Source organism: Erpetoichthys calabaricus, chromosome 5, assembly GCF_900747795.2.
Source record: "Erpetoichthys calabaricus chromosome 5, fErpCal1.3, whole genome shotgun sequence".
In the NCBI taxonomy this organism is placed as follows: Eukaryota; Metazoa; Chordata; class Cladistia; order Polypteriformes; family Polypteridae; genus Erpetoichthys; species Erpetoichthys calabaricus.
In genome coordinates, this window is record NC_041398.2 from 61,458,914 (window position 1) to 61,590,308 (window position 131,395).

General features: G+C 38.3%; 2 protein-coding genes across 2 annotated transcripts; one reads left to right on the forward strand and one right to left on the reverse strand.

Moving 5' to 3' along the window:
- Window positions 1-44,569: 44,569 nt before the first annotated feature.
- si:ch73-290k24.6 (WW domain binding protein 1-like) lies at window positions 44,570-95,726 on the reverse strand. The gene is made up of 4 exons (XM_028801564.2): window positions 95,502-95,726; window positions 77,370-77,517; window positions 60,710-60,871; window positions 44,570-45,548 (listed from the first exon to the last, which is right to left on the reverse strand). Exons 1-4 carry the CDS (start codon window positions 95,559-95,561, stop codon window positions 44,743-44,745), a joined length of 1,176 nt encoding a protein of 391 aa, XP_028657397.1. The 5' UTR covers window positions 95,562-95,726; the 3' UTR covers window positions 44,570-44,742.
- Window positions 95,727-112,565: 16,839 nt separating this feature from the next.
- Window positions 112,566-119,788, forward strand: LOC127527893 (G-protein coupled receptor 4-like). The gene is made up of 2 exons (XM_051928046.1): window positions 112,566-112,764; window positions 118,479-119,788. The coding sequence occupies exon 2, from the start codon at window positions 118,537-118,539 to the stop codon at window positions 119,569-119,571; it is 1,035 nt and encodes a 344-aa protein (XP_051784006.1). The 5' UTR covers window positions 112,566-112,764; window positions 118,479-118,536; the 3' UTR covers window positions 119,572-119,788.
- The last annotated feature ends 11,607 nt before the right edge of the window (window positions 119,789-131,395 follow it).

A 131,395-nucleotide genomic window follows, 5' to 3' on the forward strand; every position in this document is an offset into this window, starting at 1 on the left:
TCTCAACAAGGATGTATTCAGTAAGTTTTAGGCTTTTATTTTCTAGTGGTGCTTCCTGCCCCAAAGCCTCTATTGTAAACCAATAATGCGGGCAAAATATTTTAAAAATTTATTTAAAAATGCTGAACTTTGGGACAAAGTTTCAAATGCATATACACAGTGTTTCTGAATAAATAATTTCGACCTGAAAAATACCAAACGTATTCTTATCCAGCCGTCAGTAGTGTGTCTGTCTGCAGAGGGAATGTCAACCTTGTTGAGAGGTTTACTTACCATGGCAGTGACATTCATGTCTCTGGTGACTCAGTAGTCAGACTAAATTTTCTCAGTGTAGTAGTGATAGCTATTTTATTTTGGGTAAGACAACTCCAAAAAAGATGAAAACCCCAAGCACTGTTTTTTTTTTTTTTATACAGGATATGATATTAATCCATTCATCAAACAATCCAGGACTCTCAAGAGGACACAGCCAATCCCTGTATCATCAGGTTCAAGGCAAGAATCAATACCAGACCAGTGCTAGACACACTTGTACAGGGCAATTTACAGTAAAATCTCCAATAAAAAGAACATCTTTATGATGTGGGATGAATATCATATAAAGCATTAAATAATTTACAGAAATCCAAGACAGGATTTTAACTGAAAACTCTGGAGGATACGAGGCAGCGACACTAACTACGATACACCAATAAAAACAAAATAAAAAGTACAGCCATTAACTTTTCTAATTACAGATAAGACGGAATGTTTCAGCATCCACTTCAATAAATATTAAAATAGGGTATGACAGTAAAGGATACTGAGTGAGTCATCAGCAAATGAGGTAAAGTTCATGGCAAATGCAAAAATGACCTTAACTTAAAGGCCTTCAAATTTGTCCTGTACTAATCACAGGAAGTGAAGGGTCTTGGTCCCAGAGTGAACTTTGAAAACACTGCAACGTAAATACAGTTACAAATCCTACTGCTCTATCCATTAAGGTGAAACAGAGTAGTTTACCAAGTGACCAATCACATCTTGTTTTTATTCTCAAGCATCACACACACACACACACACTTGTCTGTCAAGCTGAGCAGCTCTGCAGCAGCCTGTTATTAAGACCGGTGCATGCTATTCTGCCACTCTATGCAAAACATAATTTGGTTGCTCCCTCTCTGAATATGGAACATTACAGCAAATCCGTATTACTAACCGAGAATGGTAAACCGGAAGGCATGGACGCAGGTACACGGCGATGGGACCAGGAGACATAGTGCGCAGGCGCCTACAGCGCGCGTCTCATAAACCGCAAGCGAAGTCTGATCCACCACGAACGAAGGAGTCACGGCCCAAAAACGAAAGAGCTCAACTAATGTGAATAAGACATGAAGCAACAACGCGCCCATAGCTAACGATTAACGACACAGCCACACAAAAAAGAGGATTCTGCGCTGCACCCCAGAGTCAAACGGAAGAGGCTACAGAGGCCCCACAGGTCCACAAGGATAGTATGGAAGGCGCGGGAAAGTACGAAAGGCGCAGGCGCCTACAACGCGCTTCTGAACTAAACGTCCACACTACACAGCATGGTCCACGCGCTTCTAACACACCGCATGCATAAACACGAGATAGTACAGAAACCCCACAGATCCGGACTCCACAACATATGTGAATCACATTACAGTAATACAATATTAACACTACAACCACAGAAAACACAGGCTCGACACCAGATGGGTAATAAGAATAAACGAATGCTCCGTATTAAACATACGGCATCCTCACACGTCCAAAATACACAGCGTATGTGAATCACATTACAGTGATGCATTACTAACAGTACAACGACAGAAAACGCTCCGTATTAACAGTAAGTGCAAATATCCATATTACTAACGGTAAACAACGTATAACTAATAGAGACATGGTCACGGTTCCAAAACGATACAGCTCAACTAACAGAGCTACCTGGATAAAATCAATGAACGCAAGCGCCTACAACGCGCATCTCAAATGCCGTAAGCAAAGCAGGCACGGCTCCAAAAAGAAAGAGCTCGACTGACGGAGATACAAAAAGAGAGTACAGAACCCTACACGTCCACACTACACAGCATAGTCAAACCCGACATAGTATGGAAGGTGCAGGCGCCTACAACATGCTTCTAAAGCACCACAAGCAATAACCCAAGATAGTACAGAAGCCCCAAAGATCCGGACTCCACAGCATATGTGAATCACATTACAGTAATACAATACTATATGTACTCACGGAAAACACAAACAGAAGAGGCTCCGGCGTCCCGCCCCACAGTCAAACCAGAGAAAGTATGGAGTCCCTAAACGTCCACAAAACACAGCATAGTCACACCCGAGATAGGCGCATGTGCCCTCCGTACTATATACCGCAAGCGAAGGAGCCATGGCTCAGAAATGAAAGAGCTCAACTAACGTAAATAAGTGATTTTAAGATTATAATAACTCCATACCAAGGAATACTCATTCAAGGACAACACGCCATCTTTACTACAAATGTTGTGTATAAAGATATCCTATGTACGTCATCTACACCTTTACACTCCAATATATCTCATACATAGATCTGCGCAAACTCAAAGACATTCTATATTTGCAGAACATAACACTTACACTGCTATTCTCATTTACATATATTACATAGACCTACACATATCGTGACAGTGGACATGATACATATGTAACAATTACAGAGACAGACAGTAATCTCTTTCAAATGTATTTCGGGTTACCCAAGACCAGGGGTTGGCGAGCGAAGCGAGCAGGGGGCAGAGCCGCCTAGTAAGCAATAACATATAAAAACCGTATGCAATCCAATATCTTCTGCTCATACATACAAAGAGTAAATATTATAGTGCTACAGCATCTCCACTTTCAACACTCAGTAACTGGACCATAGGGGACACAAAATGGCCAGCATGAGCTCTGCAAGTTTTATAAGGCTTTAATGACAGTCCGATACTGAAAGATATACATTGGTGTATGATGAGCATAACACACAGTCGCACCTGACAAGAAGCACAAATTGGGCACCTATGGGGAAAATGTTTTTACTTAAAGTAGACTAGCAGTTTATTTAAACAGCTAAAAATATTGCATTATTGAATATTATAAAATCAGTTATGCTACATTTTAGAAGTGTTCATGCCACACATTCATGATCAAATCTTAACTGCATCATCTATTTTCATTTTCTATGTCAGTTCAGTTTCTATGAAAATTGTAGCCACTCGATTGTGACTGTCCCATGTCGTTATACTGTGGAGGTAGTTTTCTTATGTTTTGTTTATCTTTTAGCTTTCAGAAGCTGCGTTATTCTGAGGTAAAAGAGACACGAAGACTGACTACACTCTTAATGCTACCATCTGAGATAATAAACATCAAGACTGCATTCTCTTTTATTAGTCTTTACTTTTTGTACTCTTGGCCAAACCTTTGTCGGTTTTTCAACAAACAGCACTTTGCTGCCAATCAGCAATGTCTCACCCCACTGATCAGAACTGGTGCGGAGGCCAGAGTTGCACATTCCTCTGCCATTCAACATTATAAGAGTGAAAACTTACTAGGATGACATACTCTGCCATCAAGTACATTGCAACTTTGATACAATTCCTCGTATTAAATACATTCAGGTTATCTCTCTTCCCACCAAAAAGACAAAATGTGTATACACAACATTTTAAAAGGGAAAAATAGGAAAAGGCAAAGTAGAAAGTGTGTCAAAGGTTCAACATGTGCAGGAGTGAATCACCAAGCAGAGAATGAAGGCTGCTGTGTACGTTCTGAGTTGCTCCCCATCATGTCAACTGAATTATTTTTTTTTTTTTTAGACTTTTAACTAGTGTTTTCCAATCTGAAGTATTATGAAATATGAAGCTGCAGGTGTTAATTTTTTTTTCTTAATATAATATACTGCATACTTATTCAGTTATTTCTCATCCGGCCAGTGAATTCCCCAGGATGAGCTGATGGGATGGAGGGAAGGTAACATTCGCCCTGTTCACTTTGACTGTTGACTATCAGCAGGGTGAATGGTTACAAGTACTAATGACTGAGCAACTTGTTTAATGAAGCAACTAATTAACATTTGAATAAATTAACCAACCAACCTACAAATGAAGAGTAAAAAGTGATGGCAAAAATGGTGACAACCAAAATCTGACTGTCAGTGTGGGACCCCGTTATGCAATAGGGTTAATGAAGACTAATCAGGTGAATTCACCACCCAGTGATCTTTGCTCAGGTGGCACTCCCTTTACAGGGTGTCTTCATTTCATTGGCTCAAACGACCAATCTGGCTTCTGACTGTAAGAGGTTTGCTTCACAGCAGACTTAATAAATAAGCTCCCTTCCTGGACCACCAGAATGACAGAAGTAATTGTTTTATGGTCTAGTATCAAAATCCTGTAATGTTCACTTCTTGCCAGCAGAGAGCACTGCAACCATTTTGAATAAATTCACAAACAGTTGATAAAAACATATTCTCACTCCAGATAAAACATCATTTTGCATATTTTTCACAAATGTATATTTATAATTAAGTGTCATTTTGGAGCTTTGAACAATACAATTTTATTTTATTGAAGATGCATAAACAATACATGAAATGTTTCAGGAACTGTCACTTAACTCACTCTGCATTTCTGCTGTTAACTGATTTACCCCTTGACATTAAAGTGATGCAGCTTTACAGTAGTGCACCTCTGGTGAAGTTAAGGGGGTTTGTTCAGTTATTGTGCACTATTAAACTGCTGTAGCTGTCAGCAGAGAGGCATCTTATAGATTTTTTTTTTTTTGTTTGTTTTTTGTTTCGCCTTATACAATTTCTTGTATTAGGAATTTGTTAGTTTTCGCATACCCCTTGGGGTCAGAGTGCAGGGTCAGCCATTGTACAGCGCCCCTGGAGCAATTACAGGTTAAGGGCCTTGCTCAAGGGCCCAGCAGAGCAGGATCTCTTTTGGCAGTGACGGGGATTTGACCTGGCAACCTTCGGGATACCAGCGCAGATCCTTAGCCTCAGAGCCACCACTCTGCCCGGGTGGAGCTAGCACTACAGGGACTCCCCAAAACACAAACTCTTAAAAGAATATATTTTTTATATATATTTTAATGCATGCGTTTTACATAATAAAAATGAAGCGAATACAAATTACAGTTTGTCAGAAATGTATAATGTGACAGATTCCTAAGTCAGCAATGCAATGTGATTTTGGATTGGCCCCTTTAAAACGCATTGACCAGTACATGCAGCGTCAAATGAACTGTAAATACCTGGCAGAAAAGACGAGGTGATACCATGAATGCAAGTGCATGTTTTCCAGAATGCCTGCAAAACTGTCTTTGCACAGCTAGTGAATTGCTTTTTCCATTATGGGCATTCGCTGTGAAGAGGAGAAACAAAAGGCAGGAATTTCATTTAAAGAACACTTATAAAAGATTCACCTCCATATAAAACTGTTATTAGTTTTCTACCATGTGATGACATGCCCACTGTTTCTGAGGAGGTTGTGGAAGCATTCCATTTAAGGTAGGGCAATCGAAATCAAGATATGTCGAGCTTATTCGCATGCCTGACACAAGTAATACTAGGACATGGATGGGTGCAGCATTTAGATGTTTTTACAACAGATTACATAATATTGTTACCCTTTTACTTGCATAGATTTTTGTTTTCTCTCCTTTTCTGCATGTTTCTTTTCATGTTCTTCTTTCATCTCTGTAGCACTGGGATTCTCCTGAATTCTGCATCCTCAACCACTTGTCCACATGTAGTCACTCCTAACTTCCTCCAGCTTCCATGAGAAGAAACACCGTGTCCTTGTAGTCAAAACAGGGCCACCCCAGACTTTGATGAGGGCCAGGAAAGAGGTTAGGAGCACGCATTGATACAGTGCATTGCCGCACCCACCACACAACAAACCAACTCAGGATCCAAATTAGGACCCAAGTGCGGCCATGCAACAGGTGACACCTCAGCACCACACTAGCTCAGATGGAATGGAACAGTGTGAGGTTTTTTTTTATGGTGGCTGGAGTGCCAATTCTGCCACCAACCCCCAGGTTTTCCCCTGCAGGTTGGAGGGCCTACATACAAGGATGGATGCAGATTAACTTCATACCCAGGATGAGGGCCAAGAAAGGGGTTTTAAAATCACCTCACTGTAGGAATTAATTGTGCTTGGGATAAATGTTCACTGCCAGGAAGAAGCAGCCAAAGGCAAGACAGATACAAGGTGGCATTAAGCACATGCGTGGGTGAGTGAGCCACCTTGCCTGGAAGACATGGTTTCAAAACCTATGCAGACAGGCCCAGTGAGGCAGCATGGTTTTCCCTATGAATTCCTCTACCTTATATGGTTTATCTAATAAATGTACCATTCTTGGCGTCCATGGCATCAGTGTGAAGAAAAAACACAAAGGTGCTATCTCCTGTTACAGCAAGGGTCCACAACTCTGGTCCTGGAGGGCCACAGTGGCTGCAGGTTTTCATTCTAACCTTTTCTATGTTAGTGACTTCTTTAGCTGCTAATTAACTTCTTTTCAATTAATTTTAATTGACTTGCACTTGAAGATTCAGACGACTGAATTGTTTCTTTTTCCTTAATAAGCAGCCACACAATAATGAGATACAAAATTAAGCAAAACATGACCAGCAAACTGTGTCAATCATACAATATGTGAAAATAAAGAAAGATGAAGGTCTCAGGAATGTTGATCTGCTCAGATCCCCAAAACATTGTAACAGAGCTCTTAGAAAAAAGAAAATCAACAATTTCGGAAATGTATGCTATCATACAATGAGAGCAGCAACAAGCCGCGGAATTAAAGAACGGGTTTAATTAACAACAAGAATCAGAGCCTAATTAAGCAGCTGGTTGTAGTAAAATTGGTTGGCATTTCAGGCCCTGACTTATTTGGTCTTCTCTTGGCTCACTCATTTCACATTTGATTTCAGTTTGAGTGCCGTTTAAGGAAAGACATGAAGCAATTCAGGGGAACAAATCTTAAAAAAAAGAAGTGAATTAAAATAAATTCAAAAGAGGTTAATTAGCAGCAAAAACAAGTCACTAATTAAGAAAAGGGTTAGAATGAAAACCTGGAGCCACTGGGGCCCTCCAGGACAGGAGTTGGAGACCCCGGTGTTATAGCACAGCTTTGGATTGAGTGAAGAAACCAGACTTACTGTATATGAGCAAACTCCCATGGACAGCATGCAAACTTCACAAAGATGACTCAAACCTAAATTAAACTATAAGCATTGTGAGAGTACATTGATGCACCCCTGGGCAATTATTATTGATCTTATTAGCACCATTTAGTACTACAAAGAGATTCCCAGTGTTACTCATATAATGAAAGATGGGAAAGTTTAGGGAAAGCGAGGGTAAATAAGTAGAAGATGTACACTGGCTTGGTAGACTGAAAAGCATCTGTCATTGATATGATGGTTAATTTATTTTACGTACTCCACTCCTGCAGCAACTGGCTCAGTTTATAACCCATCCTATTCACTGGAGCAGTGAAACTCTTTACTGAAAAAAATGTTCAAAGGCCTCCCAGCTGTTAGTTTGTGTCAGGGTGTCACTAAATGCCCTCACATTGTAATTGTTTTAACAGGCTCACCACTTATAAATGCTAAAGTGATGTCACTCATACAAAAGAAGTAAATCACTCCTGACTGCCACCCAAACAAGTCTGTTCAGAAAAGTAAGTGAATGGGATCTCTTTGGCTCCTTATCTTGTCTGCAAATTTTGGCTTCAGAATATGTAATAAATAAATAAAATAAAGTTAGCAAAGCTAATTAGAATTCCTCAACAGTGGAGACTAACATTTAGGTAAGACAGAACTCTGCTTAATGTATACTCGTCACTCAGAATGTTTTTCTTTCACAAGGCAAGCAAATATTTACCTGAAGAGAAATAATTGTTTTTTCTTACCTTCACACTTGATTTTGTCAGCAATAGACAACTTGTGCAGAACACATTCCATATCTTCTATTAAATGTCTACCTATGAAAGCAGCAAGAGAAGCCTGTTAATAATCATTTATTTACACATTGTAAGATATCCATGCACTGCATAGCAAGAAATTACATTTTTAGTGTCTATAATTTCTTTTGTTATCAAACGTTTGCAAACTCAGGTAACTGTTACAAAGTTATGCAAACGGACTGATCAAAGTATGCCTAATAAAGAATGTCGCTATCAGGCACAAAGTGAACACTATGGATGCCCATCTCAGTAATTAATTTATCATAAACCCGAGTAAAGAACTTGCCACCATTACAAACCTCTCATGTTTGGCACTCTAACTCTTCTGTTTCTTTTCCCATTTTTTTGTGGTGGCGACCTGCGTCACCACCACCTAATCAAAGCACCATGATGTTCCTACATTGATGGATTAAAAGCCAGAAGTCTGCATGACCATCATCATCAAGTCCTTCCATAAGAACCCTAAATACAAAGATGACTGATCGTTTATGTTAGGTAGAATGCCCAGAGGAGGCTGGGCGGTCTCGTGGCCTCTGAACCCCTGCAGGTTTTATTTTTTTTCTCGAGCCGTTTGGAGTTTTTTTTTGTTTTTTCTGTCCCCCCCTGGCCATCGGACCTTACTCTTACTCTATGTTAATTAATGTTGTCTTATTCTAATTCTTACTTTGTCTTTTATTTTTCTTTTCTTCATCATGTAAAGCACTTTGAGCTACATTATTTGTATGAAAATGTGCTATATAAATAAATGTTGTTGTTGTAGTAGTCACTCTACCCCTAACCCTAATGTTCAGAACATCACTGTGGTCTTCAAACCTGGTTAGTTGAAATATTGAGTACATACACTTAACGTATAAACATGTATAAACTACATTTTAGCAACTTAACTTAACTAACTGACATGTTTGTTCAAATTTGAAGTAGAAACATATTCCTTTTTTTAGGGCAATAAAAAAAACAGGGCATAATACTAGCATGTTGCTTAGGTGTAAGCATAAATTAGACAATGAGAAGAGAAAAATATATGGTTAATAAAGGTAACAAAGTCAGACATTTTTTAACCAGTTATGTGTAGTGTGGATCAGAAGAAAATGTTTCTTTGAGTTACTGATTATTGACATATTATGTAGTAACAGTCATCAGAATATGTGCTCTTATTTGATGGGCTGCTTTTGAAACAAAAAGTCTGCTCTTTGGATATAAAATAAACAAAACAGCCCCATGGAATTCAAAGTTTACCAAGAAACAACTGAAGACCGCTCCTCCTGCACATTCCTAGTAAAAATACCTGCATCTCCAATGAAGTGGACCAAGGCAATCATCAGAGATCCTACTATGGCATCATACTTTCTGATGAGTTTACTTCAGCAGTTTTTATTTGGCAGTATAAGCCAACACTGAAAAGCAAGTGTATCCTTTCTTTAGTGTTGTATCTTCATTACTCACATGAAAGACATAATGCACTATACTGAGCTGTTTTTCAGACCTAGCAACAACCTTGTTGGCTCTGTTTCACTTGACTTTTAGTCAGCTCTCTGAAATATTGCTTAAGATTCAGCTACTAGATGGAATTATTAGATGTTGTTTTTTTTTTGTTTCTTTAGCAGGTAAACAAAGGCATCCCTTTAGTTTTTTGTTTACAAGCTTTTCACAAACGGTACTGGCAATAAATACTTAGTATTCTCTCTTTCCTTCAGATCTAAAACTATAACTTAAAATCATTATTACCTGTCACACTCACTCTGCTAAATATCAAAGAAAGGAGCTATTGTTTTTGGCAATTGTCTGCTTTTGCAACAGAGAAGGTTCTTTTCTCTCTGCTATACGCATTTAAACATCCATCCATCCATTATCCAACCCGCTATATCCTAACTACAGGGTCACAAGGGTCTGCTGGAGCCAATCCCAGCCAACACAGGGCGCAAGGCAGGAAACAAACCCCAGGTAGGGCGCCAGCCCACCGCAGTGCATATAAACATTTTTAGTAAAATGTTTATCAAAAAGGCATTTTCCATTAGTATTCTCTTTACTTCTAAGATTATGCATTAGCATAAATGACACATGGCTCGATAGAAATTAACTTTCATCATCTCATGCCAACTTGAGCGTAACTGGTGCAATGGGTTGTCTACCTGTGTTTGCCCTTTTTGTTCACTGAAAATTTTTTATTTTAAATCAGCATCTGTATATACAGTATGCCTGTCCCATCGGGTGTCATTTTGGCTTGATTGACAGTATTCTCATCAGGTGTATTAATTCTAGTTTTATGATTCCCTTCTCCCATGCATTCAGTTCTGTTCAGAAACATGAAATAGAAGAAAAAAAGAGCCAGTCAGAGCCACTGGAAATGTGGACAACGAAGAAATTGAGTGGTAAGACCATATGATGGATACACCGGTCATATAAAGAATGGTTTATGGACAAAACATTTCCACAGTTGTATGAAATCTTAAAAGACAAAGCATTATGAGAGAAGTATGTTAAATCTGATTAACATTAAGTGACAAAGGGGATAATACAGAAAAATGCTGTTTAAACAGCTGTGAAAGAACCGGGCTGTCAGCGAATCCCAAACCTCAACATGAACACACAGATAGTCCCGGGTTCAAATAAAGGAACGTTTATTCCACAATAACATAATTTCCACAACTCATAATTCTCTCACCACCGCACTGCCCTCCTCCAGTCGAGTGTTGCTCCACGTCCTCCCAGCTCTGACTCGCCTGGAATAGGGAGTGCAGTCCCTTTTATTGCAGACCCGGGAATACTTCTGATTCCAGGGCTACGGTCCGATTGAAGTACTTCTGGGTCATATGGAAGTACCATATTTTAGGGAGGGATCTACCTGCAGTGCCCCCCTGTGGTATCTGTGGACCCCAGCAGGGCTGTGCTGCCAAACTACAACCCCCAACATTCCCTGCTGGCTCCTAAATGGGTGCAGATGAGAAGGGCTGCTGCCATTTATTGCCTGGGGAGGGGGGCAGTGGTTGGGATAAACATTCCCCAGGGACAGTCCTTCCCCGTCTTCTGTCAGAGAAGGGAAAGTATAATGTCCATGTCCGATAGGGACCCCTGCCCACTATTTCAAGGCTTCCCGTCTGGGTAAGAGATCTTCTGGACTCCTCACCAGGGTGCTCGTCCATCCTGTGTGCCTCCTACAAAGTACAAATGCAATAGGGTTTATAGTATTAAGAGCAATATAGAAAACAGAAGGTAAAAGATATGAAGATTAGCTTGGAAACAGCACAAATGCCTACAGTATATTGTGGAAAACTGAGCTCTGGTTCATAGCAAAGTCTTATTCTTCTTTTTACTAATATGTTTGGATCTGAATAGAAATTACAAGAAACTACAAAAGTTTCACATACAGCTACATATTTCATGTGAATAAGAGGGCCATTTGTTTACTTAGAGGATTTTGCTGTTGAAGTACACAGCACAAGAATTGTCCAGGAATTGTGTTCCCTTGTTTATAATATTTCTAGTCTTCCAAATAATTTCTTTGTTGTCATGCCTTCCCTATTTCATGTCTTCTATATACGCCAATATTCAGTCCTTAATTTCCACATAACGCCCACTTTCTGTTAAGCAAGCAGGGCCATTTGTTGTAATTTCTGTTACTGGTTCCACGTATGACCTTTTTTTTTTTGACAAAAACCAAAATGAAAGGTTATAGGAACAATATATAAGAGGTTGTTTTTTTTTTCATTTTGCTTTAGGCCTTTTCTGTTTAACAACGTAACAGATTTTTGAAGCTGGTGTTTGTTTAGCATGCATGGGTTAGAAAATCCTCTAGTCTAGTCAATGCAATTTACCAGTTGCCAGCCATGTCCAAGCCTTACAGTCATGCACTAACTATGGGACAATGGTGCTATTCTTACACTTAAATAGGCAGTGAAAATAACGATATGGATCAGAAATGTAAGTAAGTTTGATTGAATGAACTCTGAGAGAACATCAGTAAATGAGGAGGGTTACGTCAGGAAGGGCATCCGGTGTAAAATTTTGCCAAATCAATATGCGGACAACAATACAAATTTGCATACCGGATCGGTCGAGCCCTGGGATAACAATGACCGCCACCAGTACTGTTAGCCAACAGGGTGCTGGCGGAAATTGGGCTACTGTTGGCCGAAGAAGAAGAAGGGGGGGGAGACGTGTCCGGACGTTGGAGATCAAGAAGAGGAAGAGAGTGAGGGCAGAGCTAAGGATCAAATGGTGGATGTTGAAAAAGGAAGACTGCAAGGTTGAGTTTAGGGAGGAGGTGAGAAAGGCACTGGGTGGCAGTGAAGAGTTACCAGACAGCTGGGAAACTACAGCAGATGTTGTAAGGGTGACAGCAAGAAGGGTGCTTGACGTGACATCTGGAAAGAGGAAGGAGGAAAAGGAAACCTGGTGGTGGAATGAGGAAATACAGGAGAGTATACAGAGGAAGAGGATGGCAAAGAAAAAGTGGGATAGTCAGAGAGATGCAGAAAATAGACAAGAGTACAAGGAGATAAGGTGAAAGGTGAAGAGAGAGGTGGTGGCAAAGGCTAAAGAAAAGGCATATGATGAGTTGTATGAGAGGTTGGACACTAAGGAGGGAGAAAAGGACCTGTACCGATTGGCTAGACAGAGGGACCGAGCTGGGAAAGATGTGCAGCAGGTTAGAGTGATAAAGGATAAAGATGGAAACGTACTCACAAGCGAGGAGAGTGTGTTGAGCAGATGGAAAGAGTACTTTGAGAGGCTGATGAATGAAGAGAATGAGAAAGAGAAGAGGTTGGATGATGTGGAGATAGTGAATCAGGAAGTGCAACGGATTAGCAAGGAGGAAGTAAGGACAGATATGAAGAGGATGGAAAAATAGAAAGGTCGTTGGTCCAGATGACATACCTATGGAAGCATGGAGGTGTTTGGAGAGATGGCAGTGGAGTTTTTAACCGGATTGTTTAATGGAATCTTGGAAAGAGAGAGGATGCCTAAGGAGTGGAGAAGAAGTGTACTGGTGCTGATATTTAAGAATAAGGGGGATGTGCAGGACTGTAGTAACTACAGGGGTATAAAATTGATGAGCCACAGCATGAAGTTATGGGAAAGAGTAGTGAAAGCTAGGTTAAGAAGTGAGATGATGATTAGTGGGCAGAAGTATGGTTTCATGCCAAGAAAGAGCACCACTGATGCAATGTTTGCTCTGAGGGTGTTAATGGAGAAGTTTAAAGAAGGCCAGAAGGAGTTGCATTGCGTCTTTGTGGACCTGGAGAAAGCATATGACAGGGTGCCTCAAGAGGAGCTGTGGTATTGTCAGGAGTGGCAGAGAAATACGTAAGAGTTGTACAGGATATGTACGAGGGAAGTGTGACAGTAGTGAGGTCTGCGGTAGGAGTGACAGATACATTCAAGTTGGAGGTGGGATTACATCAGGGATCGGCTCTGAGCCCTTTCTTATTTGCAATGGCGATGGACAGGTTGACAGACGAGATTAGATAGGAGTCCCCGTGGGCTATGATGTTTGCTGATGACGTTGTGATCTGTAGCGATAGTAGGGAGCTGGTTGAGGAGACCCTGGAGAGGTGGAGATATGCTCTAGAGAGGAGAGAAATGAAGGTCAGTAGGAACAAGACAGACTACATATGTGTAAAAGAGAGGGAGGTCAGTGGAAAGGTGAGGATCCAGGGAGTAGAGTTGGCAAAGGTGGATGAGTTTAAATACTTGGGATCAACAGTACAGAGTAATGGGGATTGTGGAAGAGAGAAGAAAAAGAGAGTGCAGGCAGGGTGGAATGGGTGGAGAAGTGTGTCAGGAGTGATTTGTGACAGACGGATATCAGCAAGAGTGAAAGGGAAGGTCTAAAGGACGGTAGTGAGACCAGCTATGTTATAAGGGTTGGAGACGGTAGCACTGACCAGAAAGCAGGACGCAGAGCTGGAGGTAGCAGAGTTAAAAATGCTAAGATTTGCACTGGGTGTGACGAGGATGGACAGGATTAGAAATGAGTACATTAGAGCAGTGGTCCCCAACCTTTTCGCGACCATGGACCGGTTTCATTCCGTACCCAGTTCCGCGGACCGGACGGGGGGGGGAGGGGTTAATGATATATGGGTGAGATGATATATGTGTAACAAAACACATTAAACAACCTTTTTTGCGCCATGAACAAGTTTAATGTAAACAGAACGGTATAGAAACAACTAAAAACAAATTTGCGTAAAAATACAACTCACCATCCCTCAGAATTAGTGGGAGCCCTGAGCTTGTTTCCCTTTTATGAGCCGGTCCCATCTGGGGGTAATGGGAGACAATGTCACCTGAAGTGTGTTACTTATGTCCAGTCTACTCCGTAATTTGGTTTTGATCGTTGTCACTGCAGAAAATCCTGCTTCACAAAGATAGGTTGTTGGAAACGGAAGCAAGGCATTCAGTGCTTTTTTGGCGATCTCTGGAAATTCTGCCTTGATCTTAATCCAGAACACCAGCAGAGTTGTTGTTTGAAACATACTTTTAAGGCCACCGTCATTTGCAATTTCTAGCAGTTGATCTTCTTCTTGCACGGACAGGCTCGATTCACCTGGTTTGTTCACAAATGGGTCGCGTATCCATTCTTTCGAAGTTCGGGGTCTTTTGTGGTTGGAAAGTACCGCTCAAACTCTTTTAAAAGCAGAGACAGGTGGTCATGCACAACCTATGAGAATTTTGAATCAGGCTCAGTTTCTTCCAAAACCCCTGCTAATGTTTGAAACATGTCAAATATCTTTCTGTTCACTCGGCATCCCCACAATTCAAGTTTGGCTTTGAATGCAGCTATTTTGTCTGCCAACTTGAAGACAGTTGTCATTTTCCCCTGAAGTGACAGATTGAGTTCATTAAGCAGATTGAATATGTCGCACAAGTAAGCAAGTTTTGCGACCCAGTTCATGTCACTGAAATGTTCTGCCAGTTGTGGCTTTTTTTCTGAAAGAAATCTCCGCAGTGGCTCTCGTAACTCAAAAACTCTGGCCAACGATCTCCCTTTAGATAGCCATCTTACTTCTGTGTGTAAGAGAAGGCGTTTGTGCTCTGCATCCATCTCATCACAAAGCTGCTCGAACAGACGCGAGTTTAGGGCATTTGCTTTGATGTAGTTAATGACTTTAATGACATCGTTCAATACGCTGTTAAGTTCAGGTAACATTTTTTGGCAAGCCAACATTTCCCTGTGAATGACACAGTGCGTAGCCTCATATTCAGGTGCAACCTCCTTAACCCGAGCAATTAAACCAGAAATCCGTCCAGTCATGGCAGCAGCTCCGTCCGTGCATATGCTGACACAAAAGGACCAATCCAGTTTTCCTGATATGTAATCATTTAAAGATTTGAATAGTTCTGTGCCAGTGGTGTTGCTTGGCAGTGACGGTGCACATAACATGTCCTCATGCACATCCTCCTGATATATATATCGCACATAAACAAGTAGTATTGCCTTGTTGTCAATATCAGTAGATTCATCAACCTGAATTGCATACCATGGTGACTTATTAATCCTCTCCAACAACTGTGTCTCAATGTCCTCTGCTATGTCCTCAATTCGTCTAGTGACAGTGCTAGCCGAAAGAGGAACCTTTGCTATCTTTTTAACAGCAGCCTCTCCTAGCAGTTCACGGCAAATGTCCTTAGTGTCGGGCAGGATCAATTCTTCACCTATGGTAAAAGGTTTCTTCAACTTAGCAATGCGGTTAGCCACTAGGTATGAAGCTCTCAGTGCACTCGTATTTGTTGAGGTGGTGGCCATTAGCAATTGCCTCTGTCCATCTTGTTCATGTTTTCTACTTTCAAAAAATTCCAAAGGCTTGTCTTTTAATGCAGGGTGCTTGGTCTCCATGTGCCGAAGCAGTTCTGAAGGCTTCATAGCCTCATTTGCTAGCATGTCGCCACATATTATGCAGAGTGGGCTTGGTGCGTGAGAATCGCCTGTAGCGATAAACCCGTATTTTAAGTAGGAATCCTGATATTGTCTATTAAATGCAGCTTTCTTTTTCTTGGAAGTCGAAGGCTCTTCTTCTGTCTCCTCATTGGGCCTTTTTCCCTTTCCAAAGAAGCTCTCCAAAGACGTTTGTTTTTTACTCATTTTTGCTAGCTTGTGGATTAAAATTACCCCAACCTTTTTTGTGACCTAGGAACTTTTTAATTTGGGTAATTGTTTTCTGCGGACCGGGTTGGGGGAGGGTGCAGAGACGTGTACCAAAAGATAATGAAGTGCGCAATATATAAACTATTCACCAAGTATGTTGCCTTATCGCCACCTATGATGGAAGTGTTTTCCAAAATAAAACAGCAATCCGTTCGGCGCGGCCCATCCGCGGCCTGGTGGTTGGGGACCCCTGCATTAGAGGGTCAGCTCAAGTTGGACGGTAAGGAGACAAAGTCAGAGAGGTGAGATTGCGTTGGTTTGGACATGTCCAGAGGAGAGATGCTGGGTATATTGGGAGAAGGATGCTAAGGATAGAGCTGCCAGGGAAGAGGAAAACAGGAAGGCCTAAGCAAAGGTTTATGGATGTGGTGAGAGAGGACATGCAGGTGATGGGTGTAACAGAACAAGATGTAGAGGACAGAAAGATATGGAAGAAGATGATCCGCTGTGGCAGCCCCTAACAGGAGCAGCCGAAAGAAGAAGAAGAATTAACTGAAAGCAATATGTCAAGTTAAAATTATCCCTTACCAACTTAAATTTGAATGTGCATACTTAATGTCTAAAGTAACGTACAAGTGTCTGTTTTAAGTAGACAAGCAAAATTTGTAACTTCATTATGAGCAGCTGCAAAAAAAAGTTGCACATAAAACCACATTGGGTGGCCAGCATGTGAACAGTGTGAGATATAGTATACTTTAATTTCAAATGATGACACTGGAGACAAGGGAGGTGGGGGGGGTGATGATAGCTTGGTGGGGACAGTTAGAAGTATAAAATAATATGTTGCATTATCCCTTTGGAATCTACATATATATTTTAGGATATGTGTTACATAAGAACATTAAAAAATTCAAACAAACGACAAATACTTCTTAAAAACTGTCGAGGATTCTGCTTCAGCTACATGAGTCTGTAGTTTGTTTCGGATTCCCACAACTCTTTGAATAATGAGGTGCTTGTTTGCTTCAGTCTTAAATGTGCTTTCCCCTAATATAGACTGGCGTTATCACATGCACGATTAGCCATTCGGTTGAAAGTATTGTGCAGATTCTGCTTTCTCAATGTCACTGAGAATATTTAAGAACCTGTTTAGGTCTCCACATAGTCTCCTCTACTTGTGACTAAGCAGGTTTAATTGTATGAGCCTGTCAGAGTACAAATGTCCAAAGTCCTGGGATGCACAGCGCTGCTCTGTGCGGCTTCAAATGCTGCTATGCCTTTTTTGTAGTGTGATGACCAGAAATACACATAATACTCCAGTGGTGGTTCCACTAGTGCAATATATGAACTAGTTAACTAGTTAATGAATTAGTTTAACATCACTCAATTTATATTCAACCTTTTTAACAATATAACTTAATACAGTATTTCACTTATTAATTACCTATGCACATTGTTTTGACCATGAAAACATTATGTCAGCGTAAACACGCAAATCATTTTAAGAGGTTGCTTCCTGTAGGGCCATGCCTCCCATCTTGTATTTACAGTATAATTGATATTCATTTTGCTCATGTGTAGCACTTTGCACTTTTCTACGTTAAACTGCATTATCCATCAAGTCTTTTTGAATTGTTTCTGCTGCCTCTTCAGTGTTTACTGCTCCTCCAATTTTGGTGTCACCAGCCAAGTTTACCAATTACTCCAGAATTTATGCCATTAATATAAATTAGAAAAATTAGTGGCCCAAGGACAGATCCCCTGGACTAAGTTTTCTCATTCTTCATTTTTAGCTTTAACTATATGCAGCAAGGTGCTTCTAGATGTTTTACAATAGGGTAAACGGTCATGATTTTATTTTAGATTGCATTTCAAGATTTCTCGATAACCAATGTATGATGTATCAAAACACAAAACTTTGTTTTATTTAATAAAAAACAAACAAAAAAAAAACACACACACAAGCAAGAAATTGCAAAAAAAAAAAAAAAGAAAAAAATAGTGGTGATATTTTATCTTATTAAATGCCATAAGATCTTAGGGGTCTAAATCACAAAGTAAAGAATTAAAATTTTAGAGACATAACATAGGTGCTTTGTTCAGCAATACTGAAATATGCTAAATAACTCAAAAACTTTTTTTCTGACTTTTTTGTCTTCTGTTTTTGCAATTTATACCTTAGTATACCATTTAATGCCTATTGTAATTGTGTAGACTGGTGATAGTGCGATATAAAATGAAAAAATTCATTGTTTATCAACTGTCAGAGCACTAATTGATTTACACTACCAAAAATGGGAACTGCAACCAATAAAGGTTTTATTCAATCCAATTAAATTTGACATGCACACTGCTTAACTGTCCATTTTAAATGATTAAAGGTTCAACACAATAACTATAGAGGAGGTCCAAACAGATTAGTAAGTTATGATGATTAAAGTAGTGTGTGTGAAAAATAGGTTTGGTTGAGTAAAACCAAAAAATCTGAACAGCTTTGCTTTGACAGCTGTTGGTCATTTACTGACACACATAAACAGGATTTGTCTACAGGAGATGTTGCAGAATAAATTGCTAATACTGTGTGGCACCAAATTCTTACAGACCCAGCACATGACCTCAAAGTTGGGTAACAGCAATAACACTTGGCAGTTTATAACTTCCAATTTTGATATTAATAAACCATAGAACAACAGCAGTAAAGATCCAGTCTGAGACAATGTTAAATGTCACAAGACAGACAATAAGCTATTGTCTACATGATACCATCCTGCACTACAGTGTGATGTCACCCACTGACCCCTCAGCACAAAAAGCAAACACAGTGTGACCAATATATTTCCAGATGGGATAGATTGGTAAGTGACATCACAGACAAAGGGCTCTTCAAAAGACATACATCATCACTGCCTGGTGGCATGTTTTGGGGAACTGTAGCAAACCTGCTGATTTTACCAAGTTTATTTTTGCTGTGAAAAACTGTGGCTCGATTTCAGAAATAAGACAGGCAGATTGCTTCATAAAGCTGTCCATTACAGTATATAAAAAAGGAATCTGTGAGCAGTAGGTACCTTTGTCGTCTAGCGGTAGGTAAGTCCCTTTTGAATTCCACACATATGTTCTTCCTCTATCAACAGACTCCATGCCCTTCACCACAGAGGACTCCTGCTTCCTTTCAAAAGATTAAAGACATCTGATCAGGTATTCATTTCAAAGTCACTGCATCCTATCAAGGGTTAGTTTACTGCCCGTTATTTACTACTACTGTGACATGACCCTGAAGAGGGGAAAATGTACTGATAAAACAGATGATCAGCCGACATGTTTGAACGACATGATTTTCTCTTTAACTGATCAATCTATTCATCCGCTTTTTGTGCTACATTGTGTCAAATGGCTCTACAAAGTAGCCATTTTTCTAAATGGATAACCGACTTCTTTGTCTCCTGCTAATAAAAGCTCTTGCTCTCCACTTCTCTTCCATGTCCTGCAGTCTAATCTGAGCACATATGTATTATTCATGAAGTAAAAATGCAGCCATAACAAAAGACTGGGAAATGAAGATCTGATGGATTCAGCTACTTTTAAATTTAGATCTAAGCCTGCAATGTCTATGATTATATTTATGGTATATTGAAAAGTGAAATATAAGAATATTAAAAAAAAAAAAAAAAAAAAACACTGTACTCTATTCATACAGAAACTGCCCAGCCTGAAATTTTTGAATTATGATTTCCACATTCAATTTTTCAAATCTTTTTTGCTGAGTTGTAGCTGTTTAAATAGAGCACCTGAGAGATGAAATGGTGCCCATATTTGATTATCTTTGAACACGCAAGCATAAGATTAAATTGCTGCCCCCAGTCACAACAAAATAATAATTTGGGGCATCTGTTTAAATACTGCATCATTTCCAAATATGATTCCTACCTTGAGCCTTATACTGCCACAAAAGGCTCCTAACCCTGCAATCCTGCTGTAGATTAAGCAGGTTTGACAACTCTGGCTAACAATTAGGCCTCACTTTGATTCATTTATATCAGGTATGGCTAACCTATCTACCCGCTACCATCAAAAATGTCAAAGACTGTTTTCTAGAGTAACTCTAGAAACTATCAAATTAAACTTTTGGGGTCAAAATGAAGATGTCTGGAAAGGGTAGCAAAGCTCTCTCTATTTACACACACACAATTATATATATAATTGGGGAGGAAGAGCACGTGGCAGTGATAACTCTAACAATGAGCTGCTACCCTCTAAATCATACGTAGATGAGCGCTCTCTCTCTCTCTCTCTCTCAAAAACATCAAATATTATTCTTTAACAATATCTAGATGATAATGTCTGCTGAACAAACAGGTATTGCTAGCTAGGTGGAGGCAAGGTATGCTCCAACACATGGCGAGAGGTAGAGCGACTCGAACAGAGTGATGATGGCCCCACCCGGCTCCATACTCCTGAGGTCCCACCTCCACCTCTCCTCAGCCCGAAGTCTGCCTCTCGGATTTGCGCAAATATATTGGTGCTGCAACCGAACTATGATACTCAGCGAGATGACAGAAGTCGCAAAATCAACCAGAATGTTCAAGCAAATTATAGAAAAAAACGATATAAATCTGTTAAGCAGTTCTCTTGTGAAAAGCGGACAGCCATAGAGACAGATGTTGAATTTTATATATATGCAGAAATGCAGAAAGTCTTAAAGTAGGAATGACCATCTGCATAAAAGCTTCCCAACAGCAAAATGTTCTGTGAAGTCACAAAGGAATGTAGAACAATTCCTAAGGATCTGCAAGGATCCCTTAGACTGGAGGTGCATAAAACATAGCTCACAAACGAGAAAAGTTTACATGAAACCATGCAGTAAGAACCTCCCAGCAACAGTCAAGAATGACAATAGTTGTGTGATGCTTTTTGAGATTACATGTTGCATCAAGAACTAATCTCTTTTTATCTAATTATAGTTGATGATTAGGTAACAATCACTGTACAAAATACAGAACAATTCTGTGGCACATTAGTTAGCAAAGGTGTCTCACAGCTTCTAAGTCTTGAGTTCAAATTACAGCTTGTTCACTGTCTGCCTGGAAAAGACAAATATTCCAGTTTTTTTCAATATATCCCCAAAATATTCTTGTTAAATAGTTTTGACCAGTGTAAGTGAGTGAAGGTGGTACACGATGCGTCAGGATTCACCTCAGCCCCTTAACTGGATCAATCTGATTTCATGATGGATGGAAGAATTCAAGGTAGAACACTGCGTTTGTTCTCTATCCAACCACAACCTGTGACCAGCTGTACCAGAGATGTGTGACAAATCTGAAGTTGGAAAAGAATAAACTGTTTAATGCCTACTGAATTCCAGGACAAACAAGACAAACTGATTGTTGTGTTCATCTGTTCTTCCCAAGTACTGAAATGACTAAAATAATACATTTAAGTAATAATTTCAACTAACAGTAAGATTGAACCTGCATGGTTTTAAAAACCACAGAACCCACAATTACTTGGTATAAGCAGGTTATTTATCATTACCACAAACCAAGAAAATGAAATTGAAGATTCTTCTCTGAGAATTAACACCCAACCTCTTCCTATGACATGCCTACGGAAGGGCCCAGACGAACATTTGTGTAATTAATTTCCCATTCCTGTGCATAGATGTGAAAGATCTGGGAGCAAAGGTGATCTTACCCCACAGCTCCAAATCTCTGCACCTAGAGGCTGATGATGGGTGCTTTAATAGGTTTGTTTACCTAAAACTCCTATCACCCTTTAGCTCAAGCCCCTAACTATGTATTACCCTTCAATGAACCCACTAATTTTACCATCTCTGTCTGACCCTAGAAGACTAGGACAAATACATGTCAAAAAACATTTCTTTTACAGTATTTATTTAAATACACAGTCAATTACAAAAACAGATTAACTGGGTATATGGCAAACAATACAAAAGATATAAGTAGCTGAAAAAGAAAAACTGGAATATGTTAGCCAGAAGTTAAATAAGTATTGAATTCAGGAACCGATCCTGGTATCTACAAAGTGGTAGAAACCATAAAGTGAAATAATGCCATTCTTGCATTGCCACTCAAATGATTTTTCAATAATCTGTTAGAATCTTGAACGGGCTTACAGTATTAACAGATTTTAACTTTATAAATAGCAATTCCTAAATAACATCTCATTGGACCCAAACAAATTTCTTTCTTTTCAGTATCAAAATTGTCTTAATTATTCAACTGCCTTGGAAGGTTAATGAGAGAGTATCTATATATATAATTCACTAAGTTCATGGCAAGCAAGACACACGCAAGACAGAGCCCCGCCCGCCAACAATTCACTAAGCAGCCGACCATGGCACACACGACAGAGCCCCGCCCGCCAACTCTAACACTCCTCCCATGTCCATTACCTTCACATTGTTTTCCTTTTATTTCTGATCCCGTTCAACAACTATATGGCGACATCGACTTCTCAACTGTGACTCCAGAACAACTCAGTACGCGAGCTATATTAAGCGTCACCAACAAAGACTCGCTACACCATAATGAACAAGTACTGAAACTTATCCCTACCGATGAAGTAACTTTCACCAGTGTGGACTCTATCGTCACAGACGATCCCGCAGATCAAGTTTCATTCCCCGAAGAATTTCTTAACAGTCTTACTCCCACTGGCATGACTCCGTATAAACTCAAAATTAAAATAGGTTCAGTCGTCATGCTTCTCAGAAACCTCATGCCAGCAAGAAGTCTCTGTGATGGCACTAGACGGACTGTTACCAGCATTCACCACAATGTACTGAAGTGTAAAACTATCGCAGCTCCTACCTCACAAACTGTCCTTATTCCCTGGATATCCCTGACCCCATCAGATTAAAATTTGCCTTTTACTTTTACACGCAGACAATTTCCTGTTAGATTAGCCTTTGCAATGACAATTAATAAGGCACAGGGACAAACTTTCAAAACAAAATGCCTGTATCTGCCAAAACCAGTTTTCAGTCACGGACAATTGTATGTTGCTCTCTTCAGAGTTCCATCTTTTCATTCACTTACAGTCGTATCCTCAAACCCACCCCATTTAGACAACTGTGTTGTTCAGGAAGTGCTCACCCATCAATAAATAATTATGCGGCGTATGCTATGCCACGGGTTGGCTAGTTTTTCTTATTAAGGCACATATGGATGCAAGTAAATGATTACGATCCCATTTATGATGCTGCCAGGATAGGCTCTGCCAATTGTAATATAAAAATAAATAAGGCTTGAAAATGGCTGGAAGGATGGCACATAAATGAGCAAGCCATCCACATTTATTCCATGTTCTGTGAAGTTAGGTCTAGGGGGGGCTGTACTTTGAGGTTGAGGTTTAGTTTGAGGCTTTGTTTCATAAGAACAACTTTGATGAGAACAGATCTTTTAGCCAAATAGAGCCTATCAGTCCCTGCTCTCCTAACATTTAATGGTCACTAGAACACTACTAAGAATCACACACTAAATTATCCCAAATATTCACTATTCTTTGTATTAAGAAATACTGTTTAGGAGAAATGTACCCACTTTCCATCTTTGCCCCTCAGTTCGCTAGTCTGTATGGTCTGAAATGTTCTATCCTCTCCATATCCATTCCTGATTAATAAAAACACATCATTATGATACATCAGGGCTTGTTCACACGTTTCTCTCTTAGGCTTCAACTGAACACAGAAATCCTCTTCCCTTTATCAGTGACACAGTTCTTAGCTAGGCTGTCTCAACCAAATCCTTATCTGTAAGGTGTTTTGCTAATTTCCCATGTCCTTGTAAGGTTTGCAGGAACTCTGGATTCTTACCACATTTCAAATATGCGCTTATTAGATAAATGGCAAACTCTAAATTCACTCAGTAAATGAAGCAGTATGCACTGTGCTGGGCTAGTGTGCAATTCAGTGCTGACTTAAAACTGATGAGATGGATCGATTTATGAAAGCATCATGAGTCCCATTGAAACTTTCAATAAAGAGGCATAAGAGGCAACTTGATTGTTTGCATTTTAAATTTTAAGTTAACATTCAAAACTGGACATTTTTTTGTTTATATAAAGAACTGTACATGCACATACCTAAGGAAAATTAGCTTATCCTCCCTTCCACTTTTTGTTACTGTTTCTCATCAGGACCGAAGGGAAAAGGATTTTTTTCCCCCAGCTGTAATGGACAAAAGGTAGTGCATCACCAGCAGTATTACCCATGGCTAAGGCACGTGTCTATAAGCTTTTAGGGTAGGCAGTACAATTCTCAGGGCATCAACTGAACAGCGTGATTTGGATCAGCTAAATAAACAAAAGCAAAAGTGTTTATTATTGCTAAGCTTAAAGCAGGACAAAAACAATTAAGAAGCCACACATAAAACATCTAGGTTTTATATAAACAATGATTTTAGCACTTATGACATTTATTTTTTCACTATTAAAGTGAAAAAAAACCACCTGTACAGCTCTTGTGAGCCAACATTCATTACCAAGTGCAAAAAAGCAGTTACTGTTCATTGTGATACAAAAGTGGAGAAAAGTGAGTTACATAGTACAAGGAAATAAAAAAACTTGACAAGTAAAATGAAAGACAACACTGAATAGCTGATAAACCTGTAATTAAAAATAGACTAAATATTAAAATAAATTTATAGTAATTGGATACAGACCTTGTGTACCATCTACATATGAATCACACAGTTTTTAAAAACAAGCAGCACACAAATTAAGACCTCAGAAAAGCCAACTACTACCTTTCAATGCAAGTAAAACTTTCTTTATCAATACAGATTGTGTACCCCTAATCTGAAATTCCCAGGACAAGCATTTCAGATAATTTCCAATTTTTGAAAATTTGCATATACAGAATGAAATATCTTGAGGACACAAGTGATCAAGTAGGGAAACTGCCAGAAAACTAGGTAAATAAAGTTTCAGGTGTGTAATTATTCAAACCATAGAGCCATTATTGTAATGTCCATTGACTTGACAAACATATTATACCACAAAAGTGATGACTATGTAGTACAGACTGTTACATACTTGCACTGAAGAAGTTTTTTGGTTTTTCATCAGTTTATATAGGTTTCCATAGAAACCAGCCACAGTTGACGCAGAAAAAAGTGTTGTTTCTTTGTGCTGGTCCCAAGCCCAGATAATTAGGAAGGGTTATATCAGGAAGGGCCTCCGGTGTAAAATTTTGCCAGAACAATATGCACACAACAATATAGATTTCCATACCGGATCAGTCGAGGCCTGGGTAAGCAACGGCCACCACCAGTTCTGTTAGCCAGTAAGGTGCTGGGTGAAATTTAGCTACTGTTGGCCAAAGGAGATGAAGAGGGGGAAGGCATGTCTGGAGGCAGGAGAGGAGGAACGATAGGAGAGTAGATTGAGGGTATGAACTTTGAATGTTGACATTATGACTGGTAAATAGAAAGAGCTAGCCTATATGATGGAGAGAAGGATGGTTGATATATTGTGCATGCAAGAGACCAGATGAAAGGGGTGTAAGGCCAGACATATCAGAGGCGGGTTCAAATTGTTCTACAATGGTGTGGATGGGAGGAGAAATAGGGTAGGGGTTATCCTGAAGGAACAGTATGTCAAGAGTATTTTGGAGGTGTAAAGAGTGTCTGACAAGAGTGTTATTATGAAGCTGGAAGCTAAAAGTGTGAAGATGAATGGTATTAGTATATATACCCTGCAAGTTAGGTATGCAATGAATGAAAAAGATTTCTGGAGTGAGTTGGATGAAGTGGTGGAGAGTGCAGCAAAGGGAGAGAGGGGCGATTACAGTGGATTTCGATGGACATGTTGGTAAAGAGAACAGAGGAGATAAGGAGTTGATGGATAGGTATGGTGTCAAGGAGAGGAATGAAAAAAGTCAGATGGTAGTGTATTTTGTGAAAAACATGGACAGGGCTGTGGTGAAAACATATTTTAAAAAGAGGGTGGAACCCAGGGTGTTGTACAAAAGTGGAGGAAGATGCACACAGGTGGATTATATCTTATTCAGGATGGTCAGTCTGAAGGAGATTGTAGACTGCAAAGTGGTGACAGGGGAAAGTGCAGTTAGGCAGCAGAGGATAGTGATCTGTAGGATGAGGCTGGAGATCAAGAGGAGGAGAAGTGTGAGGGCAGAGCCAAGGATCAAAAGGTTGAAGCTGAAAAAGGAAGACTGTAAGATGGAATTCAGGGAGGAGGTAAGACAGGAAAGTGAGGGGGAATGAAGAGTTACAAGATAGCTTGGGCAACTACAGCAGAAGTGGTAAAGGAGAAAACTAAAAGGGTTTTTGGTGTGACATCTAGACAGAGGAAGAAGGACAAAAAAACCTGGTGGTGGAATGGAGAAGTACAGGAGAGTATACAGAGGAATAGGTTGGCAAAGAAGAAGTGGGATAGTCAGAGAGATGAAGAAAGTACAAGGAGAGAAGGCGTAAGGTGAAGACAGAGGTGGCGAAGGCTAAAGATAAAGTATATGATGAGTTGTATGAGAGGTTAGACTCTAAGGAGAGAAAAAAGGACCTGTGCCGATTGGCAAGACAGAATGACCGAGCTGGGGAAGAAAAGCAGCAGGTTAGGGTGATAAAGTATAATGATGGAAACATACATGCAAGGAGAGAGTGTGTTGCGCAGATGGAAAGAGTACTTTGAGAGGCTGATAAATGAAGAGAATGAGAAAGAAGGTTGGATGATGTGGCAACAGTGAACCAGGAAGTGCAACAGAGTAGCAAAGTAGAAGTAAGGTCAGCTATGAAGAGAATGAAAAATGGGAATGCTGTGGAAGCATGGAGGTGTTTAGGAGAGATGGCAGTGGAGTTTTTAACCAGATTGTTTTATGCAATCTTAGAATGTGCCAGGATGCCAGAGGAGTGGAGAAGAAGTGTACTGGAACTGATTTTTAAGAATAAAGGTGATTTAAAGAACTGTAGTAGCTACAGCGGGATAAAACTGATCAGCCACAGCATGAAGGGAAAGAGTAGTGGAAGTTAGGTTAAGAAGGGAGATGATGATTAGCAAGCAGCAGTATGGTTTCATTCCAGAAAAGAGCACCACAGATGTGATGTTTGCTCTGAGGGTGTTGATGGAGAAGTACGGAGAACACCGAAAGGAGCTGCACTGTTTCTTTGTCGACCTAGAGAAAGCATATGACAGGATGCCAAGAGGCCAGTTGTGGTATTGTATGGGGAAGTCAGGCGTGGCAAAGAAGTATGTGAGAGTGGTGAGTGGTGCAGGATATGTACAAGGGAAGTGCGACAGTGGTGAGGTCTGCGGTAAGAGTGATGGATGCAAGATTATGTAGAGGGGATGTGATTTATAGCAGATTGCATTCCCTTCACTGCTGGTTAGAAACCTGGTGTGCAAATAAAAGCATAGTGTTTGTGAACAATTGCGATGACTTTTAGGAAAGGCCTGGATTTTTCAAAAGACATGGGGCCTCATGTATAAACGGTGCGTACTTACAGAAATGTTGCGTACGAACGTTTCCACGCTTAAATCGCGATGTATAAAACCTAAACTTGGCGTAAAGCCACGCACATTTCCACGGTACCTCATACTCTGGCATACGCAATTTCTCCGCTCGGTTTTGCAGACTGGCGGCACCCAGCGTCAAAGCAGTGCTACTGTTCCTGTGTGGTCACCCTTTCTTTCTTAGATCCACATTCCTGACACGGCTTTATAAATACACTGAAACTAACTGCATATTGTTTATTAGTGTAATGCATCTGATTGTAATTAACCTGCAGCAATATAATGGTCCAGGGAATAGCCATAGTATTCCAAATACCATAACTGCTTTAGCGTTGTAACTCTCACTGCATCTTCTTCTTCTTTTAGCTGCTCCCGTTAAGGGTTGCCACAACAGATCATCTTTTTCCATATTACTCTCACAGCCCCAATCGGAGTATTTATATCACTGTATCTGAGTGGGGAATCACAGCAGCAGCTGATTGGAAAAAGAATTATTGGTATATAGCATGAAGCAGACGGTGCCTCAGCCACGGCAAAACGCTTCAGAGACTTCCCTGTATGGACTTCGCGGTTTAGAAAAAGTTTCATCCCAAGAACTATAAAACGCACTCAATCAGTCCATCAAGTGCTCCTTGTAGAACAGTTTGTACTTATAAGTACAATTACCTCACGGTAAACTTACACTACAGTTATAATATTGCACAACCTGTGCCACTTTATAAAGCGCGTATTTACATATGATGACGATATCATTTTTAAGATGAAATGCAGCAAAATATGTTGATTATATTATACAGATAAAACTTTAACTTCATTTAAATAATCTGTATTTTTATTAATTAAACATGTGAGGACACGGTGCCGCAGTGCTAGCTAGTTCAGGGATTGTTCCTGCATTGCGTTGTATTCTTGCTGGTGCTGACCCGACACTGGAAGGATAGACGGATAGAATAATTAAACATGTACTACGAAGATATTTCAATGTTCCTTAAAAGTTTTGAAGAATCAGCATTCTAAGCTTACAAATGGCTTCACGTCTATTACAGAGCTGATTGTGTGGCGATTGGGTATGTGGAGAAAGAAAAGTAAGGACAGGAATTGGAGGTTAGTACGTTTGAAAGAGACAGTACCTCTGCAATAAATTATTTCATAGAAGGCCACGCATTGCGCAGCAAGCCTCTTGCATGAGACATGAACAAGCACTGCGCCACCGTGTTCCCATGTTTAATGACATGCTTTCATTCCTATCATCATGAAAAAGATATCACGTATACATCTCAGTATTTTAATTATTCAGAGAGCTGTAATATCACGAATGTAATGGATTATGTGTCCTGTCGGAGAAAGAGAAAGACCATTTAATAAGCAGGTAGTGATTCACACACATAGAGCACATAGAAGATCAAATACAGAACAAAGCATTTAACGTGCTACTTTAGTTACAATGGGATTTGAGAAACTAGTAAATTAAACGATTTTAACATGAAGTTTATGATGTTCTACTTTAATGGCAAAATACATTATGTGATTAAAGTGGAAATTTCGAGATTAAAGTTGACATTTCATGCTTTTTTCCCACTGTGTGCCTATTTTTTTTTGTCTGTACCCTAATAAGCTTTCATATGACACTCAGACGGTGGGCTACGACTCGCCTTTTCACGGCGACTTTGATATGTGATTTCTTTTTTATTTCGGGCACTGTGCAACTTTGTGAACTTGAGCTTTCGAGTTTCTCCAACACTCTGTCACTTGATCAACTTCCTTTTGTTGATTATACCACTGTTTAAACCAACAAATAGTACATTTTTCCTTTGCCTCCACTTGGTATTCGCTGAAATTCTTCTATTTTCCCCCGTGCTTTTCCCATTGTCTTTTCACAGAAGGCTATTTATATTGATTTGCATATTCAAAGAGGTGTAATTCTGGGAGGAGTTGGGGAGGGACAGAAGGCGCGTGCACGTGCGTTACTTTTCACGCTGATTGGGATTTATGTAGCGGAAGAACTTGGAGGTTTGCGTACGTACAGATTCCTGCATCTGGATTTTTCTGTGCGTACGCAAATTCCTGCTTTTGTGCTTATGCCATGTTATAGTGTGAGTTCTACGCACGCCGTTATACATGAGGCCCATGGTCTTCATCCTAACTGGAGGGGATCTTATGTATTATCCCAAAATATGGCAGCAAAACTGCCTGGCTGACTGATTAGAGTACCACAGACCACAGTCATGTGATCTTAAATCACAGGCTGTTGTTTATCCCACCTGTTACTATTCTGAAGCTGTTACCCATAATCCCTGTTTTGGGGCATCCAGTAAATTTAGTCTTGATGCAAACCTTAAATTACTTGATAACCAAAAAATAAGGTGTATAATTAGACCAAGGGATAAAACCAGACCGTCCACCAGGGGCATCTGTAATAGAAATTTACTTCAAATTAAAACAAAAAATATATCACCAGTTCAGAAAGAAGCATGCACTTTTAAATGCTGCTTATTGAACATTCGCTCTCTTGGCAGTAAAGCTGTTTTGGTAAATGATATTATATTAAGTACAAAATCTGATCTGTGGCTTCTCACTGAAACCTGGCTTAGTAAATCTGACACTGTTCCCCAAGCTGAGGCATCACCAGATGGATACTCATTCCTTCATAAGTCTAGAGATTCTGGTCGAGGATGAGGCCTTGGAATAATTCATTGTAACAAAAAGCAAATCACATCTAAAAATTTAGGCGACTTTTCATCCTTTGAGGCATTCATTTTAAATATTAAAACAAATTCCAACACAATTATAGTGCTAGTCTACAGACCACCAGGGCCATATTCATTTTACGTGACTGAATTTAGCAACCTTTTATCTGATTTGGCTATAAATTATGATCAGATAGATAGATAGATAGATACTTTATTAATCCCAATGGGAAATTCACTGATGGGGGATTTTAATGTACACATTGATGTGGAAGCTGACACTTTTAGCAAATGTTTTACTTATTTGTTAAATTCAGTAGGATTTTGTCAGATTGTCCAACTCATAATCATAACCACACATTAGATTTAATTATAACTTACAAATTTGAAATTCAAAATTTAAATATTACTCCATTAAATGAAGTTATTTCCGATCACTACTTAATTACTTTTGATTTAGGCCTGCCCTTGCCAACGCACTCACAGATTAAAACAAAGACAGTGCGACATCTAGATTGTAATTCTGCTTCAAAATTTATAGATAGTTTGAGTAAGTCGAATGTAATTGTGGAAAAACATTTAGATCAGTTAACATCAAATGTAAACGTGGAAAAAACAATTTAGATCAGCTAACATCACATTAAAATGTGACCTTGAGAGATGCTCTGGACACAGTGGCCCCCTTAAAACAAAAGTGATCAAAGCACATAGAAACTCTCCCTGGTTTAATGAAAAAAACTCGAGCTCTTAAATTAGAGTGTCGAAAACTGGAGCACAGATGGAGAACAAAGCTTGGACAGAGTGTTAAAAAATATAAAAAAGCTCTCTTTAAAGCTCACTCAGAATACTATTCTACAATAATAGATAGCAATTATAAAAATCCTCAGGTACTGTTTAGAACAGTTGCTAAATTAACAAATGGCAATTCAGTTCTACAGTGCAAAATACCAACAGATATTAGCAGTACAGACTTTATGAACTTCTTCAATGAGAAAATTAAAAATATAAGATCCCAGATCTCAGCATCACAGTACAAACCGCACACTAGCTTAGCAGACCCTGCCTCACATTGCATTCAGCACTTTAGTAATTTTAATCCTGTAACTGAGTAGGAAGTCTTAACTTTAATTTCTAAAATGAAGCCCACTACTTGTTCCCTAGATCCAGTGCCAACAAAACTAGTAAAAAGTACAATGAATGTTCTTGCAGTGCCTATTCTAAACATTTTCAATAGTTTATTATTGCATGGCACAGTACCTGATACACTAAAAGTGCCAGTCATTAAGCCGTTACTTAAAGTCAGACCTAAACCCACACATACTAAATAATTATAGGTCTATTTCAAATTTACCCCCTCTCTCTAAAATACTAGAAAAAGTAGTCACCAATCAGCTTCAGTCACACCTTACGCATTATAATTTATTTGAGAAATTCCAGTCTGGTTTACACACTGGTCATGGTACAGAAGAGACACTAACGCGGGTTGTAAATGACATCCTGATATCCTCTGATGAAGGAAACTCCACTGTAATTATGTTGTTAGACTTAAGTGCAGCATTTGACACCACTGACCATTCCATTTTACTGCACAGGCTAGAAAATGATGTTGGGCTTACAGGCAATGTGCTCGCTTGGTTTAGTTCTTATTTATCAAAATCGATTCCAATATGTACACAAATGTGCTGACAGTACTCCATCATTATACACAAATGCGAGATATGGTGTCGCGCAGGGCTCAGTACTGGGACTTTTACTGTTTTCACTTTACATGCTTCCACTGGGATCTATCATTAGGAAACAAAGTTAATTTTCACTCATATGCAGATGACACCCAGTTATACCTTTCATTTAGATCAAACGAAGTTTATCCGATGTCTTTAATTACAGTAGTTGTGTTAGTGATTTAAAGGAGTGGATGGACGAGAACTACTTGTCTTTAAACACAGATAAAACAGAGATGGAGGAAATGACGCTGATCACAACAATATTTTGTCATCATTTAACTCAGTTGGAATCACCATTAATTTTACTGAATCAGCCCGCAATCTAGGAGTTATGCGCTTTAAATGACATGCTAGAGTCAAAGATATTACAAAGTTGTCCAAAACATGTTTCTTCCATCTTAAAAAATGGTGGGAAATTAAGGCGCTTCTCCAGTTAAGCCAAAATGCTGCTGCATGAATTATTACAAGACCAAGAAAATATGAACACATAACTCCAGTTCTTAAATCCTTACACTGGCTCCCGGTTAAGTTTAGGGCAGATTTCAAAATCCTCCTTTCAACATATAAAGCATTAAATGGCCAAGGTCCGGCTTACTTGTCTGAACTTATCATGACTTACAAACCAGAGCGCACCTTAAGATCTCAAGATGCCGGTCTGCTTATGATTCCAAGGATTAATAAAATAACAATGGGAGGTCGAGCTTTTAGTTACAGGGCCCCTAAACTGTGGAATAGTCTGCCTGCTACTATAAGAGACGCCCCTTCGGTCTCAGCTTTTAAATCCCGGCTGAAGACTCACTACTTCAGTTTAGTATATCCTGACTAGAGCTGCTGCTTAACTGTACAGAATGCATCTCTGTTGTTAGTCATTAGCATTAAAACATCAATAACATGATAGTTATAATTTGTTACTAACCCTCAACTATTCCGTTTCTCTTCCCGGTACTCAAATGAGGCACTTGGTGCCACAGCCCACCTGCCAAGTTGTTTTGCTTGCCTAAGGTAAAGTCATCCCTGATGGAGGGTCACGGGAATCGTGGGGTAGAGGGATCCTTTCATCGGATTGGCTGGCCTAAGCACTGTTTCAGCTGTGGAATGGCCAAATGGGGGAGGCAGATTGATGGCAGAGTGAGGTATCCAGGACTCTAAACAAATCCAAATCATATTATGTGATATCATCTACTGTTAAATTCTGGTCCGTACTTGTAAATTTTTTATTTTATACTGTATTGAGGATTTGTTCTGTTCTGTGTATTATATTGTATTGTATTGACCCCCTTCTTTTTGACACCCACTGCATGCCCAACCTACCTGGAAAGGGGTCTCTTTTTGAAAATCCTTTCCCAAGGTTTCTTCCATTTTTTTCCCTACAAGGGTTTTTTTTGGGCAGTTTTTCCTTGTCTTCTTAAGAGTCTCAAGGCTGGGGGGCTGTCAAAAGGCAGGGCCTGTTAAAGTCCATTGTGGCACTTCTTGTGTGATTTTGGGCTATACAAAAATAAATTGTATTGTATTGTATTTAAGGTTGAGGTGCAACGGTGATGGACATGTTGACAGAGACGATTACACAGGAGTCCCCATAGATTATGATGTTTACAGATGACATTACAATCTGTACCAAAATTAGGGAGAATGCGGAGGAGACCCTGGAGAGGTGAAGATATTCTCTAGAGAGGAATGAAGGCCAGTAGGACCAAGACAGAATACATATGCGTGAATCAGAGTGAGGGCAGAGGAATGGTGAGGATGCAGAGTAGAGCCTGGATACTTGGATCAATAGTACAGAATAATGAGGAGTGTGGAAGAGATAAAGAGAGTGCAGGCAGGTTGGAGTGGGAGGAGAAGAGTGTCAGGAGTGATTTGTGACAGATGGGTACAAGCAAGAGTGAAAGGGAAGGTCTACAGGATGTGAGTGAGACTAGCTATGTTATAGGTGTTGGAGAAGGCAGCAATGACAAAAAGACACTGCAGGAGGTGGCAGAGTTAAAGATGTTAAGATTTGCATTTGATGTGACGAGGATGGACTGGACTAGGAACGAGTATATTAGAGGGTCAGCTGGCGTTGGATGGTTTGGAGACAAAGCCAGAAAGGCGAGACTGCGCTGGATTGGACATGTGCAGAGGAGAGATGCTGGGTATAAAGGGAGAAGGATGCTAGGGATGGAGCTGCCAATCAAGATAAAGGCCTAAGAGGAGTTTTATGGATTTGGTAAGAAAGGACATGCATGTGATGGGTATGACAGAGCAAGATGCAGAGGACAAGATGGTATGGAAACAGATGGCCTGCTGTGGCAACCACTAACAGGTGCAGCCAAAAGAAGATAATATAGGCTACCATAAACATAATAAGCAACACAAAAAGACTATTTGCAGCAGTGGCCAGTTTTCCTAACATAACTGGAGCAATTTACCTCACTCATATTGCAATATGGGCACCTAGCGAGAATGAAGCTGCTTTTGTTAACCACATGCAGTGATATTCCATTAACATACATCATCTGCAATGTCAATATGAGCTTTGAACCGCATTCATGTAAGCACATTTATAATATGATTGTGATTTACAAAGGTAAACTGCATAGAAATATGCAAAGAGCAGGTTTAATGAATCAGGATTTTTTTAGCGTACATATTTTCACTTTTAAATCTAAGCAAAGATTTATAAATGAGACCCTTGGTGTGGAATTTTCCCACTTGTAGCTTCCAATATTTCATACTTTTTTCGTTTTACTTTTGCCACACAGGTGTTCTCTTCCCACTCCTGCACAGCATATTTAAAGTGTGATGCTTTATGGGAAACAGAAAATGGTGGTGCTTTGTGATGTTCGCAGCTTCACAAGGGGCCCCAATCCCAACCGGTGACTGTGCGTCCTAGCTTCCTTGTGCTTCACAGGGGGCAACAGTTAAATCAATAAGGTTGTTGATTGTGTGTCGTAGCTTGTGTAACCCCACACCACACTCATTCTAAATCCATTTGGAATCTACACTTATGTTGCTCACAATCCTTCAATGGGTGGCTAAAAAAAAAAAAAAAAATTTGAGGCAACATAGGTGGCATCATGTCGGCACTCAAAGTTTCGGATTTAGTAGCATTTCTGATTTTGGAATTTTGGATTAGGAATACTCAACCTATAATCATTTTAGTTTTAGAAATTAGATATTTATCTTTGGCAATTTGCTAAACAATACCAACATAAATACCTGGGATTATATGAAAGAATGAGTTAAAGTTTCTAAATTTAGGAGGGGAAGACTAAGAACAATCCACTGTCCAAAACTTGTCATCTCCTGACAGAAGAAAAGGAATAACCTGAATTGCCATTTCATTTTACGATATGGGCCACTGGAGTCAATGCAAATAAAGGAAAAAATTAATGATTTTCTTACAACCATCCTAGCCGAATAGGAGAAATTGTAAAATTAGTTCCATCTTGCATATAAACAAAGACTAGAAATTTATAGTACAGCACTCCACACTTTTTACCACAACAGATGAAAACTGAAAGCAACAATCAAGAAAGGAACCAATTAAAGCTTTTTAGCTGGCTTCTAAAAGCAAAATAGAAAATAAAATGCTTTTCAAAATAGTTTACAGCTACAAAACTGCAAATGAATGATGGTATTCATAAAGATAACACACATACAAAACTGCCTACTGCTGTTAAATTTACCCATAAAATAACAAATTCAGTTTCACAGTAAAACTTCCAACAATTCACAACAGCATAACTTAAAATAGTAAAACATACTGGGTTAGTTAATGCTCAATCTTTAGACACTGACTCCCACCATTAGCATAAAACTTCATAATAATTAAAGATTAATTAAAAAGACTGTTTAAGGATTTAAACCATAAACAATTAATTTTCCTCCTGTATATTTTTCAACTTTTAACTTATTAAAGAAGCTGCAGTACAAAAGAATTTATCTTGTTCTCTGAATGACAGTTTATCTAAATCATTTAACAAGTCAAGAAATGAAAATGTTCTGTTTCTGTGCTAAAGCCTACATATATTTTGGTCAATATTTGTAATCATAGATAAAATAGACTTGTTGCATTTAGATGAGAGAAGAAGGGCACTTCCTACTTCTTGTAACAAACTTTCTACAACTCAAAAATGCCAACTTTATAAGCTCTTCAACACCATAATGTGAAATAAAGTAGTTGATAAAGGTGTAGAGGTCCTGCTCACAAGAACTAGGGTCTCATTAATGACATATGTGGGCTACAGTTGAGAACATTCTATTTACTCCTTTCCAGTAGAGTATACTATCACTCACATTTTTAAATAAACTAATTTTGGAAATATATAACACTAACCTCAAGATGTCATAAAATGAATGCATTCCTTTGAAAAATGTTCATAAATGGCTCAAATCTGTACTGCTAATTCTGAGAATGCAAAAACAAACTGGAAATATGTTTAGCAAATGAGTGCATGATTTAAAACAAAAACTGCAGCTGCATTACGCTGTGGAACTGACAGGAAGGATAATATAAATAACAGTTCAAAATATATCAAAGGTACATGAGGTCATGTTCTCTCCAGGAAAGCTCTGAAGTGGAAGATATTACGATTATGACAAGTTGATATTGGATGTGCTAAATGTATTATGAATAAGGAACCACACATTTTCTTTCATCTACTTTAATAATATTAGTACCTTCACCATATTACTCACTATGTTTAAATATCCTACTTATATTTAAGGGCAAGAATGGCAAAATGTCATTATGGACAAAATTTGCCATCAATTTAAAAGTACATATAATATATACACTTTATATTATAAAGGTTTTTAGACATAACAGATGCTTTAAAATAAAATGTCTTTAACAAACTGAGTATGTTCATTTGTTAAGTATTTGTCACAATATGCATTATGTCAAACTTAATTTGCTTCTGTATATTTTTTCATTGGCTATAAAGTTTCTTATGCTACATATAGCTACATTTGACTTCAAAAAAAGAAAAAAAAAAATACAGCTGTCTGACCCAAAATTGTCTCTTAAACATGCAAGTTAACTGGTCTTGTGCTTTGCACTCAATAATGTTGGGATAGGCTCTGCCACCCCATAACCCTAAACTGAATTAATCAAGTTTTAACATGATATATTTATAGTATATCCACATGCTTACATTAATCCTCTAAAATACACCACTACAATGCAGTAGCCACTACCAAATACCTTAGAAATAAATATATTTCAATTATACAGAATTATAAACAACCATTCAGTTCAGCCATCTGTCCTCATGACACACTTAAACTGACCATGAACATCAAAAACAAACTCCTTTTATTATTCATCAAGAGGAACTGTACCTAATAAACATGTCACAACAAATGAGGACAGAAAAGTACACAATAATCTATAAAGAGAAAAAATGTCTTTAAAAGTGAAATATGAATACAAAAAAAGCAAAAAAAGTTTCTCATAAATAAAGGAAGAATGTGCAAAGTATCTATACAACAGAACTCCCCAGAAATGAGACAGTATGTCACCAAATTCCATAAACCAGGACCCTGGCTGTCTGCTTCATTATTTATTTGTGCTGGGAAACTATTTGTGATCACAAGCCCTGTCTGATACAGCAGAGACAAGCTTTCTTTATAAAAAAAAAAAAAAAAAAAGACAGTTCTAGAACATTATATGCTCAAGTGAAAATAATGGATCTCCCACTGAAATATGATGGTCGAACAGCAGTCACTATTAAAACACAGCATGGCATACAGTATAGTGTTAAGAGAAAACACAAGCTGAGTATGAATACGGTCAGTATCACAGCACTTAGTAATATTAATGAATAATTTCTTTAATATATTCTTCTTGTAGCAGTAGGAAAAATATTGTTACCACATTGATCAATAGCTCTACACTAATCATTCCTGATCTCTTTTCCCATATCTAGGCAAGTAAACTCCATTTACAAGATGATGGGCTACAAAAGCAACAAGATGCTTCAAATGTATAGCAGCATCTTTTACCTAAAACTAGTTAAGCTTGTGAATCATGCCACAAATGCCACATTTAACAATGAAGTTTCAATTATATTTGAATTAAATTTTTCATTAGATAACAAATTCAACAACTCCACTAATCTCTAATTAGACAATGAATGTCAGCCAAATGCTATTCTGCACATACAGATTTCATTATGCGTTTTATACTTCTACTGAAAAACACACACATGAATATTTGTGTGAGCACATGTAAATGCTTCTTATATCAAAGGCAGCTGGGTCAGCTGAACTTTTAACATCTGCTAAATGGTCAGTTGATCGGCTCAGGCCAAAATGATTTATAAAAGTGATAAGACCAAAAATGACACCAAGTTTTCTAAAAATCTGTGTTAACAGATTTAGGCTTCAAGGATGCATAATTAGAATGATTCAGATAAACACAACATAATTTTACAATCTGGATCTTTTTGAGAAGAACAAAGTAACTTTTTTTTTGTCCGTTTTGAAATTCATCTACAGTAACTTAACCTTTCTTCCCACAACTCTGAAAAAATATGCGAGCTAGAAAAAAAGGTTTAGAGCCATTGTACTATTTCACTAAAAGTGAGCAACATGGTCATTCTTTAGACAACACACTTATCTAAGACGTTTATGAAAATATTAGTAAAGAAAAAATAAAAAATAAAAAAGATACTAATCAAATCTGAAAATAATAAAAATCAATCAACCTACTCTTTTTTTCCCTGAGTGATAATTAACAGAGTTGTTATTTGCTGTGCAACAAAAAAATAGAAATCTAAACAAGAGTGTGAACTAAAGACCCAGGTGTTGAAACAGAAGAACACAAGGTTAGTGGTTAATTTTACATCACTTCTCATCATCTGGCCTTGAAAACAACAGGTCATCTGCCTGCCAGTTCCCCTAAACATGCAAGTGAAACGACGCATGTTAAGCTATGACACACAATGCATACAAATGTCACAAGAAGGTTTTGACAAAGATAAGTTATGATTCTATGTTTAATCTCCAGCTTCAAATGTAGCACTCTGAAACTAATATATGGAATTCATTATTAAACACTACACCTTTAGGAACAGCTAATAATTTATTTAGTGGTGAGCCATTATACAAAGAATACACTTTGTTTCAAATCAGACTGTGAAATCATAAAACAAAAAAAGTGGAACACTGTCACTTGTACAAGAAAAACATTACTGAAATGGCATACTAGTTAATTCAATAAGCACTAAAAAGGTACATTATAAATATTCAAATCAAAAGTTATTAACCATTTCTATATAAATGGTACTTATTAAAGGAACTTAAAAATTACAATTTTCAAAACATATTTTGCTTAAAAGGAGAGTAAGTATTATTTACATTCAAACAATAATCAAGAGCTTACTTTAAAAGTCATGATACAATTTTTTCTGGAAAAGTGATGAGTACAGCTGATCTACAGTACGTTTCCCAATTTCTTCAATGACTTTACAGAAACAAAATAAAAATGTTCATAAAAGTAAATATAAAAGACTCGATATTAAAATGTACATTTTTGGAGACATAAAATAAAGAAGATGATCCCTGATTTTAGTCTACCATATGTGCATGCTAAAAATTATATCTTGCTGCTCTTCTTTGCAAATCAAATTAGAAGTCCTCTTCCCATAACCCGGCAGTGGAGCTCTGAAGTATAAAGGAAAGACGTTCATTTGTCTTTCTATTAAATAAACAGTCATTCTATTGCAATATCTGAACTGATGTAGAGACAAAAAGAAAAAACAAAATCAGTTGACTTTAAGAATGGCACACACTTAATCCTTCTGGAAATTTATATAAAACAATTCAGACATACTATTATCAATCTAAAAAACCAGGACTCCTAAAACACCATGTAAACAGCTTGTGTAACAGCAACCTTCTATCAATAGTAGTGCAGCATAGTCAGATTTTACAGCATAAACTGCAGACACAAATTTAGCATATTTTCCCTTTACTTTGAAAAAATGTCTTATTGTTCAGAGTAAATTCATTATAATTTACTGGTTTTTAAGACAGCTGCTGATGACACTGCTGGGAAATTAAAATATTTAATGATGTAAAATTACATTTTAAAACCAAAGACAAACATATGAAATACTGTGAAATCATATCATCATATTTAATTCATATATAATATACATATATACACATACTTACTTCTCTCAGATAGATAAAATAAATATTATATATATATATATATTGTCACACACATGCGAGTAGGAGACAGCTAAAGGGCCTGAGTAAATGCAATACTACACTAGACCAGGGGGTGGCAGAGTGTGCTGACTGTCTCTCTCAGTTTCTTGCAGACCATTCCCGGGAAATCTCACCAGGTTCCGGCACCTCTAATGTCACTTCCGGCTCCGGTACTTCTGATGATGTCGCTCCGACATAGATCATTTCCTTCCCCAGCCGTTAAAACCACCATCCTACGTCCAAATATTCAGTTCTGTCTTGTGAACATCTCTGTTCAATGATTTTCTCTGTTCAAAACTTTTGCAGCTGGGATATAATATACGGGTGGCTGCCCCAAAACTTTGTAATGTCTGGAGACTCATTCTTGTTACTATAGTGTATATGAGTATAGAGAGAGAGAAAAACTGAGAAATCCTCACTAAAAGTTCTCATTTTTATTGGATCTTTGCTTTTTTTTTTTTTTTTACACCCAGTTTTTACTTCAAACAAATCAAAAATGACTATATAACAAATCTCACAATAAATGAGAATTTTTAAATATTTAAGCTTTTTGAAAAAGAATACAATTTTTATATTTGTCAATAACTCTTTAATAGCTGACTGCATGAAATATCTATTCCCTCTTTTCTAAATGCTCACTTCATGACAAAAAATATATATACTGTATATTCACTCTTTATCTAGGCAGGACCCAGCCCATCACAGGGCATACTTGTATAAACCTACATTGATTTATTTAAAATGAATTTAAAAGTGGAGTAATTTTGACACCAAGTGAGGTAAGCAACATCCTTCTAAAATAGTCTTAGGACTATTGAACAGTTGTCTGAAAGATTTTTGGTTGTGCAGTGCAATACATGTCCTCAAAGACTACATGTTACCATCATATAAAATATCCATCAATAAGTTATTTTATAAATAGTGTATTTTCCATATTCTTTTATGTTTGTCAAATGGTTATCATCACCTCCTAAGTAAAGACAATACATAAAACTACTGTTGCATATAAAAAGCTGCAATGTGCTGCTCAAACATGCAATGAACAAAAAACAACACATAATGTGGAAGAATAACAGCAAATCAATCTTAATTTTGCAAAAAATATGCATGTGTGTGTGCCAATACAATAACTTTATCTATCTGCTCATCACACTAACAAGAATTATAAAACTTTATAGTTTTCCTAAGCCGACTGCCAGTTTAAAAGTTTCTTTCATTAATGCTCTTTAACTATATCTCAGTATTACAGGTCACCAAAAATTTTGACTTTTACTTAAGGCACTAGGGTTTTAAGTGGAGGGTAGTCACATTTCTTGATTTAACTTAAAGTGCTTTAAAGCATCAATCTGGTACACATGCATCCACTAGGTATTATTTCTCATAGAGAACAGCCTTTCAATTGAAATGTATGCGATAAACCTTGTTTACCATCCATTCACAGGTTTAATACTTTAAGCAGGACATCATATTGTTTAAAATTCTACCTCATAAATGTTTGACATTCAGTAGCATTTTCTTTATTTTAAATTTTGCACACAAATGGGCAAAAAGCCCAATGTCATTTTGGCTCATGCAAGTTGGTACTTCCCACGTTTGCAATAATGAATTCATCTCTTAAAGCAAACAGACAAGAATTAAGATGCAAATCCAGCCTTCCTTGCTGTTAAAACATTCATATGCCAATTATTAGTCAACATGGGATTTTGATGTAGAGTACTATTACAATAACATTTATAAAATCAAAAATGTGTGAGAAAATGAAAATATTTAATGAGGTTACTTTTGCTGATGTTATTTGCTGGGGACCAAATGCTGAAACAATCTCTCTGCTAAACAGCAGAATTAATTACTGCAACAGAAGAACTTTGTTATTAGTGTGAAGCTGCAGCCATTCAAAACTGCATCCAAAAGAAAATGTCTTCTATTTTTTAATGGAAGTGTGCTATAGTGCACTATGAGAAAAATGATTATCACTCTGGAATGCTTTTTCATCAAATTACAACATATGACTTTTTATTTTATTAGCCTGCACTATTACCCTTGATTTGGCTTTGAAATGGTGTGGTAGATTTTACTAATCTATTCACAGTAAAACAGAACTAATCCACTTGTGAACCAACAGTGTCATCAGCAGCCTAAAAAATACAAAAACAATTTACCCAAACTGAAACCTGCATTTTCCCTGGCACTCGTAGGCATTTTCCATTTTCAGAAAATAACAAAATGTAATGGTTCAGAGTATAAGAAAATCTTAATGAAACACAAAAAAGCACTTAATATAAAAAGAAGACTTTTTAATTACAGCACTGATGTAACTGTGTAGACCTTAAATATAAATTAGTGGAAAAGAGTAGCACTTTACAACATTAACAAAAAGAAATATAAAATAATGAAATTAAAAAACAATATGTAGGAGAAATACTTGTTATAACAATCAACAAATAAGACTTGTACTGAAAAAGACACACTGTAAGGAAATTTCCAATTTTAAAAGTTTGCTTTTCTGGAATTATAATACCAAAAGCATGGTCCCTTCTATGATTTTTCATTTTGTTCCTTTTGCAGTCACTGGCAAAGGGAGCCCAAGAGAATAAAATGAGAAGCCAGACCAATGGAGATGCACCCTAATCCAGGCCTGGGTAGCTGAGCGCAGCACTTAAGCTTGATGCATAGCTTTGAACAGCAGAAAGAACCCAAGTCTTCACCAAACCTCCCAAAAAAGCACTGCACACTAATACCCCCACAAGGGAAATTCATACAAACCACAAATAAAATGGTACCCCGCCCATGCATCGAACTACAAGTCTGCTTTTCCACAGAAAAGCTCTCATTCATACAGGACATGTGCAATCTGTGTTTCAGCAGCTGTAAACTAAATAAAAGAAGTGTTGCTCTTTAAATCATACCTTTGTCCTACAAAGAAGAAAACTACATAACAGTTACAAACTGTGCTAATGAGAGTATGTTTTAGAATTATTTGATACAGGAAACATGAACTTAAGATTGTGAATTTTAAATGTAGTGTTAAAAAACATCTGTTTATAAATAATCTTCACACACAATCAACAAAATATCTTAACTGCAACTTTTATGTAATACTAAACGAATGTTTAATGATCAACTAAGTGTGCTCAGAAGCACACTGAGCAGGACAACAAGAATTCAATAAGTTGTATATTTTACATACCTAGGCTCAAAAAAATAAATAAATAAATATTTATAACATAAATCAATTATTAAGATGAACTCTCATGGTTTGATTTCCTAAAGTAAATTTGTGTTTGTGTTCAATTTTTGTTTTTTGTTTTTTTAAACATACACACAAGTTGTAATTAGGTGGTACATCATGAATACAGAACAGCTGCTTTAATTCAGAAACTGGCAAATAGCTAAACTCAAAGAAACATCTGGAATGATATAGAGTGTTATACTCAAATATTTAGGGGTGCAATTATTACATTCAGCTTTCTGTCTTTATAAAAGTTTTTTGTTTTGATTTAATGCATGCATTTCCAAACTGGCTTATCTTCTTAAGCTGTTCTGCATGCTTTACTTGTTTACCATAGTCCACCAATAATTAAATTATATGCTTTGGCTTAGATTTCTTTCTATGACTGAAAACAATATTTAGGTTAAAAAAAGACAATCAACTTTCAAAATCATTTACTCCATTAACACCAAAAAAAAAAAAGGTATGAAAAATTTGCTTCCAATAATTACTCTATTTTTACATTTTAAAATTACCCACACTTGGTATGTCTTGTCTTTGTAGAAGGCGATACGTTTTGTTCCCATTCAAAGCCAATGCTGGTTGGCCACACCGTACGAGTTCCTTTTGATACAACCGGTGTAATAAATGTTCTTACATTCAACATGTTTAGTGAGGAATTATTGGCTTAAAAGTGGCCATCTTTTATAAACGTTGCTTTCACCTCAAAAGCTAGTTTTTTTTTTTTTTTTTTTTTTTTTTTAAAACTATGAACACATCAGTTCAGGTCTTTGCATTTCTTTTGTTTGTTGCATGCTCTCAGCGTGCCCATATATCCAAAGAATATATTTCCTTTTGACAAATACACACATGAAATTAATAAAATCCAAACAGCCATTGTTCATCTGGGGCTAAATTGCACTAATAGGAAGTGTTAAAGATATTATTGCCTTTGAATTGATGAGCTCTTCCTCCTGGAAACCGGATGACAGTGTACTTCAACATGTCACGTATGAATTTAGGCTGGTTATCATGGAGGAGACTGTTCATAACATTTACTGCAAAATGACAGGCTATCAGCTGCCCATTTTTTTATTTTCACATCTTACCCTTTTATTTATTTGGTTTTTTTTTGTTTTTTTTGTTTTGTTTTTTTTAAGAACACAGGTTTGATCATACACATATCAACTTCAAATTGCCTCGTCCATTTTAAATTTAAGGGCATGTTAACACAATGCATCATGCTACTAGCATTATTGCCAAGGAGTTATCAAATGAACTCCATGTTTTCCAAACTTGGAATACATTCACATATGATATTTTTCTTCACAGGCTAAGATTTCAAACGGACTCCATAGACACAATAAATTCTCCACTCATGTTAGCAGCACACAAGTTAACATATTCTTCTTGTGGCTGGCCAGACATCTCACGGCATTGTTGCACTGACGAGACTTCACTCCTATTGGAGCAGCCAGAGCTGTCATGAAGTAAACATTTCATTTCCCGAGCCACATGTTCTTTGCTGGATTCATTATCTTCATCCTCACTATCAATCCGACAGCGACAAACCTCAATCCCTGAATCCCCAGTAAGCCGACGATGACGAAAGTGCTCTTCATCTGCATCCTCATTTTCTTCAATGTCTGAGGAACAGCAGGCATGGCAGTCAGGTTCAAAAAAGTCTACATTTGAAGAAAACAGAGCATGCTTTGGTGGGGAATTCATAACTCTGGGTGACTGTGGCTCCTCTTGGTTTTTACTGCTCCCTTCTCCTTGTTTGTCCTGTCCTGTTACCACTGAAGTTGCACCAAGGGGATCAGCAACAACTACAGGAGTGGACGTATCTGCTGTTGCACTTACTGGCCGAGAATCTCCAGTCTCACTAGGTGTTGTTGCATTGCTGGTGTCTGTCTCATCAGTGACCTGCACAGAAAATGAGGTGCTACTAGGTGAGGAAGCTGAGCAGGACTCACAGGAACAGCTGGTATAATTATCAGAACTTTGGGATGATGTCAAGCAGCTAGGGCCTGGGTGGGCATACTGCCCTCCTTGAAGGGCAAACACAGTGCTGTAAGGAGGTGGTGGGGTGTTAGGACGGGCAGCAACCTCTTCATATGAAGGCAGCTTGAATGAGGCCAAAAAACCTGCCAAAAGAGGAAATATTAAATATCTTAATATCTGGTTTAGTTAAATTATGCATATACATTTAAAACATAAATATAGTACAGGTAATACTATTCCTAAAATTAAAGGCTTTAACTGTGACAATCTGGATGTCCATTAGGTTTGTTACTCTATCTTGGACATTCTTTCAGCATTGCTTGTTAATCACACAGCAACTTTTCTTTCTGGACAAAATTAATGAAAAAACAGTTAATGCAACATATACATATTGCCCTGCTGATGTTACTGCAAATATAATGTAGAGATTAGAAAAAAAGGAATTGTATTATTTTCTTTTTCAAACCTTTTATTTTTAATAAATATGATGCTTTTGGCTTGCAGACTGGAAAAAAAAACAAATGCATGCTAAACAACACTACTTTGTCAGTGTGCCAATGACATATTGTTCATTGGGTCAGTATTAACTGGAAATCTTAATCAACTTAACAAATCTACACTGAGAGTAAATACTTTTTGCTCAATGTAAGTAATTATGCAAATACTAATTTCTCATAATTAGCTGTTACCAAAAACTGACTTGCGGACAAGAACTCCAAACTTGCATATGTCTTTTCTCTTCAGCTTTAAAACAATCTCTGTAAAATGGCTTATTTAAACTGAACAGCCACAGTATTAAATCCATGTGCATAATATTGTGCAGGTCACTTTCTGCCACCAAAACAGCTCTGATCCATCACAGCATGGACCCCACAAGACCTCTGAAGGTATTCTGTGATATATGGCACCAAGACGTTAGCAGCAGATCCTTGAAGCCCTGCAGATTGAGAGGAGGTACGCCATGGGTAAGAATTTTTTTTTTTCAGCACATCCCACAGATGCTCGAATGGATTGAGATATGGGAGAGTTGGAGGACAAGTCAACACCATGAACTCTTTGTAGTTATCCTGCTGAAAAAGGTCACTACCAGCAGGAAATACTGTTGCCATGAAGGGGTGAACGTGGTCTGCAATAATATTTAGGTAGGTGGTATGCAACAAAGCAATATTCACATAGATGCCAAGACTCAACGTTTCCAGCTGCTGGTTGTGCTGACTAGTATATTGCCCAGAGCATCACACAACAACAACATTTATTTATATAGCATATTTTCATACAAATGATGTAGCTCAAAGTGCACACTGCCTGAACTGGCTTGCCTTCTGCCCATAGTGCATCCTTCTGCCATCTATTCCCCAGCTAAATGATGCAAATACACTCTGTTGTCCACACAATCCAGGAATCCTACATACCAAGAACAACTACACAAGACCTGCCCTTTTGCAGATTCTCTGACCCAGTCGTCTAGCTATCACAATTTGGCCCACGTCAAAGTCGATCAGATCCTTATGCTTGGCCGTTTTACCTGCTTCCAACACATCACCCTTCAAGAACTGACTGTTCGCTTGCTACCTAATATATTTCACCCCTTGACAGGTGCCACCCTATTGAGATTATAAATGTTAATAAGTTCACTTGTAGGTGGTTTAAACGTTGTGGCTGATTGGTGTATTTATAACCGAATGTTTAATTAAATACAGTACTTATAAATACACAACAACTAAAGTGCTACAACAATTTGGGACCTTAACATTCCCAAATAAAAGCACATTTTGGAAAAAAATAAAGGAAAAGTAAAATAAATGAATTACTTAAAGCAGAGGTGTCAAACTCAAGGCCTATGCCAGATCCAGCCCTTGCACCTTTATAAGGTAGTCAATGTCATCAATATTTAAAACTTGTTAAATATGGTCCTTGATGATGCCTTTAGTAAGTGTTTCATAAATAAATTTATATTTGGCATTCAAATGCCTCTAGTGGCGGTTCACATTTATGCATAGCACAAGACAGCCAATAACTTGTAGTTAGAATGAAAACAGGCCACTTACAGTATAATAACATAAATGAGAAAAAAGTGAAAAAAAGGTGAGATGCTACACTGCTATAAGAAACGTGTTTTATCAAAATGTAAAAGATGTAATCATCTCATTAAAAAAAATGCTACCTCTATTTCACATGTGCTGCTGCATTCACTTTTTAAAGTTGCACAGGAGTCAGGGCTGCTTACCTGACTACTGTTGCTGCTGCTGCCCTACACAATTCTTTTGTCTTGTCCTTTACTTGACTGTTCTATGTGGATCGAAAATGCATTTGCATTTCCATTCATGTTAAACGTGATCACAATCTGATTCTGTGGTCAGTGTGCTCCATCACCAGCACATTTACATTACTTTTTTTTCTTTTTAAATGACATCAGGTGGCATCGATCATGATGCCCAACATAATGCCAGTGTAAATGGATACACTTTGTTTTTGCAACAAACGGTTTCGAGATTGTCACTCTCTCTCTCGACTGTTTGTGCTGACCAGGGCACCCTTTACAGGTTGTGTTCTAAATCTCAATTGCAATGTACTGGCTTCACAGAGGCAATCTTTAGCTGAACACACTTGTTCCTTTAGTTTCTGTAGGTGCAAGTCCATAGTTTTATTTTTGTTTTACTACTGTGTTCTTTTCAGCAAGTGTGTCCTTTGTCTTCTCTTCCACCCTTATTTCACCATTGTCTTGATGCAGAGTTTGAATACATAAAGTACACAGAGGATTCTTTCCTTTATTTGCTTTATGTTTTAAAGCACAGTGGATTGCCATTTGGACAGGTTTTAGGATAATTTATGCCTTTAATAATGTAGCTAAAGGTTACTGGATTCCCATTACTAAGAAAGCTTTACTAGTTACAGAACACATCCATTTTTCCAAGCCAAAAATGTTAAAGTATTGATCCAAGTCTTGAGATTACATATAAATTACAAAATAGCATTTCCATGTCATTTACGGAGGAGAAAAAAAAAAAATCACAAAGAAAAATACTGTTGTAATGTTCAGCTATTTAAAAAAAAGAGAGACCGGCTGTGCAGTTCTCTCAGAAACTTGTTTTGCTGCATGTTATCTTTTGGGGCCACAGGGCCAGGGGCGTGGATTCACCATAGAAGGTCATCGCCAGGCACCATTATTGACATTGAATGTTGATTCCCAGATGTGAATTGCTCACTCTGTTCTTTAGGCAACTAAGCAATAATAACAGAAAAGTCAGACTTAAGATTACTTATATATTATACTTGCTATATAAATGCTTATTTCATTATTTCATAAAGATATTCGCTACTGCCGTAGAACTGATAATGCACGTGTGTGCTTTAGTGAGACAGAACATTGAAATGAATGAGTGTGTGTGAGAGACAAAGGAAAGGATTTAGCCACTTTATGGCAAATGTTGATAAGGTGGCCCTAAAAAGGACTTTCTGGTTTCTTCAATGGCTGCTTTCACCATGTGGAAACACGCGTTTCCAGCTGCTTCGTCATTTTCCCTGCTCTGCCTCACTCTGCTCACCCAGGCTCAGAGGCAACCCATATACCTCATTTGTGCCTCGACAAATGTGTCTAATGTGCTCTATAAGTACTGGGTCTGTGCTCGTCCTTCCAACACAGTGGTGGTGCTTGTGGAGCTCCTTACATTCCAACTTCGCCAGGTAGTGCTGAGGTGTCATTTCCACCTAACAGCATCGGGGTGTGGGTTTTACATGTTCTCCCCATGTATTTACAGATTGATTGGCATCAGTGAATCTCAGAGAGTTTACTAATACGTCATCCTAAATGCTTTCATTACCATATCCTCAGCAAGAATAACTCATAGATCATTAAAAAAAATTTTAACTGGTTCATGGTGCTTCAGTTCACTATATCAATCACACTGCCTTTATCATTTTTTGCTGAAGGAAAAGCAGGATTATAAGTAGAATATAGCTTGGTACTGGAGGCTTGTTAGGATTGCAATAAGACTATAATCAGACATGGGAGTAGGAAATAGATTCTTGGAGCTACTTTTCTTGAGATGAGAATACAATATAAAATAATTATTTCTAGCTTTCTTTCCTACCATTCAAAACCATTGTATGCTAAAAGAACAGATGAGGAATTTATAACATGAAAAGAAAAAAGCTTCACTTTAGAACACAATTTTATGTGGCAAATTAATACAAAGAAATAACTGATTTGAAAAATTCCAAAATTACACTTAACAAGCTGTGTTACCCAGGAACATTTGTAAGCAAATGGCTGTCAGTTATGGTGCCATCGCTTAATTGAAAGTACTATGTAACCAACTCTTTTTCTTATACAATATTTCTATTTTTTTAACCAAGGGCTAGTATTACTGACATGCAAGTGTGATGCAGTGGTTAAGACTTTGGGTTTAGGACTTCAAACGCTGAGGTTGTGGGTTCAGATCACGCTACTGACACTTTGTGACCGAAAGCAAGTCCGTTCACCTGCTCGTGCTCCAAATGGAAAAACAAATGCAATGTAAGTCACCTTGGATATAGGGACCAGTCAAGTAATAATCATAATACCAGGTCAATGAAGCTTCTTACTCTTGAACATATTATACACAATTTCACATGAGATAAACATTCCTACATTATATAAATTGTCACTTTTTTCTGATTTTTGTTGATGATCACTGCAAAACACAATTTTACAGGAAAGTGTATTCTTGGGTAATCAGTAGGAATAATGTGAAATTTGAACATATATTGTAAAGAACTTCCATACTGGGGTAAAAGGAAATGAACAAAGCATAAAGACTGAACCTTGAGCCAATAGCCTGTGTATTATAAATTAAATTACTAGAAAAACTGTATGGACGGATAACCATTTACATCCATTCCAGCCTTCCATTTGTAGGAAGAAAGGATACCACTTACAAGCTTTGATGTTAGAGCCTTGGAGCACACTGCAATTGTCTCTGTAACCTGCTCTAGGGTTCCAGGCTGGGAGCACACCTGAAATGCCTCCGAGACCCACTCCTCTGTTCTGATCCCAGATCATGCCACAGGCTTCACTGCAGCAGATTCCAATAGCATGGTACTGGAACATGCCATGAATGTCTCTACACTCCCCACCACAGAGCAAAGTAAAATGAATCCTTCAAGTCTGCTCCAAAGTTCTGACCTTCGAACACTCCTGATTCCCTGAGAATCCCTCTGCACAATGACCCCCCTCCAATAGTTTGTTTCTCTGTCTGTTTTTTTCCTGCTCTGTGCTGCTCACCCCTTTTTAGAAGGGGTGCTATCCTATTCTAAAGTACTTTCTAAAGTAATAAGGTACTTGTTCATTAGAGCAGACTCGCATACAGGTTTCTAGCCCTCCAAGTTTCTGGATGCCAATATTGCCAAAATATAGAAAACACACATCTACTCATCCCCTCCAAGAATCAACCAGGTGGTTAGGGGTAGAATGCACGGTTTAGTTCATGCTGCATTGGTAGAGTACCAATTTAGAGATAGTTAATGTAACAGACAAGCCCTGATATTAGCAGAGAAATGGAGTATTTGGAGAGAATCCCATAAAGACAAAGAGAACATAAAAACTAAACAAAGTGCCTTGGATTGGATTCAAATATAGAATTCTGGAGTGATGAGGTGGGAGAGCTAACCACTACACCACTGATGTACCAGTGATAACTAGGAGTAAATACTTAAGCAATCAATTATTTTAGATCTGGAATTAATTTAGATCACTTTGCAGATGTGTTTCTATTCAGTCTATTTCTGTTAATTAGTATCAAAAACTCAAATTCATTATGATTCATTGTGGTATAACAATACAATTTTAACAATTTCAAAAGAGTTGAATAATTTTTGTAGGCACTGTAACTAGGTAAAATCCATACTAACAATTTCCAGGCTGAAATCTGAACCCAAGGCTTTGGAGTTCTAAAACGGCTTCAATAAACACTGCCATCACTGAGCTCTCCCATACAAAGAGTTTCATCTTTGCCTTTATTGTTTTGTTGCTTCAGGATTAGAATTTTTTTCTTCAACATTCTGCATCAAATCTCTGTTGAATATCATTTCTTTTACATATAGTTGACCTCAATTCAGAAACGAAAAATGCATCATTTTACAACCATGTACAAATAATTCATTCAATATAATAAATCTGGCCTACTGCTTAGGAAACCGAGTTATTTATTACCCTCAATTTTCAAATGTACCTTTGTCGAAAATGCCATTTTACAGTAATTTAAAATATTCATGGGACATTCTCTATTAATTTCTGTTAAGGCATTGATATAACTTAAATTTAAACAACATAATTAAAATGTTAAAACTCATTTAACAAAGAAATAAAAAACATAACAAATCTGTACCTAAACAGCTACAGAAAACTGTAAACAGACAATGCTTTAAAGATTGCACTTACAGACATTCCTCTGTTTTCAGCATTTACAGTGAAGCACTGAATACTTTTGCACACTACTGCACATACACTTATCAGTCACAACATTAAAAGCACCTGCCTAGTATGTGTAGGTCACACTCATGCCACCAAAACAGCTCTAATGTGTTTAGAAATTACTTTGAAAGACCTCTGAAGATGCCCTGTTTAATCTAGCACCAACATGTTAGCAGCTGATCCTTTAAGTCCTGTAAGTTGCAAGGTGGGGCCTCCGTGTATCAGACTTTTTTTCACAGTGCATCCCACAAAATTGCTCCATGGTTCAGTTCTGATACTCATGTGCCTACTGTAGGCGCTTTTGGCTGTGAACAGGAGTCAGCATGGGTACTCCGACTGGTCTGCTGCTATAAAGCAACCTGCTATGCACTGTATGATCTGACACCTTCTTTTAATGGGTAGATTTCAAAATTTCAGTAGAGAATATCACTGTACATAACTCAGTACTTTCACAAAAGGTTTGTAAAGCACAAAGTACAATTTTAAAAGTTAAAGTTTTAAAACCTCTTTATACTGTGCTAGTTTGAATTTAAGTTTTTAATCTTTTTATATTCAATTTTCCATTTACATACAGATCACAATTGTTAAGCTCAAGTAAGACTGAACTCTAGTGGAGGTTTACAAATAAAGTTATGACTAACATCACTATCCTACAAAGTCATATTTTTTTTTCCCCAATTGGTAAATTCACCTGCATGTATATTATACTAATGTAAATAATGAAAAATGAATGATTACAATATGCAAATTCAAACACTGATACTCATTAAGTTTCCATCCAGTTTTTTGCGACGTTTTGTTATCGACAAACAGAATATACGTAAAAAAAATTTGCGAAATTTGCTGTCTCCAGCCTGTTTCCATCAAACTGACTTTTTATCGATAAAATGGTGTGCGTGATGACGTCATCCCCCCCAAAACGAACTGTCGCATAACTTTTGTTGTATCGCGAAAAAAATCTGCCCTTGAGCCGTTTCCATACATATGTCGCAAATTATCTACCTTTTGTTTTCCACGTTACACCCCCTCCACTAAACAAAGAAACAAAGAAATGGAGAGATTATTCAGACAGTTTTTTGAAATTTGCCAGCTTACTGTTATTCCAGTTTCACAAATAATTGGAATTGTACATAATATCCGAAGACGACAGCAGAATGAAGCAGTTGCTTGTCTGATAGCCCTAGAGCTCGAAGAAAGTACCCCAGTGCGACGAAACCCACGGGTATGGGAGAGTAAGAATAAGACCTTCTGGGAGGAGGTGGTGGAGAGACTTAACAGAAAATCTCTGGCTGCAACATTTTATAATGACACGGCCGATGTTTGAGATGTTGTGTGGATTCATCAGTCCTGATGTTGCGCCCATCACAGGTTGCCACCGACCACCGGTTCCAACCCAAAAGCGGATTGCCATCGCCCTTTACAAGCTGGCAACCTGCGCCGAGTATAGAGTAGTTGGAGAAACTTTCGGGGTTAGTAAAACTACCGTCCATCGATGTGTATATGCTGTGTGCACCGCTATTAAAGAAAAATTAATGCGGCGTTATATCAGACTTCCGACTGAAGCGGAGGCCAATGAAATTGCATACCGCAATTCCTTGGTGCATCTTGTGCCACAGATTTACGGTGCGCTGGATGGCACGCTTGTGCCTATTCTTCCCCCGACGGAAGGCTACCGCGATTACATTAATCACAAAGGGTGGCCATCTATTGTTCTCCAGGCCCTTGTTGATGACAGGTGCATGATACGAGACATTTGCGTTGGCACTCCTGGAAGTGCCCATGATGCAGCTGTGTTTGCAGCATCGGATCTGTACAGGTGAGCCTACCTTTCAACATCCCTTCACAGTGCGATAACAACTGAATTAACCTGCTTCCCTTAAGGTTTTTAATTAAAACTGAAATTTGAATTAATACAAAATAACGACGTTTAATCAAAAAAAAAAACTCTCTTCATCAGACCATGCGAACCGCTCCGCCATTCTCGTTTTGATTGCACGTGATGAAAATGTGACACATTTATTTGCGTTAAAGCCCTTTTTTCCGACAAACACTGTTTCCAATGTAGTTTTTGCGACATCTGAAGTATCGATATAGAATTTATGCGCTAAAGTTAAACGGAAAAATATTATGTCGACATGTACAACATTTTATCGATAATTAGCATTTCCATTGGCTATATCGGTAAAAAAATTTGAAGCGCTAAATATTTTTTCGCAAAAACTCCTTGGATGGAAACCTGGCTAGTGTTAGATTCATGATTAACTTTGAGGAAAGTATTAAAGGAAAAGGTCAGTGTTTTTTGTTTTTGTTTGTTTTATTATAAACATTCCTTATATTAAAATGTTTACCACAAATTACAACCCAGAACAGAATCAAGCTATTTTTACCAAAGTAGAATGTCTCCAGAGATCTTTTGAAGATACATTCACCGGATAATAAAATAAATAATCTAACAACAATGTGTATTTTTTTTTTAAATAAAAAGGACACACAAACACACATATTAAAACAATTATGTCAAAGTTGAGAAAACAAACAAGTACATAAATCACAGCGATGGTTCATTTGATTCATCATTAAAATCCTAGATGTTTGAACTAATACCAGCTGCAATACTATTTGTAACTCAACAAAAGAATAAAGAGGTAATAATTTTCTGATTGTTATCCCAAGACATTAGATGTGACTGTTGCAGGTGCAACTGCATGAGCAACAGAAAGTGAACAAAATATTTTGTATTCTATGGAAAAATTACATCTTTTAAGATTTTTTGAAAGTCTTAATATAATTCTTCGAGATGTCAATTTCACTGCGCCAGACACTCTAAAGATATTACTAAGCAAGGTCTATGATTTAATGATTTGATGGTGGTGAAGCAATTAGTTTCCACTTGCCTCCCTACTTTAAGGGATTGTATTTGAACCTCAGTTTATTCCTCTGTTAAGTCTTCCTTCTGATGCAGTTTACTTTTACATACACAGAAAGATGTTTGTACTGGACTAATACAAACTGTAGATTTAACCTGTAGAAAAAAAATAAACATCACATTCCTAAAAGGTAACAGTTTACAGGTTTACACTTATTAATGTGTCTATAATTTAGAAATAAGACAAAAATTCTGTGTATTGACTTGCATGTTGACCCTACAAGCTTTTGGCTAAATTAGTTGTATTGGCCCCTTTAGCTGGTATTGTCTGTTAGCAAATCTTGCATAGAGGCTTGCGTTTATCATCCAGTTTTCACTTTCCATTTGCTACAAAGCCAAAGTATTTCCAGACACCACTCCTGTTGCACTCTGTCTAGGACTGGGTGATAAAGATAATTATCGTGAAATAACTTTTCCTCAACAGAAACATTAAGACATAGTCAACAGAAAGTCAATACAACTCATTCCATCCATGCTTTGACAGAAAACACGAAAAGCCACTGATAATGAGAATAGCACCGCACTGAACCAATCATATGGCTAAAATAGAGTTGGAGCCACGTCATGTTGGGTTGACGCACACAGCACGGAGCTGGCAACAGCATACATGTAAATGTTTGGATTGCAGCAGCCATGAATGCCGGTATGTCAGTCGTGGGAGTGAGATAAGAGAAAATTACAGGAAAAAATAAGTAAGTAAATAAATAAATAATAAAAAATTCAGTGTTATCGAAGAAGACACCCCAACGGACAAGGACACTGTTGAAAAGAAGGGTTTGAGGAATTCAGTAGCGTGAAGATATTTTGGCTGTTTAACGTCTGACAAGAAGCAGAGTAACATGTTTTCAATGCAGTCATGTTCCCACAAAAGATTGGTAATATCACTGATCATTTGTAGCATCTGAAACAGTGCCATCCTTCAGAGCACACACAGTGCAACTTTACAGTCCGAGACCCAAACAAGCACTGGGATTTCTTGTGCCTTTCTTTTTTTGCCTTGAAACATAAAGTAGGTATTAATACAAAATAAATGCGTATTTGGAACTGACCAAGGAATTTACTTTGTGTAAAGCTTTAAGATTTTAGTTAAATATTTCAGATTTTTGAATTAAGATTTTATTTACTTGGAAAGAGAGTTTTTTTTTTTGTTTTTTTTTTTTTAAATCAGTTCAAGTCATACAGGCAAATACCTGCTATATAATCCATGAGCGGCACTGTCAACCAGGGATTTGACAGATGAGACGTGCATGTATGCACAATTAATCATTAATGTGTTTGTTTAAAAAAATACGTTTCAGTCATAAAAACAAATACATTAAATATATACCTCATGAAACACCCAAAATTTTTAATTATACAGTGATACAGATTTTGGCCATGCCATCCACTCCTAATTGCATGAATCACATTCAAAGCAGTTATGATATTTCTCCCCACAAGTTATTAGTTTTTGAACTGTATGATCATGAATAAATACATTTATAGCAAAAGCAAGTACGAAAACTTTGTTTTACTCTTTGCCCAGGCAAACTGAACTTTGTACTTTGAGTATAATGTATCAGTATTTCATGACAATTAATCTTGTTAAATTATCAAAATAATAGTAATTATGTTCTAAAATCAAGGACACGTAGCTAACTCAGTAAACGTTTCTCAATAGTTCCAGATATTTAAAGATACAAATAATAACAAGTCCTACTCATTCTGAATGTGTACTGAAAGGTTTAGAGAAAAATGCATCCTGGGTTTGAATTTCACACTCAGTTGCTCTCTGTATGGAGTTTACATGCTCTATGTCTGCATTTAGTTAGGTACTGAAATGAGAAAGTCGTGAAACAATACAAATTAATTTTGATGCTATAATTGCTCTTTTTTATGTTATATTAGAAGACACCATAATAAAATGAAACTAGATTTAAATTTTTTTTTATACAATACTTTTATATAATACTTTTTAATGCAAACCAATTGTATCAACTTATAGATACACAGTAAATAATATCCTTGATAAATGTTTGTCATATTTACGTTCTTTTGCAAAAGCCATAAACATAGGAAATTAGCAGGTTAATATACAGTATAATATATTTATACATCTGTGTGCACACATCACTTTGGGTCTTCAGGATTAAGAATGTAACCAAACCTTACTTTTACATTGTGCTTTTCACTGTGAACCGTGCTATTCAATTAACTTATTTGTAAAACATAAGCATATGTAATCTGCTTAGTATGCATTTGCAAAATCTGAGACCAAAAGCAGGAATATATGATTGATTTACAACACACTCATTTCCTAGAAATTCAGCAACAGGAAAACTGAGCTGGAGTACAAGCCACTTGGTGTACCTCTCCAGGTATTTGACTAGCTTGTACCGTTATCTATTTAGCCATCTAAAGCGGCTGTCAGATGAGTAAAAGAAGAAAATATACAAGTTGAAGTGACCTCTCTCAAGGTACATTTGAAATAGTGCATTAATACAGAACTCAAGTTGCACAAAAAAATTTCTTGGTTTAAAGACAGAAAAGATTACAAATTCGCCAATGCATGTTCAAAATCAAAACATTTCTACAGTGCACACTATTGGAGAGATCAACAAAAATGTAACATTGCTCAACAAGTTTCCTTGAAAAACAACTGTGCCAAATTTCAACAAATCAGTCCACTGTGACCCAACTGGTTTCATGCGGACAAACAGACAGACAAGCAATTAGAGCAGGTGCTTTTTGTATTATATGTGAACTAAAACAACATTAAAATGTTAGAAAAATTCAGATGGGAACAGGCCATTCAGCCTAATAAAGCCTGCCAGTCCTATCCAATTACCACTAGAATCCCTGAAGCCTACGAAAAAAGTTGCAAAGCCGGGCCACGTTAAATTCCCTCACACCGCTTCATCAGCGTCTTTGTTTTGCAAACGTGTCAATCAGCACAAGCACCAAGCAGGCTGCTATTCCACCCCCTACTGACTCAGCTGAAGTCAGTCACAAAGTTCTCCCAGCTCAAGTCTGTTTATCTGGGTGTGAGGTGCCTTGAAGTGTATAGGGTAAATAATAAATAGTTATTTGGAATACATACATTTCATGCATATTCCATGTCTACAACAATCTGGGTAAATGTAGGATGAGAGGAAATGCGAGGCAAAAAAATGTTGAACACATAACTAAAACACTAACTTTTTTCATGTTATAGTAATAATGACAAAATGCTGACGTGAAGTGTATAATGTGTGAAGACTGAATTCCAAATAACATACTCTGTTAAAGAACAGTCACTGATTAGGTCTATAAACTGTAGAAAAATATGTAGAAAATTAGCCCTTTTAATATGAGTAGTTGAAGTTCCCCATTATTAATATCCTCATGCGATCTTGCCTTTTCAGTATTATTTAAAAGATGTGAATTGAAATTACTGTCTGCATTGAGGGGATCTACAGCACACTCCTAAAATAAGGCTTTCTCCTTATTGATTTTCAGACAAAGCCAGACGTCCTGACTAAGATATAGCTCATAATCCAACTGAAGACTACTTGTCACCCCCTCCTTTTCTGTTCTGTATACCCTTCCTAAAAAATTTGGAAACATCTGTTATACTCAACCCCTTCCTATTATTGCTATGTTACGGTTATCATAATTATATTCTGCTACATAAAACTCCAACTCACTTTTTAGTTTTGATACTTCTAGAATTAAGGCAAGTTAATTTACTTTTGCATTTAAACTTTTGGTTATGTTACTATTCATATTTGTTTTTAAACTTCTGTTCGTCAACTCATGTACAGTTCTAAACCCGGCCTATTCTAAACTCGCTTTCCCCACAATTCCTGAGTTTACACAGTTTTTGACTAACCTACTTATACACCTCTCCTACACGCCGAGCCCCTCCGGTTCAAATGTAACCCACTGTGGTAGAAATGGTCCCATTTTTTGCTAAAAGGAGCAAAAGGAGACCCAATGCCCCATAAACCTATACCCTTCAATCCTACACCAAGATTTGAGTCACATGTTCAGCCTTCTGATCACTACATTCATACCTGGACTCGGTCATTAGGGGAATTGGCATGCCTGCCTGCCATCTCAGCCTTTAGAGGCACCATCCAGCTCCACAACAACATGAAAATGGTTTGAAGCTTCAATTTCTGAGATTGATGCCCCAGGACAGTGTGCACCCTTTGCCTTGTACCTTGCGACTTTGATCCACCTAACTATACCTGTCTAACATCTTCTCCCAAGTCTCCTTAATATACGGTGTATAGTATCTCTCTTAAGAGCACTGGGCCAGGTCTGCTAATTCTCTACTACAACACAGGAGTGTCATCTCCTTCTCCAGTTCAGCCACCCTGTGCTGAAAGTACTCGATTGGCTGTCATCTCCTGATTTAGCCTTCAAGGAGAACGGACTCTTCCAAGCCATCTCCCCAACAGAAACATGCAACAAGACTTGCATTACACTGACCTAATTTTTAAATTTTGGTATTTGGATTATTACTCTGCTTAACTGTTTTTAATTAAATTTAGACTATTTAAAACAATGGAATACAGAAGTATTGCAATTGTTGAACACCTCATGGCCCTTTGTGCTCCAGTAATGCTCTATCCCACAACTATCTGCTGTACGTCTTCCTTTGAAGTTATTAATCATTACTTTTTTCCCCCATTTCTGTTTTCTTAACTTTGTGCCCCACTTATTACTTCCTTACTTTTAAGTTCTCCACTAATATCGTTTATATTTCTTCCATTTAATGAACCCTTACGTTGTCGCCCTCTTAATTACTCTAGCTTTCCTGAACACCAAGAACTGATCTATCAAGTTAACTTTTTTTTTTTTTTTTTTTTTTTTCTGTACACCCTACTTTCGTGTTACTGGGAAAACTCACTTACTGATATCAGCTATTTCCTTACTCTCATCTGTTTCCATGGCTGCTTGAGCCTGATCAGTCATGCTAGATGCCCGTTTATTTACAGTGGAGCCCCACTCTTTACCGCTTTGAAGTTAGCTGCTTACCTGTCAATAAAATAAATGCTTTCTTTTAAGGAATGAGCACACCTGTCCTCGCTTTTAAGCACTACATGGTGCTGTATCCAATTATTCTTTATATGCCTTAACTCTTACCACTAAGGAATTGCTGTTGCTTTTAACTATTCAATGCTACAATGCCAGTTATTTATTTACAGACTTGCCTGTTTCAACTTTTGCTTTCTGCCTTGGCACGCATTACCGACTCATGTTTGGAAAACAAATAAGAAAAAGCACAGGTTACTTTCCAAACGCTTCCCCAAACACAGATACATTTACTCCTGTGCGGGTGAGAAAGAGAGGAGAAAAAAAAAAACCCTAAAAATTCTCGCACTGCTCTGTAGTTGCAACCAAACTTGTTTTAGAAGCAAACTTTGTATTTTAGTTATAATTAATTAATTCTTTGCATTTACATAGCACTTTTCTCACTACTCAAAACGCTCAGCAATTGCAGGTTAAGGGCCTTGCTCAAGGGCCCAACAGAGCAGAGTCCCTATTGGCATTTACGGGATTTGAACCGGCAACCTTCCGATTGCCAGTGCAGATCCCTAGTCTCAGAGCCACCACTCCATCACTAATTAACTGTTATACAGCAGTTGCACACTCCACACATCTTCACTTCTCCACACTTCTTCCAATTCAACTGTAAGGATGACATTAGCAGTCTACACCCCAAACGCAAATGTGTCCAAAACTCTCCTATGGAAATAATTTCTAGACTGATTAAAAAACATTTTCAACAGCATCACTGGAAGGTGAGATTAGAAGAACATTAAACACAGCAAAATTTAAAATTATTAAATTAATCAATAAAGACAAAATATAACCTAGTTGGTAACTGTGCTTCTTAATAGGGAATTTGATATTCATTAAAGACAAAAATCCACAAACAACAAAAATTTGTCACATACTAAGATCCAGCATAGATGCAGGATAATTGCATGCCCCATGGTAGGCAATGAGGTTGATTTCCCTTTGACGTTGTTGCTGTTGGATGCGTAGTTTGGCTCGTCGGTGTCGGTAGGCACAGCAGCAGCTGAAGAAAATGAGGATGGTCCAAAGAAGCCAAAACCCTGAAAAAATACACACAGATGTAAGAAATAAAATGTGAGGCATGTACATAAAAATACAGCAAATCGAAAATCTGTTCCGGTCACTGAGCAAACTAATGGATATAAATGAAGGAACAACCATATTTATATCTGCAAGCTTATATACACTCAAATCTATATTGCATTTTGAATATTTAAAACTGAACTGAAAATTTCAAAAGTCTCCAACAAGGATAACATTTTCCAGATACAGTAACCAGCACTACGTTATTTTAGGTGACTAATGTACCTTTACAAAACAATTTCAGGAAGAGCCGATTCACATTTTTTGGATGGATACAGTAGCTTGTATTCTGTTGCCACAAATAAGACTGACAGGCTTCTATGCAGTGAAAGAAAAAAAAAAAACAAGTCTTGGCTTAAAATGTTATATGAATTAGACAATGTAGATCGGTCTTTCCCTGCAGTTGGCATTAGTGCTCATCTATATTACTAAACGAAGGTTGTATATATATGCACGGATGCCAGACGCACTGAAGCGCATGCGCACTGCGCCTCAGCGCCCCAGAGTCAAACCCAGCGGCTTCCCAGACTCAGTAGGTGGCGCCCAAACAACACAACACAACCTGTAAACTAAACTTCAGGTCACAATACAACCGCCGCCCGAACACTTACACCACCACATATACAACCTTCGTTTAGTAATGTTTACTAAGGTTTTATATATGTACGAATGCCAGACGCAACCCGTCCCAAAAGCGCACGTGCACTCACAAAGCGCCTCAGCACCCCAGAGTCAAACCCAGCGGCTTCCCAGAGTCAGTAAGTGGTGCCCAAACAACAGAACCTGTAAACTAAACTTGAGGTAAAGCATGCACGCCAACAAGTTGCCATGATGACATATTTAAACATAGACATACAGTGGTGTGAAAAACTATTTGCCCCCTTCCTGATTTCTTATTCTTTTGCATGTTTGTCACACAAAATGTTTCCGATCATCAAACACATTTAACCATTAGTCAAATATAACACAAGTAAACACAAAATGCAGTTTGTAAATGGTGGTTTTTATTATTTAGGGAGAAAAAAAAATCCAAACCTACATGGCCCTGTGTGAAAAAGTAATTGCCCCCTGAACCTAATAACTGGTTGGGCCACCCTTAGCAGCAATAACTGCAATCAAGCGTTTGCGATAACTTGCAAGGAGTCTTTTACAGCGCTCTGGAGGAATTTTGGCCCACTCATCTTTGCAAAATTGTTGTAATTCAGCTTTATTTGAGGGTTTTCTAGCATGAACAGCCTTTTTAAGGTCATGCCATAGCATCTCAATTGGATTCAGGTCAGGACTTTGACTAGGCCACTCCAAAGTCTTCATTTTGTTTTTCTTCAGCCATTCAGAGGTGGATTTGCTGGTGTGTTTTGGGTCATTGTCCTGTTGCAGCACCCAAGATCGCTTCAGCTTGAGTTGACGAACAGATGGCCGGACATTCTCCTTCAGGATTTTTTGGTAGACAGTAGAATTCATGGTTCCATCTATCACAGCAAGCCTTCCAGGTCCTGAAGCAGCAAAACAACCCCAGACCATCACACTACCACCACCATATTTTACTGTTGGTATGTTGTTCTTTTTCTGAAATGCTGTGTTCCTTTTACGCCAGATGTAGCGGGACATTTGCCTTCCAAAAAGTTCAACTTTTGACTCATCAGTCCACAGGGTATTTTCCCAAAAGTCTTGGCAATCATTGAGATGTTTCTTAGCAAAATTGAGACGAGCCCTAATGTTCTTTTTGCTTAACAGTGGTTTGCGTCTTGGAAATCTGCCATGCAGGCCGTTTTTGCCCAGTCTCTTTCTTATGGTGGAGTCGTGAACACTGACCTTAATTGAGGCAAGTGAGGCCTGCAGTTCTTTAGACGTTTTCCTGGGATCTTTTGTGACCTCTCGGATGAGTCGTCTCTGCGCTCTTGGGGTAATTTTGGTCGGCCGGCCACTCCTGGGAAGGTTCACCACTGTTCCATGTTTTTGCCATTTGTGGATAATGGCATTCACTGTGGTTCGCTGGAGTCCCAAAGCTTTAGAAATGGCTTTCTAACCTTTACCAGACTGATAGATCTCAATTACTTCTGTTCTCATTTGTTCCTGAATTTCTTTGGATCTTGGCATGATGTCTAGCTTTTGAGGTGCTTTTGGTCTACTTCTCTGTGTCAGGCAGCTCCTATTTAAGTGATTTCTTGATTGAAACAGGTGTGGCAGTAATCAGGCCTGGGGGTGGCTACGGAAATTGAACTCAGGTGTGATACACCACAGTTAGGTTATTTTTTAACAAGGGGGCAATTACTTTTTCACACAGGGCCATGTAGGTTTGGATTTTTTTTCTCCCTAAATAATAAACACCATCATTTAAAAACTGCATTTTGTGTTTACTTGTGTTATATTTGACTAATGGTTAAATGTGTTTGATGATCAGAAACATTTTGTGTGACAAACATGCAAAAGAATAAGAAATCAGGAAGGGGGCAAATAGTTTTTCACACCACTGTAGAATAACGACGACTCATGACCAGCAGAATCGCACGTCAACGTCGCCGCCATATTGTGAGTGGCACTGCTGTGGAGTGAAGTAATGAATAATGTCCTGCTTGTGATTGTACAAACCGCTGTACGCTCCAAACCAGATCCCAGTGGGGGGGATTTCATAGGTAAGGCTGAACAATTGTTTTGGTTAAATTTCGCCATTAGAAAATCCTGTTTTATAGTCTTTACTTTAAGCTAAGCCAGGCTAAGCTAGCAAAGCTATGCATTTATTTGCTCAAGTGAGCCTCCAAACAACGTTTTGGCTAAACGTATTTAGTCACAAACTATGTAGATTATTGTTAGCTGTTAACATTTCTCAAACTTGATGATGTGTTTTCTCAAGGAGCACATTGAGGAAACACAGTTTGAAATTGACAACCATCATTTTATATGCTCATGTCTTTAGTTGTGTCTGTCTTCCACAAACTAAGGCTGCACCATATTGCCAGACTGAATACTCTCAAATTACAGGATCTGAGTGAGCGAGACGTAGTTTAAGTCTGTAGGAGATCAGTGAGGTTGTGGAGAGCTTTAAATGTTAAGAGTGGTATTTAGTATTGTATTCTGTAGTTAACAGGGAGCCAGTGAAGTTGAGAGAAAATAGGTGTAATATGTTCAGTGGATTTAGAACAGCAGGTTATTATCCTGGCAGCAGAATTTTGAAGAAGTTGCAAGCGATGGATGAGTTTTTGTGGCATGCCAGATAGAACAGCATTACAGTAATCTATATGTGATGTGACTCGGGCATTAACCAATACTTCAGTACTGTGTTGCGTAAGAACAGGACAAAGTCTGGAAATGTTTCGAAGATAGAAGGCAGTCCCCGAAATGTTACTTATATGGGAGGAATTATTTAATAATAATTATTATTATTTAATAATTGCCATTATTAGTGTATAAATGGATATAAAATAATTGCATTTAAACGATTCGCCAAAAAACAGTATGTAAACGATACTGTTTTAAACGTTACTGTTTTTTCATCAGAAAACCCGGTTTCCACATCTACCTGTATTAGTTTAAATGGCACTTTTGCCACTCGCAATAAGGCTGACGCGCTAATGTATCGTGTCGACTGAGAAACACAGTGAATGCGACGTCTATCTATATATGTCTATGTATTTAAACTTGAGGTAGTGGTGACTACTGACAGTGCCAGCAGTCAGCTACTCCACAGTGCCAGCGGTTAGTATTCTCCACTCCACAGTGCCACTAGTTAGTGTGCTCTAATCCACTATGCCAGCACTCAGTGTGGCAGCTGTCAGTGTGGCTTATTTGAATCACATTAAGGTAATTCAGTGTTAAAAGTAAGTTCAATTATGATTCCTAACAGCAAACGACTTCTAGCTAACAACACACCCATAGAAAAACAAAAATGAAACTGCATAGATAAAAACAATGAACGAAGGCACCTACAACGCGCTTCTGAAACACCAGAACCAAAGGAGTCACGGTTCCAAAAAGAAACAGCTTTAGTACAAATATATTTATTTAATTAAATGAAAACTTTCCCGGGACGCTCCCACCCTCCATGATTTTTCATCCCTACAAAGACTGGAGGGAACAGAAAGTAATTGCCATTCTTGGATTTGCGATTCTTTAGAGAATCGGGGGTTTACTGGTTAGTTTATATTTCAAGTGGAGGCAATTGTCAGATTCTCCACGCACATAAACTGAATAAAAGAAAGCACAGAAGTACACCTCTCACACTAAGCTACATTTTAGTTGTATTTCCTGATAGACTACATGGGCATAGAATTATCATATTCTTCAGGGATCCACAGTCTGTACTAATCTCAACTATTCTCCGTTGCTTTTTCCAATAGACTACATGGGCATAGAATTATCATATTCATCAGGGATCCACAGTCTGTACTAATCTCAGCTATTCTCCGTTGCTTTTTCCAGTTCTTCTGTGGTAGTGATTTGTGCCACCACCCGATCAAGGCACCATGCAGCACCGTGTTGATGGACTCAAGGCAGGTATCTTAGTTGACCACAAGACCAACATCATTAATTATTATCATGTGAAGCCTGAAAACAAAGGACTGATTTACAAACATTTGTTGGGTAGAATGCCCAGTGGAGGCTGGGCGGTCTTTCTGGTCTTGGAACCTCTGCAGATTGTAGTTTTCTCCAGCCAAACTGGAGGTTTTTTTTCTTTCCTATCCTGCCGGCCACCTGACCTTACCTTTTACCTTTGTTACTTATTCTTATATTATTGCCTAATCTTATTTGTTTTTCATTTCATATAAAATTTTTTGCTGTCTTGTAAAGCACTTTGAGCTACACTGCATGTATGAAAATGTTCTATATAAATAAATGTTGTTCTTGATGATAAATCGCTTTCTTCTTCACATATTTTATATATGGACAGCCCTTACTCAACTCATCCTGCCATCACAAATTCTGTGGCAACTGCCACTCTCCATCATTAATTGCAATTAGCTGGAGATTCGTAAACTAAGGGATGACTCTGTGTGTGCAACTAGAAGTGGAGGAGATATATCAGGGATAATGCAAAAGGATTAAAACAGAACTCAAAATGACCATTCCAGTGGAAGAAATAATTCTTTGAAAAACAAATGAGTAAATCATTTTTCTTATTACTTGTTTAATTTCAGGGACCCTGCAGACCAAAAGAGTCCAAGCACAAGTCCAGCTGTGCTTTAGCATAAATGATATCTTGTCCTGATGATTTGTTAGATTCCAGCCTATTTAACCTAAGAAGCAATTCTCCAAATGCAATTTCCAAATCAGTAACTCCTCAGTCCCAGTTACTTATGTGTGGTTATCGACTTGTTTGCATAGAATAATGCATAGTCAAAGCATTTGCTAGTTCACTGTCTGCACATTATAGCTCCCCTTTATGATTCTTAATACTTCTCACCTCCTCATTGACTGTTCTTTTCTCTCTATTATATAAAAAAAATCCTAGGACGAGACAAGACTTTTTTCAAGTGCCGCAAGACGAGACTTTAGCCATTAGATTTATTTCAAGTCACGCCCTCCTCTGAACCATATTCAACCACGCACATGGTGGTTTTCCTCACTAAGTTCCCAATTAAAGAAGACGTATTATGTCGAAATCTTATTGAAGAATTTCATCATGAAGGGTTATCAACAGAAAAAATGATTACACGGGCAATCCTAGCACCGAGAAACGAAGTCAAAGGAATTAACACCAAAAATGTTGAGCGATTACACAGCAAATTGGTTAAATGCGTATCAATAGACTATGCTGAAACAGTTGGTGGTGGACATGTGGAAGATGAAAACATCAACTTACAATATTCCAAAGAATATCTACAACCATTAACACCGTCTGATCTTCCATCGCATTAATTACTGTAGAAAGAAGGTTGTATCCAAGAAAGGTAATGTAGTATATCTTCCACGGATAACATTAGACAACAAAGGAGATCTTGATATGCCATTCGTATTAAAACGATAACAGTTTCCCATTAGAATAGCTGTTGCAAAGACAATTAACAAATCTCAGAGCCAAACATTCGAAAAAGTCATTTTATTTAATTGAGAGAAAGAAACGAAATTCAATCACTGGCAATTATATGTTGCTTTGTCACGATGAAAGTCCGAACACAGAATGAAAATTCAATTCGATATTGATGAAAATTTAATTCAAAAAATTGTTTTTACTGAAGTTTTACAGTAAAAGTGTAAGTTTAAAAAGTATTTGCGTGTTAATTTCAAAGCCAAATAGAATGAAATCGTATTACACAACGAATAACTAAAGCAACATGAAATATAATTTACTTTCAAATTATTATGTTTTACTATTTTTTAATATGGTTAATTATTTGTTGTAAAATAGTTCTATTATGCATATGTTAACAATTCACATGAAAATAACAGTCTGTTTAAATTGTACATCCACATCCACATCCCCATATGCGAGCGGCAGAACCGCAAAGTGGCTAGCACGTAGCGCAGGCCCAGGGGTTGGCGAGCGAAGTAAGCTGGGGGCAAAGCCCCCTAGTACTACTAAAAATATTAAAAGGCAAAAGATGACCCAAAGAGAGATTTCATGCTTGTTGAAAACTACAGCTGTGCCATGCAGTAAAAAACATTAAGAACCACTGATTTCTATAAATATTATTACGAACAATAATGCGACAAATCATTAAAAATTACATAGATTGTATTTTAAAAGAGACAATCAGAATGTGTGTGTCTGTTCATCTCTGCATTGATAATGCATCATGATGACAAACATTTATTGGATAGTTACCCATCCTACCCTGTTAATCTCCCTTGATCTACTTTATATACAAAGACTGCATTTCCTCAAAACAGGTAAAATACCAACTTTTCCTTTTTTATCTTCAGCATTAACAACTCAAGAGGCAGCATACTTGCATGGAGATGAATAAGAGCTCTTTATTTTCTGCAAGACTTGAGGGTCAAAGTATTTCTCAAACTAATTTTTTCCTCATTCTTCAGACAGCTGCTAATGGACAAAATAATGTTTTGATAGTTCAGTGCTTGCCCAGCACAGTGCAACCTACTGTCAAATAGTTTCAAAGCAGAGATAGAAAGCAGCAATAAGCAGCTTAAGCCACTTAGAATGATACTATTAAAATTCTGAACCATTACTTAATAATCCTAGTTGCACACCTACAGGAATCGAACAGTTCAATTGTGATTAAAGTTCACATAGCAGACTTATATTTAAGGGTATTTGCATATATTGTGATCTCACCGTGTAGAAATTACACTATTTATACATGGCCCCCGAATTTCAGGGCACCATAATGTTTGGGACATAGCAATGGTTTAGGTATATTAAAGCAGTCATATTTAGTACTTTGTTGCATACTCCTTGCATGCAATGACTGCTTGAAGTCAACAATTCATAGACATCATCAGATGCTAAGTATCCTCTCTGGTGATGCTCTGCCAAGTCTCTAATGCAGCTTCCCTCAGGTCCTGTTGGTTTCTGGTTCTTGGCCCCTTAGGTTTTCTCCTCAGCATGTTGAGGTCATACTCAATTGCATTTAAATTGGTTGACTGGCTTGGCCATTCAAGACTTTTACATTTTCAAGCTTTGACAAACTCCTGTGTTGCCTTAGCAGTATGTCTGGTATCATTAACTTGTTGTAGGATTAAGTGCTGTCCAATGAGTTTAGACGTATTAACAGGAACTTAAGCAGACAAGTTTTTATACACTTCAGAATTCATTGTGCAACTGCCATCAACAGTTACATAAATCAATGAAGAGAAGCATGCTAGCACCTATGGCAGCCATACATGTGCAAGTCCCCCCACCATGTTAAACGGATGAGAGGGTATGCTTTGGACCTTGGGCAGTTCCTTTTCTTCTCCACACTTTGCTCTTGGCATCACTCAGATACAGGTTCATCTTTGTCTCGTCTGTCCACAAGACCTTTTTCCAGAATTGTACAAGCTCTTTGAAATACTTTTTCACAAATCATACACTGCATCTGTATATCTGTTCATGAAGTCTTCTGTGGATAGTAGTCTCTAACACATAAACATCTGCCTCCTGAAGACAATTTCCAATCTGTCACATAGAAGAATCCTCACTATGGTAAAGAAAAAGTCTATCATCAGCAGTGGAGGTCTTCTGTTACCTACCAGTTCCTTTGCGATTACGGAGCTCAACAGTGCTTTCTTCCATCTTCATGATACTCCAGACATTTTGTTTAGGTAATCCTAATGTTTTCCCGATGTCTGTAATGGTTTTATTCTTGTTTTTCAGCCTAAAGATGGCTTATTTGACTTTCATTGGCACAGCTCTTCCCCTTGTGTTGAACAACGGCAAATACAGATTCTGAAGAGTAGAACCAAGCCTAGGTATCTTACGTCTGCACTAATGAAGCAATGATACACACCTGAGTAATCACAAACATCTGTGATACCAACTGTCCCAACCATTATGGTGCTCTGAAATGGGGGGGGGGGGGGGGGTCTGGGGGGAACCACGTACAAAAAGTGTTGTCATTTCTATATGGTATGGCTGAAATGTATGTAAATACCCTTAAATTAAAGGATACAATGTGCTCTTTAATCACTTCTGAATTGTTTGATTTGTAATTTTTAACTATGGAGCTTAGGGGTATATCAAGGCAAAATGCGGCTTTGTCCCAGAGCTCCAGTCCTTGCTTGATCAGTACAATCAAGGTTACAAGCATGGTATTAACATGCTCAGTACATTATTCACAGCAAAGCTTTTAAAATTATAAAAAAGTAGCATATTTAGGGCCCTATAATTTCCATGATGCGGTAGGACAGGGAGTTCTGCAGGGCACTCACTGTCCTACTGCAGTCTCAGCATACAGCATCATAGAGAATATGGGCTCCTACCTGATGAATGGAACTGCAAAATAAGGTTCAGTTGTGCTAGTGCTGTTTCATTAAAAGGAATATAAAGGGGCATTTCATTATTGCTTGTTTTATTGTAGCTGTTGCTACTTACAGTAAAATAAAAATAATTTTAAAAAAAACATTAAAAATCTGAATTAAGGTAAAACGGTGAAAAACAAATAAAAAAAAATAAAAATTTGTGAAAAAATAAAACCGATTTCATAGGGCCCTACATATTACACTTACAGGTTGATCTTGGATAATGCAGATCCTTGGTAAAATAGGGCAGAATAATCAGGGGCTACTGTATTTAGTTTTAAAAGTAAGGCTGCAAGCAGCAAGCAATAAAAACTCTACTCTTTACTGCTAAATATGACAAAGGGCTTTTCCATTGCTTTCCAACACAAAGTGCATGAAGAAACTGTGCACAAATTCAGTGTTAAAGAAAAAAATGAATGTGAAAGAAACAATACATTGTTCTTGTCTTATTTATTTTACCAGACCCAAAACAGTACTCAATACATTCTGAATCAAACCATGAAAAATTATCAATCTCAAACTTATTCGCTACTCAGGTTAATATCAGCCACAAGCAGAAAATCAGATATCTGACCCAACTGATGAGCTAATACCTCAGCTTTCACTTTATCCGAGTATATGCCGAGTATATAAAACAGTCACATCAGTTAGTCATGAAACAAAGGAAGTACTTGACCTTTAAATTCAAGGCGTTCTACTTCTGAACAATGTTGTGTTCACGCTTGGTGCTTCTCATGAATATCACACTACCATCACAGCATTCTTATAATTCCTCCTGTAACAATTCATTCACTCTTGAGAGATAAGACACTATTAAAAAAAATCACGTTCCTCAAGGTTTCTCCAAATGAGCAACATAGGTTCCAAGTAGGATATGCAGAATAGTTAGTTATACCTTTCTGAACACTTCAGCTGCCATTCCAGTCCAAACAATTTATAAAGTACATAAAACTGTGTGCTTCTGTTATCAATCCACAGTCACAATGAAGACAGACACTTATCCACTATCTCAAATTTCCAATTACACAGCACCCTGCAATACTGCAGCACCAACACATAGCTACCCACACTGGTCAACTTCAGAAAATGAGAGGGCATTTTCTGGCAGTAACGTGAAATTCCATTTCATAGAAGCTAGCCTCCTCTGTACAGTATGATGAATCTGTGAGGTGGCCACACTACACAGCTCCATCATTGTGGATTCAAATCTCATACCCATTCATTTTCTCTATGATGTTTTGCATGTTATCCCAGTGTCTCCATTGGTTTTCCTCCTGACATCCCCAATGACACCCTGGTTAGGCAGAAAAGTTACATACTGCAATTACCTTGTTACTGTACTAAAGTACATTTTTGCATAAATCTGTATTTGAATAGATTTAGCTGTGGATACTTTTGAATTTTACTCCACATTTTAGATCAAATATTTCTACTTTCTAGTCCAATACATTTGTACATGGCGATGCATTGCATTTTACAGACACATGATGGTCTTATTCTTTCTGAAGGACTCTTTTCAGTGAATCGTGGGAATCGACTGAATAGAGTGCCACTGGAGTGCTGAAATGTACATGTGATGCTGCCAGTCTCTTTTGATTAGAACAGTGCTTCTTAAACTATGGGTCACGGACATGTCTATGATGGGTCGTCACATAATTGTGAGGTATAATTAACCAAGTTTGTCCATTTCTGCATTAAGTTATAAACCTTGCACTATTTATTGTACTATTTGCAGCAGTGCAGTATGTGAAACCATTCCAACGATGCATCGTGGAAGGCTTTAGTTTCTGTGGCAATAAAATATACAGTAAGTATTCCCTCCTTCCATCTTACAAACAGTGAAACAATCAAACTGAGAAGACCCACGGCAAAGACACGTATAAGAAAGGTGGAGAGAGGAGGAAATGACAGATAAGCTTGTGAGGTGAAGGTACTGTGGTGCTAATTTGAAATGTTAACATGAAAAGAGCAAATGTGACTCCAGGATGTGACAATTTGCTGGGTTTTGTGAGGGATCAGTCAGTAAAGTGAGGGTGTATAGCTAGAGCTCTGGCAGTATTTTATACTAAATGAAGTTTCAGTGGCCATGAACTACTGGTTGGTTCCTCATTACTTGTTCACCTTTACGGCATACATTGTATCTAAATCTGCAACAAGTGCAAGTATTAAGGTTAACATGCATTGGTTAGGAAGAACTCCTTCTTGTCACATTTTAAAGTAGTGCAATAACAACAACCTATTAGCAGTGTGAAAGACTTTATTTTTAATAAAAAGTGCAAGCACACCATAAAATATTAAAAGGGTAAGACAAGCAGTAGACATCCAGCACATTTTTAGTCAGCACAGTTAAACATTTCAAACTGGACTGTTCAATGATTCGGCGAGATTATCCCATCACCCAAATAAAGAACACAGTGTATATATTTTTAGTATTTAGCATTCTCCCCCTCCATTAAATAAACTGTTAAATGATAACAGGAGTATTTTAAAATATTCGCAACCTTGTTTGCAAAAATACTGTTAATGGTGAAACACATTTGAAAAACACTTTTTGATGTTATTTAAGTCAAGGTAAATAAGCAGCATTGATTAATTAAAATTTTTATCCGCTGTGGCAATCCCTAACGGAAGCAACCGAAAGAAGAAGATTTAAATTTTTAAACTATTTTATTCCTTAGCTAGTGCCGTGAGTCAAATGATTAAGTTGAACTTTCATACTATGCTTTCAGAAATCATCATATCTTCAAGTCACATCCAAGTAATTCTCTCTCTTAGCTTTACTAAAGCTTAAACTAAGCATTTCCACTGCCAGTGATACATCTCAGAACTGTGTTCCTGTTTTGAATGATAATTGTTTTAGGTTCAAGCCCCAGGTGCTCTCTGTTTTCACGTGGGTTTCCTCCCACCATTCAAGGAAATGCAGGTTACTTGGATTGCTGATGCTGAATTGACCCTAGTTTGACAGTGTGTATGTGTGTTCACCCTGTGATGGGATGGCATCCAGTCCAGGGTTCGCTCTTGCTTTGTCCCAAATGGTTGCTCAGATAGGCTCAGCTGCCGCATGACGCTGCTCTAAATAAACAAATTTGGAGTATGGATAAACAGTATTGTTTTACCAAAACATTAGTTCTCTTTTAGCAATATTCATGTGACAGAATTATGCTTGAAAGTAAACAAAAACATGTACTTTTTTATTGTATGGCCATTGTTATTGGTCTCTTGACTTTGTTGTCACTATGATAATCATCCTCTTCTTGGGTCCCAGTATAGTACAGATTTTCTAATTTTGGTACTCAGATTAAAAAGTGAAAGAACTTCTGCTTAAGAGGTTTAAGCAAGGGATTGCTCTAATGTGTGATGCTGTCAGCCTCTTTCATTTATATGTTTAAAGTGTAAGTGAAAGTACCACCAGTCTAATTCATGAGTCGTTCTATTTAGATCTAATTATTCAAACAAGAGGAAAGGAGAACTTTGTCATTGATAATTTTCTTGTTCATAATAATAGAAGTACAATAGGGTAACAACACATCTACATTAGAAAGTATTAATCGTTTTGTTCAGTTTATTACTGGAATTGTTTTAAACAGAATATATAAACATAATATTAAACTAATATGTATATCAGCATAATCTGTATCACTCTTAATTAACATGGCATAGCCTATACCATTTTTGAATTTGACACAATATACTGTAGATTCAGTAGGCACACTTAAAGCCATATTATACTGGGGAATCGGGGAATACATTTGGCAAGTACATTTACTTTAGGTATATTTTTAAGCAAGTACTTTCTTATTTTTACTTATGTAAAAAGGTTACGGGGGTATTTTGATTTTCACTAGAGTGTACTTTGCTCTTTTATTTGTATTTTCACTTAAGGAAATTGTTTTAGAGTACTTCCACCATCACTGCTGGTGATTCTAAACTAGCCCTTAGTGAAAGCAACCATGTTTGTATTCATAAGTGTTCACTATCAGGGCTTGAAATTCATTTTTGAAAAAAAAAAAAGGGGGGGGAGAGAGGGAAGTCCCCTTAACACAAAGGGGAATTTCAGACTCATGGGTTGAGTCAAAAGCCCACGGCTGAAGAAGCACATTGATTAAATAAAAAAAAAAAAAATGCCTGGCGTATTACAGTTGCAGTAATCCCTCCTCCATCGCGGGGGTTGCGTTCCAGAACCCCCCGCAAAAGGTGAAAATCCGCGAAGTAGAAACCATATGTTCATATGGTTCTTTTTATATATTTTAAGCCCTTATAAACTCTCCCACACTATTATAAACATTTCCCGCACAATTATACAGCATAAATCCTTTGTATTCTCTTAGATATTAGGTAAGATTCGTGGAAATTATGTATGTAAACACAGTTTACATACAGTAAAACCTAAATATTATTTTAAAGATATCGAGCGTCTCCGATATCACATATGTTACAGCCATTACGACAGACAGGCCACCAGCAATAAATACGTACAATGCAAGAAAAATTGTATACAGTAAAATGTGTGTACAGTGACACTAAACTATGTACATGTAATAAGTACTGTACGTAGATAATTAATTATGGTTACTCACCAACAATGACACGACGACTTGTCTGATAACAATGAGTTTAATTTTACTGCACAACAAAGGAGAGCGTTACAGCTCTTCTAAAGGAGCCTCTTCAGGTGAATGTGTAGCATCGCCGTTGTTCTTCTTCTGGCAGTCTTCAATCCAAATCCCTAAAGCAGATTCCATCCAGACTACTGCCTTATCACGTCCACTTGCAACTCGTTTTGCGCCCTGGTTAAAGTACACTGCGGCTGTAGATCTTATATGCTTTTCCTCCTTTTTAAATAAAAAGAATTGTGGACTCATGCCGTAATGGTGTCCTGCAGCGGTGTAGCTGTTCCCTTCCTTCAACATATCCAAAACTTTTACCTTTTCTGCAATCATTTGCATCTTCTGTTGGCGCTTGGACACGGCCCCTGAAGCAGTAGCACGTTAATGCTGAATGAGTGAGATGAGACTTCCTGGTTAATGCAGCACTCCATCGCTGAGCCAATCAGCACACAGGAACTTTAACTGTGTGCTCTGATTAGGTAGCTTCTCAGTCATCCGCCAATAGCGTCCCTTGTATGAAATCAACTGGGCAGACCAACTGAGGAAGCATGTACCAGAAGTAAAAAGACCCATTGTCCGCAGAAACCCGTGAAGCAGCGAAAAATCCGTGTTATATATTTAGATATGCTTACATATAAAATCCGCGATAGAGTGAAGCCGCGAAAGTCGAAGCGCGATGTAGCGAGGGATTACTGTACTACTTCTTCTTTGTGATGTTTACAGATGTTTATACAATTTTGAGTAGAGTAATCAGCCAGTCTTTAAAACATTTCCACTCCTATTTAGCCAAAAAGGCAGACTTGTTAAAAAAAAAAAAAAACTGGACAAAGTTTATTTTTCATCCACACTATTGTTTTCTTCTCAAAAGTAAAATTTTCTGTAACCTTAAGGGGACTAAGCAATCCATATAAGGCTGTGTGAATGCTGTTAATTTAAGACGTTTGAGATATTTAGTTAAAATATAATTAGTTCTAAGCTTAAATGCACAATGAATAGCATTTTCACCTTGCAGATCCTACATACTCAGTTCAAGTCCAGCACCCGATTCAAACTCTGCAGAGACAATGTTTTCCCTGTCTTGTGATTTTTCATTTTTTTAATGGGTACTTCAGTTTTCCTCACACATTCTTGAAACCTGGTAGGTTTCGTGAAATAGTCCCAATGTGAGTGTAAATGTGTGTGAGTGAACCCTGCAATGGACTTGAATTCTGCTCAGGCCCTAATCCTTTGCCCCGTACTGCCAGGATAGGCTCTCACTGCCTGCTCCTCAACATGGAGTAACTGGGTTTGTGAATATTTATGACTTTTTTTTAGCTTGCCACTGAACATACAAGGGGAAGTCAAGCTAAATGGGATTTATCAGAAAATGGAATGAACCTTAACAAAATTGATAATATCCCTTTCTCAATGTAGTCTCCCCCCTTCTCGAGTTTCATTCTGCTGGAATCCAGGCACTTCCAGGCAGGGGGCGCAAGTGCATTGGGAAGGGTGAAGACCACATTAATAAATGACATTATCAGTTTTGTTAAGGTTGTTCTATTTTCTAATAAATCCCATTTTTTAACTTTAGCTTGACTCCCCATCGTATTTGCTTTGAGATTACCAGGAACTGTTGCAAGAACCAAAGTACATTTCTAAAAGACCATAACAGAATGTATTAATGTTGGAATGTATTGGTGAAAAATGTAAATCACAGGGCATGGTATATTACAAATTAATTTTTCTGCTAGATTACCCTACTTTTCAGAGTTAGAGAGGTGACAGCCATTGCCACAGCTGCTTATCTTGAAGGTTATCCTTGAGCACTGTTCATCTTTTTCTGTGTATAACTGATTTTACTTTTGAGTTTTAAAGGCAACCAGTCCACCACAAACTAAAGAAATGACAAATTGGTAGCTGTCAGTTTGTTAAACAAAAAGGAACAAAACTAAATTCCAATTAATGGAACATTCCAAGTCAAATTCTAGAATGCTTATATTGAAATCTGTGCAAGAATACACTTCTGCCTGTTTTTAGCCTTCACCATAATTAAGTTTAGTTGACTTTCGTGTAAAGCATATTTTAAACAAAAGTCATCACACTCAATTGTCTTTGACTACTGATGTGCAGTTCCACTGAAAATATGAAATGATGCATTCAAAAGCAGCTGAATCTAATAAGTGTAAGCTTAACAAAATATAATGAAAAAATTAAATTCCAAAACAAATACAGCACAATTACAAAATAGTAATTAAAAATGTTGAAAATTCTTGCAACAAAGTAAGCAAGACTGCTTCCCAAATAAATATGTGCATGAAATTAGTACGTGGAGAATCCGAATTTGCAGGAACTACTATATTTACGCTGAATACCCAGAATCTCGTGCCGGATTCCAAGCCCCAATTATGATGAACTGCTGCCGTATCCTCATCTGTTTACTGCATAGTACCCAGTGATAGAAGAAAATGCAGTTAAAAAAGGTTAGAGAATGTTAAATAGTGCCCTACTGCAAAAGCACTATCCTTCCAGATCAGTCCTGCTAACATAGTTCAACTGAACCACTAGTCCTTGCCTTTTAAGTACAATAGTGAAGAAGCAATTGTCATAAGCAGTATATTGGACTGGGTCTCATGGTTCATTTATCCACCAGGAGCTCTCAATTGAACATGATTACTAAACTTAGCCGTGGAATAGATCCCAGCATGCCATCAACCATTCCACAAACATTATCCTAAGTGTATAGCTCAAAACATTAACCCTTAAAATAGATTAATATAAAAAACTTTCAGGAGTTAGGAAACTATCATAAACCAAAAAGTATAAAAATTACCAGTCATTGAAATAATGTAACACAATGTTTGAATACGGATAGGGAGAGTATTTTAATATATGATCTGTAAGTTTATTGGGGTTACATCTCCAAAACAAAAAATGATTACTTCACACAAGCAGCAAGTAATGCTGGAAAACTTACACCACAGTTCGTAGTAGTATGTACAGCATCCTGTTTCTCCACAGCAGTGCCCTGTTTCACACTGATACCCAGCATTGTTATTTACTCCAGGACAATACTTAGGACTGGCTATAATGGGCTGGCTGGCACTTCCATGATACTCTGGCCCCTAAAATACAGACAAATATGAAAATATTACACTCTCAATTTTTTTTTAATCAATTTCATTGAAAAACCTAGTTACCTTTACTCCTGCATGAAGTTAAACAAACAGTATCATCATCATAGGAATAAGTCAATAGATTTTTAAGAATAGCAGAGAAAGAATGTAAAGTAGATTTGATGTTCTTACAGACAAAAATATGTCATAATGCTGCATAAATACATGTTTCTTATGTACATAATAGAAGGCATACAGTACATTCTTGGGCTGGGAATTGAAAGGGGCCTCCAACAACATAATTTTCCCCAACTACGTCACGATGCAATAACAATTTTTTTTAATGGTTAAAAAGAAATTAATTAAATGTAGAATAAATAATGGGCTATCCATCCATCCATTTTCCAACCCGCTGAATCTGAACACCGGTAACTGAACATAAAGTAATAGCTGAGTGAAATAGAAATGTCATTTATAAACCATGCTTTTTGCTTATTCTCATGTTAGATGTATAAAAAAAAAAAAAAAGGCATAGAATTTTTAGGAGTGGAATAAAACAAGCACTACCTGGCATCACCTGGGAAATTTCCTAAGACAGTGAGCTTCAGTTATAGTGCAGAGGACTAATCTGACGTATCAGAAGCACTATGTAAGTAACTGAGCACTTTTCTGTATACAATATTTGTTCCCCCTTGCCCCCCACCCCCCGAACTAATATTAGTTCACTGAAGCTTGTTACTGCGGTGGGTTGGCACCCTGCCCAGGATTGGTTCCCTGCCTTGTGCCCTGTGTTGGCTGGGATTGGCTCCAGCAGACCCCCGTGACCCTGTGTTCGGATTCAGCGGGTTGGAACATGGATGGATGGATGGATGAAGCTTGTTACTTTTTAACAGGCTACATATAAATGCCCATGAGTAAAACATTCCTGCCTAGAAAAACTCTTGCTTTTCCTATTGACTTGGGTTTTGTTGATGTTCACTGCAAAACAATTTTATTTTACTTTTTTTTTTCTTTTCTAATTCAAACAGGTAATTAGAAAGAATAATGGAAATTTTGGGCATAAATATAATTTCTCCCTGAAGCATATCCTGTAAAAATGGTAGCTTCAATCATATTTGCATGCAACACTTTGATATTAAATATTTTACTATTATAAAGTTTAGGACGGTTTACATCAAAAGTAAGATGTGCTCAATCGTGGTTTAACTTATTATATATGGCATTGATGTTCATAGGTTGCACATTTACGAGGTGCATGCAATGAACTGAATATTTTAGACACTGTACAGGAAGGGACAGCTGAAAAGAAATATTATTAACTATATACAATGTCCACCTCGTATATATATCATATTGTAGGAGTTGAATTTAAACACTGGTTCGATGTGCACCTAGCATTTGATGCAGATGCACTGTTCAAAAGAACACAGCTTCATGATTTTCTGAGTCTTACATTCTTCTGAGGTTATACTTAAAGGCTGAAGGTGTTATTTTGATATTATGATAATGGTTTGAATTATTAAGAAAAGGCAATTTAAGTAACTTTATAGCAAAATACGAAAAGCAAGCCTTGGTATTAAAAAAAAAAGTCATCTTTTAAAGTGTGCTGGTTACTCTATTGTTATGCTCAGGCTAAGTTTCTTGTTGATGAACTAAGAAGGAAACATATGGTCACACAAAGCATTCAGGATGAAAATGAACGTGCGTGTCCTACATGTAGCATACTTTAACATCTAAAAACAGTCACGTTCTCTTAAGCTAACAGGACTGTCAATCAGCCTAGTGGACCGGGTTAAATGTGGTTATTTAAGGTATCGATGTTTTGTTATGTCCGGTTAGCAACTGGATATAACCAATCATGTTAAGTTTTCTGATTATGTAATGATGAATTCCTTGGAACTGTGATCTAATCAATGAAGTATAGAAATAGAGCCTGACAGGTGCCCCTCCTTTTTAACACTTGCTAATAAAAGGTGCATGCACTCTTGTAAGGGTTACCTCTTGCAAGACTTCGATAATAAAGAAGAATGATTGACACTTTTCTCCTGCCTGTGTTTATTGCCTATAAGAGGCACCTGAGGGGTGGAGGGAGTTTGGCTGTAAATTTCTTCCACAATATCTGTGGGGGAACTCCTTTACTGATCTGAGCAAGCGTTTACACTGACCAAAGTATGCCACCACTCCTGGCAATATATATTAAAAAAAAAAGTCACCTAATTTTCTTTTTTCTACAACTGCAAATTTCAATCAAACCAAAAGAATTTGAGATTTTGAAATATTTAGTGTATCTATTGGTTTACCTCTAAATATTCATATATCAAAATGTTCTGAAAGAAACTGTTACAATAAAGCAAATGTATTAAGAATGCATTTCAGAAATAATCAATTTAAACAGTTGTAAGAAAAACACAATTATGAAAACAAGGGGAAAAAAAATCAAGCTTGCAAAGAACCATATCATGGCAAAATAGGGATACAAAAAGAAGAATGAGCGTATTATACATTGTGCAAATATATTAAGAAAATAAAAATAGGGATATTACTTTGAGGGACCAAGAACTAACAGACAATGAGGAAACCGCATTAGTTTCAGAAAGCAGAAAGCAATAAAAGTGCTTAAAGAAGCATTTTTTTTTTTTACTGGAAAACAAAATAATTGGTGTTGAATAAAGGAAGAATTTTACAGACTTGCAGTAATGGAATCCTTGAAAAAAAGGAGTAGCATGATATCAAAGACAGAGGGAATTTGGACAAATCTTTACTGGAGCATATTTATATACATATATAAAAAATAGCAACCTGAGGGGTTAGAACATTGGAAATGAAACAAAAGAAAGCTTCAAATAACTGATTTTAAGCAATAGTATTTAGTTAGATATTTTCCATTCTTTATATCCTCAAGATTAAACATGCGTCAAGCTATTAACATCTGTTGGACTTTTGTCGATACAGAATTCAGATATCAAAATATTCCCCAGTACACCCTATAACATTCAAATATGGCACATAACATACAAAAACACAGGCATAAAGTCTAAATTTAGCTCTGACCAAGTCCTTAAATTTCCAGTAGATCTTAACACCAATAATTATGATTAGAATAATTTAAATATCCACCTTAAGAAAAGGATCAGTGTCTGTGTGTCCATTTGGTTGCTATGTCTGTCAGTCTAAAAAATTGGTACATCACAAACATTAACACTGCTTTTACAAATCCCATACCAAATGACATATGACAGACATATGCACTGCATGATGCACTGTACATGTTAATGCAGAGGTTCACATTGAATACTTAAAGATTCTTAGATGGATAACAGTCAATATATCCATATCTGCATTTAAAATTCTAAAAGCAATTAACACTAAAAAAAACAATGTACATTTATAAGCAAAAGCAAAACATTTTGAGCACTGTTCGTTTCTCATACAATGATTGCAGTTCCATGTTAGTTAACCATGGGAGGGAAAAATATTGTGAAATGCTTTGCATCTTGTTATTTTTTAAGTCAAATAATTTTTTTTTTGGCTGAGGTTTGTTGCAGCTGAATATGTAAGTGATGTCTTTTGCAAGTTTTACAAGTTTTAACCTAGAGGTACATTAATGAGGATTTTGATATAGCACCTTTCAAACAAACCACGCGATACTGCAGTATATAATTAATTCTTTGCTATATTGATCAACTATAGGACAAACCTTTCTAAAGAAAATAATACTTCCTCAATAGCAAGCCTACCTCTAAAACACAAACAGAATAGTTATGAGGTTTGAGAGCTATCTTTTTAAAAGTCACTGCCACTTACACAGGAATGTAGTTTTGGAATAACTTCTGTGTTTGCAGGTTTCCTGCTCCACAAGAAAAAATGTGGTTAACTTCAATTACTTTATTAAAAATAGACAATGAAATAACAATTATTAATGTCCATACAGCTTAGTAACAAATTCTGGCAAGCAATGTCAATCCAGGATTCATCACCAGATAAACTTAATCATGTACACCTTGAAAAATACTACAGTTTCTGGAGAAAGGGTTGGGGGGGGGGGGGGGAGGGGGGTTTGGGGAATCAATCATACGATGCAACTTAAATGTGGGAGAAAAAAAAAAAATGAACCCAACAGAAGTGAACGCAGCAGTGCTAAGCACAGTGCCATGATTTCTTTATGAAATACAGTAATCCCTCGCTACTTCGCAGTTCACTTTTCGCGGATTCACGACTTCGCGGATTTTATATGTAAGCATATCTAAATATATAACGCGGATTTTTCGCTGCTTCACGAGTTTCTCCGGACAATGGGTCTTTTTACTTTTGGTATTTGCTTCCTCAGTTGGTTTGCCCAGTTGATTTCATACAAGAGATGCTATTGGCGGATGGCTGAGAAGCTACCCAATCAGAGCACGCAGTTAAGTTCCTGTGTGCTGCTGATTGGCTCAGCGACGGAGTGCTGCATTAACCAGGAAGTCTCATCTCACTCATTCAGCATTAACGTGTTCTTGCTACTGCATTCAGGGGATTATCACCTTCATCGTCATCATTTTTACTACGCAGCATATTCATCACAATCATCACGTCATATATAGCTATGTGTACTTCGCTATACAGTAAGTGTAAACTTATCTACCGATTTCATATTGCTTAGCAGTTGTCCCTGTTATTAATAGAGTAAAGGGTGGGTTGTAAACAATACAGGGAGGGTTTAAAAATGTCCAAATACACGTTAAATAATTAAATAAATATGGTGTCCCTACTTCGCGGAAATTCAGTTATCGCGGTCAGCCTTGGAACCTCTCTCCCGCGATAAGTGAGGGATTACTGTATATATTTTCATTTTTTTTAAATTTAGGAATAATCCAAATACTTCAAAAATGATGTTTTTATGTTGTGCAATATTTTTTAATTTCTATACAGAGGTAACCACAATTCATACTGCACAATGTACAAAAGTATCACTATCAAACTCCTTTACATGAAACCCAGAATTTCTTGCATCCTCTGCTTTATACACCATCTCTATTAGAGATCCATTTTAATAATAATACATTTATATAGCGCCTTTCCCATGCTCAAGGCACTTCAGAGTTTAAGATAGAACGGCAGGGTATACAGTATATAGCACTGTACAAACAAATAAATAAAGAAGATTAAGACAGTAAATTCAGAAAAAAAAGCCTAACAGACAACATAATTGATGGTCTAGCACACACACACATACAGGTTACATGAGCATCTTGACATAAAGGTAAACTGTGAGAAGGTTAATAAAGTCAAGTAGAGCTAAAAGCCTTCCTAAACAGATGAGTTTACAGTTGTTTTTAAAAAGAATTCATGGAGTCAGCTGACTTAATTTTGGTGGGTCACTCCAGAGCCTGGGCACTATACAGCTGAAGGCCCTGTCACCCATGGAGTGTAGATTAGTGTGGGGCACAACAAGATTGCCAGAATCAGAGGACCTTAGTGGGAGGACAGCACATAGTGATGGAGAAGGTCACTGATGTATTGTAGTTTGGCGCAAGGTCGTTTAAGGCTTTGTAGGTTATTAGTAGGATTTTATATTCGATTCTGTAAGACACAGGGAGCCACTGACAGCAGAACAGGATGGGTGTTATGTGCTCACTGCTGCTGGTCCATGTAAGGACTCTTGCAGCCAAGTTTTGAATAAGCTGGAGCTGTGATATAAGATTAGAAGGGGCACCTGCCAGCAGTGAGTTACAATAATCGATGCGGGATGTGATAAAAGCATGGACAAGTTTCTCAGCATTAGAAAAGGAGAGGAAGAAACGAACACGGGATATGTTACGGAGGTGAAAGTAAGAAAGTTTCTTAATGTGGTTTATGTGGGCGGAATAAGAAAGGGAGGAATCAAAAATGACACCAAGATTCCTTGCAGTTGAGGCAGGTCTGATGAGATCACCGCCAGGATGGACTGGGAAGGAGCTAATTTTATTAAGTTGCACTTTAGTCCCAATTTGCAGGAGGTCAGTTTTGTTGCAATTTAATTTTAAAGAGTTCTGTTCCATCCAGGTATGAACTTCACTGAGGCAGATTGTGAGCTGGGAAAGCTCTGATGAAGTTCCACTTTTAACACTGAAATAAAGTTGAGTATCGTCTGCATAAAAATAATAATAAAAAAATAATAATTCATTACATTTATATAGCGCTTTCTCAGTACTCAAAGCGCTATCCACACAGGGAGGAACCGGGAAGCGAACCCACAATCTTCCACAGTCTCCTTACTTCAAAGCAGCAGCACTACCACTGCGCCACCTGTCCATAGCTACGAATAACATGGCCAAGGGGAAGCATATAAATACAAAAGAGAAGAGGGCCGAGGACAGAGCCCTGAGGAACTCCTTGTGCAACTGGCGTGGAGCTGGATCTGCTGTTGCCAAGACTAAAACTCTTGCCTATCAGTCAGATAGGACTTGAACCACTGGAGGGCAGTGCCAGAGATACCCAGCATGTTCTCCATTCTGGACAGTAGAATGTCATGTCTGACAGTGTCAAATGCTGCACTGAGGTCTAATAGAATTAATATGCTGGTTTGTCCAGAGTCTGCTGCCATAAGCAAATCATTGGTTACCCGTAGCAGAGCAGTTTCACAGCTGTGCTGCGCCCTGAAACCAGACTGAAAGGGTTTCATCAAATTAGAGGTTAGGTAATTGGTGAGTTGGAAGGCTACAACACGCTCAAGAACATTTATCCGAAAAAGTAAGTGGGAAATAGGTCGTAAGTTGTTAAGATTGTCAGCTCAAGACCAGACTTTTTAACATTGGGGTTACAGAAGCTATTTTAAAAGTGATCGGTACAGAGCCTGTGGTTTCTTTTGTACTCCAGGACACGGAGAGGAAAAAATAGTACAGAGAGGTCAGTTAAGCACTATATGCAATCATCAAATTCAAATGTTAACAGTTCCCACACACGCAAGGACCGTCTACATTTTCGACATGTGTACCTGTTGCAATCAGCACACTTCTCTCTATGCTTTATGGAGATGCTGATTTCATTTTCCAGCAGGACTTGGCACCTGCCCACACTGCCAAAAGTACCAATACCTGGTTTAATGACCATGGTACCACAGTGCTTGATTGGTCAGCAAACTCGCCTGACCTTTATAAACACCATGGAGAATCTATGGGGTATTGTCAACAGGAAGATGAGAGACACCAGACCCAACAATGCAGATGAGCTGAAAGCTGCTGTCAAAGCATCCTGGGCTTCCATAACACCTCAGTAGTGCCACAGGCTGATTGCCTCCATGCCACGCCGCATTGATGCAGTAATTCATGCAAAAGGAGCCCCGACCAAGTATTGACTGCGTACATGGACATACTTTCAGTAGACCAACATTTCTGTATTAAAAATATAGATTTTTTAATTGGTCTTATGTAATGTTCTAATTGCCAGAGATACTGAATTTTGAGTTTTCATTACTTGTAAGCCATTTGTCCTCACAGGTGGCACAGTGGTAGTGCTGCAGCTTTGCAGGAAGGAGATTGTGGGTTCGCTTCCTGGGTCCTCCCTGTGTGGAGAGTGCTTGGAGTAGTGAGAAAAGCGTTATATAAATGTAAAGAATTATTATAATCAGCAAAATGAAAATAAATAAACTCTTGAAATATATCACTCTGTGTGTAATGGATCTAAATAATATGAGTTTCACTTTTTGAATTGAATTACTGAAATAAATTAACTTTTCGATGATATTCTAATTTATTGAGATGCACCCGTATAATGCCATCCACAGAATTCACACTAAAACATGGAGTATGGACAAAAACAAATGTGTAAACACAAAAAATTCAGATGCATAAAACAACACGAAAGAAAATTTCCACGCACTTCCCCTGTGTAAATCCCAGTCAACGTGAATTTCAACGCATATGCATGCGCCTACAGTCACACCAACAGTTCCTCAAAGAATTTCACCTATTTGAATATACAAATCAATATAAATAGCCCCTTTTGTTCAGTTTTTTGTTAAAAAACAAATGGTAAAAGCACATATAAAAGAAGAATTTCAAAAAAAAGAACTGGTCAGATATCAAAGTTAACATGAAAAGGTGAGTGATTGTCATACGAAAGCACATTAGGACCACAGAGATGAAAAAAAAAAAAAAATTAAAAAAGGGACACAGAAAAGAAAAAAAAAAGGTATGTGTTGAGGTTAAAGTCAAAATATTGACTTTAATCTCAGTTTATTTTGTGATTAAAGTAGAACATCATAAACTTAATTTTAGAATCTGTTTAATTTACTCGAGTTTTTCAAATCCCATCTTAACTAAAGTGTCACAATAAATGCTTCGTATTCTATGTGTTCCCCAACCCAGTCATTAATCACTACGTGCTTCTTAAACAACAGGAGAGTGCAGGCAGTGATCGCCACATGGAATATGTTACATCATGATATTACAGCTCTCTGAACATTTTAGAATACTAAGATGTATACTTGATATCATTTTCATAAAGAAATACATTAAAAAATGTGTTAAACATGTGGGGACACTGTGGCACAGCAGATGGGCTGGTGCCCAGTCCAGGGATTGTTAACGCACGACCCAGGATGGAATTACTGCAGCAGTACTGTATCTTTCAAATGTACCAACCTCCAATTCCTGTCTTTCTGTTTTCTTTCTCCAAGTAACCAATAGCTGCGCAGTAAGTGTCTATAGTAAATTGAAAAGCAGCTGCAAGTTTAAAACGGCAAGTCTTCAAAATTTTTAAGGAACATAGAAAAGTCTTCACTATACATGTTTAATTACTCCATTCATTCATCCATGGTCAAACCAGTCCCAGAAAGCATTGACAGCAATGCAGGAATAATCCCTGGACGGGGGACCAGCTCATAGCTACCAATGCGCCATCGTGCCCACATGTTTAATTAACAACAGTATATTTAGATGAAGTTAACAATTTATCTGTAAAATGTAATATACATACCTTTAATGCATTTTACCATATAAATGATATCAAGAACACATCCAAGTATTCTAACAGCACACAGCTGCAAGAGGATAGCTCTTGGAAATCTAAATCGTCTTAGAGTTCTCTCTAAATACATGCTCTCTTCTATTGAATTGAATTCCTTTATTGTCATTGTATGGTACAAGGAGATTCAATATGCAACGCCTCCATAAACGTATTTTCCTATAAAATGATGATTTAAAAAAATTAAAAAAAAACAAAAAAAGATATACAATATGAAAGCATAAGTACAATATACATGTACATATAGTGCACATAGTGCAAATGGTTCATAAAGTGTCTCAGGTTGTGCAATATTACAGTGGTAGTGCAAGTTTACAGTGAGGTAATTGTAATAAGTACAAACAGTTCTACCGGAAGCAACAGATTGAGTGCGTTTATAGCCCTTGAGATAAAACCGTTTCTGAGCCACAAGGTCCATGCAGGAAAGGCTCTGAAGTGTTTGCCGGATGGGAGAAGTCCAAATAGACTGTGGCATGGGTGAGTGGAGTCCATGCAGATGTTGATTTCTTTCTAGAGGAAGCATGTACTGCAAATGTCCTCCAAGGCTGGAAACTATCTTCTGATGTAAGCTGTAATCCTCAGCGCTCACGACACAACCTGTGCAGCTGTAATACCACACACACATACAATAAAGAGGTTAAAATACTCTCAGTGGTGCACTAAGTAACAATGCTAAAGCATCTCTTTGCATTTGGAATAGTTTGGCCATTCTGTGCACCATTATAGTGTCACAGAATGATTACAATCAAGTGCCATAAATTTGTAAAGATATGTAATTAATTTCAGTATATTTTGACACAACCTGTGTCACAGATGTGAATCTAAAAAAGGGAAACCACACAGAAACAGAAGCACTGCTTTGACGTTGGGTGCCGCCAGTTTGCAAAACTGAGCACAAAAGTGCGTACGCATGGAGCGTGGCTGCTGTGAAAATGTGCATACTGTAGCTTTAGAGCTAGTTTTTATACATCTCGAAGTGAGCATGGTAACAGGCACATGCAAAAGTTTTGTGCGTACACACAGTTTATACATGTTGCTCCTGGGCAGTGTGGAATCAAAGCTTCAGGAAGCAATCAAATGGATATAGCGTGCACTGTCTTCACTGCTGCAGCAATGTCAGTCAAATTTTAGGAAGTAGAATCTTAACTTTTGTGTGAGTAATTAGGTAGAAGAAAACTTTCCTCCTGCCTCATCTGTACACTTTTTTTTAAGTAGTATTCCAAATTACACACACACTTTTAAATAGTTTAAAATCAATTAAAAAAATGGTTTTCAAAGCAAAAAATATACTACCTGACTCTGCTAAAACTTAGCACTTCAGCAAAACATGGAGCTGAGAAATAAGCAAAAACACTCATACGTAGTTTTATTTTCTTGGTTTTATACAGTTCCCTCCATAATGTTTACAAGACACACACTCTTTTCCTTGATTTATCCTTCTGCTCCACAGTTGTTATGATTAAGAAGAAAGAACACACTGGCGAGTTCAGTAATTGGAAGGCCAATGGAAGACGATGACTGTAAGAGCCAATCTTAGAAAGTTAAAATTTCGAGTTAAACTCATATTAATCTTTGCTTAATTTGAATAGAATATAATTTCTTCCATAGTCATAGAAATGGTATAGTCTTTTCCCCCCTATAAGATAGTAAGAGATAGAACCTTCTTGCTATAACTGAGAAACAGTGTGATAATAAGTCCAGTTATGTTTAGAACAGGTCCCAGTAATCAGGGACTTGAAAGACCCCTTTTCTACTCAGAGATGGGATAAGCATACAGTTTTCTGACCATCTAGAAATGGTTCAGAAATGTTTTGAAATGGTTCAGAAATGTTAAGCAAATAGTAATGATTTGAGATATAACAAGATTTAAGCTTTGAACAGAACTTTTCTTAACAAGAATTTCCCTTTTTTTGCCATTTTAAATTTTCTTTTTTGTATGAACTGTTTTACTTTGAAACTTAACTAAACTTTTAAAAACGAAGATATTTTGTCTGTGGAATCATTTCTGCACATCAGGCTTTTGTTGAATTCCATTTTTTAAGTTAGAGCTGCTGAACTTTGGAAAAACGCAGTTACAATGACAGAATTCTCAATATGGTGTTATAAAAAAAAAAAAAAAAAAAAAACCCAAAACACCCAAATGCCTGTCCTTCAGATCAGAAACAGTCTTCAACAGGGAGATGTGTTTGTGTCAGAGGCTACTATCAGCAGAAGATGTCATGAACAGATATACAGAAGCCACACTGCAAGATGCAAACCACTACTCAGCCACAAAACAGAATGCCAAATTACAGTTTGAGAAAAAGTACGGCACACTTATCTTCAATGATGAAGTAACTGCTAAAACACTCAAGCCAACACATGTGTTCAACAAGCTGCTGAATATTTTAGGTAATTCAAGCCTTGTTAGTTGAAAAAGGCTACCTGCTGCATCAGTATACATTTTGTTTCATTTCATGAAAGGACTCTGCACTGCAGCAGCATTTGTTAGATCTTGCAGGCTGATTAGTATAGTAAACAGTCCAATATTATTGTGTTTTTTTATTTTTTTGAAACCTAAATTAAAATTACTTCTGCCTGAAAACAATGGACAACTTGCGTGTGGTTTCTGGATGGCCTCTGCATACAGTATGGTATAGTTTTTTTCTATTTTTGTTATAATGCTGCTTGTAATTAGGATTCCTTTCACTTAAAACTGGTACTGAAGTAGTAGGGGAATGGTTTGTCTTGACCTCTCCTTTATTTATTTATAATAAGATAAGCGATGGGAGGATATGATTAACTTTTGGCATTCATGCCCTCAGTACCCTGGCTGCAATACAAGCTAATGCTATTGTTTCTCTTTAAAGACTCGCTGTATAATTTCACTGTATTGCTCACTAGTGGGTATGTGCATGTTAGACAGTGGTTACAGCAGTCTGGCGCACTAGAAGCACCTGTCTTTAAAAGCAGCATCCAAGTTAAGATCATACATGATCTTTTTTTTTTTTTTTTTAACTAAAACAGGTTTTAATTAGGAAAATATTGCATGGACCAAAGATTCAAAATGTCTGGTAGGCAGCTGATCTTTGAGTCTGAAGTTTGGTTGTCTGGATTTAAAAAACATTAATCCCAGGCAACTGAACTACCTAGTTATACCCTCCTGATTACTGTATATAACACCACTTTCCACAGTGAGCACTACCATAGTACTTTTCCAAAACAAAACAAAATTCAATGCAGTTTGAAATTACATGAATCTGATATGCATTCATTTTTCTGAATTTCAAAACTATAAAGTTATTTTTATAGTGTGCACCAATTTTGCAGCAAACTGTTTTTAATGAGAAATACAACTGTAATGTAAATGTAACACATCCTGTCCAAGATCAGTTCATGGCTTGTGCCTAATGCTTCTGAAAAATTATCTACCCCCTTGTGAGGAGGAATAAGCAAGAACGAAAACCATTAATTACACCGGTAAATATTAAAATTACTATGCCACATAATTTTTTGTCACACTAAAAGAGTCTTCCAACTATTTTTAGTCCTAGACTTCATGTACGTAATCTTAGCGAATCATGGACAATAAGAGCAAGCTTCCATGAATGCCAGTCATGCACTACATTCCTAGTGACTCCGTCACAGTGCTCTTCAATGGGTCACAATGAAATCAAGCGTTTTGGCCAGCAGAAACAAAAGGAAGGCTCATCTGTAAAATTTGATTTGAGTAGGAGTTGAATTACCACAACAAAATAAAAATTAAAAAAAAAAAAATGTCCAAAGACAGGGGTTGAACTTACCATACCTGGAAATGTACAAGTTATTGGCTGTCAAAGGGCAGTTAGCTTACGATAACAGGAAATTAGAAACCACGCTGAAAACTTTTGAAGGTGTCATGTAACGTATTATGCCCTGTGATTCCTAGTCATGTAATCTAGCATCCTTAAAGCAACAAGACCCTGCAGCTTCATTTGTTAAGAATAACATGGTCGCCAGCTTGAAGTCATGTAGTGCAACACCAGCTTTAGACAGAGATAACAGGACTATATTTTTTTAAGTTATCTGGCAACCTAGTTGGCAAGAATCAGTTTTGGTGTTATAATAAGAGATTACAAAAGCAGTAATACAGTGGTGTGAAAAACTATTTGCCCCCTTCCTGATTTCTTATTCTTTTGCATGTTTGTCACACAAAATGTTTCTGATCATCAAACACATTTAACCATTAGTCAAATATAACACAAGTAAACACAAAATGCAGTTTTTAAATGATGGTGTTTATTATTTAGGGAGAAAAAAAATCCAAACCTACATGGCCCTGTGTGAAAAAGTAATTGCCCCCTGAACCTAATAACTGGTTGGGCCACCCTTAGCAGCAATAACTGCAATCAAGCGTTTGCGATAACTTACAATGAGTCTTTTACAGCGCTCTGGAGGAGTTTTGGCCCACTCATCTTTGCAAAATTGTTGTAATTCAGCTTTATTTGAGGGTTTTCTAGCATGAACCGCCTTTTTAAGGTCATGCCATAGCTTCTCAATTGGATTCAGGTCAGGACTTTGACTAGGCCACTCCAAAGTCTTCATTTTGTTTTTCTTCAGCCATTCAGAGGTGGATTTGCTGGTGTGTTTTGGGTCATTGTCCTGTTGCAGCACCCAAGACCGCTTCAGCTTGAGTTGACGAACAGATGGCCGGACATTCTCCTTCAGGATTTTTTGGTAGACAGTAGAATTCATGGTTCCATCTATCACAGCAAGCCTTCCAGGTCCTGAAGCAGCAAAACAACCCCAGACCATCACACTACCACCACCATATTTTACTGTTGGTATGATGTTCTTTTTCTGAAATGCTGTGTTCCTTTTACGCCAGATGTAACGGGACATTTGCCTTCCAAAAAGTTCAACTTTTGACTCATCAGTCCACAAGGTATTTTCCCAAAAGTCTTGGCAATCATTGAGATGTTTCTTAGCAAAACTGAGACGAGCCCTAATGTTCTTTTTGCTTAACAGTGGTTTGCGTCTTGGAAATCTGCCATGCAGGCCGTTTTTGCCCAGTCTCTTTCTTATGGTGGAGTCGTGAACACTGACCTTAATTGAGGCAAGTGAGGCCTGCAGTTCTTTAGACGTTGTCCTGGGGTCTTTTGTGACCTCTCGGATGAGTCGTCTCTGCGCTCTTGGGGTAATTTTGGTCGGCCGGCCACTCCTGGGAAGGTTCACCACTGTTCCATGTTTTTGCCATTTGTGGATAATGGCTCTCACTGTGGTTCGCTGGAGTCCCAAAGCTTTAGAAATGGCTTTCTAACCTTTACCAGACTGATAGATCTCAATTACTTCTGTTCTCATTTGTTCCTGAATTTCTTTGGATCTTGGCATGATGTCTAGCTTTTGAGGTGCTTTTGGTCTACTTCTCTGTGTCAGGCAGCTCCTATTTAAGTGATTTCTTGATTGAAACAGGTGTGGCAGTAATCAGGCCTGGGGGTGGCTACGGAAATTGAACTCAGGTGTGATACACCACAGTTAGGTTATTTTTTAACAAGGGGGCAATTACTTTTTCACACAGGGCCATGTAGGTTTGGATTTTTTTTCTCCCTAAATAATAAACACCATCATTTTAAAACTGCATTTTGTGTTTACTTGTGTTATATTTGACTAATGGTTAAATGTGTTTGATGATCAGAAACATTTTGTGTGACAAACATGCAAAAGAATAAGAAATCAGGAAGGGGGCAAATAGTTTTTCACACCACTGTATGTGAAAGGCTTGGTGACCTTGATTTGCAAAAAATAATATAGACTGAATATAAGATGCATATGACATCACTACAACATTACATGCAAATACAACAAATGAAATTTACTCCACACTGTACTAAAATAATTACAATTATCTCTTATACTTTATAAATCTTTAGGAGGAAACACTATTTTAGAATGGACAGAAGGGTCAAAGATGTGGTAAAGACAGAGATAAGCCAAAAGAAGTGACTGAACAGAGTGACTACAGAATAAAAAAATTATATTGACACCACAAAAAATTTTTTGTTCAACTAACCAATAAGGTTTTCCAGGTGATAATAACTGAAAGAAATGTTTACCCAGGTAAGTATGGTGGTCTTCGATTATATTATCTGCTTATTTCTTGAACCTAGTAGCACACAGGTACTGTTAAAAATTTAAGTCATGGAATACAATTATTTTTTCTCTTTGAACACCAAATTACCTGTATATCTATATATTTGTTCAAAATACACTTAGTTAACAATTAACTGCAGTATGGCAATCAAATATGAAGTACGTACTATTGGCACCATATTGGGTAATCTTGCACTGATATCATTTTAATACAGAAGATTATTATCTTGCTACACCTAACCAACAGTATTTTTTTTCTTTTAACATTTTTAATTTAACTAAATATTGGTATGGTACTGCTTCAACACAAAACAAAACTCAAAAAAATCATTAAGTTACTCATACTAATAAATAGAAATCTGATAAATACTATTAGAAGCAAGAAAACACAGTATTTCAATTCACAGGATCACTTAAATTGATGCAAAACAAGGTGAATGAGTGAAATAGGATAGGGCAGACAACAGCAGGAAAGTCTAATACAAAACCAACGAAATAACTACAGAAACAATAAACAATATTTTAGTTCTCATTTAGGGTGAATTATACAGCAAGATTTGTCTTTGCAAATACAGTAAGTTATAGTTTTTTTCCTGAATAAACATTATACCCTACAGTCAAGTTATATGCCTATGTATTTTGAAGCAAATCTGCATTTAAATACTTTACAGTAAATGAACATTCAGCACATAATCACAAAGAAAGGTAACATTGACTGTGGTGCTCTCCAGAATTGTCCTCATTTAACATCTGCAAAGACCAACTGTATGATGCGTACTCTACAAAATGTTCTCCTTACATTTGTCTAAGCAAGTTATTTAATTCCTAAGACTCCACTCTATACTTTAGGCTTCTGCTACTTATTCTAAAGCTGGCAGATTTATTCTTATTTGATATATAGTCTTTATACTTTATTCCTATGTTGTATATAAATTGTAAAGAAAGGAGGACACAGTTCAATTCCACACTGGTTCAATTTAAACACTTTGCTGGAATATCCTCTGCCCATCTAGCAAAATACAAAAAGATCAATTTCCTGCTCACTTAACAGATATTTCTCATATCCCCCCTAGACACTGAAAGTTGAACGTTTCTATACAGCTTGAAATATTAATCAAATTCTAAAAATAAATTTCATTATACTACAACAGAAAAAAATACAACACATAGACTAATAATCACCAGCACTGAAAAAAAAAAAACAATAATGTGGTCTCATTTTGTTTCAATAACACTTCATCATCTTTAGTATATTATTAGAAATGTATTCAAAACGTACTGGTAGAGAATTGCAAAAAATATTATGCATCAGTATCAAAGTATGAAGAATGTCATGTAATGGAATATTTACATTACTTTAGGGGACAACTATATAAAAAGCAATCCTAATGTGTACTATAATTACTTAATAAGGTATTTAGTGCCAACATATTTTACTTTTTAAAGTGAAAAATCAAAATCTTGGTTCTGCTACAGTGTTAACATAAGAAAACTAAAAATAATAATTACTGAACAAGAGAGAAAAGCATGTGGACAGAAGAGTATGACTTAGGAATGTTACATCACCATTGTGATCACTGTAAAACTTATTTTCATGGTGAAAACAAATTAATGTATTGCCAAAATGGAAACGTTTAGCTTGCACTTTATGAACTACCCTTATTTTAGAGCTTTTACAGTATTTTATAGGATTTTGCTTATCTTGCTGATGTATCCCTAGATCCATTTAATCCAATTGATTGTTATGGCGACCAGAGCCTATCCTGGCAATAAGGAATGCAAGGCTGGAGATGGACCTGGACAGAGGCCAGTCCATCATTGAGCCCCACACACAAGGCAAATCTGGAATTCCCAGCACATGTTTAGGATGTGGGAGAACACAACACACGGAGTGAGAAAAATTGTGTGAATTCAACAAGGATGAGTAAGTGTTGGATTAGAACCCAGGATACTGAATTCATGAATTGGCAGCACTACCCACTCTGCCATCCGTGTGTTCTTACATTACCTACATCATTTTTTACATTTATAAATTAGGATTAAACTTCTTTTAGAAGAAAAAAAAAAAGTTATCAGATTTATGCTGGAAAATTAAGCCAGATATCATTACAGCCCTCAATGTACAGTTTCACTGAACTACAAATAAATTGTAAACAAAATCTGCTGCATGTTAACATGTCTCATTATGTTACTACTCTTTTTTTAGTTTCTTTTTTCCCTCCTTGACTTGAATACATTTTATTTATATCCATCAATCTGTCTGGAAAGTAAACGTGGTAAAGCTCATGTGAATTCTTCTGGTTCTTTGAAAAACAATAGGGGAGAACCAAGTATTACTGAAGGTCTTCAAATCTGAAGGCCTGCTAATTGAAAAATATCAAAACAAAAAAGTGATCAAAATTTAATAAAACAATAATGCATACAAAATAAGAAATAATCGGTTGAAAAAGTACGAAAAGGCAAACCCGTTTCACTTAATTAGTGGTGCCAACAATATAACAAAATACTTATCTGGTTATATGAAAACACAAAGAGCAAAACATATTGAAAATTCACGACACATCGGGGCAAATCTTTTTCGATTAACATTAGAATGTTATTTGGTACTTTCCTGCCACCCCATCTGCCTCCATAGGTTTATCACCATTAGGTCTTCTGTATCTGTCAAGATGGGAATCCTCTTTCACCGCTCGTCTAGTCTCCTTCAACCTCCCATCATGCCACTATAGCGTCTTGCAAAGGTAATTTATTTGTGAGAAGTCGGTAAACAGACGGATGAGCGCAGGACACCCTAGTGGCTAGAGAGAAAGCTGCAGTAGAATATGAGGCTGCTGCAGCCTTTTAGCATTTATTGCCTGTGAATAATTATTCCCGACTCGAGAAACGTTGCTATATAAACTCACCTCCAGTCCCCCGAAACCCACACACAACTCGTACTCTGTTTCGTTCGTGTCTGTGCCCATTTTAGCAAAATATTAACACATAGGCACGGCTCAGTGCTGAAAGAGGTATTAAAACAAAAAAATAGAACAAACGTTGTTATTTCCAAGTTCCCCCATCTATTCCCTTTTCCTCGGCTCCAAACCATCCACGACCGCCATGACCGCACTCGCGCCTTGCACCGCCCCCTACAATCTAAACCGCCTTCTGTTAACGCCCCACTCGTGAAATGGCAATAAAATCTACCAATCACAAACTGTCATAAGCCTTGGGCTGAATGTCTGTTAAAAACGTGTCTCCACCCACGAGACTCTGCGGCCTTTAGTCACTAACCAATCAGCGAACTCCTACGTGATGAAAAGCATTCATTCGTCTGTTTCTTGCTTTGCTAAAGTGAAAGTAAAGTAGCCGCTTGATTTTTGATTGGCTCAAGCCTGCCCTAGTAACAGCTTGCGGAAATAAGAAGTGAATGTTTTGCATTCAAATGTGGGGAATTGGTTTCAGTCGGCTGTGAAGTGTCTGGATTTTTGCATTATAATCCCACGAGGGGATTGGTCGGTTGGGTGGCTTTATTTTAACCTTTTTTCAGTCTTTTAGCATATTTTATTATTTTTTTCAACGAATGTTAAGATCAAGTCGCCGTTTTCCTGCGGTATGTGTCGGAAAGAAGCGACTTTTATGAGAGAAAAATTGAGACAAGGTCACTTGGGAAGACCTTGGCGCCAGCTGCATCTTTACTGTATTTGCTATTTGTTTATGCTGTTTGGGTCATGTTTTAGATCCATGGCAAGCGGCACGGTGGCGCTATTGCTTCCTAGTTTCTAGAATGTGGGTTCAAGTCTCAATTTAGTTATGACATATGTGGCTTTTTTTGTGTACCATATTTCTGGCTTCCCAGGTTTTCTGTCACAAATGTCAGTGCGTCTGCTTCCTATGCTACGACATGCCGTCCGCGACTTATTCACAGACCTCCCTATCAAATAACTGAATAAGCACATCCTCAAGAAAATTAAATTGATGGTGAAATTTAGCTGTAGCAGAGGGATTTTGTAAATTAAGTCTGGATCCACCTGTTTTCCTTAATTATGGAAATACAGAATTGGATACAGTTGCACGATCTACGCTTGTGTTCGGGACGTTTACTGCCATATTCCACAGACCAGCAACAACTCTGCACGCAACTGTACGAAAGAGGCTGGCAAACCAAATTAACATTTAGTGATGCCCATCTATCGATTTTCTAAACCCGCTTAATTTTGAGCTGGGTCGAGGCGAAAGTCACAGGGCGCAACGGAGTCCATCGTATGGTGAACATACACATATAAATGTTAACGTTAAAAGCTGCCCTAAATTAAGAAACTGTGCAAAATGTACTCGTATCCACTTTCCATCTGTGCTCTCATGTTCCTCCTATGGAATTTCTAAAAAATGCCTGCCATCCATTAAGTTACCTACTTTATAATTTTAAACATTTCGATCATGTCACTTCTCAGTCCCCATTTGCTTAATCTAAAATACTGAAAAGTTAGGAATTCTTTCTTTGTAGCTCATATCCTGTAAGAATGAATAACATTTAAGTGGCCCCTCTCTAGAATATCTTTCATACTGATATGTTCTTCTTGTAATATGAAAACAAAAATTGCACAAAGTATTTCAGAAGTGACTTCAAAGTTCTGTTTTACACCTCAAGCAGGATGTCTCTCATCTTATACATGATACAGCATACTTTATAATCTAGCAATTTTATTTGTCTTGTAATGGCTTCTGTATGCTGTCTGGTTCTGAGCAGTGATGAATGAACAAGGGCAGAGGTGCCCATATTTTGGGACATCTGTGTGTAAAAGTTGTATCTGTATAATTTGTAATTAGGAAACCATTCCAGTCTATAAACCAATGCCTGTTTAAAGACTATGTTTTATTACTCTCTTTTTGAATCCAGAAATAAACACTTGTGTCTGATTCACTCAATTAAGGAATTGTTTCCCACATCCTGAAAAATGGTTAGATTAAATTAGCTAACATTTCCAAATTGGCCCTGTGTGAGTGTGGCTGTTTGCTGCTGGGAAAGAATCAAGCACCCTGTTACCCTGAGTTAGATTAAATGGGTGTGAACATTTTGATGTTTTGTTTTGCCATACTGCAATGAACTGACATCTTATCCACAGTTGGATTCCTGTGTAGCTCCAAGTGCTGTAGCTCCTGAAACTCGATTGCATTAAGTAGGTTAGAGATTGTTATTTTTTTTATGGTAGCTTTTTAAGATATAGTAGTTCCTAATTCATTTTCCTTTTTTATTGACTTTTTCTATGTGGATTCCTCAGCTAACTGCAGTCAGAGTGATGAATGAAAACAAGTAGAGCTACATACAAATGATAATGAAGAGAATCACCTTCAGTATAATATCTATGTTGTCTCATTAGGAAGCCAAATGATTTAATATCAAAACTATGTGACTGACTGTGTAAAGCTGGCCATGTGTGTGTACAAGCATTCTCTACGTAGTCTAGAGTCAGAGAGGCGAGATTGCCTTGGTTTGGACATGTCCAGAGGAGAGATGCTGGGTATATTGGGAGAAGGATGCTAAGGATAGAGCTTCCAGGGAAGAGAAAAAGAGGAAGGCCCAAGAGAAGGTTTATGGATGTGGTGAGAGAGGACATGCAGGTGGTGGGTGTAACAGAACAAGATGTAGAGGAGAGAAAGATATGGAAGAAGATAATCTGCTGTGGCAACTCCTAACGGGAGCAGCCGAAAGAAGAAGATGATCAAGTGCATTTCATTAAAAAGTGATCAGGTTCTGTTTTTGTAATGAAATAATACCATTAAGACTAAGAATTCATGCAAAATTAATTGACTTCTGATTTGAAAAATTGCTTGTAACTTCGCAACCCCTTATGCCAGAATTTTTATATTTTTTCACAAATCATACTATACTAATGGATGGTCACAGTCTAACAAAACTGATCTCCTTGATCTCTAGTTGCTTCTTCCAAAAACTTTTGTGTAATAATACTATGTATGTCAGACCTACCAAGGAAAATGGAAGCACCAGGGTAATTAATTCCAAGAATTAATGGTTTTAGTGATATGCCAATGTTTACGTATATATATATATATATATATATATATATATATATATATATATATATATATATATATATATACATCAAAATGATAATGTTGCTCTTTTTCAGCGTGTAATGGTGACTTCACTGTTCTTCTTTCAACTATTTTGGCCTTTGTCATTACGCTGTACAGCTGAATGGAAATTCTGCTCAAGTAACTTTATTTGGCAAATTGATTTAATCTAGCAGGAAGAGGTCAGTGGTTGGCTAAGAACATCCTGTTATGTGCTTCTCGTGATCAGTAATGTACCAGTGTTATTTCAGTCTACATTGTTACACATTTAAGTATATATTATAGATAATATGCCCAAGTTATAAGAAAGCAGAGTCCAGTGAGTGTTGTTTGCCAACCAAACCATACAACCTGATATTGCTAGCTGTGTGGTTTCAGGCGACACATAAACTTGAACATGTTCACTATTCTTTCTTGTCTGCTCTATTCAGGATGGAAATTGGCAGAGAGAAAGACAGCATGCATTTGCAAGCTTCTTCTTGCTTTGTCTTTGCAGCACCCATCACTCCTCCTGGACACTTTCTCAGCTATTCACCAGAGAAACAGCTCAGGTACAACACTCACTCAACAAATGAGAAAGAAAGGAAGTGAAGCTAATGAAGTCATAAAACTAGCCCTCTATATCAGAGGTGTCCAGAGTATGACATTCTGACCTCTAATAGAATTCCTAAAACTTTGGGGAAAGGAAATTACAATGGCTTATTTTCAGAAAGCTGCTTCTTTGTTTAGGTCACTAATTACGTCTTAGATGACAATTTGCCAACAATTATCAAAATATTAATCTAAATAACAGGTAGCATCCTGAAAAATTCCAGGATTGTACATAAGTATAGCAATATACAGTATAATAGTGTGTTTATGATATTACTAGGAACCACTCGGACCTCCAATCCTCAAAGCAAGGTGGTTCATGCACTTCTTAAGAAACACAGCAGGGCAGATCATTTTTGCTGAGGGTGATGCAACCTTTTTCATGCCCTAATGACATACTGTATATGACCGTCTTTTGCACTCAGAGTGTATGACTTGCATTTGTGATGAAAATGATCGGTAAGCTTGTGCAATGTGCTACATGGTCAGGAGATGTGGCCACGGTTCTTTACTGGTCAGCCATGGCATCACTTGCCGTGAGAGAAAACTGAATCCCAATTAGAATGCCGAGGTGGCCCACGTCACCAAATCCTGGGTTACGTTATGCATATCATGTTAAAAGCCCTTGATTAAGACCAAGATCGAAGTTCATGGTCCTTTAGTTCAAGAATTTTTGCATGACAGACAAGACACCACTTAGCAGTTTATATATATAGATTGTACATTTCAGTTTAGATTTTCTAATGTTAAATCAAACTAGGCTAATGTCACAGTTTCTATTTAGCGCTGTATAGAATTATGTAAAGATACATTATAATTTTAAATTCATGTAGAATTTTTTAATCATATAAAAAATTTCATCTCTCTCTCTCTCTCTCTTTTCAAAGGCCTCCATGAACATATATTTTTTTTTTACTGAAATGCATGGAGGGATTGTTCTGATGAGTTTTGACTTTTTTAAAGGAACCTGTCCGGGCCGATTTATAAGCTTCCAGCTTCTCTCCTGGTTCATCCCACAAGAAGAGGCCATGACTTATTTTAAAAACATTCCAAAACCCACTTTGCTTTTATTACCAGGGTATTACCAGAGTCATTTAAAATAATAGCAAATAATTTTACAAACCATTTAGTAGTGTTCTGGTCTAACATTAAAGTGTTAAAAAAAGTGTGTATGTGTGAATGGGCTCTAATAAGCACGTTTTTCATTGTGGGAGAAAAACAGCAAGGGAAAGGCATGGTGTGCAAGGGACAGAGTGGTTACTGCTGTTACCTCATTACATCAGAAGAACTAGTTTGAAGGCCAGGCACTCCCTGTGTGGATTTTGTTTGTGTATGTCTTAATTGGTTTCTATCTAATCCTAAAAATAAGCAGGTTAAGGTAACTGGCAACTTGGCGTGGTGCGAGTGTGAGCACATGCATGTTTCCTCCTGGTTCCCCGTCTTAGTTTGGTTACTGCCTTGCACCCAGCGATGGCCCAGCCAGGTTACTAGATCCCCAAGCCCCTGAACCTGATAAGCACATTGGAAAACATATACTGTAGGTAATGGCTTGTAAGGATATTAACCTGTGAATAAAGTTGCATCCTAAGCAGTGACTTATATACTGTATTTTGAAATATTGGTGGTGATTTTCTTCTTCACCATCCCTTTCATGTGTAATTTGATGTAGTCTTCTCACCTCAATGCTGGGCTATGACACTAACTGAAGTGAATGGCCAAGGAAATCGATTGTGACTTCACTCTAAAGCCAGAAACACTGAAAATGAATATTTTGGATATGAAAATGATTTAAAAGCACACGTAAATATGAATACACCTTTTAGTTATAATCAATTTACCATACCATCAGGTTTTCTTCAATTTTTAAGCTTATAGTAAATGCATCATATACTGTGCCCTCCATAATGTTTGGGACAAAGACAAAATTTTTCTTGCTATACCCCTCCGGTCCACAATTTAAAGCTGTAAATTAAACAATTCAGATGTGATTAAAGTGCACATTGCAGAATTTAATTTCAATGTATTGAAATTCATTTTGGTCACAGCCTATAGAAATGACAAAACTTTTTATACATTGTCCTTCCCAATATTTGGGAAAAAGCAATGGCAGGCATATTAAAGCAGTCATATTTAATACTTTGTTGCAAATCCTTTGCATGCAATGACTGCTTGAAGTCAGCGATTCAAAAACATCAGCAGGTGCTCAGGATCTTCTGTGGTGATGCTCTGCCAAACTTGTAAAGCAACCATTTTTGGCTGCTGGGGCTTGTCTCCTTAGCTTTTCTCTTCAGCATATGGAAAGCATGGTCAGTTGGATTTAAATCGGGTAACTGGCTTGGCCATTCCAGAATTTTACATTTTGTAGCTTTGAAAAACTCTTGTGTTGCCTTAGCAGTATGTTTGGTATCATTATCTTTTTGTAGGATGAAGTGCCCTCCAGTGAATTTGGAGACATTTTCTGGAAATTCAGCAGATGTTTCTATACACCTCAGAAAACATTTGCAACTGCCGTCAGCAGCTACACCATCAATGAAGATAAGTGTGCTAGTATCTCTGGCAGCCATACTGTACACGTGCAAGGCACAACACCACACTCCCACTGCTGTATTTAACAGATGAGGTGGTATGCTTTGTATCTTGGGCAGTTTCCTTTTCATCTCCACACTTTTCTATTGCCATCACTCTGATGCAGGTTAATCTTTGTCTCATCTGTCCACAAGACCTTTTTCCAGCACTCTGCAGGCACTTTGAAGTACTTTTTCTCAAACTGTAATCTGGCCATCCTGTTTTTGTGGCTGAGTAGTGGTTTGCATCTTGCAATGTGGCTTCTGTATTTCTGTTCATGAAGTCTTCTGCTGATAGTAGTCTCTTGACACAAACACATGTGCCTCCTGAGGACTGTTTCTGATCTGTCGGACATGCATTTGGAGCCTTTTCTTTACCATAGTGAGGATTCTACTGTCATCAGCAGTAGAGGTCTTCCTTGACATACCAGTTCTTTTGCAATTACTGAGGTCACCAGTGTGTTCTTTCTTCTTAATGATATTCCAGACATTTGGTTTACTGCAGGTAATCCTAAGATTTTACCAATGTCTGTAATGATTTTATTCTTGTTTTTCAGCCTCATAATGGCTTCTTTGACTTTTTTTGGCACAGCTCTTATTCTCATGTTGAACAAAGGCAACTACAAAGGTAGTCTAGTCTGTAGGTAGAAGTCAGCCTAGGTATCTTATACCTGTATTAATGTAGCAATGAAACACATCTGAGTAACATTTGTGACACCAGTTGTCCCAAGCATCTTGGTGCCCTGAAATGGGGGAACCATGTAGAAAGTGTGTTGTAATTTCTATATGCTGTGACTGAAATGCATGAAAATACCCTTAAGGTCTGCAATGTGCACTGTAATCAAGTCTGAATTGTTTGAATTGTTTTAAACTGTGGAGCAGATCAAAGAAACTTGTGTTTTTGTCCAAGACATTATGGAGGGAGCTGTATGTGTATTGTAACAGAAAAAAAGATTTTTCATTGCTAGGGATAAAAAAAGACATCAATATATCCTGTAATATTCACAAGATCACCTGCTGTGTGGTATCATTATAATTTTGTTTTGCATAGTGCCCTTCAGAGCACACATTATGACAAGGCATCTCATAAAACAAAGTCTACCTTGATACAGAGAACAGAGGATTACATTCAAAGCCCAGAAATAGAAAAAATTACCGTATATACTTGCGGATAAGTCGGGACTTGATTTTACCGTATAATTTCTGGTATTTTATATTGTCACTCATTTAAGTCAAATGCAGAAAACTCACGCTATTGGTCCAAGAGATTATGATATGCCCACCTAACACCCACCTGAGAGAGTAACCACAGAGTACACTGCCTTTTTTTTCTATGTGGGTGCAGCAATGCGCTGTATCAGCGTGTGCTCCTAACCCCTCTCTCTCTCTCTCTATTGGGCCTACATGACCACATGGTAATACCCAAACTATTCCGAAGCAACATTTGCAAGAGCATCGTAAGAGCATCCCTTATCTATGATGGAGCGTTCGATCAGAAGAAAATATGAAGTTGGTTTTAAATTGAAAGTTGTTGAAGTGGCGAAAGAAATTGGTAACTGCACTGCTGCAACAAAATTCGATGCTTCGAAGATTGGAGGAGTCAAGAAGATGTAAAAAAAAAAATTTAAGTGTCGCATTTTTGAACGGGTGTACAAGTCGGGGCCTGATTTTATGATCTATTTTTCGGGTTTCAAGACCCGACTTATACATGAGTATATATGGTAATCTTTATTTTTTATTTTAACTCTTTCAGGGCAGGCGTCGACTTACATCAACACACACAGTTGAGGCAGATGTCAACATTAATTGTCATCCGGAGCAAAGGGCAGTAATCAGCTGTAAGCGTTAAGTTATAGTTCAGCTCTGTTTGCTAGCAGTATGCTGAGTGCATTATGTGTTACACTGGTGTAGCTGTCAGGCGTCTTTTGCTACATACTGTGACTGCTGTCACCACAAGCTGCTCAGCCGCCGCTGGCTGCATGAAGACGGCTAATTGAAGACAGTCACCTCCGGCTGCACAAAGACGGCTGTTGCCGATTGCACAAAGACAGCTGATCGAAGATGGCTGCCAGCTACCACAGTGGTCACAGTATGCAGCAACAGATGTCTGAAACAGCAGCACCAGTGTAACACATACTGCAAGCAGTGTAATGTGGCAATGTACGCCATTGGCTGCTTCTAACATTACCATACCTTGCAGGATTATGCTTTGAAATAGGTATGTGCATTCAAATAGTGTAAAGACTCATGGAACATAAAACACAAGGACATTTGTCATAAATACTGTAAATATTTGATGTTGATTTTTGAGTGAAGCTTTGTGTACTTTTTAGAAAACTGAGATTTTTTGGAAAAAATATTTAGTCTTGGGCCAAAATGGAAAAAAAAAATAATTAGCCCTGAAAAAGTTAATCGCAAAACGTGTTCCAAAGACAACATTTCAGAGCTTTACAAAGACATTAATAATTTAAATCTTGAACTGCCTGTGGTACTATTATTTGGACCATGAGTTGCTTTATTGCTCTTTTTTTACAGTTAAACAATCCAAATTTTCTGGTCATTGTTGGTTGAATTTTGAGCATGAAACTGTTTATTTCTGGTCCTATGACATCATCTCTATTGGGTTTATGTTTGGACATTTTGCTCATTTTCAGCCAATTTGATGATGACTTTGTTTTGTGTTTTGGATTATTGTCTTGCTACATGACCCAAGTATGCCTCAGCCTATGGAGGGATAAGCTGACATTCTCCTTAAGAATTTTATAATGAAGCTTAGAATTCATGGTTCCTTCAGTTGTGTCAGTTGTAAAGCAACCCCCACACCATCAAACTGCCCCATGTCTGACTGTATGATGTTCTTACTTTGCAATGTTGTGTTTGAGATGCACTGGATATGATAGGACCCATGTCACCCATAAAATTCCACATTTCTTTTCTTTAATCCTAATGAGTATTATCGCTAAAGGTTTAGGGATCATCCAGGTTCTTCTTCACAGCTGAGAGACAATCATTAAACTTTCTTAGTTAAAAGTCGCTTCCACCTTGCTACCCTCGTGTCTTTCTGATTGTGGTATCACGAAAACACATTTGCTCAGGCAAAATAAGCCTGCATTTTTGAATGTATTTTAGGATTCTTTGTGGCTGCCACCTCTTTGAATATTAGTGCTGTTCCAAGTGTTTTCCATTTCTGGACTGAAGTTTTGTGAGCTCCACCCATAGAAACAGCTTTGTAGTCTTATCCACTCCAAACTGATGGGTATCAACAACTCCTTTGCTCCTTTATTGTGACACTGTGTGCTTGACAGATGTTTATGTTTGAATTTGATTCCGACGATAAGGGTTAATTAAAACAAATCAAAATATATTTAGTGAAAAAGATGAAACTCTTGAATCAGATGTGGAATTGCATGCTGGATAAACCGCTGTGACACCACAGGGGATAATATAAGGAAAAAAGAATTGGCAGAGTACAATATTCTAAATGCTGCAAACAGCACAAGCAGCCATCCTGCATTGCAAACTTCAAATCTACACAGCTTTTTCAGTGTCACCAGCGCTCGTGATGAATGGAACTTCCACCCAAACGAGAAGCACCACAATCTGACACACAACAATGAAAAGCCACAGTGCAGTCTCTGACAAACCTGCTGAAGCAAACCTGAAAAGGCAGGACCACAAACTCACACGCTGTCTACGTGCCTATGGTGCAGAGATGACATTTTTGGGGTTTAATATAAAACTTATTAGATTTCTAATGGCACCCATGTTCTTTTTCATAAACTTTTATCTGTGCAAATCCATCAAATACAAACACTCCTTTTCACTGACAATTCATATTTTGTGTTTCTTTTTCCTGTTATGTGCGTTGACATGTGGCCACACGGTGGTTTAACTTTAGTCACTAACAATAACGGCAATCATTTACAGTATATAGCACATTTCCGTACATAAAAGTAGCTCAGAGTGCTTTATGATATTATTAGCTAAAACATAGTTACAAAAAGGAAGTCAAAACTAAAAAGCAGTTACTTATAACAATAAAGGTTCATAATATTCAGCTTAATTACAAAACTATAGTCAAATGGCCAGGGAGAACAGGAAAATAAACAATACAGTTGGCAGGATTTTGGAGTAAGTAAACCTGTGGGGGTTTGAGGCCAAAAGACCACCCAGCCATTCCTGGGCATTCTACAGTCCATGAACATCTCACCATTAACAGGGTACTCTTCTGGAGCTCTTTCTCTTCATCTTCTCAGCACACTTAGGCCAGGAATCAGTGGCACATAGCGCTACCAAGGACTACCAGAAAAAAAGAAAACATGCAAGACTGGTGATTAGTGCCCAGCCTAACAAACAGCCAATACAATGTTTTTTTTTTGCACAATGCATTAGCTTGCCTAACTCTGCTGTTCCTGTGTACCCTGTAGGGAGTGTTCACTCCACGGATGGACTAGGTTCAGTACTGGGAATCCCACTATGGAAAAGATGTTCCACTTACAATGCCATCTCAAATCCTCAATGGTGACAAAACAGTCAAAAAAGTAATGCAAATCAACCATGACACAGCATGTTTATATTTAGCCTGTATTTCAGCATATACAGTAAGTCCACAATCAGCATAAAACTTCATAGAGACAAATGCAATGGTTAGCTAAGGTGCCCTCCATGCTCATGCTGTTATGTTCTCCTGGTGCTGTTGTAATGTGCAGAGAACAGAGAACTTTTACAGAGGACAACCATGCAGAAGTCCCAGGGTTGATCAGATCAGAAGTTGTGGTGCTGCAGCAAGTCCGGGGTCCAGCTACTGTACTGTTTCAAATTCAAACAAATACTAACACTTTTTTTGTAAGATTAAGTTAATTACGTTTTGGTACCATAAAACAAATAGTGTACAGTAAGTACAAGCTTCGTCAACTCCTATGCTAAAAATGCTTAGGAACAAAGGATGTTATCGGCCAATTCACATAGCAGAGCCCAAGAGACAGACTCAATGAGTAAATCGTTAGAAAGACTATACAGATACTAAGCAGGGCCCCCTTTTACTCTTAAAACTGCCTCAATTCTCCATGGCACGGATTCCACAAGAAGTCAGAAACATTCCCTTGAGATTCTGGTTCATGTTGACATTGTATCATGCAGATTTGTCAGCGGCACATCCAAGCTATGAATTTTCCATTCTACCACATCTCGAGGCTGTTCTGTTGGATGCAGAACTGGCGACTGGGGAGGCCACTGAAGAACACTCAACTCATTGTCATGTTCATGAAACCAGTTTGAGATGCCTTTTACTTTATGACATGGTGGATTACCATGCTGGAAATAGCCATTAGGAGATGGGTAAATTGTGGCCATGAAGTGATGATTGATTGGTATTAACTTGTCCAAAGTATAGCAGTGTGAAGGACAGCCGGGTCCCATGCGGAGTCCTCCACAGCCTGGTTGGGGGCTTGGATGGCCGCCAGGGGGAGCTACATGGACTTTGCAGCCCAGCTGGTCAGTTCCTCAGCCCCACCCGGAAATGCAATTAGGCCCAGGTGATCAAGCACCTGGAATACTTCCGGGTGGGGTAAAAAAAAGGCCAGCCACCACCACTCAGGAGAGCCAGAGTCGGGAGGAGGAGGACTAAGCCTGAGGAGGAGTGGTGGTGAAGAAGAGAAGAGTGTTGTGATAATATTTGTGAGTGTTTTGGGACTGTGTTGGGCCTGTGGGACATGGGGAAGGCGTGCCCCACGGCTGAAGAAAAATAAAAGTGTGCTTTGTTTAAGTACGTGCCTCTGCATCAGTCTGTGCCGGGTCAGGCGCTATATAGCGTCTATATTACAGCAGGAAAACATTCCCTACACCATTACACCACGAGCAGCCTGGACTGTTGGCACAAGGAGGGTTGGAGGCATGGATTCATGCTGTTGGCACCAAATTCTGACCCTGCCATCTGTGTGCCTCAGCAGAAACTGAGACTCAACAGACCAGACTATGTTTTCCGGTCTCCAGCTGACAGGTGTGCCCACTGCAGCCTCAGTTTTCTGTTCTTGGGTAACACGAGTGGATACTGATGTAGGTCTTCTGCTGTTGTAGCCCTTCTACCTCAAGGTTTGATGTGTTGTACATTCTGAGATGCTACAGAGTGGCTATCAGAGTTATGGATGCCTTTCCGTCAGCTTGAGCTAGCCTGGCCATTCTCCTGAGAACCCTTTCATCAACAAGGTGTTTCCATCCACAGAACTGCTGCTCACAATGGATGTTCTTTGTGCCACTCCAAGTAAACTGTAGAGACTAGTATGTGAAAATCCCAGGAGATTAGCAGTCACAGAAATACTCATCCTCTCTGGCACCAACAATCATACCACGGTCAAACTACTGAGGTCATTTTATATCTCCATTCTGGTGTTTGATGTGAACATTGACTGAACCTCCTGATTTGTGTCTGCATGTTTTTATGCATTGAGCTGCTGTCCCTTGATTGGCTGATTCAGTAATTACATGGATAGGTAGATCACAGGTGTGCCTGATAATTTGCTTGCGAGTATAAACAAAAACAGAAATGTATAATGAAAACACAAGAAATGTAGCATCAAGTATATCAAAATCAAAAAATCATAATAAGCAGAGATGGTACATGAAATAATTCTGTTGTTTACAAGCAGGTATAAGTGCAATGCCTGTTTAACATATACATCACAGTAACACACTGAATATTAACTAAACTTCACAAGGGATGGAAGGTACAAGGGGGTGGAAAGCTAGGTGAGAAAGTTCAGGAAATACTGAGGTTAACCAAAAACAAAACAAACAAAAAAAACATTCTCACCCACCTGAATACAACATTTGTATTTCTTAAAGTGGCAGAGTGTACAACACTGGTCATTTTCTCTACTATCCCCTCAACACAAGTTTATACTTTTTCAAGTCAAAGGAGGTCAAAATATCAGGCAGAAGTAAAAATACAAAGAGTGATTGAATAGCAATGAGGGACCAGTTCAGATAGTCACTAATGCTGCTATTTAATCAAGCAAGTTACATTTTCTTTCTGATGCACATACAATTACAAGACAAAGTAGCAGTAAAAGCTGCTGCAGTAGCAATGCAAAACGTGAATTTGTTGTTCTAGGAATTTCATTGCTAATGTTTAGTAACTTTATTTCTTTTGCGCTCAGTTGCAGTGTTGGTTTCAATTTGAACTCACCTGTTACTCGACACCAGTGGCTTGTTTCCATTCAAAGGGCCCTCGGTTAGAAATGCGTCCCTGCTACCTGTCGTACTTTGTCCCGGTGTCTTTCTGGTGTGACCTTGGTGTTTGGAAGTTGTGGTGCTGCAAAGTAAACAAGGTGATGGACATCCCAGGATAAAAGCTGATGTTTTTAATCCCACCCAAGGGATTAGTTAATTTCAGGCCAGGACAAGGTGAATATGCAAAGAATTACAGGCAAGTTATTCCAACTTCCCAGGACATACCAGCTTTACCTCACAGCTTTTTTTATTATTTGGATAGGGAGAGAGAAAGCAGGCTAAGCATTCTGTTTACTTAAGGTCTGATTCTTCAGAGCTCATGAAGAAGGGGATTGATGTTTTCTGGAATTTTTTTAAAGTGTGTGTGTCATGTGATGTATATATATATTTTTTCATCTTAATTCATTATTGCAGTGTTTTAAGTGCATTTTTCATATTTTCTCTATGGAACTTTTTTTTTCAATAAATACACCTTTTTCTTTGTTATATCAGCTGTGTCTGCCTCCCTTATTGTCCCAATGACTATCAGCCCTGATACTTCATGTCCAGAGTTCCTGCTAAAGCCTAAGATAGAGACAGGAAGAAAATCCACAAACTTGGAGAGAATGAATGAAAGAATGAATGAATGAACATTATGCTGTATATTGCCATTAACAGGGTAAATGTTGATTTAGAGCAGGGGTCCTCAGTCACAGTCCTAAAGGGCCGCAGTGGCTATAGGTTTTTATTCCAACTAGTTTCCCAAAATGCTGATAATGAAACTTGGTATTTAACTATTTAGCTTGTTAATGCTTGAATTCATCCAAGAGAAATTATAATTACACTGTAGAGTTTCCTTCTGTGAGAACATTATCCAAGTGTTTTGTGGACCAGAATAGATTTAAACTTAATGGTCCTTCCAATTCCCCTGGCATTCATTTCTAAACATTTTTATCACAGATACTTCATGGTACGCACGTTAGCTGGAGAGCTGCCAGTTTATTGGTTATCTGCATCTCATTATTAACTAATGTCTGATTAAGAAAACAGGCAACAATTAAAACTTAAATGCAGCTGCTAAAATCTAAAATAGGCAATTAAGGGTTCTGAATAGTAACAGGCAAGAGAACTAAAATTAAGCCCACAAACATATTGCTTTAGTAGTAAATAAAAGTGTTCTAATTAAGAAATTGGTTAAAGTGAAAGCCTGCAGCCATAGCAGATCTCCAGGACTGTAATTGAGGACCTCTGATCTACAAAGTAACTAGAATTTGTATTTGATGAATGAAAGCACTAACAAGGCATAGAGTTAAACACCAACTATCATTATCAGCAAGGACTTAGTTCTAATTAGGACACTGGCTGAAATGAAAACCAGCAGCCAATGCGGCCCTCCAGGACCGTGATTTATGGACCACTGGGTTAGAGTGTAGTACCTGAACACCGCACTGATTTCAGATGGTGTTTGCTTATGATACGTAAGCTCATTGACATCAATAAAGTATACTGAGATAGATGAAGGAGTATTTCCTTAAAGTCTGAATGTATTCAATGTTGCATATTGAAAAACACTGACCCTTTTTTTCCAGTAAAACTGTTAATTCAGAAGTACAAAGAAAAACTGCTTCAACATTTCAAAAATTTACACCCTGGAAGGATAAGTGACTTGATCAAGGCCAAATGGTGATGGGGATAAAACAAGCAATCTTAATTAATAAACTAATCTGTTAACCTCCTTTTCAGAAATTTAGTAACATCAGAAAAAGAAAACTAAGGCTGGCAAGACTGTTTAAATGACAACATCAATAAATTTTCCGAAAGAATAAGTTATTTTCAGTCCTCAGGAATGCCATAGTAAGTGCTTTAGAAAAGGGGATTAAAGTGTTTTATTTTTGTTCTGTTAAAATATCATGGACTACTACAACAGAAACCAGAAAGCCAACTCAGTCATTCTTGAATATAAGTCACAGATTTATGTACATATGTCTAATCTCTCTATTATATATATATATATATATATATATATATATATATATATATATATATATATATATATATATATATATATATATTATATATATATACAGTATATATAAAATCCTAAGCCTAAAAGTGCAATGATTTTGTGCAATGATCGTATGTTATTTTTATGTCACACTTTAAATCGGGCTTATTTTAAAACCTACATATATATGTTTGGTATCAATCTTTTCAGAATTTATAGAACTTTAATGTGATGTTGGTAGATTTTCAGATTCCTATTCCGTTTTTAAATTATGAACTAAAATTTCGAACTAATTTCAATACTGTACTACAATCGGTAAGAGAGAGAGCGAGAGGTTTGGAGCACGTGCTGCCGCACCCACCACACGACAAACCACCTCAAGATCCCAGATTACGACCCAAGTGTAGCCATGCAACGGATGACACCTCAGCACCATATTAGCTCAGATGGAGTGGAACAGTGTGAGGTTTTTTATGGCGGCTGGAGTGCCAATTCTGCCACCAACCCCCAAGTTTTCCCTGCAGGTTGGAAGGCCTACATGCAGGGATGGATGCAGATTAACGTCATACCCAGGACAGAGGAATTGCAGGTTAAGGGCCTTGCTCAGGGGCCCAACAGAGCAGAATCCCTTTTGGCATTTATGGGACTCGAACTGGCAATACGAGAGTAAATATTTTATTCTCATTTCATGGTTTTTACTTCGTTAAATAATAATAAATTTTTCTTTTACATATTTATAGAATTTTGTGATTTTGGCCGCAAGTGGGGCGGCCTACAATGATGCAACTGGGGGTTGGGTGCCGAAGGCGGCAGGGGGCTTGGCCCCCCTAGTACGAAGTACAAAATAAATGATCTCTGTATATTTTTTCTTAATTGATTCTGCTTCTGCCAGCATAGGTACAGTCAGTGGTGGACCTTCATTTTTGGAGCCCTGAAGAGTGAACTGTTATGGGGCCCCTTTGCAACCAGCAATGAGATCAGGGTGAGCACTGTTATCTTCTTCAATGGGATAGTTCCATGACAGATCACCATAAATTTATAAAAAAAATGTACCCACTACATCTCAGGGTTTGTGTACTAAATTACACTATATTATTATTTTTAAAAAAAACCTTCTCATACTGCAGACACCCAAAATTTTAAACAATGTGGACTAAAATCTCTTCTGGGACCCCAAAGCTTAAGCTTCATTAGTTTCATAGTAGATCCACCACTGGCTGCAGTTCCTCAGGAACCTTAATCACTACAAAATGACTTTGAAGAAGAATGGATGCATTCGCAAGATATAAAAAGAATATGACAAAGACATGCTGTTGAATGCAGAGCTGCATACCATGGCTTTGACTGCTTTCATAGCATATGATTGGAAATGAAACACTGCTTGCTAATACAGTCGTCTGGCCCGCCCTGTTACGCTACCCCCTCCCAACATTATTTCCTGTCACTTCAGAACAGTACAGTAGTAACTGGGATCTGATGCATATGAGCTAAAGTAGGCAGACAGCAAGTCAAGCAGAGTCACTGCCAGAGGGTCAGGCACCCAACCCAACGCACCAGCAAGGGTGCAAGATCTGGAGGACAAGAAAAGATGGAACAGATGTTGTAAACATGGCATAGAGTAGAAACTAGGAAACAGCATAATTGTGGCATAAATTTAATGGTGGAGGAAAATACCAAGTGATACATCACACAAGAAGCCTTTCTCCTCAATCTGGACAAATGAACGTAAGTAGATTCTATTATTCTCTTATTTTTTAAAATTTCTATAATTATCTGGAGAAGAGAAAGTGAATAGAAATTAGGTATAAGTTCCATTGACAAAAAGATTTTTTATAAATAGAGAAGGAGGGTACTGAATGGAGGGAAAGTGTGTATGTATAATGAAGGACATACAGTATAGTACTAAATAAAAGCATGTTAGACTGGCTGACAGAGCTGACCTTCTTAATACAGAGTGCAGCAAAAAAAGAGTTACACAGGAAACTAAACACACAATGAAAATAATGCTTTCAACAAGAAAGGGTTTATTTTAAACATTAGACATGTCATGCGGATATGTATCTAAGCTTACCACATGAATCAAGTTATTCATTTGTTTCTCTTTTGAATATTGCTGGTTACAAAACTTATTAAATGAGAAAAAATATCTTCTAACCCATTTAATCTAATTCAAACTCAGCACATCTATCTATCTATCTATCTATCTATCTATCTATCTATCTATCTATCTATCTATCTATCATGAAGGAAGGACAAGCATCCTGGACAAGATGAAGGATGCAACTCAATGTGCTTTCCACAGATTAATCAACAAAAACAAACATGTAACACATTTACTTGGATTATTATTCATCCATCCATCCATTTTCCAACCCGCTGAATCCGAACACAGGGTCATGGGGGTCTGCTGGAGCCAATCCCAGCCAACACAGGGCGAAAGGCAGGAACCAATCCCAGGCAGGGCACCAACCCACCGCAGGACACACACACACACACCAGGGCCAATTTAGAATCGCCAATGCACCTAACCTGCATGTCTTTGGACTGTGGGAGGAAACTGGAGTACCCAGAGGAAACCCACACAGACACGGGAAGAACATGCAAACTCCACACAGGGAGGACCCGGGAAGCGAACCCAGGTCTCCTTACTGCGAGGCAGCAGTGCTGCCACTGTGCCACCGTGCCGCCTGGATTATTATCATTAATTAATATTATGATAATTTCTAATAAATATAAGAATACTAAATACAAAATAAACCAGGTATTGTTAAGCAAAATGCAACCACTAAAGTGCAAAACAAACCTTCACCCTTATCAGAAAAAAGGTTCTCTAATTAAAATACAGTATGTATACATTTATACTTTAAAGATGACAATAGAACAACCAGATCTAATTATATATATATATATATATATATATATATATATATATATATATATATATATATATATATATATATAAATAAATAAGTATAATATGTATCTACATTTTACCTAGTCAACCCATTTAGCAGAAACAGTCTGATGTTATTAAAGTTAATACTCTTCATCATTCAGCTTGACATCAGGGACTGAAGATCACACTGAAAATAGCAAAGGATGTTGTGAACTTCACCTCACCTTCTCTATAAAGTTTGTTCTTATCAGCATTTCTGTTGTGATCAGGTTTCGAAATATCCTTAAAGATGATAAGCCATATTTTTTTAATGTTTGCTTCCTTCTGAGTCAGCATTCTCAGTCCAGTAATCCTCCCTAAAGATCTTTGTGACAGAGTGCTGAAGAAAGTGCAGGAAACTAAAGGGCCAACTGTTCTCCTTTGCATTTGGAATGCAACCTTCTCAAATGCCCCTTCATCTTTAAGGAGCGGTTCTTACAATTTTCTATCCTGCTCTATTCTACTTCAGGCTGGCTGGAGCTGTCAAATATTCAGTGTCCAGTTCAGTTCCTTATAAAGTGCTCTTCACCCACAACAGGGTGGTCAATGCAAGGCAGAAGCTGAAAGTATGAGAAGACTAGAGACAAACCAACAGGTCATACTATTGTGAAGCATGTTTTTTTACACTCTTCAAAATTCGAACCTATTTTTGATTTATTTTCTTACATATTCATCATTGCTACTATATATATAAATATTTTTTTTTTTTTAGCATTTCTTACGTGATGGATACCAGCCCCATTTTCTACATTTTATCTGGGCCACTATAGAACCAGGCAGGCAGTGTGGCACCGTGGTTAAGGCTTTAGACCTCAAAACTTGAGGTTGTGGGTTCCAATTCCACCACTAACACTGTCTGACCCTGAGAAAGTCACTTTACCTGCTTGTAATCCAATTGGAAAAAAAGAAAAGAAATGGAACCAATTGTATCTCAAATATTGTAAGTCGCTTTGGATAAAGGCATCAGCCAAATAAGTAAAGGTAATGACCACTTCCTTTGTAGATAAAACCCAAAACAGCTGGTGTCTTTGTTTCGAGAGTAGTTATATAGGGAAATAACAGTTAGAGAGCCAGGACTCTGCTTTGCTCTCTGGCCAGACATTTTGACTCCTGATTTTATTTTGCCGTTCTGTTTAGGTTTGCTTGTTTTGAGCCTTCTTTTTTTCTTTGCCTTATGTTTAGAATTTCCCTAAAAGCACATTTACAGTATATTTTCTGATCATTAGCATGGTTATTTTTAGTTTGGAGCATTTAATAATACTTGGTACAATAACATCACCGCATCAGTTGTGGTTTGCCATCATCCACCATCACAGGCAAGCCTGTACAAGTTTTAGTTATTTCCTTTTGCCTTAATGTGCTACATTGCATTATGCATTATTTTGTGCTTTTTTTGAGGCATTGGATGGACTGAAACATAATGTCCCAGAGGTATTCTTTTGGATTTGGGTCAGGGGAGCATGGGGGAAAGTCATTAGTATCAATTCCTTCATCCTCCAGAAACTGCCTGCATACTCTCGCCACATGAGGCCGGACATCGTCGTGCACCAGGAGGAACCCAGGTCCCACTGCATCAGCATAGGGTCTGACAATGGGTCCAAGGATTTCATCCTGATACCTAATGGCAGTCAAGGTGCAGTTGTCTAGCCTGTAGAGATCTGTGCGTCCCTCCATGGATATGCCTCCCCAGACCATCACTGACCCACCACCAAACTGGTCAGGCAGCATAACGTTCTCCATGGCTTCTCCAGACCCTTTCACGTCTGTCACATGTGCTCAGGATGAACCTGCTCTCACCTGTGAAAAGCACAGGGCGCCAGTTGTGGACCTGTCGATTCTGGTATTCCATGGCAAATGCCAATCGAGTTCCATAGTGCTGGGCAGTGAGCACAGGGCCTACTAAAGGATGTCGGGCCCTCAGTCCACCCTCATGAAGTCTGTTTCTGATTATTTGGTCAGAGACATTCACACCAGTGGCCTGCTGGAGATCATTTTTAGGGCTCTGGCAGTGCTCATCCTGTTCCTTCTTGCCCAAAGGAGTAGATACCGGTCCTGCTAATGGATTAAGGACCTTCTACGGCCCTGTCCAGCTCTCCTAGAGTAACTGCCTGTCTCCTGGAATCTCCTCCATGCCATTGAGACTGTGCTGGGAGACACAGCAAACCTTCTGGCAATGGCACGTATTGATGTGCCATCCTGGAGAAGTTGGACTAACTGTGTAACCTCTGTAGGGTCCAGGAATCGCCTCATGCTACCATTAGTGACACTGACCATAGCCAAATGCAAAACTAGTGAAAAAACAGTCAGAAAAGATGAGGAGGGAAACATGTCAGTGGCCTCCACCTGTTAAACCATTCCTGTTTTGGGGGTCGTCTCATTGTTGCCCCTCTAGTATACCTGTTGTTAATTTCATTAACACCAAAGCAGCTGAAACTGATTAACAACCCCCTCTGCTACGTAACTGACCAGGTCAATATCTCAGAAGTTTCATTGACTTGATACTATACTCTGATTAAAAAGTGTTCCTTTAATTTTTTGAGCAGTATATTTTTATATTACATTAAAGAACCATCAACAACAAATCAAATTAATAATATATTGAACAATTATTATAAAAGTAAAGTTGAATAAATCAGGTTCTGCAGCTGCATGAATAAATGGTAAAGTACCACTTCCGGTTAGTGGAAAAAGCCCAAAAATTGATAGAAATCTACGTTTTGTACCTAATACTTGTATGCAAACTTTGGTTGACCTACATAAAGCGTACTCAAGTTATCATGTTTACATACAACAACAACATTTATTTATATAACACGTTTTCATACAAATGATGTAGCTCAAAGTGCTTTATAAGATGAAAAAAGAAAAAATATAAAAATTAGGCAATACTAATTAACAAAGAATATAACAAAGGTCTGATGGCCAGGGAGGACAGAAAAAAAAAAAAAGCTCCAGAGGGCTGGATAAAAAAAAACACAAAATCTGCAGGGGTTCCAGGCCACGAGACCACCCAGCCCCCACTTGGCATTCTACCTATGATCTAATCAGTCCTCATGGTTTTAAGGCTTCACATGGATGAATTAGATAATGATGGTCATGTGGACCTCTGGCCTTTAATCCATCAATGTAAGGACATCACGGTGCTTTGATCAGTGGTGGTGCAGATCTATGAGAAAGCCGTGTTAAAATAATGTGTTTTTAGCAGTTTTTTAAAATGTTTAACTATATTAGCCTGGCGAATTTCTATCAGTAAGATATTCCAGATTTTATGTGCATAACAGCAGAAGGCCTCCTCACCACATCTTTTAAGTTTAGCTCTTGGAATTATAAGCAGACACTCATTTGAAGATCTAAGGATATGATTTGGAGTGTAAGGTGAAAGGCATTCCGAGATATACACTGTAGGATAGAGCAAGATTACTTAAGGCTTTGTAAACCATAAGCAGTATTTTAAAGTCAACATGCACACGCACACACACACACAGACAGACACAGACATAATTGCAAAAATGGTATTTTCGAACTCACGGAGGTCTAAAACATCGAGATTCATCAAAATCTCGAAATGGAATATTTGGAGGATTCCAATACTTTCCCTATACTTTGTATATGAGAAAGTCAAGGAGGTCTAAAATGTTGAGATTCATCAAAACCTCGAGATTTAATTTTTGGATGACTATAATACTTTCCCTATACTTTGTATATGAGAAAGTAAAAAGTAGCATCTTGGAGTCACCAAGTCTCCAAAACTACCATCAGATGCCACCCCCATGCCAAGTGATTATTTGGAAGGCATGCCAGAAAGAAGCCTTTCCTGTCATTTAACCACAAACGTAAGTGCTTGGAATTTGCTAAACTCTATTGGAACCTTGATTGGAAATGTGTTCTATGGTAAGATGATTTTTGTCAACAAACACAATAAGTGGGCTGGTACATGGCCTCATGGACTCCATGAAATACCAGGGGATTTTAAATTTAAATCTGGCTGCCTCTGCCAGGAAACTAAAACTTAAGTCATCATTGGATCTTCCGGCAGGACAATGATCCAAAACATTTGGCAAAGTCAACACAAAAATGGCAAAAGAAACACAAACTCAAGCTTTGGCTATGGCTGTCTCGGTTCCCAGGCCTACTCTCCAATGAAAACCTGTTGGATGAGCTGAAGAGAAGAGTGCACAAAGGAGGACCCTGGGAACCCGGATGATCTAGAGAGATTCTGTAAAGAGGGATGGTCTCAAGACTCCCTACTTGGTATCCCACAACCTTGTAAAACTCAGTGTGGTTATATTGGCAATCAGAAGCCTTACAAAATATTAAATACAGGAGGACCAGTAATCAAAAATGGGAAAAAATGTTTCAGTTGTGCTTTGTTCGTGATATATATATATATATATATATATATATATATATATATATATATATATATATATATATATATATATATATATATACAGCATATACATAATTGTTTAATTATTTATTAATTTCTCTCTTTTTCTTCCAGGGAATTCATTGAAGACCAGGCAGCTGTGAATAACTTAATCAGTTTTGATATAAGCCGGATGGACTTCAAGAGTGCAAATCTTGATTTTAAGATGGCAGACATGAACATATCAGCAAACAGATGTAGCTACAGCTCCCTGTCTGACTCGATCTTTCTTCCGGGGATGTATGGCTTTGTTTTCATTACCGGACTCCCATTAATCTGCTTCGCCCTCCATGGCCTGTATCGTCTAATGAAATCAGAAAATACTCTCCCAATTTATGTGTTTAACTTGCTCATCTCAGACCTCGTCCAAATTTGCACCTTGCCATTTTGGATAGTTTATTACAGAAATGGTCATGTGTGGCGTTTTGGGAGGGTGTTGTGCAGTCTCATTGGCTGCATGTTCTTCGTAAGTTTGTTTGTCAGTATCTTCTTCATGTGCTGTATTACTCTAGAGAGATATTTGGCCATTTCTCACCCAGTTTGGTTTCGCAATCAGCGCCAGCTCTGGAAGTCTTGGATTGTTTGCTTGGCTTTGTGGGGACTCGTTTCTTTGTTTACCTCAGGAGCATTTTACTTCGGCTTTGAAGAGGATCAAAATATTCGATGTATGGAGAACTATCCTGCACAGAAGAAATTTGCCATATTTCAGTTGATTGCCATGACCACAACGTTTGTCTTGCCTTTCATTTTTCTTTTGTTCATGTACCAAGCAACAGGGAGAAACATGAGGAAAGTAATGTTAATGTCAGATGAAGAGAAAAAAAGAATTACTAGCCTGCTTTCGCTGATCATTATTATATTTACTGCAGTCTTTGGGCCCTACCACATCATATATTATGTTAAGTACATTGGCATTCTCATTCTGCAGGACAGCTGTAATTTCCAATCTTCGATTTTTATCTACTGTCAAATAGCTCTAGGATGGCTCAGCCTGAATAGCATATTGGACCCAATCATGTACATCTTCCTCAGAAAAGACTTTATTAGGATATTATCCAAGACTTTCCCCTTCTTGCAGCATTTTGACTGTTGGAGGAGGCGTGCGTATGGACAGGCAGCACATAAATCGTCCATTTCAACACCCAGTGAATCAGTACAGTTCAGGTAACTCTCTCTCGTGTCTCAAACTTAAACTCTAATTCTTACACAATCCAATTCACTAACTTTGTAAGGGATACCATTTTTTGAGCGTTGTTATTAGCTTTATAATTCAGTTGAACTGTCGACAACCACCCCAAGAGAAACTGGATACAGAGCATCAACAAAAGGATGAAACTTTACCCAAGAAGAGGCTAACAGGGAGGGGGCTAAAAACATTCCCAAAGTGAGACACTACCACCATTGGTACATCAATGTTTTAATGTGCCAAACATTTATTTAATCCAGGAATATTGGTGCCCAGGTCACTCAAAAAGTTTATATAGTGCAAATGGAATTATATGAAGTTCAAATGGAAGGAAATAGGAATAAAAGTGTGTAAGACTAGGGGGTTGCGCCCCCGACTCGCTTCGCTCGCTAACCACTGGGTTTGGTCCTGTGGAAATACAATTTAAAGTGTTTTTTTTATGCATGGGAATTGTTACATATGCATTATGTTCACTTTTTATTTTAAAACTTCAGTAAAAACAATATTTGGAATAAACTTTTCTTCAAGATTGCATTGAATTTTGATTCCTTGTTTGGTCTAACAGAATGATAATGCAATGTACAACTAGCCGTTAGTGAATATTGTTTCTTTGTCTCTTATAAATAAACTGACTTTTCATATGTTTATCCTTGTTATGTGTTAATTGTCATTGCAAAAGGTATTCTCACGGGAAACTGTAAACGTTTTAATACAAATGGCATATCAAGATCTCCTTCTTGCTCGAACACCGTGTCTAGTTCATTCAATAAAAATAAGACTTTCTGATAAAACAATCTACTTATGAAAGTGGGAATCTCCAGAGCCGATGTAGCCAGTGGCATTGTTCTCAAGAAGAAATAAATCTGGCCAACCGATAGTTCTGGATATTGGCATTGCATCATGATATAACTGTAGCAATGCTCTTGAACTACATTGATATGATGATGGTAATATTACCGCTTTACCTATTTTGAATTTGTCTGAACTATTGATATTTAAATTTTGAACATGAACAATGAGACCTTGCACATGTTCCGTTCTAAGTTTAGCTTGATTTGATTTAATAAAGAAGAGACGATTGACTTTCACAAACGCATTAATAATGTAATGTTGCGATAGACGTTGAGATGATAGAAGTGGGTTACATACATGGGAATGTATCGCTAATTTGGACCCAAAATATTGCGTGGGTGTTATTCGTTTTTCTGAATGCGTTTGTTTCATATTGTACGACCATCCTGTTTCGCCATCTTGGAAAAGCAAAGGAAAGAGTAAAGGGTTGGCATGTGGCTAAATGTGGCGATGTACTTGACTGAAATGACGAACCGTGCTTTGCCTCTGGATATACACGAATATCTACTCTGTCTTTGATATGTTCGTCTTTCGAAATTATTATTGCGGACAATTCGTCACATGTTGGTTTATTATAAATGCGACTGTGATCTTTTGGATTCAGACAGAAATCCAAGACAATTTCTTTGCCCGTGTTTTCTGTATATAAATGTTGTGTAAAGTGCAACACTTTTGGACGTATGGATTTGTATCCATTATTGGCTGTAGAATTTCTAATATGTCCGATCGTTTAACTCTTTCGATTCTATGTTGCAGCACTTCTCCGTGATCATAAATATACACCTTGACCAAATTGTGGTGTTTTCGAGATTAAACGTGTCGTAGCTTTAATTCGAGCAGGGCAACAACTTAGAGGTTAGATGACCGTGATCTTGTTTGACAATGTTTGTAAGTAGGGCGTGAGTTGCCTAGCTCACTGTCTCACGGGAACATGCTTCCAATGGATGTCAGTATGACGTGACTTGACCGTGTCGTGGGAAGTGAAAGTGTCTCTGCCTCTCTGAAGTGTCTCTCTTCAAGATCACGTCTCGTCGCAGGATTTTCTTTTATAATAGAGAGATAAAATGTTGGGTTTGTAACCATGAGTTCTAAATGATCATTTCACCACAACAAAAACCAAAATCTTTATGCCAGGAAATAAAGAAAAACAAATACATGCAAAGTTTACATCGTTATCCAAATCTCAGTTAACCCAAAATATCTGATCTTCACAATTAAGATGTCACATGTGGCACATTAACATATTAACTGCATAATAATTTGGTGGCAACCGCACCACATAATGGTGGCACTCACAAAAACCAAGACAGTGTTGAAGATGTCAATAATTTTAAATTACTTGTTGTTTTGTAAAAGCTAAATTTCCCATTTGGACAAATAAAGTATTATCTACCTAAATGGACAACACCTAAGTATGCTGGGATTTGTTTGCTCGTATTAACATCCATACTGGAATAGATTATGTGTGGGGGAAAAAGAAATTTACAAAAGTACTGGCTATATGCATGTAACATAACATGCATATTTCTATGTATATAAAGTTTCTTCAAAGTGTTTTCCTACTTTAACTTTTATTTCTTAATATAGGTTTACTGGGTCATTACTGTCACATATACAGAGTACAGTGAAATTCGCAGTTCCATATACTTATCTACAGGCAACACATCACCACTCCCTGGCACCACGATTAGTGAGTAGAATTACCTTACCTTAAAACTTCTCTCCCTTACCTGAAAAATCTTAGAACACATTTGACATTAGTAGACAGAGTAAAGAAATTTATATTAAACATATTATTGGTGTATTTCTCTTGCATTTTAAGCCATTACTAAAGTTCATTCTCAATTCACACTCCCGTTCTGTAAACCAATTACTCCCTAATGTGGAATCATTTCAAATATATGCAGTCTGCAAGATACTCAGTTGATCTATTAGAACTTTATTGTATAACTTGAGAATAAACTGTCTTTTGGTTGAGTGTAGAGTCAGTTATGTCTGCCTTCACCCCATCTAACCCCACACACATGACAACTTATCAGCACAGCCTTGAAAATCTGAAAGCATCAGGTCTAGACTGCTGCCTGTGTGACTGAGAACTTCCAATTTCATGAGGGTGCTTATTGTAATGTGATAGTCTTCTTTCTTTTCAAGCCTTAGCACTGTGTGGTACTGAAGAGTTCACTTCTGCATTCAATGACAAAGTGAAAGAAGTGGTGCCTAACTGGGTTTGCAAGCCCCTGTGAAGGTATTTAAAACCTTGGTGTAAGTGTAAAGTGAACGATGTAACACATTTAAAATATTACTAACAAATTTAAAAAAAGAGAAATCTTCCTGTAACACAACTCAAACAATTTAAAATGTAAGCAATTTTTGATGTACATTGTCAAAGAAGTGAAGGGGGCTAATATCTGAAAATAAACAGTAAAGTGTTTGAAATAACTTTGCTATTTCATAATACAAATACTCATACAAATGATTATTTTAAGAACATATTCTAACACAAGGTTCCCCAACTCCTGTCCTGCAGGGCCGCAGTGGCTGCTGGTTTTCATTCTAACCCTTTTCTTAATTAGTGACCTTTGCTGCTAATTAACTTCTTTTGAATTAATTTTATTTGACTTGCTCTTGAAGACTCGGACCCTTTAATTTTGTTTTTTTTCCCTTAATTAGCAGGACATGTCTGTGGAAGCTAAAGCCCATAACACTTTGCCAAAAACACAATGTCAGATGTTGATCACTGTTTATCCAAAGAAAAAAAAAACTGCTTGAGTGTGCGCCTTATAGAGCTAGGTCTCTTATGAATACTGATATTAAGATCAGAGGTACTGGAAAACAATAGAGAACGAGCTCTCGTCTCTCAAGATCAAACTGCATTTTTAAAAGGCACACCTTTAGTTTCGATTATTTGCAGATAGTTTCATGTAATACACCTGCTACAGCAGCCGAGTTTCCAGATGTTTTAATAAACATAAGAGATGTCCTTTTAGGTTTTATGAACAAATGTTAAGGAATTCACATATAGAACATGCCAGGGATGGGTGGGGGAAAAATGATTTCTCTTTGCAATATCATATAAGGAACAGTATTCAGATATTCAGAATTTCACATAAAGAATAAAATTCAGATATTCAGAAATTCTGAAAATGCATTCTTCATCAATTTGTGCAAAGCTTACTAAAATTGTACATCAAGCTCATATATCTCATTTGAAACTGTTTAAACTGTATTCAAGACAAGATCCGAATGCTTTCAGCAGGCACCCACCTCACTAGCTGATTTGTTTTGTGAGTGCTCTACACTCAAACTGCTTTGGGCTAAACTTTGTGTGTATCTTTCAAACTACTCCAGCTCTAAAATGATTCCCTACCCGTTAAAAGCAATGTTTGGAGTAACACCTGACAGCATAACATCATCTAAAGGAAAACATTGCTTCCTCATTTTGCTTAATTAGGAGAATCCAAATCCATGACAATGGGAAAGCGATGACTTGTATTATCTTAGATTTGAAAAAAATGAAATCTCCTTTCTGAGAAACAGTTCAAGAATCCTTCATAATTTGACAAGGAATTATTAACGTTATAAAATAGCTTGCAAGGTATTTGCTTTTGCTTATTATTTGCTGTTCTTGTAATCATACATATTATATATGATTATACTGTGTGTATATATATATATATATATATATATATATATATATATATTTAGTGAGCTCGGGTCTGAACACAATCAGGCTAACACCAGCACTTTCCATAAAACACACGTTTATTATCTACACAAGTCCCACACAGCACACAGTGCCCCCAGCACCAATCACCCTCTCCACGGGTCTCTTGTCCAAATGTCAGTGGGCCACCTTTCCTCTCCTCCCGGGAGCTTCGTCCTGCTCCCGCTCCCGACTCTAGCTCCCTGATTGTAGGGAGACGGCCCCTTTTATTCTCACCCGGATGTGCTCCAGGTGCCTGATGACACTCTTCCGGCAGCACTTCCTGGTGTGGCAGAAGTGCTGCCCTTGCACCCGGAAGTCGCTGGAAGGATCTTCCTCCACCTTCCCAGGTGTGGCGGAAGTGCATGTTTCCCTGGCTCTCTGAGGCTCGGGGCGCCCCGTGACGGTGGCCATGGGCCCCAACGGGCTTGAGCCTCCTTGTTCCTCTCCTGATCCAGGGCGGTTGCCTCCTCGTGGCCCGGGGGACGTATAAACCACCTCCCGGTCCTTCCAGGCGTCCCTCCTGTGACTATATATATATGTGTGTGTGTGTGTGTGTATTGTGACTGGTGTCGCTGCCGATTTGCTGAAGTTTCAAAGACAGCTCAGCACATCCTTTGCTGCATATTCCTCCCATGTAACACCAGCAGCTGTGTGCAGTCTCTCTGTTAAACAGTAAACCAATGGTAAACAAACACAGGCACCCTTCGAAAACTCCCCCTTAAAGAGTATTTCAATGAGAAACAAAAACACTCTTAACTGGCTTTCTACGGGATTAGCTGCAGGTTTGCAGGCTTTGCGTAACATGCTTCTTGCACAATGTTTAGAACATTTAAAAGACAAAGCCCCCGAGCCCTGACCAACCTAATGGCTCACTCTCCTGTCCTCTCTCCAGATTATATCTGCCCCAGCCACTGTGTGCTTGTGTGATGAAGGTACACCCTTTCTCTGAATAAAGCACAAGACGTTTTTTGCCTGATCAGCAATTAAGTTATTGTTTCTTGGAAACCTGGTCTTACTTTCCTGTCTCCTGTGCAACTCTGCAAGCCAAGCTTGACAATATATATTTATGTAAGTATGTATGTATAATTACACAGGTACAGAAAGTATTTTTTGTAGTCTCATGGATTTTTTTTCTTATATATTTTTTTTTTTTAATTTTGGAAAATAACAGTCACTCACACAAGTGGATATTTAACTGAATTGCTGTTTTCATATATCCATCCATCTATCCATCCATCTTCTTCCGCTTATCTGAGGTCGGGTCGCGGGGGCAGCAGCTTGAGCAGAGATGCCCAGACTTCCCTCTCCCCGGCCACTTCTTCTAGCTCTTCCGGGAGAATCCTGAGGCGTTCCCAGGCCAGCCGGGAGACATAGTCCCTCCAGTGTGTCCTGGGTCTTCCCCGGGGCCTCCTCCCAGGTGGACGTGCCCGGAACACCTCACCAGGGAGGCGTCCAGGAGGCATCCTGATCAGATGCCCGAGCCACCTCATCTGATTCCTCTCGATGCGGAGGATCAGCGGCTCTACTCTAAGCCCCTCCCGGATGACTGAGCTTCTCACCCTATCTTTAAGGGAGAGCCCAGACACCCTGCGGAGGAAACTCATTTCAGCCGCTTGTATTCGCGATCTCGTTCTTTCGGTCACTACCCACAGCTCATGACCATAGGTGAGGGTAGGACCATAGATCGACTGGTAAATTGAGAGCTTTGCCTTATGGCTCAGCTCCTTTTTCACCACGACAGACCGATGCAGAGCCCGCATCACTGCGGACGCCGCACCGATCTGCCTGTCGATCTCACGCTCCATTCTTCCCTCACTCGTGAACAAGACCCTAAGATACTTGAACTCCTCCACTTGAGGCAGGATCTCGCTCCCAACCCTGAGAGGGCACTCCACCCTTTTCCGGCTGAGGACCATGGTCTCGGATTTGGAGGTGCTGATTCCCATCCCAGCCGCTTCACACTCAGCTGCGAACCGATCCAGAGAGAGCTGAAGATCACGGCCTGATGAAGCAAACAGGACAACATCATCTGCAAAAAGCAGTGACCCAATCCTGAGTCCACCAAACCGGACCCCCTCAACACCCTGGCTGCGCCTAGAAATTCTGTCCATAAAAGTTATGAACAGAATCTGTGACAAAGGGCAGCCCTGGCGGAGTCCAACTCTCACTGGAAACGGGTTCGACTTACTGCCGGCAATGCGGACCAAGCTCTGACACCGGTTGTACAGGGACCGAACAGCCCTTATCAGGGGGTCCGGTACCCCATACTCCCAGAGCACCCCCCACAGGATTCACCAAGGGACACGGTCGAACGCCTTTTCCAAGTCCACAAAACACATGTAGACTGGTTGGGCGAACTCCCATGCATCTTCCAGGACTCTGCTAAGGGTGTAAAGCTGGTCCACTGTTCCGCGACCAGGACGAAAACCACACTGTTCCTCCTGAATCCGAGGTTCGACTATCCGACGGACCCTCCTCTCCAGAACCCCCGAATAGACTTTTCCAGGGAGGCTGAGGAGTGTGATCCCTCTGTAGTTGGAACACACCCTCCGGTCCCTCTTCTTAAAGAGGGGGACCACCACCCCGGTCTGCCAATCCAGAGGCACTGTCCCTGATGTCCATGTGATGTTGTTGAGACATGTCAACCAAGACAGTCCTACAACATCCAGAGCCTTGAGGAACTCCGGGCGTATCTCATCCACCCCCGGGGCCCTGCCACCAAGGGGTTTTCTGACTACCTCGGTGACCTCAGTCCCAGAGACGGGGGAGCCCATCTCCAAGACCCCAGGCTCTGCTTCCTCATTGGAAGGCATGTAGTGGGATTGAGGAGGTCTTCGAAGTACTCCCGCCACCGACCCACAACGTCCCGAGTCGAGGTCAGCAGCGCACCATCCACACCATATACAGTGTTGACACTGCACTGCTTCCTCCTCCTGAGACGCCAAATGGTGGACCAGAATCTCCTTGAAGCCATACGGAAGTCGTTCTCCATGGCCTCCCCAAACTTCTCCCATGCCCGAGTTTTTGCCTCAGCAACCACCAAAGCCGCATTCCGCTTGGCCTGCCGGTACCTATCAGCTGCCTCCAGAGTCCCACAGGACAAAAGGGACCGGTAGGACTACTTCTTCAGCTTGACAGCATCCCTCACCGCTGGTGTCCACCAACGGGTTCAGGGATTGCCGCCATGACAGGCACTGACCACCTTACAGCCACAGCTCCGGTCAGCCGCCTCAACAATAGAGGCACGGAACATGGCCCATTCGGACTCAATGTTCCCCACCTCCCTCGGGATATGGTCGAAGTTCTACCGGAGGTGGGAGTTGAAGCTACTTCTGACAGGGGGCTCTGCCAGATGTTCCCAGCAGACCCTCACAACACGTTTGGGCCTACCAGGCCTGACCGGCATCCTCCCCAACCATCGAAGCCAACTCACCACCAGGTGGTGATCAGTTGACAGCTCCGCCCCTCTCTTCACCCGAGTGTCCAAGACATGTTGCCGCAAGTCCGATGACACGACCATAAAGTCGATCATCGAACTGAGGCCTAGGGTGTCCTGGTGCCAAGTGCACATATGAACACCCCTATGCTTGAACATGGTGTTTGTTATGGACAATCCGTGACGAGCACAGAAGTCCAATAACAAAACACCACTTGGGTTCAGATCGAGGGGGGGGGGGGGGGGGGGGGGGGCATTCCTCCCAATCACGCCCTTCCAGGTTTCACTGTCATTGCCAATGTGAGCATTGAAGTCTCCCAGCAGTACGAGGGAGTCCCCAGAAGGTATGCCCTCTAGCACCCCCTCCAGGAACTCCAAAAAGGGTGGGTACTCCGAACTGCTGTTCGGTGCATACGCACAAACAACAGTTAGGACCCATCCCCCCACCCGAAGGAGGAGGGAGGCTACCCTCTCGTCCACCGGGGTAAACCCCAATGTACAGGCTCCAAGTCGGGGGGCAATAAGTATGCCCACACCCGCTCTGCACCTCTCACTGGGGGCAACTCCAAAGTGGTAGAGAGTCCAGCCCCTCTCAAGGAGATTGGTTCCAGAGTCCAAGCTGTGCATCGAGGTGAGCCCGACTATATCTAGGCGGAACCTCTCAACCTCACACACAAGCTCAGGCTCCTTCCACTTCAGAGAGGTGACATTCCACATCCCAAGAGCCAGCTTCTGTAGCCGAGGATCGGACTGCCAAGGTCCCCACCTTTGGCCACCACCCAACTCACACTGCACCCGACCTCCTTGGCCCCTCTCATAGGTGGTGAGCCCATGGGAAGGGGGACCCACGTTGCCTCTTCGGGCTGTGCCCGGCTGAGCCCCATGGGTGCAAGCCCGGCCACCAGGCACTCGCCATCGAGCCCCACCTCCAGGCCTGGCTGAAGAGAGGGGCCCCGGTGACCCGCGTCCGGGCAAGGGAAAACACTGTCCAAATTTTTTATTCATCATAGGAGGTTGTGTTGAACCGCACTTTGTCTCATCCCTCACCTAGGACCAGTTTGCCTTGGGTGGCCCTACCAGGGGCATAAAGTCCCGGACAACAGAGCTCCTAGGATCACTGGGACACGCAAACCCCTCCACCACGATAAGGTGGCGGTTCGAGGAAGGGTGTTTTCATATATGTTTTGCAAAAAAAAAAAACGGACAAATGGTTAGCCTGGAAGGAACTTTAGGGTTATGAAGCAGTCATGCACTGTACTTCATTTAGAATGTGGGGTCCCTTTTTACCTTTCACTTTCCACTGACACAAGTGAAGTGTTTGCCTTTACAGAGTAAAGGAACTTCATCAAATGACAACGTGATCATGCAAGGCTCCCATCTGCTGGCCTGTAAACGCTATTACAAAACAACAAGTACAGTATCAAATATCTCTGATTATCTAGTTCAAATACTGAACTCGGATATGTTTCAGCTGCTTTCTGGGACTCTACCATTTAAAGAAATGCTGATGACAAAAATGATACATTTAAATGTTACTCCATTTTGTTTGTACTGATGGGCAAGACAAAGAATATGATTTTTTTTGTTTTGATACAGAACACAGATAAAAAGTTTATGATATAATTCAAGCCAGTGGTGTATAATGCTGTACAACAGCAAATGATATGAAAACCATCTATAGAAAAAAAAAATCTTTCATTTCTCGTGTTGTACAGCATTGGCTTTTATTATATCAATTTTTGTTTTCATCTCCATTCTGCATGCAAGCATGAGATTAAAAATGTTTCTCTGCCATTACAACAAGCTAGAAAGGGATAAGCAACATATAAAAAGATAATTTTTGACTGGAGTATTCCTTAAGCCATTTTTTATGGTCATTTCCATTCTAAACTCATTTAAAACCTTGTAGCTTACATACTCCTACTCAAAACAGACACACATTTACAAACCTATTTACTCAACTCAGGCCATGGTGGGTGCAGGTTTTTATTTCAACCAACTCTTGACCTTAACTGAAGCCCTGTCTTAGTTAAATATGTAATAATTTGCCAATTTGAACCTCTAATGTGTCAATTCAGAGACGCAACCCTAACATTAACAGTTTACTTTTAGAAGGGATTTTACAGGTTTTGTTTTTTTTTAATTTTTAAAAGGCCTTTTTTTTTAATATTAACAGAAGCAGAAATGACAATGAAGTAGCTGCTCCAGTCATTTTCAACTGTGTCTGATCTTTGCAAACAGACACATTTAAAAAATCACCTCATGTAATTACCTGGTCTTTTCTATCTCTCATTTTGCAGTTTGAAAGACAATGCAATGTGAAATGTGCATACTCTCCACAGATTTCAACAAGCATGAGTCTGTTTTCAGTTTATTCTTTTAATTTCACTATTTAATAGAGCCTGAATTACAGTATAAATGACATCCAGATAACGACAACTGAAAATGAGAGAACACAGACATAAAATGCAAAACAGGCAGTTTTTTTAACCCAGTGCATTTCTACCTATGAATCATTATTATAAAAACCATTTAAATAACTACGGAATTTCAAAATAAATAACACAGCAAATCAGAAAATCTGGAAAATGTAATGATATTTAGTCAAATTACTATAAAAGGTAAAAAGATCACAGTGTCATTCTGTATTGAAACCATAAACGTCCAACACAATACATACAAGTATGCCTAACTATGATAGGCATTTCAACTTAAGCCAGCTCTTGTTTAGAATAAAAACCCACAGCCACTGTTGCCCCCATGGACATTTGAATCTTAATCACTTCACAGATTTTGTTTTATTTAATTCTTGCTCTGTTTCCAATGCATCTTTACATTTTAATGTTGGTACTAGTCTTGAAATGAAAAACAATGAAAATGACAATATGTCAGGTTTGGCCTAAATCCAGTGAAGCATGGCACATTATGTACATCTTCTTCTTTTTCTTCTTCTTTCGGCTGCTCCCATTAGGGGTTGCCACAGCGGATCATCTTCTTCCATATCTTTCTGCCCCCTGTATCTTGTTCTGTTACACCCAACACCTTTATGTCCTCTCTCACCACATCCATAAACCTTTGCTTAGGCCTTCCTCTTTTCCTCTTCCCTGGCAGCTCTATCCTTAGCATCTTTCTCCCAATATACCCAGCATCTCTCCTCTGCACATGTCCAAACCAACGCAATCTTGCCTCTCTGACTTTGTCTCCCAACCGTCCAACTTGAGCTAACCCTCTAACGTACTCATTTCTAATCCTACCCATCCTCGTCACACCCAATGCAAATCTTAGCATCTTTAACTCTGCCACCTTCAGCTCTGTCTCCTGCTTTCTGGTCAGTGCCACCGTCTCCAACCCATATAACATAGCTGATTTCACTACCGTCCTGTAGACCTTCCCTTTCACTCTTGCTGATACCTGTCTGTCACTAATTACTCCTGACACTCTTCTCCACCCATTCCACCCTGCCTGCACTCTTTTTCACCTCTCTTCCACAATCCCCATTACTCTGTACTGTTGATCCCAAGCATTTAAACTCATCCACCTTCGCCAACTCTGCTCCTTGCATCCTCACCATTCCACTGACCTCCCTCTCATTTACACACATGTATTCTGTCTTGTTCCTACTGACCTTCATTCCTCTCCTCTCCTCTCCTCAGCATATCTCCACCTCTCCAGGGTCTCCTCAACCTGCTCCCTACTATCGCTATAGATCACAATGTCATCAGCAAACATCATAGTCCATGGGGACTCCTGCCTAATCTCATCTGTCAACCTTTCCATCACCATTGCAAATAAGAAAGGGCTCAGAGCCGATC

What these genes read in the sequence shown, in the direction of transcription:
- si:ch73-290k24.6 (XM_028801564.2), bottom strand. Translation starts at nt 95,561, where the DNA reads ATGGGCACAGACACGAACGAAACAGAGTACGAGTTGTGTGTGGGTTTC. An exon ending in TGGGTTTCGGGGGACTGGAG is followed by an intron (nt 77,518 to 95,501) that starts GTGAGTTTATAT and finishes TCTGTATTTTAG; the next exon opens with GGGCCAGAGTATCATGGAAG. An exon ending in ATACTACTACGAACTGTGGT is followed by an intron (nt 60,872 to 77,369) that starts GTAAGTTTTCCA and finishes GTATTTTTTCAG; the next exon opens with GGTTTTGGCTTCTTTGGACC.
- LOC127527893 (XM_051928046.1), top strand. Translation starts at nt 118,537, where the DNA reads ATGGACTTCAAGAGTGCAAATCTTGATTTTAAGATGGCAGACATGAAC.